Source organism: Rattus norvegicus, chromosome 11, assembly GCF_036323735.1.
Source record: "Rattus norvegicus strain BN/NHsdMcwi chromosome 11, GRCr8, whole genome shotgun sequence".
Lineage (NCBI taxonomy): Eukaryota > Metazoa > Chordata > Mammalia > Rodentia > Muridae > Rattus > Rattus norvegicus.
In genome coordinates this window covers 47,358,059-47,502,237 of record NC_086029.1, presented here as the reverse complement: position 1 = coordinate 47,502,237, position 144,179 = coordinate 47,358,059, and the positions used below count along the sequence as shown (strand labels likewise).

At 43.7% G+C, this 144,179-nt stretch overlaps 1 protein-coding gene and 1 long non-coding RNA gene across 9 annotated transcripts in view; both read right to left on the bottom strand.

The window, feature by feature from the left end:
• LOC120095638 (uncharacterized) overlaps positions 1–5,957 on the bottom strand; it is a 30,925-nt gene extending 24,968 nt beyond the window's left edge. Inside the window, exons 1-2 of the long non-coding RNA XR_005491264.2 lie at positions 5,073–5,957; positions 2,237–2,502 (exon numbers count right to left, since the gene is read on the bottom strand). This is a non-coding gene — a long non-coding RNA (uncharacterized LOC120095638). The remainder of the gene's footprint in view (positions 1–2,236; positions 2,503–5,072) is intronic.
• A 17,247-nt stretch (positions 5,958–23,204) lies between these two features.
• Positions 23,205–141,414, bottom strand: Dyrk1a (dual specificity tyrosine phosphorylation regulated kinase 1A). 8 transcript variants are annotated; one of them, XM_063270304.1, is made up of 14 exons: positions 141,275–141,412; positions 120,633–120,761; positions 118,358–118,455; positions 102,825–102,910; positions 59,604–59,800; positions 54,843–54,962; positions 52,693–52,881; positions 49,624–49,771; positions 45,193–45,479; positions 43,858–44,004; positions 41,006–41,146; positions 33,331–33,637; positions 32,211–32,335; positions 23,215–26,441 (listed from the first exon to the last, which is right to left on the bottom strand). In XM_063270304.1, the coding sequence occupies exons 4-14, from the start codon at positions 102,832–102,834 to the stop codon at positions 25,821–25,823; spliced, it is 2,292 nt and encodes a 763-aa protein (XP_063126374.1). In that variant the 5' UTR covers positions 102,835–102,910; positions 118,358–118,455; positions 120,633–120,761; positions 141,275–141,412; the 3' UTR covers positions 23,215–25,820. The 8 variants fall into 8 exon arrangements, with proteins under 8 accessions (NP_036923.1, XP_063126374.1, XP_038943955.1 ...); XM_039088027.2 differs by lacking the exon at positions 118,358–118,455 and adding an exon at positions 116,386–116,521; XM_039088028.2 differs by lacking the exon at positions 118,358–118,455.
• Positions 141,415–144,179: the final 2,765 nt, after the last annotated feature.

The following is a 144,179-nucleotide window of genomic DNA, read 5'->3' as shown; positions in this document are numbered from 1 at the left end:
AAACAGACTTCCATGTTTTATGTGTTGAATATTGTTGTTTGGGTATTTTTTCCTTATTGGGTTGTTTTTTTTTTTTTTTTGAGGGGGAGGGGATTTTGTTTTGTTTTGTTTTTTACTTTTTTTGTATGTTGTTTTACTTGGGTGGGGTTATTTTTTTTTTTCTTTTATTTTGGAGCTGGGGACAGAACCCAGGGCCTTGAGCTTGCTAGGCAAGCACTCTACCACTGAGCTAAATCCCCAACCCCAGGGTTATTTTTAAAGAAAGAGAAAACATGCGGTTGGTTGGGTGGGAGGTGGAGAGGATCTGGGAGAAGTTGAGGGAGAGGAATAAAGTAATCAAAATATACTGTATAAAAGTTTTAATAATTGTTTTTAATTCCCTAGAGCAGTGGTTCTCAACTTTCCCAACCCTGCGGCCCTTTAATACAGTCCCTTGCATTGTGTGACCCCCAATCATAAAGTTATTTTCGTTGCTACTTTATAACTGTAGTTTTGCTACTGCTATGAATCAGAACGTAAATATTTGTTTTCCGATGGTCCTGGAGACCACTATGAAAGGGCCACTCAACCCCAAAGGCGTGAGAGCCGTGCCCGGATCAAATGTCCCTTTCCCCTTCTAAATGCAAAACCGCAAATATTTGCAGCAAAAGTTAAAGTGAGGAGAATATTGATTTCTAATGCTAAAGTGGCCATCCATCAGTGCAGGGAGGTTCCCCCACCTTCACAGTCCTTGATTCCTAGATTCTTGGTCTCTATGTCATCTGCAGAAAATGGGAAATGAGTTTCTCGGCCCTAGACGTATCCCTGAGTTTCCGGCTGACAGCAGCAGCTCCCTGTGTCCCTCATGGGAGCGCTCCATCTCTCTGGTCCTTCAGACCCTGATGCACCCTTTCAGCACACACCAAGCAGCACCTGCATGCCTGACACAGAAGAAAGAGCGGGTCACACGCCTGTGCCCTGCAGCCCTCTGGAACGCAGTCTGAACCAAGTACAGTAGAGCCTAGACAGCTAACTCCTCCGGTTTATATCCTACAAAACCTTAGGCCAAAAACTTAGGGGGGCCTCCCACCTTAGACTTCCAGAGCCCTGCATTCAACAAACACCTTCCTAATTCTTCGAGACTGGTTCTCAACCACAGGACAGGACCACAGCCCAGGGGATCAGGCCGGAATGACTATTTTTTTTCCCATAACAAAAGTCAGAGTCATGACATGGAGTTTGTTTGCAGCTATGAATGGAGGTGTCAGTGGCAACACAGATCTGTGTAATGTTAAATCCCAGTAGACACTCCCCAGAGCCTATTTTCTGAAACAAGTCAGAATTCACTAACTGAGCCTGCCCTGGAGAATCTGGGGCGTGTGGTTGCTGTGGTAATTGATGCCTTCTAGAACAAACCCATGCTTGGCTAATTTCAGCTTTCTATTGTTAAACTCATCTTCTCCCCCAACCCAACAGTCCTCCAGGATACCAGCCATAAAACACTAGCACTCCTTCCAGCACAGCCTTGCGGGCACAGAATAACTTGTTTGCAGCCGGCACACAAAGACTCGGGGGTGCCTTTGAAGGACCTCCCCACAAAGCTACACAAACGGTGATGCAGAGTTTGGAACTATGTCCCACTTATGAGCTCCCAGAGTTAAGGGTAAGGCTTGCCCCTGGTTGGCCTGCAGCCTCCCAGAGCCGTGACCCAGGCTATCATGGTAGCTCTGTGGGGACGGATCATGAGATCTGTGTAAATCAGCTCTCTAGAGCTGGCCGGGCTGTGTCAGAGTTAGCCCACAGCCTAGGAAGAAGCTTCCAATAGTCTTCCGGGCATTGGGCTGAAAGCATTCCCACCAACGCCATCTGAAGGCTGTCCTTCCCTGCACAGGAAGGAGTGGGACTAACAGACAACCTCTCCAACGAGAACTTCTCTGTGGCAGGCAAGACCAGCATCGACACTGGCTTCCTGGTCTCAGGATTTAAGTAACAGAATTGTCCCCTTTAACAGTTCTGGGGGCTTCAGATCTGACTTGACTTATCAGCAGGGGCATGCCCTCCGAGGCACCAGACCCACCATCTAGGCCAGGTCACTGCCAAGTTTTAGTTCCTGGATTGGAGCTGCACCCCGATGTCTGCCTCCTCTCCACACAAGCTCTTCCAGGCAGCTCTAGTCCCATTTCTACAGAGACACCAAGCATACTGGGTTAGGACCGCCCTACCCTGTTACTGTCTATTGCTATACAAATAGTCTCACCTTGGGCCGTTTGTTCTGCTTCACGTTGCGTATAGCACATCGTGTGTGTCTCCCCGGTATGTCACAGGATCTGTTAAGCAGAGTGTCTTGAAAGGACCCAAGGGAGTCAGAGCAGGGGACCATCAAGGCTTCACGCCAATGAGATCGCTCTACTGTGGAGTCCAAGCAAGCCCAGAGCGCAGACCCGCTGAGCCCTTCACTCTGAGCCCAGGCCAAATGTGACGTTCACATGATTCCTTTTCTTTCTGCCAGGTTGGGCGTAAGGTCTGCAGAGGGAAAGCAGAGAAACTCAGGCTCAGGGCCTCCTTCAAAGACGCCGGGGAGCTTTGGTTTACATGAGAGATGGCGCTCAATCTTCACCATATTGGAACTGAGAAACTGTTTAAATTTAAAAAAAAAAATCAGCGTCCATATACATGACATTCTTATGAAAAATACTACATTTTCCAGAAGAAAAGCTTGAAGTTTGACATTATGTGGCATTCGAGAGCCTCTGTCACAAGTCATGGAAAAAAAATGTTCGGGAGGGAAGAAGGTCGAACAGCCTTAGTATTATTATGAATGAAGCATTCAGACACCACACACCCTAAAAGAGGCTTAGGGACCCTAGCAGTCCCTGACACCATGGCCACAGATTCACTAGTATGTCCTTAGGCAGGGGTCAGACCAACTACAAGGCCAGAGCCAGAGTGACAATGTCTAGAGGGACTGTGGGCTTGTCACAGGAAGGCAGAGTGCACCATGAGAGGACACTAACCAGGGGCCACCCTAGTCAGACCCAACTCACTCCGTTCCCAGCACCCATGTCAGATGGCTCACAACTGAAGCGGAACCTTCTGGTTTCCTCGGGAAGTCAGTTATGTCAAATGAGGTTTTGCTGGGGCACACAGCTGAAAGGCTGTTTTGCTGGAGCAGACATTTGATGGTGATATAAACAGACAGCGGGAGCTGGAGCACTGGTTTGCTATTCTTCACTAATGGCGGGTGAGCATTGGCTCTCCTTATACACAGTCATAGAGAGAAACTCACCAAAGAACTCAGGCTCCTGCGACTTCTTGCCACCTTGAGGCCTCCGGCCAGTGGGCAAGCCTTACAGTTTCTTCTGGATTGAACAGCCCTTGCTGGTTCGTGTGTGGTGCTCCCAAGAGGACTGGACTGCAGCTGCTGATTCGTATTTGGTGTTTGCTACTGAATGCTACTGTTTGCTACTGCTATGGACTGCCAATATCCTGACAACGAAAACTGGACTCACCCCCCAAAAAACTATTTCTAAACAGGTCTATTTCCTCCATGTCTAATAACCTTTCTTTTCCTCTACCTCTGATGGGTGGTAGGCTAGAGGGGAGTTTGAACCTTTATTAAAGTGGGTTGGAAAAAAATGTATGCCTACACACAACGGCTTGTAACTTCCAGCTCCAGGAGTTACAACACACTCTCATGGCCTCTGGGAACACTGCACTCTCATGTATATACCTACACAGAGACACATAATAAAAATTTAAATCAAAACTTAAAACACATAGGAAGTGAATAGAGTGAAATACAGAAACGAGAAAACCCTTCTCACTTTTCTATTCTACTGTTTCTACGTCAGTCCCAAGATTCTCAGCAGGAGGCAATGGTGGGCTTCTTAGCAGGCGCTAAGAGGCAGTGGTTATCAGCACAAGCCCCAGGCCCAGCACAGGACCCTCCTGGGGCAACACGAAAACTCTTGCTAACAGCTCTCCCTCAGCCTCTGTCCAGCTGCTCTTTCTCTGCCGCCTGTAGCTTGCCCCCCTCTTCCTCCACTGACTTCGGGGTGCCTGGATCAGCTTCTCAGAGCACAAAAGTAAGAAAGCAGGGAAGTCATGGCTGGGAAAGACCAACACTGCATTCTTCTGAAGGAGAGTGTGTTATGTCTGGGAATTTTATCCAAAAAAGCAATCAACGTCCTTCGAGTCTACTTTTAATTCTATATAAAATGTTTGCATTTGGGAATGTTTTAATAAGGGAGGACCGACCTGAAACTGCCAGTTCTATCCATTATGTGACAGAGGGGTTCATTTCTTTGCATCTGTGTGTGTGTGTGTGTGTGTGTGTGTGTAGGTCAGAGGGCAAGTAGAAGGAGTCCATTTTCCCCTTCTTCCATGAGTATCTCGGGGATAGAGCTCAGATCTTCAGGTTTGCAAAAAGCACCTCTACCCATTGCACAACCTAGCCTTGGATGGGTTCATTTTTAAGGAAGGGTTGGTAAGTCATATTAAGTCTCCAGACGCCGTTTACAGATTATTTTAAAGTGTAAAGAATAAGAGGAACAGGGGCTGAGGCTGAGGATCAGCCCAGGCTAGAAGTCATGTGTAAAAGATAGGGGAGAGGAACGGAAAAAGGGAGGGACCCTGTCAGGGACAGTCGTTACTCAGTTGCAGGAAGATGAAGGCAGCCCAAATACTCAAATAGTTAGAATTTGAGATAAAGCATATAAAACAAATCTTAGTTCCAGATGCTGGAAAACACTAAAACATGATTGTCATAAATGCAAAAAAAAAAAAAAATACAGACTTTCAAGCCCCCAAGACAATCTGTTCAGACTTCACTGGAAGGGGGCTGCGGGGAGGGGAGGTAGGGGGAGGAGTCTAACTGCATAACTCCATGGGAAAGAACTGTGTCTCTTCTGTCACTCCTGCCTTTCAAAGTAGACACTTTGTCTGCTGCCCCCACCCCCACCCCTGAAAACTGCTTTCCTGGGGAGATTCCACTTCCCTGGGCTGGGAGCAGAGTGAGAGCTTGTCGAGTATATACCAAGCCCCACTGGCGAGAAACCAAGGAAGCACCGGCTGGAAAGCGATGTCTTTCTTACCTTTTCCTGTGTGGACTCATTCAGATAGCTTGTTCTGTGGCTGCAGTGGGAGGCGACACAGGAGGACACCAGGGCTTGGAGGAGCATAGATGTCTCAATGATCCCCTGCACCTCCTGCTCCCAGAGCCCTTGAAAGGTGTGAGTTAGAGGCCTCTTCTCCTGCCTGGAAACGTTAAATTATGCGACTAGCCTGGCAACCAACTCCTAACTGCTTGGCCCATTAATCAGGCCAAGCCATAAATTTCCTGCCTCATTGCCCCGTGGAGATCCTGGAAGACTGTCAGACTGGAGTAGCTGTGAAGTTCCAGTAGGGCATAGCCACCTCAGTCAGTGTCCGCTGTGCGTTGGAAAAGCTCTTTCAGAGGATCTGGGTAAAATTCCTAGTCTCACAAATGTTTGTAACTCTTGTTCCAGGGAATCCGTTACCCAATTCTGACTGCGGGCATCTAGGCACATGATGCAGGCATACACAAACAAAACACCTATACACGTAAAATAATACAATTAAGTTTTTTTTAAAAAAGGATGGCTTGGAAGGCTAGTAAAAAGTGTAAGGACTAGGAGGTGATGTTAAAAGTTTGGGGTAACAGAAATGGCTCGACCTGAACCGTAAGCCAGTGTCACCCTAAAAACCTCATTACCCGGGTTGGGGATTTAGCTCAGTGGTAGAGCGCTTGCCTAGCAAGCGCAAGGCCCTAGGTTCTGACCCCAGTTCCGGGGGGGAGGGGGGGACGACAAAAAACCTCATTACCCTCCCTGACTTGCTGGGAGAAGATTCCGCCCTTCCCACCCATGTAACCAACGTCACTAGACCAGGGTGCGACAGTATCAGAATGTCTCAAGATCCAACGGGCTTGAAACTTGCTGTGAACCAAACCTAGTTCTACTTTTTTCTCTGAAAGCAAAAATCAAGCGGGGGCGCACGCACGCGCAGAGGACCTTGGTTGCCTGCAGAGGCTGCGTCCTACGCCGGCCGGTGCGCAGCATCCCCACCAGGGGGCGCTGTGGCCGCCGCTGCGTGCCTCGCAGGGCGCGGCTCCCTGGGCTGCTGCAGGAACTCAGATCAGGTAAGGGTGTGTGTGCAGAGGCTCAGGGTACCTGGCAGGTATCAAGTCCCGAGTGTTGCCAGTTTCCAGGGGAAGGTTGTCATACTTGCACAATTCTCATCAGCCTGAAACCGCATGGGTTCCTGAGCTTGCCAAAGGTCCACACTGTGCACTCTGCTGACATTCCTTGCATGGATGCCCAGGCTGAGGCACCTTGTACGGAGGGTTCCTCACACCGCATCACCTAGGTTTGGCCAAAAGACAGCGTCTCTGAGGCAAGTCCTCAGACGATGGGCTCGACAGAGATGACCCACAGAGCTATCCTGAACCAAAAGAGGGCATCCACCCTAACCTTAAGGGAAAAAAAAAAACAGCGCGACTTGATTTTTTTTTTCTTTTTTATAATTTTGGTAATTTCACAGTGCTACCTGTATGTTGATAATTCTATAGTAAGTGGTAAGTGTAAGTTATTTGATGGCTGGGGGTAGGACACATGAACAGCATGTGTGAGACTCTAGGTTCAGTCCCTAACATCAGTAGTAATGATGATGGTAAAATTACCATGTGTATGTAGATGACTAACTAGTCTTGAGAGCATGTGTGCCACTTTTTACCAAGTTTATATTTGTGCGTGCCTATGACTGTAAGAGAGGTGGTCTCCACATTCCCTTCCGTTTGTTTTTTGAGACAGGGTCTTACTGTGTAGCCTTGGCTCACTAGTAGACCAGGCTGGCCTTGAACTCAGATATCTGCCCACTTCTGCCCACTTAGGGCTAAGATTAAAGGCATGTACTACACATCCTTAACGTCATCTGCTGCTGCATCTATAGTTCTAGCCATTCTCCAAGGATATAGGGATATAGACACACACACACACACACACACACACACACACACAGGGGAGGGGAGGGGGAAAGCCCTAATATACAAATTAAATCAATACAGTAGAAGGAAGGAGGTGGTCACACACTTGGGAAGTGGGTGCAGAAATATCTGGAGTTCAAAGCCAGCCTGGGCTCATGAGACCTGCTCAAGTTCTTTTTGAAGGAGGGAGAGGAGCTGGAGTGTAGATTACTACATAACTGGACTTACCTAGCACACAGAGAGCCCTTGGCTAAGTCCTCTGCATGGCTCAAAACTGGGTGTGACTGTGGGTGTGACGGTGCGTGCCTATAAGCCCAGCACTGGGGAAGGCAGGAAAATCAAGAGTTCGAGGTCACCCTCAGGTACAAACAAATTCAAGACCAGCCTGAGAGGGCCTAGAAAAATAAACAAATAATTAAATGTTAAGCACTATTATATTGTGGTTTCAATCTGTGCACTAACAATTCCGAACACTGTGTCGTGTGAGGTATCCCCGCCAGAGAACACGGAGACTGACTTAACGCCAAACGAGCTCCTGGTTGCACCAAACCACGTAGCCCCGAGCCTTCTAGCTCTTAGATCTCTATGCACAAAAACCACATTCTGGTTTGACACATGTCCATTAGCAAGAACGGTTAGCAATAAGCAGAGCTTCAGAAGCCAAGAAAGCAAGGTAGGTATATTTAGGGAACTCTCTAGAACTGTGGCCTATGATGGATTGGGTCTTTGTTGTGGCAGGCGCTGGGGTCTCCATGCCGGACTCCTAGGTTATGATGGCTCTGATGTGGCCGAGGTTGTGCTAAGGTCTGGGGCATGTTTCGGAGTCTGTCGGGCTCTGACATCACTCCATCTGGAATCTGTTCTTAGCCTTTACCTGGGTTACTTTCTTATTTCAAAGCTTTTCCTGGAAGTCATCTCATTGTGTTCTTCTATACATGTTACATTTGTGTGCAGAGGATCCGGTTCAATCAGGCTATATCCAGGTGGGAACTACCTTGAGGTTCACTGTCCTGTGGGCGCCAGAGTTGCTCACTGGCACTGGTAGAAATAGCCAGGTCTCTCTGCTTTCCCAACCACCTTTGCAACGCTTCCCAACACAGGAGCCAGCAGGATCTATTTCTGAGTCCCGATTCCATGCAATGACATGTTGCCTCACTCTCTACAGACATGCGCCATCTCAGTTACTCTGTCTGTGTTTACAGAAAAATTCAGAATTGGATAGTGTCACTGTGCCAACTTTGTTCTTTCAAAATAGTTTTGAATATTCTTAAAACATCTCTCAAATTTGCATTTCTATAAAAAACAAAACCCTTGCCATCACCTTGACAGACTTGACAGAAAAGCTGCCTGGAATTTTGATTGGGATAGTGGTGACTCTTCAGATCAATTTGGAGAAAAAAAACTTGATGACCATTTCAAGCAACACCACTCTATTTGGCCAACCTTTAATTCCATTTGTTTTTGTTTATACTGTTCATGTGTGCGTACACACAAATGCCCCATGTGGAGGTCAGAGGAGCAGTTGCTCTATTAGAGAAGAGAGAGAGAGAAGTGGAGAGCTATAGTTTAAAAAAAAAATCTATTAAAAAGTTGTACCTCACTGGTAAAGCCAGGAATGAATGGGCACGAAATGACCAAGCCTGGCGCTTGTGGGTTTTGACATTACTAAACTGGTAAGTTTACTCTAGCAATAGCACTGGTGTGTGTGTGTGTGTGTGTGTGTGTGTGTGTGTGTGTGTGTGTGTGTGTGTGTGTATGTATGCTGCTAGCCATCTCTCCAGTCCCATATTGAAATACTCTAGAAAAGACAGTATGTTTGTAGACACACATTATCTATCTATACACACACACTCATGGATAAAAAGAAGTGTTTAAGTGCAAACAATTCATAGATGTCTGAAAATTATATGAGTACTTACACGACCACAGTGGGACAAAGGTCTGTTTTAGCAAGAGAAAGACGTCAACAATCATGATGGAAAGAATTGCCATCTAGTTGTGTAGATGTGTAGAATACCTATAGATCAAAGACACTGTGGAGAGCCTGGAACATGGCTCGGGTCCCCAGCACTGCATCAATGAGGGACAGTGGCTCGTGCCTATAAGCCCAGTACTACATCAATGAGGGATGGTGACTTGTGCCTATAAGCCCAGTACTACATCAATGAGGGATGATGGCTTGTGCCTATAAGCTCATAACTGGGAAGGAAGAAGCAGGAAGGTCTGTAATTCAGGGTCCTCCACTACACAGTGAGTTCAGTGAGCCTGGGGCACATGTGCTAGAGAGACAATGCCTATAAAACCCCCAGTGATGCGCTTGCCCTAGCTAGGCTGGATTAGAGCTTGGGAAGGGATGGACAGCTCTTCCCTCATTCCCAGGTTCTGAGAAACAGAGTTCCACAGCAATCATCAGTTATTGTTAACATGGAGGGAAGGGTGACTCAGAAGACAGAATGGTGACCTCTGCTCCTGCCATGATACAATCCTCTCCCACACTGAACAGGGCTGATGTGGGTTCCAACAGAGCCAACTGCAACGATGACAGGGTCATGAATACGTCACGAGAGTGTGGTAGCTTCCAGCATCAAACCCTTACATTACGACGTTGGGCCCCAAGTAGGCATTGTATCCCAGGTCAGAGACTCTGGAAAGCTGCCATCAGTGCCCTCCCTGGGGTACTGTCAGAGGTGGAATTGGAAAGATGGACTGCCTGGTGTCATGGCAGACCAGGACAGAAGCTCTGTCAGGAGAGTGCTTGCCCGTGCATGAAGCCTTGCATTTGATCCCTAGGAGGACATAAACCAGGTAAGGCAGCATAAGCCCCAGCACTCAGGAAGTGGAGGTACAAATATCAGAAGCTCAAAGTCACCCTTAGCTATATAGTATTCATTACAGAATTCAGAGTCAGTGTGGGCTACGTAATACTCTCAACATGACAAACAAAAACTGATCACACGGCGAGGGACAGAAGTTGCCAGAGAAGTGAGTGGCCAAGGCCATGGCTAGTGACCTGTGAGGAGTTATCTTAGATCAGCGGTTCTCAACCTTCCAAATACTGTGATCCTTTAATACAGCTCCTTATGTTGTGCTGACCCCCATCCATAAAATTATTTCACTGCTACTTCACAACTCTAATTTGCTACAGTTATGGATGGGAACATAAATGTCTGATGTGCAGGATTTCTAACATTTGACACCTGTGAAAGGGTCATTCGACCACAAAGGTTTTCAACCCACCTGTTGGGAAGTCTTAGACACTGGTGCTCAAGCCCAAGTCAAGTCTTCCCTGACAGGAGTGGCAACAACCCCAACCTGAGAGACTCCAGCCAGACCACCGCTTCCCACTGCTCCCGAATTCCTAACTCCAAAAATGTGATGTCAGAAATGTTTGGTGTTCAAAATACTAAGCCATAGGGTCACTTGTTCCACAGCAATTTCCTCAGAAGATCTCCCACACAAAGGTTATCCCTTACAGGGCTACTGCTTATTTCCCCATGGAGAGGGAGCCAACCAAAGTCAAAAGCCACAGGGTGCATCAAAAGCAGTTGCCTTGCCAGATATGGTGATATACACTTTTAATCCCAGCACAGGGAGCCCAGGCATGTGGATCTCTGCAAGTTTGAGGTCAGCCTGATGTACACAAGTTCCAGACCAGCCAGAGCTGTACGATGAGATCCTGTTTCAAAAGAATAAAATCAGGGCAAGTACCTCCTGTTCCACATCGCTTTTTGGTACTCTAGTGGAAAATGTGTAGCTGCAGTATGCATATGAGAAATCACTGGGGAAGGAGACAAAACTAATGGGAATTCTACAAAATAAAAGGCCAGGATTGGGAAAAGTAACAACAGAGGATCGACAGATTAAAGGAGAGGAGGAGATGGGAGAGCCTAATGCAACGTGGGAGCTCTCGGCATGCATACACTAGCTAGAGTGCTGCCTCGCTGCTGGTCTTGTTTAATTCCATGAACACGCTGGGACTCCACGGCACGTGCACACCACAGGAAACCAAGCAGGAGCGCATGGGAACCTCTCACAGTCTTTGCCACTTTGTTTAGTTAGGATATTTTTGTAATGAAAAATTAATATTCAGATATAGAAGTAGTGTGTTCTCATCAAAAACTCATCTAATTCACAATCAACCACTTTAAGGGGGAAAAAAAACTAAAAGAGGCACTTTGAACAGAAGGAAAGCAACCTCAGAGGAGAACCTACAAGGAAAGCCAGAACGAGTAGGAAGAGGGCAGAGCTGGCCAGATGGCTCAGAGGGTAAACCATCCCAGGAAGCTGAGGTCACAGGTTCAGTGCTCAGAATCCACTTCCGGCAGAAGCAGAGAACACACCCTCATTTGCATTGAAATAAATAAATAAATAAATAAATAAATAAATAAATAAATAAATAAAAACAGAGGCAGGAGGATTAAGAGTTCCTAGCTAGCCTGAACTACACAGCAACACTGGTCACAGAGAAAAAGGTTGAGGAAAAGGAGGAGGGAGAGGAAGGAGGGACAGAAAAGCAGATAGATATCTAGATGGATAGATAGAAACATATATACATACATGTATACATTTTCAGATAGCATACGCTGGAGCCAAGGGCTGGGATTACAGATATGTGCTACCACGCCCCACTAATCTTAAAGAGGCAGGTCCCACCTACAACTGGCAGAGCAGCGGAACGTAAAACATCGGAAATTAACCCCGCCAGCAACGGCTGTAAGCGGAGTGGGTCTGCAGTGCTGAGGCTGTGCTTATATCAAACGGTGGGAGTGCATAAATAACAATGCTCTCTGATGAAAAATGTCCCCTCGTGGTCACCATAGTAACTGCTAAAAGAAAAGCAGGGCGTTGTACAGTTTCTAAATTAATCGGGAAAATACCATAACTGGAAAACACCCAACAATCCATAAGCAGCACAGAAACTGGAGCACTCAGGAGGAAGCGGTCGGTGTCCTTCCAGGGTCAGGGGTCAGCGCTGACAGTACGTCTATGGACAGATCCTATTTTTGAAAAGGACTTTCAAGCAGCCACACAACACACGCACGCACACACACACACACGCGCGCGCACGCGTGCACGCGCACTAAGCATATGAATAGATATTCTGAAGAATGAGACACACAGGCTAGCAGCCAAGTGGTATGTGGAAAGAATACAGTACCAGCCAGGCATAGCAGCAGCCCACTTTAAACCCAGCACTGGGAAGCTGAGGCTGGGGGATCAGAGTTTGGATCAGCCCAGTTTACATTCTGTTTCATACAGAAAAAGAGAATACCACCTCCAATCACCAAATCAAAACTAAAATAGAGCGTAACATTAGCCCGATAGGTGCACTGACTGCCAATGAGACTGAAGGTAAGTACCCCGAAGGCTGTGAGAGGAGGGAACCCTGGAACCCAATGGTGGGGTGAACATCACAGCAGCTATACGAGAACAGCACAGCATCTTCAGAGAACTGCAGAGAGAATGACACACAAGCTACACATTCAGGACCAGGTACGTTTGTGAAGGAAATGAGGTGAACCTGTTAAAGACATAGCTTTGTTCATCAATCACATGGCAAAAGCTTTGATACGGAATCAACCTAATGTCTGCCAACATATGAGTGGATAAGGAAAGTGTGTGTGTGTGTGTGTGTGTGTGTGTCTGTGTGTGTGTCTGTGTGTGTGTGTGTGTCTGTCTGTCTGTCTGTCTGTCTGTCTTCCGGAATACTACTTTGCCATTAAAATAAAAAAAAAGTTCTTGTCATGTCTAGTAGAGCAGAGAAACATGGAAGACAATCACGCGAAGAGAAATAAGCCAACGACAGAAAGACAAGCACCACACATCACACGTGAGGTACACATCACACGTGAGGTACACATCACACGTGAGGTCTGCCGAGGCTGATCTTACAGAGAGTGAAGATGGGCATTGGGGGCTTCAGTGTTCAAGACTGGCCAAGGATACCCAGTCACTGTGACGTTAGGCTGAGAGACTGAGTCCAAGGTGTAACCCCCAGTACAGAGACTGTAGAAAACTGCCAGGCCATCGTGGTTTTGGAAAACGCGAGAAGTAATCGCTGTGCGCTCTTTCCACAGATCTGTAACTGAGTTGAATGTGTTGTTCACCGAGAGGTCACATGACTAGGCTCTACCCTCAAAGCAGTGGCTCTGTTTTGAGAACACCTATTGACCATGGGTGGCATGGCAACAGTTGTCCAAAGGGTCTCCTAGACCACTGGATGTTGCTTTGGTCTGTATCTCCCGAACCAGTAAGAACTACCCACTCTTGGGCTGGATAGATGGGTCAGCGCTAAGCACCCTGGCCACCAAGCTTAACAACCGGAGTTCGAGTCCCAGGATTCATGAGGTAGAAGAAACAGCTCTCAGAAACTATCGTCTGGCCTCGGTGTGCGTGGGTGCAGTTATCAATAGAATACCAGCTCTCCACTTAGTCTTGTGTGGCATCCAGTGGGTGACCCCGTAATCACAGGAAACTGAGTGAGAAGACCCCTTCACAGCTCACCCATGCCTTGTGTGTGTCCTAGCAGAGCTGTGACACGGGTGCAGAACACTGAGGTCGTCGTCTTGCCTGCCTCTGGTCACCCCTGCATACCTTAGATCCCCCTGCTTGTAGCTCATGAACACCACTGTGATGGTTCTGTACGAAGCAGGCTTGAGTGTTGAGGTTTGGTTGCCAAGGCAGTGGCATTCAGAGGCTTTAGCAAGGTGACTGGGTCCTGTGCCCTGCAGTGGATTAATGCCCAAACAAGTTTACCGCATGTTGCAGACTCGCCAGCCAATGTCACTGGACAGGGATGAGAGGAAAACCAGGAAGTGCTGGAGAAGAAAGCATTTTGTTTATATCTTATATCTTATATACCATTTTATTTTATGGGAATAACATCATTGACTAGGAAAACAAAACAAACACCCCCCCGCGCGCGCACACACACAGACACACAGACACACAGACACAGACACACACACACACACACACACACACACACACACACACACACCCAAAAGACTCAGTGGACAGATGATTGAAAACAAGGAGAGAACTTGGCAAGAAGCAGGATGAAAAGCCAATGGCTTTCAGGTGCCCATATCACAGCAAAACAGAAGGCAGTAGACATGAGGGGGATCCCCCTTACAGTACAAATAGAACCAAACCCCAGCGTCAACTTACCAGGTAAATCTAAACATGGACAATCCTAAACACTTCTGAGACACGGAAGTAAACTTAATAGATGCAAAGTCAGGAGGTGTCTTGTTAGGGTTTTACTGGTGTGAACAGACACCATGACCAAGGCAACTCTTTTAAAGACAATATTTAATTGGGGCTGGCTTACAGGTTCAGAGGTTCAGTCCATTATCATCAAGGCAGGAACATGGCAGCATCCAGGCAGGCATGGTGCAGGAGGAGCTAAAGTTCTACATCTTCATCTGAAGGCTTCTAACATAATACTGACTTCTAGGCAGCTAGGATGAGGGTCTTAAAGCCCACACCCACAGTGACACATGTACTACAAAAAGGCCACACCTACTCCAACAAGGCCACATCCACTCTAACAGCACCACACCTTCTAATGTGCCACACCCTGGGCTGAGCTTACACAAATCATCACAGGAGGGCAAGACCCATTATGGACTACCCTTCTGAAGTGATGTGATCATCAGTACTGAGACAGCCTGACAGCTACTATGACCAAGTCCATGCTCACAGTATACAGTAGGGTAAAGTGCAAAAGGATCAAAGGTTTAAATGTAAAACCTAAATCCTGGTAGAGAGCGCCAGTCTTCAGTTCCTTTCAGCTTGGTTCTGGCTCCCCAGCCTGAGGACATGGGGCTTCTCACAGGAGTTAGGGAAACGCACTCACGCTGCATCTTGTCCCGATTGCCCTTCTGTCTGGTTCCAGTGCCCATTTCTTTGCAGACTGCTACAGTCGAAGGCTTCAAGTCCTTAGACAAGTTCCGAATCTTGCATACTCCATCCAAGGAAGAGGTTCCCAGCTTGACCAACAAATCAACCAGAAACTTATTTGGCTGCTCCTTTTTCACCTAATTTTTTTGTTTTATTCATTTTACTTTGTGTGTTTTCCCTGCACGCACGTCTGTGTGCCACAAGCATATTTGGCAGTGCCTTGGACGGTCAGAGGGAACCGGATGCCTGTAACTGGAGTTACAGATGGTTGTGAACTACCATGCAGCTGCTAGGAACCAAACCCAGGTCCTCTTCAAGAGCAACAATTGCTCTTTACCACTCAGTCTCCAGACTCTCACCATTAAAATAAAAAAGCTATATTTTATGATACTTAATTTTAAATTTCCTATTTTGTCTGAAAATGACTGTGGGTTGAAAATACATTTTACTATTACAGACTTATTTTATTTGCATGTGTTTCCCCTCATGTATGTATATGTACCAAATACATGCAGAATGGCAAGGTGGGAAACAAAGGGCACTGGATCCCCTGGAGTTGGAGTTGCAGGTGGCTGTGGGGCCGTGTGGATGCTGCAAACTGAACCCGGGTTCTCTGCAAGAGCAGTAAGTGCTCTCAAGTGCCGAGAAGTGCTCCCGGCCGCCTGAACTGAGAATGTACACCACTGGCAAAGACTGTGTCCCTTGACATGGCAGCTGACGTGTCTCTGACTCCTGTCGCCAACTCAGCATGATTAAAACATTGTGACAGGTGGTTCAGTCCCATCTGGAAGCCATGTGAGCATTCTGGGTATGGCGAGCATTGCACTGAGCACCACGGCAATGGCCGTCTTTAACACAGCGTCTATGACTGCCCACAGGACACCCTCAAGGCTGGGTGGGATGGTTCTCAGGAGGTGCTAGAGCACAGTGATCGTGGAAAGCTAACTAAAGGGGTGACTCACCTACCCAGGCTGCCATGGTGTGGTTGTTTTAAGTTGACCAACACTCCTGTAACCCCTCCGCACACACAGTGCTCCAAGTAAGCCCAGTTAACTTGACGGTTCGGTAAGCTGGACTAAGGTAGAAGTTTAGTCTGTCGTGCCCTACCTGGAGTGAGGAGACATTTCCTGTCTCCCTAGGAACAAGTCATGTAGCTGCGGAAGAGTGCTGTGTTGTAGCACACGAGCACTTGGGTGCCACTGACCTACACCTGCATCAATGCAGGTCTAGTGATGGCATGCCATCTCCACGGCAACCAATCAGCCACCATCAAGGCAGCAAAATGACCACAAGAAAGGGTAGCTAAATTTCAACATTTTGTTCAGATGGTAAGGTTAAAGTTAGCATTTGTTTCAATGTTATTTCAGCCATTTAGAAATGTAAAACCCATTTGTACTTTGGTGGGCCGTACAAAGGCTGAATGCAGTGCTGTAATTTGCTGATGCTTAAATCTTTTGCCAGGGGCAGGCAGCTGAAGCCAGTTCACCCCAGTCCTTCAGAACTCTCCTGCTCTGAAAGGACCCAGCACACCACTAGGATATGTGAAGGAGACAAAACAGGAAGGGGCCTTTGATGGCTGCTAGAATGTAGTCAATCTCCCTCAGCCTTACCTTTGTCTAGAATCTGGTGCCCTCTAATTCTTTACTCACAAGGCACAGCCCTTAGCACTCTCAATGCCAGCCTATGTCAGAACTCTCGGGCACAAGGAATGCTGGGAGGCTGGTGTGCACATAGGCAGGGGGCTGTGAACGCTGGGGGAAATGTAGCACTGAGAGGTTGTACCAATGATCTCAGGCTGCTGCCACTCATACCCAGCACAACAATGTGTCAAGTGAACCCCAGACCCAGTGGGATTATGGGCTGAGGAAGGGAGAGAATGAGCCGGAGAAAAGGGAAGGGGATGGACAAGATTTAGAGACACTCTCAGCGTGGATTCTTCGGAGGCTTCTGGAGGCTCTTTTCATGTCACAGAGAGATGAAGAGAGCATGGGACAAACCTGTCCAACATTCCTACTTCCACAGCAGACTTGTCCAAACCCTGTACATCATTCTTAGCCCACAGAGGAAAGCCTCTGTCGATGGACACTGCCATTCTCAGTCATGACTGACGGGTCTCCACAGCTGGAAGAAACACCAGCCCAAAGGCTTTGATGTGTGCACTTCAGAGTCTTCCTGGAAATTTGGAAAGAGGCCTAGACAAAGGCAGACACTCCCTTGTCAGATGGGTCATCCTCTCCATGAATTCTCAACTTTCCACAATTCCAGAGGAGGTCTCTTGAAGCACCAATGTGTACGGGCCAGTGAGACGGTTTGGTGGGTAAAGGCCCTTCCACTGAGCCTAACGACCCGAGTTCAATTCCTGGGACTCACTGGAGTCCTCTGACCTCACAAGTCATGGAACATGAGCCCTCACTCACATGCACACATACAAAACTTAAACTTTTTAAAGCAAAAAGAAACCTTTAGCAATGACTTCAACCTGCCCTGAGGGGAGGCTATGGAGGCCACTCTCAACCCTCCATTTGCTTCACAGCTCGATCACACACACACACACACACACACACACACACACACGCACGCACGCACGCACGCACGCACGCACGCACGCACGCACGCACGCACCCCTACGTTCGGGCCTTTGCCCTATCTCCTGTAAATCATGAGACTGCCACAGGCAATGGTGGAGAGGAATGGAGTTCTCTCTCCCTAGTTTAATCAAACAACAATTAAGTTCAGTTCCCTTCTCTTGTTTTTCCACCTCTTTGGGAGTACAGGGGAACTAAGGCAGTGGACATAAGCACTCACTGTGCCCTTGACAGTCCTGACCTGAGAGTACAGGATATTGAAGGTTAGCCTGCTTGGAGCACACATTCTCAAGACTCCTGTTTTATCCCTCCAAGTTCCTGCTCTCTAGCATTCGTCTTTTTAAGGAAAGCCAGAATCCTACTGCCTCGGGCCCAGTTCCTTTATCCCATTTGATGTCTGTCCCTCATGCTGTTCTGGCTGCACTGAGAGGCTCCTTTTCTCCTTCCCACTCTAGCACTTCCCAGGGTCTGTCAACTCCCCTTCCACGGCTCAGGACTGCATGACAGCAGCTAGGCCCTGCAGTCACCTGCACAAGCCCACCCTTCACCTCAGGCCCTGCTCACACTGGATGCATTAAAGCACGGCTTACTCAGGGTCCTCGTTCCACCGTGAGAGCAGGAGTGCACCAGTTCCTTCTTCCTGGCCCTGGGCCTTTCCCGTGCAGTTGGTTGTTAACCTACTGTCCTGTGCACAGCCTAGAGTTCCTGCCTGTAAGACATGGGTTTGTCCCTGGGACTTCTTCACATTTTTTTACGGTTCTGTTAGCAGTGTAAACCCTCATGCCTTCTCCATTTCAGTGTCTTCTGCAGTTAAGTGGGGTAGATGTTTCAAGTTCACTCCCTTTTAATCTTTCCAGGAAAGCAGAGATCTGGTCTTGTTGCTTGGATTCCAGTTCAAGAGGCAAGTGGAAACCTAACTCGGCCAATAATCAGTGGAGTCTGAGGTTGTAGTTTGTAGCTGGTGGTCCCCGTGGAAGCTGCACTCCCCCACACCCTACACCCCCACCCACCACTAGCACGCCCCTCTGTTTTGAGTTCCTCCAGTCTCTGCAAATGTTAAGGCTACCGTGACTGCATGAGTGTCAGGGAGAGGCCTATTCTTCCAGTACCCAACCACCCATGAGAAAACAGACGCTGAGGAACACGTACCGTATCCAGGTGAGAGCTGGTGAACTCAGTGTAGGCCTCAACAGTCATCTCCAGCCCTGTTCCCTGCTACCCACCTGCTGGTGGCACTGGCACTTGCTGGGCCAGGTCCACACCACAAGAAGGTTATCTCTGGGCTGCAGAGGTGTGCACACCTACCTGGGGTGATCACGGCTGTCATGGGGCACAGGTCTGAGTGACTTACAAGTAGAAAGCTGTCCATGTGGTTCTGCCCCCCCAGAGGCAGCTCACGCCTCCTCTGGACAGTATGGTCTTGATGCACCCACACTGCTATAAGTTGTATGCTCTGACGCAGAGTGCACTCACTCAAGAGAGTGGCCCTGTGGCAAGCAAAACAGGAAACGGGACAGGCACATCTGTAAAGCTAATTAACTCCTCAGAAAGGACAATGGCAGCAGCTAACCTTGCTGCTTTTAAATGGCACTGTCTGCTCATGAGCTCAAAACACTAAGGGGCTGAGAAGGCAAGGGGGGAGGGAGGAGGGTGAAGTGCTTACTGTGGGAGTGTGAGGGCAAAACCCCCAACCCCAGAAACCATGTGAATGACACATGCAGGTGTCTGCAATCCTAACTCTAGGGGTGGGGAGGGGGGAAGGGTACAGACAGCTGGATCCCTGAGCTGGCTGGCCAGCTAGTCTAACTGCAAAAGCCAGCCCCACGTTCAGAGAAAGACGCTGTCTCAAAAAATATGGTGGTCAGCATTAGAGAGGCAAATATGCTGTCAACCTCTGACATGAACACCTGCACACAAGTGTGTGCACACACATATCCCTGTGCATGCATGGACATGAACACCTACACACAAATGTGTGTGCACATACACACACCCTACTCACACACACATTTTTTCTGTGATTAAATCAGGCCTGTTTCTCTGAAGGCTATAGTGAGTGAGTGGCAGTGAAGGATCACTGGACACAGAATTCCCAGGGCCCAATAACAATGCTGGTTAAAGAAAAAAATCAGTGTGACCCAGCATGGTGACATGCACCTTTGACCCCAGCTCCCAGGAGGCAGAAATAGGCAGATTTGTGAGTTTGAGGCCAGCAAGTTCCAGGACAGCTGGAGATGTCCAAAACTAAAGAATCCGTGCTGGTCCTCATTACTGTCGCACAGATGAGAGGACCAAGGGAACAAAACCCCAAAAGCCAATGAGCTTCCCAATTGCAAAGCTGACTCCATGTGGCAACAAAGCCAGTGAACACAGACGATCCCCAAGCAGGCTGCTCCATACTCACCTAATCCCGATATACTCATGTGGGAAGTGCAGGCTTCGCTCCTGCTCCAGAGCCAGGCTCTGGTCAGTCCAGCTGCTTCCTGTACACTAGGCACGAGCTGATGCTGAGACTCCTGCTCGCTTCAGCTCACTGACACTGCACAAAATGCTGCACACGAACAGAGCGGGCGGCTCTGTTATGCAAGCATGAGGCTGAAGAAGGAATCTGCCAGGAGTGGCTGAAGCTAATAGGCACTAGTTAGGATCTGAACCCATCCATGACTCCAGCTAAAACTTGTAACCACAACACAAATCTTCAGCCCAGACACTGGGAAGAGGAAAGTCCACTGGTTTTAAAAGGCCAGACAACTGAGATACAAGAAACCAAATCCCAGATCATTACTGGGAAAGACTGAACATTGCCCCCTCATGGGATGTCTGACACTACTGAGAAGATGCCACATCCCAGCCACCTACCTCCATAAGCAAGGTAACATAAGGGACCCTGTGAGCTCTGTGCACTGCACGCCTGAAAGCTGCCTTGCTTGTATTACTGAGGCACGAGTCTTTGTGTGGAGACAGTAAAAAGCCCAAGGATGCTCTTGATCGGCCGTATGCCTCTCCTTGCTCTCTAGTCATGCCTGGTTGCAGGTTCAACTTCATCAGTCAAACACTGGGCAGGGCTCACGTGATTCAGCAAAGATTCCTGACTTGTTTTTAAACCAGTAGGTACACATGTAACCATCTGGTAAGATCACAGGTCGATCAAAACCATCCCTTCCCCACAGCAAATGGTACCCCAGCACTGCCTACGCCATATCCCTAAGCTGCTTCCCTGCACACACGTTGGCTTTCATGTAACTCATTCCCATCTTAACCTGCCTCCACGTTACTACTCTGTAATGGCTAGTGAGAGTGAGCTGCCGACTCATTCTTCTAAGACTGTCCTGAAAAGACAGCACTTCTAGTGGCTGGAGATGGCTCAGTTGAGTACTGGTTGCTCTTCTAGAGGTCCTGAGTTCAGTTCCCAGCACCCATGCAGTGGCTCACACCCATCCGTGATGAGCTCTGGTCCGACCCTCTCGTCTATGTCTGTGTGAAAACAGATCATTCTTACATAAAAATAAGTATTTTGTAAAAAGCCAACACTTCCAACCTTGGGCAGGCTCCACTGGGTTAGGCCTCTCCTCCCGCATGGGCCGGGGCAGGGTGCCCACTGAACACACCTGCTGGGCCGCCACCCACTCCCAGAGTCGCCACACTCTATGATGCTGGCTTCGGGTGAAGAATTAGGGGACAGCTGAAGGGATTTATGACTACAAGAATAAGAGAAAAACCTAAAGGTAACAGTCTTACAAGATGTAATTGGGATGATGATCAAATCAACTGCAGTTTTCCAGACAGCGTGTAGGCAGCAAGGTCTGCTTGGTGCTTTTGGAATGCCCCAATCTGAATGATCAGAGCATTTTCCTAGGACACTTGGCAAGCCAATCGCCACCCCCACCTCCAGGCCCTCGCCTCCCATGTTCAGAGCCCTGATCTGTCCTTCATGGCAGGCCGGTGATTTCTCCATCTTCGTGGTGAGTTTGTGCTTTGTCCCACACTCAGATGTAAAGGTATTTTATTAGCTAGCATGACTCCTTTCTGAGCACTGTTCCTCGAACCCAACCCAGCCTATGGAGGGTAGGCCAGAGATCTGGGTCAAAGACCTATGTGTAGTCCTCTCATCAGGGTGGGGGGGCAGGGATTCAGGTGAGAGTTTAGCATGTGCTACAGAAGCTTTTCAACTGACAGGAATGCAGGCCAGCAGCTCTCACCTTTCCCAAAGCTGTGGCCCTTTTAACAGTTTCTCATGGTGCGGAGACCCCTCAACCATAAAATTATTTTTGTTGCTACTTAACTGCAATTTTGCTGTTATGGATCAGAAAGATCTGTGTTTTTAGATTTTAGGTGACCCATTAAAGGCCGATAAACCCCCAAAGGGGCCCCAGGCTGAGAAGCCGCTCATTTACAGTTACTTTGTGCTTACATCAGTATCCGGTTGAAGAAAAGCTTGGTGTCAAGATTGAGGAGGAGACTATGTTGGAAAGTGACCAAGTGCTTGTGTTCTGCCAACCTTAATGGTGCTACAAACCCAGTCCTGACCCAGAGCAGCCTGGCTTACCTTTCCTGCTGACAGCTGCCGACACCTAGGGCCTGGCAAATAGAGTATGAAGAAAAGACGAGCAGGGGCTGCCTCCTGGGTCTGCACACTGCCAAGGCCCTCAATGGCTTGTGTGCTGAGTGCTGAGTGCTGAAGTCAGGCTGCAGGAAGCACTCTGCTCAGGTGACCTTGCGGACGTACAACACTGCTGTGTGGAGCTTCTGCACGCTCAGTCTCCACCTCTAGGCTTCCCTCACACAGAGCGCTGAGGTCTGGCTGTGTGTTTAGAATGAACCATGTGATCTACATCTCCAGGACAAAAACAGATGTAGGAGAGGAGTCTGGAGCTTGAATTCTCAAGGAAAGTGAAATAAAAGCAGACCACTCTCACAAAGCAGTGCCTCCCGCCTGTCTAGTGTGTCCCACTGTTAGAACATGACATTTAATGGCAAAGAAGTGGGAATCAAGGACAGTGACACAGTTCTGAGGCCTTAGATTACTGCAGCTTCATTAAAAAAGGAAAAAAAAAAGTAGTTCTACTATTTATTAGGTATAAATAAGTCTTGGGTTTGTTGTCCAGTATCACAAAATAAGCTTGTTACCTAACTAAAAAAGGATCCTGTAACAAAAAGGCAGTTAGTTCTCTGTTCCCACTCAGTGTCCAGAATCACATTAGTGTCTACCTAAGTTTCTTACCTTCTGGAGGTCGCTCAACAGACCCTGTGCAGACTAACTGAGAAGAGAAGGCTGTGGGTTAGAAACTGCCTGAGCGTGCATGGCAGGGGTTCCAGGCTGTGTACAGCAAAGTGACTACTGTGTCCCCCAGGGAACAGAGTTAGGGAGGCAGCATTCAGCTCTGTCCTTCACCCTAACAGGCCAGAGCCTCAGGAGAAGTGCAGGGTTCCCACATGCTCTCAACACGGAGACAGTACCACATGGGAGCAGCAACTGAACATGATAACCACTCACGTCAAGAATCCATTTTAAAAACCAAATCATCTGTTAGACCTCCAATCTTTACTTTCAAAGACACTTGAAGCCGATGCCTCTCTGCCTCACACGGCTTTTCCCTTTACACAGGTCGCTAAATTGTGCCTGCTTGACCTAACAGACCTGAACTGCTTCACTGCACAGGAAGATTGCTTGTTTCTTTTTTACTGTTTACATTTTTTCCTTAAGTTAATTTTTAAAAAAGCATAGTAAAGACTCTGAGGACAAATTATTCAACTGTTTATCATACATAAGACCGCATGACTATAATACAAAGGGGGTCTTTTTTCATTTAACGTTACAATATACACAGCAAGTCCGGACTAGATCTTACAATCTGAACACAGGCATTTAGCCTCTCCATGCTGCTCATGTTTACAATGCACAGAAGTCCTGTAACCAAACTGTGTAGTAAAGCACACAAAACTGGACTGCAACATAACACAGTATGCAGAAGCACTGGATTCTGTGGTTTTCTTTATGTAAATATCGGTTTAAAAACTGCTTTCTTTTTTGGTGCTTGCTAAAATGTGGCAACCAGCACAGAAAGAAAAAAGAATGACCTGAGCCACGTGGTGTGGCCTGGGCTCCGCAGCCGCAGACGCTGATCCCTCCCAACAGTGCTGTGCTCAAGAGGCCTCTGTACGCAAACTCTCAGGAACTACCAAGTTCAAAACAATCCACAGGCGTGACATTTAATTACAAAATAAATATGGATTTCCTGATTAACACCCCAAGTGTCTGTGTTTATAGAAACGGGGCTCTCCGAGTCTCCACTGCACTCACAGAGCTTGGGCCTTTCTGTTGTCAAAGTTTACATTAAAAAAAAAAACCTCCTTTTGCTCAGGGAAAAAAAAAAGTGACCTAGTGAGCCACATGGAGTTAACCAATAAAAAGTAACGTGGCGTTCTGCTGAGTTGCTTCCAACAGGTTATCGGCAGAGGTAGATTACTGCTTCTCTCTAGGCTTCTTTTGATCCTGGACAGGGAAATTACTCTATCTTCATTCTCCCAATTCAACCGCCTCAGAGTATCACACCCTAAAATTGCTCAATTTAAATGTGAATACAGATTTAGCCACTGCCAGACTGTTACAGGAAGGCAGTAGTCTCCAGACACGGTGCCTCTTCGTGCCGCCTGCTCACTTCAGGTCACATTAGAGCTCTGCCTTCCTCCTGTTCCTACTGGGGACCTGCCGGGTCAGTCAAGGTCTCAAGTTCAAGTTTACAAGGAAGTTAATCAGGAAACAAGACCAACTGCTGGCTCCACAGCCTCTGGGTCCAGCATCCCTTTCCCTTCAGAAGCCTGAGCACATTCAGAATGTGACAGACAGGTGGTGTAATCTTGAATTAGATGTCAATCTATTCTGTCCAGTACACAGAGTGCTGTAAGTGGATTGGCTATGGAGTCAACAACAGTTCCAGTTTTGTTTAAGCAATAGTACAGCCATAATTTTCAACTGACATTTAAAAATGGTCTAGGTACACCTTGTGTCAAAGTGCAGAACGGCTACATTATTGGTTACAGACATCTATGTGCTATAAAAACAGCTTTGGTACAATAAATTATCAAAAAAGAAAATAAATTTTTGTAAAATTCACAGCATAATTGTGAGGCAAAAAAGCAGTCACATAAAATTCTGCATTTTAAAATGTTCAGGATGAACAGAAGACGTCTTTGTGCAGAAGAAATGGTGGAGACACCACGTGCCGAGAAAAAGCCAAAGAAAAGGTAAAAGCAGGAAGGGACACAGCTGTAGCTATTTCCGTCAAAGCAAACCACTACCTCTGTGGCCTTCAACCAAGAAGGGAGTCAGCTTTATGACACACGCAAAGTGACCTGGCAATACCTTACAATTAGTGGGTCACAAAAGTCTATTTTAAAAGAAAGGCCTCTTGAATTACCCATTCTCTGTGTTTTCAGCATTAAGGACTGTCTGCAAACGCATGTCCACAAGTGATTGCATCTGAAATGGTGGGCTCTTCTAACTCCGAGTCCAAATCCATAAGGCCAAAGGTTATCCCAAGGACCACCACTCAGACCTCCCCAGGACTGGCCACAAGCGACCGACCCGCTGATTGCTTCTCAGTGCGCCTTGGTAAGGCGAGCAGTCACGCTCCATCCCGTCGTCCTGTGGCCTCTCCGACAGGAGACCACAGGATCCCACGCAATGGCTGCTTTGCTCCTCAGTATGTTCAGACAGGAGAGTCCTGATCCCGCCACTTAGCATGCTTAGTGTGCCTTACAAACGCCAACACAATCGTCCCTTTCACACAGCTGAAGATGATGTTTGTGTGTGCTGGAGGTCCCTCTTCCTTACAGTACTGCATTTCCGTGCCCAAGTGTGTAGAGGACATAAAAACCCAAATCTCCCACCCCACCCCCAACCCAAAACGAAACAAAAGAAAACAGGGGAGAAGGGGAAAAAATAAAAATGAAAAAACCAAAACACCCTATGGGGCCCTTTATGCAAATTATGTGCAGTGCCTTTTTATTTTAAAATTAGTTGGCAAATGACCAAGACCAACAGCTGAACATTAACTTTTGTTGGATAGAAAGACAAAACCCACTGTGACCGGGAGATGGAAGTTAAATGGGGGAGGCAGAAAGAGGACACTCTGAGCGCTCCATGAAGATGGGTGGACATGGCTCTTAAAAACTTCATTGTCCCTTTGCAATCTTTTCAAGTTAAAAAAAAAAGTCAGCTTTGCCCTCTCGTAGCGGTTCAGTGTGTTAATCTCCTTCTGATTCAAGCAGCTTTGCACTTTTGTTTTTGGGAAAAAAACACCACTTCTATAAAAACACACAAGAAACAAACTCAAGTTTCAATGTAGTCACGAGCTAGCTACAGGACTCTGTTGCACACAAACTCCTGTCATGGGAGACTCTTCTCTATCAGCCCCTTGCCTCATCGTCAGATGTCCTTCAGTCATGTAATGTGCAGGACCTGTATTAGCAGAAAATTGGTATGTTGGATGTCCAGCTATGCCAGTCTCTTGGCGGGGATTGGAGTAGACGGTCAAATTAACGTCCATAGCTCCATTCTGTCCAAAGTCCAAGGTGTTAGCAGCCACTGGGCGGTTCTGATAGGCCTGATTGCCTTGATTACCAGTAGAGGAGGAAGATGTCGAGGAAGAAGTTGTTGAGGAAGACAGGGATGTCATGGAGTGGTGACTGTGGCCAACCTCCATAGAATCCTGGGTAGAGGAGCTATTTGTTGGAGAATTGTAGACCCTTGGCCTGGTCCGGTTACCCAAGGCTTGCTGTCCATGGTGGTGGTGGTGGTGATGGTGGTGGTGGTGATGATGGGAACTGTTTCCATGGTGATGATGCAATGCATTCTGCTGAGGGGCTACATGAAAGGTTGTTTCTTGAACAGGATGAGTTTCAACAGTGACTTGTGTAGGAGCTTCAGTGCCTGACCAGCCCAGAGGAGCCGGAAACTGCTGGCGCACCTGTAGGGGTAGCATTGTGACAGGGTTATCAACTGCTGGCACACCTGAGGGAGCAGCACTGTGACAGGGTTATCAGCACGCCTGAGCACAAACACTCACTCACTCACTCACTCACTCCTGGGCAGCCCCATGTCCGTCCCTGCCCTTTCCAACCCACTGAGAGGAGCATAATATCCTTCCAAGTCAGCTTGTTCCCTGTCCAAAATCCCTTCAGCGCATCCTAGTGTGCATAAAGTCATCCTAAATCCTGACACCATCTTTCAATCTTCCACTGCTGTTTCTCCAATATTTCTTTACTTACGTGAGTTCCAATCAGCCCAGGTCTTCTTCCCACCCCTTGACCTGAACATATGCTTTCAGGCTTCTGAACTCACTGTTTCCTCCTGGAGAGAATGCTTTCTTTTCTAATCTTCGCTTGGGTTCCGGCTGCCGTCCTAAGTGCATGTGGCAAAGGCTGCTGCCGTGCCACCCTCGCTGCCTTTCCATATCCCCACTCCATAGTCACTGCACTACACTGCAGATGACTGCACCACACGCTCCAGCCTTCCTTGCACTCCCTTAGCCACCAGCAGGACTACGGACTGAGTCTGTCTAGGTCTCATTAAGTCTGTCTGCTGGGTACCATGCCATGGGCAACTAACTGGGCCTAGGGGGTGTAGAGTCACAACCTGGTAAGAGACCAGTCATAAATGACACACAAATGACAAATCAACACTTACTTGACTACTGTACTCACAGAGAGGAAACTCCCCACATTCTCTCAGATGCCCACCTCGGAGACTGTGTGTTTAGTTTACTTCACTCAATATGCCTCAGTCTAACAAACATCCTCTCAGTCACATGACTCTGGACTGCTGCGGTGACGGTGCTGGGGTCTAGCACAGAACTTTACCAACCCCAAGCAGGCAATACCTACCTCAGAGGAATACGTCAAGTCTTTCTTTGGTATAGAATCATCACTTGTTGTTTTTATCTGTGTTTTAGTGTGTTTACTATGTCACTGTGAGCTCTGAAAAGGCAAAGGCTATCTCTACCACCAGTCTCTAGCATAAATTGTTAAAAGTAAATATTTGATAAAAATTGTACAGAAATGAAACTCCTGAAAATCCAGTAGGGAAAACAAAACTGGCAACAATCTCATAAAAAAAAAAATTAAAGGCTGACCATTCTTAATCTACTATGAAATGCTTTAAAAATATAGCAATTACAATTTCAGATTGGAGATACTCAACTGGTAAACCGTGAACAACTGCACCAAAATCTATCGAAACACGCACGGCTCCAATCCATGCTGTCTCAGCTGAGAAATACTTGCTACTGTGACCACACACCACACAAGAGAAGGGTTCTGCTAAGGGGCAGGGCCGACCCCTGCAGCATACCTATGCTCCTAGGCAGAGAGAAGAGACCCATGTGTAGAATACAGAGACTAACTGCACCCGACTGAGCGCTCTCTGACTGACCTGAGTGGACAGCACGCTGCTTCTGAGTTGAACCCGTCAGCACATGGTTAGTTATAACATCTTAAATTACGACAGCCACTGATACACTCACAGTGGCTGCACAGAAAGTTATCTGACGCCACCTTTTTTTTTTTTTTTTTTTTTTTTTGGAGCTGGGGACTGAACCCAGGGACTTGCATTTGCTAGGCAAGCGCTCTACCACTGAGCTAAATCCCCAACCCCCAGAAAGTTATCTGACAATGAGGATGCCTCCTTCCCAAGTGACTGGTAGGCTGTGTATATGGTACAGACAAAGCTGGACACAGGAAAGAATGGGATGAGATCTCATCCTGTTATTCAGAAGCACACAGTTTTATAAAGATAAAATGGTTCTTCCTTTGTTTGGTATTTTCAGACCATAGTGGATATAGACAATGAAGTCAAGCACAGATAAAGGAACTCCAAAGCACACTTTTCCATTACTTTCTTCCTTTACTCTTTGGGGGGAAGTGTAGAAGTCTGTGCACCTACGTGCTGCTGGAGACTAATGTAGCCAGGGCACCGTGTGCTCCAGGCAAATGCTCTACCACTATACTCCAAGTTGGCAATGACTTTTAATACTCAACTTACTGAGTTGTCAGATCATGCAGAAGACAATCATGACCATAAATAATCCTTGTTACCTCACTCTGACTCAGCAATTTCATTTCCAACTCTTTCTAGGAATTTAGAACACAGACAAAATGTGCATGTGTGACTGGTGTACTTAAAAAGTTTTTATTATGATATCAAAAATAGTGAAACTGACTACAGATAAGAGAAATGCCCATGAATAAGCTATGAGCGAAATCAATCATGAAATATTTGAACAATGTAATACTGCAAAGCAGTATAAAATAAAGTTTTACTGTGATATAGGAAGAATACCAATCTACGCCAAGTGAAGAAGGATCTAGGTATAAAACTGTGCATGTATATGACAGTGTTTATAAAGAGGCTAGTGTGGGGTTGGGGATTTAGCTCAGTGATAGAGCGCTTGCCTAGGAAGCGCAAGGCCCTGGGTTCAGTCCCCAGCTCCGAAAAAAAGAACCAAAAAAAAAAAAAAAAAAAAAAAAAAAGAGGCTAGTGTATATAATATACCTGGTGAAGGTGTTTGTGTATAAATATTTTGTCTGCATATAAAATATTATCTGATTAAATACATTATCTGATAATATATAGCTAGGTTTACTTTTCCATAAAGAACATCTTTTCAAAGACATAAAAGTTACAAATACTAGTTTGTACTACACTAGCTGACATGAAGAAGAGGGCTTCTCATAAACCACCTCTGTGGTTTCTTTCTTCTTACTACATGACTGTATCAATTATTAAAAGACTGGCCAGCCAGATGGCTCAGCAGGTAAAGCCATTTGCAAACAACCCTGACAGTCTGAGAGTTTAACTCAGATTTCCTTCTGCCCCTGGCAGACATGGCGAGACGACTCCCTGAAGTGGTCCTCTGACATCCACAAGCATGCTATGGTTCCCATGCAGCCACATACATCCACACTCAACATAAATAAACAACTAAAAACAATTTAACTCAAAAAGAAAAGACTGTGCTGGGCACAGTGCAGCACGCCTGTAACTCCAGCTTCTTGAAGGCAGGAGGACAATGATCACAAGCAGAAATGCCAGCTGGGCTTGCCCAACAGATCAGTGACCTCTGTAAGGTAGGTGGGAACATATAGCTGTGCTATTCTGGGAATGACTATGTATGTTTACAGTACATAGACCATACACACATGAACGAGAGGAACAAAGGAAGGCCCAAAACACTTTACTAAGTATGAGCTGTGCCACTAAGCCAACGCAGGAAGAATTAGGAAAGCTGGGGAGGGAGACCCAGCATGGCACATCCCTCAGAGTAAAAGATCTGAGCACTTGAGTGCAGAGGATAAAGAAAGGCCTAGTTAGGGGACAGAGCACAAAGGCATTGCTATCACAGGAATCTACATGTTAGTTCCAGGTACAAGGGAAACAAGGGCTACATAAAGCAGGGAAACAGACGGACTGGAGTAGCAAAGTTCACATGTCTGCAGAGGTGCCTCAGGCTGACGAGCACTTAGACAGGACACAGGAAAGAGCAGCCGGTCTCCTTCATAGAAAGACAGGGCACACATAGCTCTCATAGTGGGAAGGCTGACTATATATGCATAAAATCAGAAGTCACGCTTCACTAACCCGAAGACTAACTCCCTGGCCCTAAATTTATGACAGCAAATGAGTGAGGTTAGAGCCATTGTTATAAAACAACCGCTAATAGTAGAAGAGTCTTCTTACTGCTAAGACTTGTAGAATGATATTTACAGAAAGCCCAGCGCAACCCAGGGGTCTCAGGAGTTAAGTGCAGTCAGGGGTAAGCAGGAAGCAATGCTTTAAAAATGGTGACTGCGATGACTGACAATAAGGGGTGAGACCAAGAAGGAAGTATGCAAGGTCATCTCAAAGCATAGAAGACAGGAACACCCTCAAAAAGAGACAGCTAAGGGAGGGGGGAACAAAGAAATGGAGAACCAAAGACACGAACTACCAGAAAAAGTAGAGCAATTCAATGCACGTGACTGAGTCAACACTTGCAAACACGGCCAGATGACAATGAGGGCAAGCATGAGAGCACTGAGCTGAGGGCTGCTGAAGACCAGGGGGAAACTCAAGAAACTGCAGGGAGGTGAGGGAGACAAGAACTAGAGGGAAATTGGCTGTATACTAGAAACACAAGGAGCCAGAGCTCATGAAGGAAGGAGGGGACATGGGCCTGGCCTTCAACAAGAAGCCCAGCGACAGCAGAGACAGGCAGGCTGTGAGAAAGCAGGTGCACAGGCATCGCCACCACCACAGAATGCCTGTATGATGAGTACCACAGCGGGAGAGTCAGGAAGAGTGTGGAGAAGTTGGAAGCATTTCACAGACAACAGGAAGAAGGGATTCTCTGAGCAATGTTGCCTCTGGTGAATAAGAAGACTGAGGACAGAACAGTATGATAGTTTATCCACAAGAACCAATCAGCCCAATCACAACAAAGGAATGACCACCAATCTAGCACAGATTTTCCTTACTCTACAAATAACCGACTGTCCTCTCGAACAAAGAATCAAAATGTAGCACAGAGTGCAGAGGGGCGTTATCTCATTAAGGTTCTGTGTTCTTGTCTGAACAGTAAACACCTCCTTCCTGTGTTTGAATGCTTGGTCCCCAGCTGGCAGCAAGTGACAGGGGTGAAGCCTCTACTGGAGGAGGCTGGCCTATGGGGCAGGTCTTGAAGCTCTAATGGGGTAGGGCTCCAGGCTCTATGGGGTAGGCCTCGAGGCTCTATAGCGCAGCCCCATTTCCTCTTTCTTGCTTGCAGAGGCTTCCTGACCCTGCCACCCTGCTTCCCCTGCCTGCTGTCACGTCTTCCCTGACATAATGTATGATTTCCTTTTGAACTGAGAGCCAGAGTCCACCCTGTCATCCTGACACTGTTTCTACCTGCGTCTTTACCATGGCAATGAGACATAGCTAAGATGGCATCTCTACAGTTCTACCCTCCTACATGCTCCACACAAACCTTAACATTACTTTATTATTACACTTATTAACGTCAGTAAGTTTAAAAAGCAAAGCAAATACTTCCAAGGTTAAAAATGCATCACAGGGGCTGGGGATTTAGCTCAGTGGTAGAGCGCTTGCCTAGCAAGCACAAGGCCCTGGGTTCGGTCCCCAGCTCCGAAAAAAAGAAAAAAGAAAAAGAAGAAAAAAAAAAGTGCATCACAAACTGATTCAGAAGCAGGATGAGGAATGCTAGAAGCCCCGAGAGGCTAACGACAGGGTCCAGACTGCACAGCTCACAGAGTAAACTCACGGTGCACCTAGAGGTCTCAGTACCTACTGAGAGGCAGGGAGCAAACTGCTGACATCCAGAAGCCGCTGTGGCAAGTGAGAAGATAAACCTGGGGACACCTGGGGGGACAGTGGAGGACAGTGGAGGGCAGTGGAGGGCAGTGGAGGGCAGTGGAGGACAGTGGAGGGACAGTGGAGGGACAGTGGAGGACACCTGGGAGGACAGTGGAGGGACAGTGGAGGGACAGTGGAGGGACAGTGGAGGACACCTGGGAGGACAGTGGAGAGCGTGTTTACCCAATGTGTGCTCTCACTCCTAACAAGGAGCGGAGTTTTATTTGCTAAGCAGTAAGGACACTCCATGCCTTTAGAACGAAGGACACACACATAGTCACCCTGACAGCCCATGGCAGCTCATACAGCCAAAGCTAGTGGGGTCGTGGCAGGAGCCTGGGACGCTCACCTGGGGACTATGTGTCTCACAGTCCATGGCCTGGACAGCAGCAGCGAAGTGCCCGCCACTGTGCCGATGCTGGTGCGTCGGATCCGACCTGGCTCTCCCACTGTTGCTCGTTCCCGAGGATCCACCTTTAACATCAGGACACGGAATAACTTGTGAGTTTAAAGCTAATTCTGCTCAAGTTAGTATCTAAGACTGCCGTTACTGTCACTCAGGGTAAAAAGGACATTCAGGTAAGAGTCCTTGCTCTGCAAGTGCTTGGACCTGTGTGTGGGTCTCCAGCATTCATATAAAAACCTGGCCTGAATGAACCCCAGGACTTGGGGAAGGGGGTGCCACTCCCAAGAACTCACTGGCCAGGCAGCCTGGATACAACAGCAGGACTCTGGTGCAGTGGGACTCCTATTTCCAAGTAATAAGGAAGACACACAGTGTCATGCCCCTACATGTGACCTTAGGTGTGTACATATGCACACATACGTGCATGTACTACACAGCACATATGCAGATACACAAAACTTTCAAGCTACGGTATTAACTTGAAATATACCACAAAGCTACTGGAATATTAGATGTCTTCCTACATCACCTGTTATACAGCCAGGTTCTCCTCAGAAAAGCAAAAATTCAAGGACAGAGTCCATTTAAATGGACATTCAAGTCCATTTACTTGGCTATAAGTAGCTTTGTTGCTACCTGTCAGGCAGATAGTGATCACGTGCTCATTTAACAGTTAATTTGCTACTAACTATACAGCCGGGCAGGTGTATACAGAGACTGAATTAAGAGACACACACAGAACAGATTAAAGTAAAACAATCCCTTGCTACCCATTTACAAAATTCAAATTCAAACAATTAGTTTATAATAAATACTCTGAAAGAATCCCACACTGGAACTGGGCCTTAAATCCCAGCCTCAGAAGGCAGAGGCAGGAGGATCTCTGTGAGTTCAAGGCCAGAATGGTCTACAAAGGAAAGTCCAGGATAGCCAAGGCTACAGAGAGGAACCCTAGCTCAAAAAACCTAAAGAGAAAGGAAACACCCCTGCCCCCAGCAAACAGAAAGCTACAAACAGCCCGCTGTGTGCACCCCCACCCCCACCCCACCCCCACCCCGCTGACCTGAGCTGGAGGAGGTGCTGGAGGTGGTGCCTGAAGACTGGGACTGCTCCATGGCAGGGCTGGTGGACACACTGTTGCTTGTGTTTGTACCTTCATCAGCTGTTTTCTTGAAAAAACTGTGCTGCAGGGCATAATAAGGTTGAATCCGAGTTTTGGGGTCATAATCAAGCATCCTTAAAATGAGGTCTTTGAACTTCAAGTAGTCAGCTACAGTGTGACCTGACTCCCCAGCACGCCGCCCGCCAGGTCCTCCTGTTTCCACTCCAAGAATATTATGAAGTTTACGGGTTCCTGGTGGTTTGTACTCCTGTAGAGAAGAGAGAACAAAAACTTGTCTCTAAGTTTGGTAGGAGATGTAACATTTACATGATCTACTCCAAATATACAAGGCTTTGTGAAGAAAGACCATTATTGAAATAGCTAGATCCCCCACCCCCAGCCCACCTAACACCCATGCTCAGTATGGTTTTAAGAGCAAAACCAAAGACAAGGCATATCAGAGCGGAGCTCAGCAGCCCCGCCCTCTGGCCCCGCCCGAAGCCAGGTTTCTAAAGCTGCTTCACTCAGGAGCATGGCTCCTGCTTTCAAGGCTGTGAGACAAGCAAGCAAAGACAGAGCAAGACACAGAAATCCACAAATCTCCAACCATGATGGCTTCCACAGAGCAGGGCAGAATGGGTTCTGACCTGCTTCACTCTCTAAGTAATGTGTGTTTTGAGACAGGGTCTTACTGTGTAGTCTTGGTTGACTTGCAGCTCAGTACACATAGAACAGGTTAGGTTGAAACTCATGGGGGTCTGCCTGCCTCTGCCTCCCAAATGCTGCAACTGGAATTAAAGTGCCCATCACAATGCCAGGTTTGCTCTGCACCAAAGAACATGCTGCACTGCCTCCCTAAAGGTGGCTCAGTAAAGCTGTGCATGTCACTCAAAGTAGAGGGATCAGTCCACCCAAACCTACTCAGACAGAGAAAAGCTGACTGCTCCTTTTCTTTTACAAAATGGTTCATGAGCTGCTTAACCACAGGATGGCATTTACTGATACTCATCAGTAACAGGGAACAATGTCGTCTTCCACCTTTCTACAAACGCTAAGTAGATGCTAACTGCTGTTTAAAGTCAGGAAACAGGACAAATCACAGTTGTACATGTTCAGCAAGTGTCCTTATACTGACCACATCCCAGCCCCAAAGAGCTGCTATCAGGTTACAAGAGTCCTGTAAGGGGAGAAGGGGCCACCTTGCCAGACCCAAGCAAGGGTAACTCAGCCTTGATCTGACAAGGCATTAACAGCCACTCAGGGAAGGCAGCAAAGGCGCTAGGACAATGCCTGGGCTGCTAGTGAGTGGCAGTGTGTCCAGAGCTTGAGAGCCTCCTTCAGTTGTAAGCAAACAATGCTTGAAGGAGCCTCCTCAGATGGTAATAAACCTGAGTCACACACTAAACACCCACACTCAGACCTTTCTGACAGTACAAGAGACGTGTCTGCTTCTCATGGAAATGACACAAGTCAGCCATCCTCAAATACAGAAAAACTGAAACTTTTTTAAAAGGTTTTTTTAAAAAAATTACAGAAACAAATAACAGAGTCTATAATTTAGTGGGGAAAATGAGTCAACAATCCGTGCTGACAAATGGCCCGGCGTTTCCCAGGCAGGGAACTAGCAGGCAGGGAACTTTAGTAATAAATGTGTAAGGTATATAGTTTAATAGAAGATAGGCAACATGCATGAATAGATGGGATTTCAGAAAAGGAGAAACTGTAAAAAATAAGGACAAATATGAATTTTTAAAGTAAAATACTAAGTGGAGACCCTGCTTTACATTTGCGTGTTGTGACCAAGCAGCCCCAGTGTCACTTTCTCCTTTCTTTAGACAGGTCTCTTACTGGCCTGGAACCTCAGGGTGTCTCCATCTTGCCTGCCCCTAGCCCCCACTGGGATGACAAAAGTACCAAAAATACATCCTCCATTTAGGTGGATTTTAAGGAGTGGCCCATGACATGTATTTCTCCAGCCTGCTGAACACTTCCAACAGCAGAATAGATTTGGAATGTTAGGGAGCCAAGGTGAAAAAAAAAGTGACCAAAAAACAGAGCAAAAATATTAACCAAATTCAAAACATAAGAGCACGGTAGGTGCTACTGCACGCCCCTCTGAAGCCTGAGGATCTCAGGGCAACACTGAGCATGGCAGAACATGCATCCACGGAACTAGACAACTAGAAGGAAGACTGGTCAGGATAACCATTTGATAACACCTGAGGTGCTACAAAAGGCACAGTTCACAAACCCAAGGATTTCAACACCCTCTGAGAGTACACACAAAACAAATCAAAGAGCACAAATGCATAATAACCAAGTATAAAGATAACCTGTTCAAGCACCCTGAAGGGAAAGGAAAACCACATCACAATAAATAGTGCCAAGAACAAACACTGACTTTCCTCACACTGCACCTAAGAAAGAGGCAGACCATCTTTCTTGGGCGTGCTAATCTAGCATTCTGACCCGTGAAGACAGTTTAAGAACAGACAGCGATTAGCTGTATCCCGAGGCAGCAGATGCTCCAATCATAAGCACAAGCTGCGCACTGAAAAAGCTGGGCACAGGCGGGACACGGATACAAGATGGCAGCAAGGGCTCCTCACCCAGTGTGCCTACAGCACTTCCCTTTCCTTGAGGTAAACAGTCGATGTGTTCTAAGGATTCTAAGACATGCAGAAGTGATGTTTACATACAAGCACTCAAGAGCTAGAAGGGAGTTATAACATACAAGGGATAAAGCGTAGGTATCTAAGGGCAACCTGACATAAAGATGCATATTGTGAGACAACACTGAACACTATACACACAACTGAGAAGTCAGCTGAGAAAACAAGTCTCCAGAGCACTCAGCAGCTCCAAACTCAACAAGAAGGAGAAACAGACAAACTAAATGAAAGACAAACCTTAAACCCACTGCTCTGAATGAAATAAATATTCACTGTAAAAAGGAGCAGATGTTAAAACAAGTCCTGCCTATATGTTGCATATAAGTCATGCTTGATGAGAAAGGTTTAAAGTTGAGGAGTTTCATGTGTGCAACCATCACGCACGCATGCACGCACACACGCATGCAAATTGTCAGGATAAAAAACCTGCCGGGGCAGGGCACTAACACACATACAGGACATTTCATGACAATATAAGCATCAGTTCATCAGAAATCACAACAAAACTACCAACAAACCTTTAAAAACCATGACACAACTAAAGACAACTGCAACATAACTACGGCCTGTAATGGTTCAAAGTGATCTGACCGTGCGTTGAATACTTGGTCCCTAGCATAGCTCAGACTGGAGAGGCAGAAGAGCCTCCAGGAGGCAGACAGAGCTAAGATGGGGGCAGCGCACTGGGGAGGCCCAGCCTCAGCTGCATGCCTGCCTCTGCTTCCTGGTTAGCAAATCCACGAGCAAACAGCCTCAGCTCAAACAGGCAGTGAACTACCTCTGCCTGAAGAACTGAGGTAGTGCTCCTAGACTGTGCACTGAAGAAAAGCCATACTCCACGAAGTTGCTTCCTGCCAGGCATTAGTGACAAGAAAAGTAACTAGTACATCACTGAAGGTTAAAATGCCCCTCGGATGTTGACAGAGAAAAGAAAGAAAGAAAGACAGACAGACAGACAGACACACACACACCCCTCCGTTATCAGATACGCATGAAAAGAATCACCAAGACAGAGTCCATTCTAGACTGTAAAACCAGACTCTACATAATTTAAATAAATGAAATCACATTTGGAAAACACGGTGCTATTTAAGTAGAGATGAATTAAGATATCTAGAAAATTCTCAAATATTTTGAAATAACGGAACAAGATTCAAGATAATTGTTAAAAAAAAAAACAAATTACAGGCTACATCAGGAACACCACTACTACATATGAGAATACCACTCTTACCAGACCAGCATTTAACTCAGTGCTACATGAAATGCCAGGACCAAGTGTGCTTTTATCACAGATCAGGATAAAATATTGCATGTCTATTAAAAAATCCACTCTTTAATGAGTGGCGGGAGCAAGGATCACATGACCATCATCTCTGCAGGTGGGGGAAGGCTCACAGAAAGTCTGTGTCACTGCAGCTCCAGCAGGGCTTTGACACGTGAGTGGAGGAGGCTGTAGGACACTAACATGTGCTGCTAGGTTACAGACAGCGCAGGAAGAGTCACACTTGCCAACACAGAAGGTGCCTTGGTTTAACAGAAAAGTATGAAATCAGATCTCTACAGACAGGCAGTTGTCAACCAGCGATGTTCAACACTGCCCCTACACATTACGGCAAGCTCACAAACAATGCTAAACACACATGGGCCTGGCAATTCTCAGACACCGTCACTAGAAAAAAGATGAGTGGTGTTCTTTCTAGCCTTAATCAATTAGACTCTAATTAGATATAAACAAAAAAAGTTCATTGACAGATAATAAATCCCTGTATAGTCAATGAAATACCATGAAGCAGTAAAACAAATTAGGTCCTGGGGTGCAAATTAGGTCCCAGATGCTGTTGTATCAATAAATAAATGGGATGCTTGACAGCAGCACCACGGCCTGCACTAGTCAGCTGAGGGGAGGGGCCAAGGGTGGAGTCCCAGATGAAACAAAGAACAGAGCTGGGCAGCGGCAGCAGCAGCTACTCTCTGCTTCCTGACTGTAAAGACAAAGACAGTCACATCTTGGTCCTCCTGCAGCACACTGTGGTCCACAAGCACCTTGTGGACCACAGTGTGCTGCACCTACAAAATGCAAACCACGAATCCCTTCTCGTCTGTAAGCTGCTTTTGTCAGGTGCCTTGTTGCAGTGAAAAGATAAACATTTGACAGTGGTAACACCAGAGATTACAGTTCTTAAGAAGTGCAGCTGGTGATCACATCCACTTGCAAGAGAAATCAGACAAACAGAACAGAGTAGGAAAGGAAGGCCGAGCTCGTGGAGATACTCTGTATCTTGTGTTAGGTAGTGAGTGCAAAGTGAACACATATGTCTGAGTACTTAGTAACGTAGTAGAAATGTTTGAGTAGATTTAGCAGGACTGGCCTTGCTGAACAAAGTACATAATTGGGGCCAGGCTTCAAGGCTAAAGCCACACGCCATTCCTGGTGTGTGCTTGTTTGCTATCTATCTATCTATCTATCTATCTATCTATCTATCTATCTATCTATCTATCTATCATCTATCTATCATCTATCTACCTATCTATTAATCTATCTATTATCTATCTATCTATCTATCTATCTATCTATCTATCTATCTATCTATCTATCTATCTATCTCTGCTCCAGCCACCATTTTCTGCCATCTGCTGCCATGCTGTCCCAGTCATTACTGACAAAAATTCTCTGGAAACTTAAACCCAAACTAACCTTCCTTTTAATAAGGTGCTTTTGGCCATGGTGTTTTTAATCATAACAATAAAAAAATATATATTCCATTAAAACTTTGAATATGAAGGCTAGGAGAGATTTCTCAGCAGTTAAGAGCACTGACTGCTCTTCCAAAGGCAACCTCAGCAACCGCTTGGTAGCTCACAACCATCTGTAATGAGATCTGATACCCCCTTCTGGTGTGTAAAAAAGTAAATATTTTTTTAAAAGCTTTGAATACAGGCTTCTGAAATATGGAAAATTAAAACTTCTAAGAAAATAAACTGCACGGTCAATGACAATGTCTGCATTTTTTTTGTATCTCTGTCCATACAGCGTGATCAGCTAAGTGAAGATTTTTTTTTTTGCTGCAAATTTTAGTTTTGCTAAAAGAGAAATGTCAGTCACCAAGCTCAACTACAGGAAATCTCACTGAACTAAAAGTTAATTAATAGGTAGTGAGTATATGCTAAAAGGAAAAAGACCTACTGATTTCTGAAATGCCCCCAATAACCAATAAACAGTAATAATTATAGCTCGATTTGGTTTCCCTCTGAAAAGACAGAGATGTGGAAAACTGACCAGATGAATGTTCATGTAAAAGGAGGGACAACTTAGACTTAAAGACAAAATGGAAACCTACTATTCTACAGAGAGACTTCATAAAGCAGCTCGCATCCCTCAATGCTAATTCAGATTGGCAGACACTACCTGGAACACTAGTGAAGAAACCTGAGAATTTTCCACTGAGCTTTGGTTCAACAGGAAAATGGGCCACGACTGAGAGACTCAGGGTGTCAGTTAGGTTCCTCAACAGACTATTATCTGCCTAGACTTGGAGAGGGTTGGAGACACCAGTATGCCTCATTTCAATACTGAATCAGTAAATGTCACAACTTGTACATAGGACTATAGTCACAGGTATAATTAGGAACTGGAAACTGTGTGGCCTACAATTACAGGGAGTAATGTAGAAGACAAGAAGTTACAAAGCAGGTATTAAGGAGGTAATGACTGTGCGTAAGTCTCCAAGAGCTGGGCCATGGCTCACTCACGTGGAGGTTCTTGCCTAGCTAGCACCTCAGCCACACAGCAAGTTTAAAACCAACCTGGGCTACACAAGACTCTGTTACAAAACAAACAAAAAGATCAAAGCAAAACAAGTAGGGTTGAAGAGATGTCTTGATGGTTAAATGCATGTGCAGCTCTCCGAGAGAACCAGAGTTGGGTTTCCAGCATGCATACTGGATAGTTAACATATTACTCCAGTCCCCAGGGAATCCGATGCCCCCTTGTGGTCTCTTCAGGCATGCACATATGTATATACAGACACACACATAACAAATAAATCTTTAGGGAAAAAAAGCAAAACAAGAATCTTTAGACATGAAAAGACTCTACAACTAAGTAAATGTGAATTAAAGCAAAGAAACGGCAACTCCAGTTCCCTGAAATGGTAGCAGCATCACTAAAATACAAGATAAAATAACTAAAGGGAAAAACTCTTAAATATTGAAAATGCATAAGTATAACCATAAGGTAACATATATGTGCCAAAACTCTAATTATGTTATTTGTATATTCTTTTTATTTAGTAAAGCCCAGACTATACCAGAGGATGTCTGGCAAATTACAGAGACATAAAATCAAGATGCAAATTTTGCATCATTTACTCTAATAAATTAATACAATTGGGCGTCTAGAAATAGTCCTTGAATCTATCCCTGCATTAGAAGATGCAAACCTCCCGCTACCTTGGTCACTGAGCAAGGAATCTGAAATCGTCAGAAGACTCTATCATTGACTTATATCCTTAAAAAAGTACTGTGAACTGCTTAAACTTAAAAATCATCTTTTCTACTTAGAAAATCTTACAACTGACTATAATTATAATGTCTGTCCACAGCTGTGGCCTCACTCCCATGTATGAGCTGTGAGGCGTACTGATTCAGTATTTTTTATCCTGGCTTCCTTTATCAGCTGCCTCCAAACACGGGAAGACAGTAGTCTGCTTGTTTTTAGCGAAACCCAAACAACCCTGACCATTAAGCAAACACTGGCTTATGTGCAGTCAGCTCAACTATAGTCAACCTTTGAACAAAATCCTTTCTTATAATTGTTAAGTCTAATACAGTTGTCAAGAAAATTCAAAGGAGCTATAAACAAACAGCTCTGATGAGGAAGAAAGAGAGAAAGGGGCAGAGAAGGGGAGGAAGAAAGAGCGAAAGGAAGTCCCCTTCAAGAACAAATGTGCCCCCACTTATACCCGTTTTCCATCTTTGGTCTTCTTTAAGCTCCAAGTGCCATCAGGCAACTTCTCAAAGAACTTTCTTGCTTTCGGTGCTTGGTCAAGAATATGAGCAGGTGGGATGCCCAAGACTTCCACTATTTTATTCATCTGATCCACCTGTATTAAAAACAAAAACAAAACCTGTAATTTCAACTGTACATTCGTTCACTTCTGTTTGTCAATTCTTTCCTAGATACAGTGCACATATCCTGTGTAAGGTTCTGTTGTGGACCCTGAGGATGGATATACACTGTGGACCCTGAGGATGGATACACTGTGGACCCTGAGGATGGGTACACTGTGGACCCTGAGGATGGATATACTGTGGACCCTGAGGATGGATATACTGTGGACCCTGAGGATGGATACACTGTGGACCCTGAGGATGGATGCACTGTGAACACTGAGGATGGATACACTGTGGACCCTGAGGATGGATACACTGTGGACCCTGAGGATGGGTACACTGTGGACCCTGAGGATGGATATACTGTGGACCCTGAGGATGGATACACTGTGGACCCTGAGGATGGATACACTGTGGACCCTGAGGATGGATGCACTGTGAACACTGAGGATGGATACACTGTGGACCTGAGGATGGATACACTGTGGACCCTGAGGATGGATACACTGTGGACCCTGAGGATGGATACACTGTGGACCCTGAGGATGGATACACTGTGGACCCTGAGGATGGATATACACTGTAGACATTGAAGATATACTAAAACCAACAGATAAAATACATTTTTGCCCTCATATTTTGCACACTCAACAGAAGCGAAGGCAGATAATCAACAAGTAAGAATACAAATCTACGGTGTACCTCAGGATCTCAAATACAACAGAAAACACTGAGATAGAACAGAAGGATATTTAAGTGTCAATTTTTGAAGTTTTAAATAACCAATAAAAATATCTTACTAACTTAAACATTAATTAAATTATTGTTTAAGTAAAGACTAGGCTAGAAACCATGCTTACTGACAGAATACAGCAGAGTAAATAGAGGAAGAGCCTGTTTTAGAAGAGGCTAAGTACATAGTCAAGCCTCCTCAAGAAACTAGTTCTGAGCAGGATCAGCCCAGCCCAGCCCAGCCCCTACCTATGGATGCACAACTCCATAGGTGCTGAAATTTCTTATACAAAATTAATATCTGCATATAATTTGTGTATATTTTCTCACACTTTAGATCTTCTCTGGGTTCCTTATAATTACAAATACTAGAAAAAGTCATTACATTGTACTGTTTAGAAAATCCTTACACAGGGAAAGGATCAGAATATGTTCAGGACAGGTGAAATTCCCACTATGCTGGACTAGGTTACACCAGTAACAGTTACACCATGGTTCACGTAACCAAAAGGCTGTATCTCAACATCAAGATGTGACTAATCTCAAGTACAACTACACTCAATCAGATATCTGTATTCTACTATTTCACAGATAAATTCTAAAAACAAAAGATTTGCCTGGAGTAGTTTTTTGACCAATCACTTCTCTACCTATACATATGTAATTCCTTAATTTTAGTTGAATTGAAAGATATTTATTAAAAATATTTTTGGTTGAACTGAAAGATGAAGAACCTGAAGGGGGCAGAGAGACCACAAAAACTGAGTCTCCGTGCATGGAAGATAAGAAGGGCTAGGGAAGGCTGCGCAGGCGGCACAAAGGCTCCATGGAAAGCGGACTTGAGAGCAGTGTGCAGTGCCGCCTGGGGGCCAGCACTTCAAGACAAGAAGAACACGTGTAAAGGACCAGGCAGGCAGGGTTGTGGCTGATGTTGGAGCCGCAGAAAGAGTCAGGGGAAGGGTACAGAGGAGGCGAGGCGCTGCAGAGATCCCTACACAAAGGGAAGAGGAGAATGTCAAATGCAAAAGAGGACTTTTGGCTCTGACAACGAGAAAATTGGGAAGTCACTGGATTCTCAGATGATCCTAATACTGTTTAATCCCAAGGAAGTTACCAATTATAAGATACAATTACTTAAATTCGAATAACAAATTTGGAAGCTGCTTCCAACCAGTTCATGAGCTGAAATTAAGTTAAATATAGACAAGAAGACGGCAATGGAGATGGTGTGTATCTATTAGTTATTTGAAAGACTGAGTTTGAGGACCACTTGAGTAACATGACAAGATCTAAACTTAACAAAAATAAGAACATCCGGTGTTAAGTCATCTGGCCTTTCTTTTTCTCATTTATAACTCAAAATTTAGATTAAGATCCTCAATGATCAACTTCTCTATGAAAAGCAAACAGAGTTCTACAAATAAGTAATTTAAGCATAAGTAAAAGCTCCGCTGCCAGCAGGGGTGATCAGTTCCCTTTACTCTTCCAGCTCGGCCTCACCTTCAGAATCCCTCAGGAACAAAGAAGCCTGCAGATGCATGGTCTCTAACCTACAGCTCCAGAATCTTGGTGTATCTCCAACAGCTCAGACAGCTCCTACCAACTGACTGTCCTGTGCACTGCTCTTGAAGTTCTAAATTCCAGTCTCCAGGTTTTAATCAGGATTCACACCATTGGTCAGGGTGGCCTCACCATTTAGTTAAGCTTTCTGTTATTGTACTTAAACCTGCAAAATGTCTACGAAATGCCACTTTCTGGTTAATTTACCATTCTCCTTCATTGACATATGAACTATCTTATACTAGTTCAGAACTCTGATCTACTATTATATAACTGATAAAGAGTTAAAATTACAAGAATGTAAGATAAGATCAACTGAGCTGAGATGCAAACGACACCCGCCTTTCTATGAGGACATGAGGTGACGCTGTCACTACAGAACACAAGTGTGAGTCAACCCTTCACATACCTCATTGGCACCACTGAACAGAGGCTCTCCAGTGTGCATTTCAACCAAGATACATCCAAGGGACCACATGTCGATAGCAAGGTCATAAGGCATTCCCAGTAGCACCTCTGGAGACCGATAGAAGCGACTCTGAATATACTGGTATATCTGAAACATATTTCAAAGTAGTATTAATTTGATATGTCTTGTTTATAGTTATAGTCAATACTGGATTAAGAAAACTACTCACAGCAACAGAAAAGTTCAATACCACACCATAAACATGATCAAATAACTAAATATTTCAAAGGAATAACCAAACAAAAAGTTGGCTGAGAATTCAACCCCTTTCATTAGAGAAACGGTGAACCAAGTCATCACCCTGCATGCTCTGGGGCACATCGTAGAGGTAGACAGCAGCATGGGTTATGATCTGAGTCCTAACAAAGACCAAGACTACAATACAAATACTCTAGTCTGAAACATTTTAGACACAGGTTGTTCAAACTACACTATGTTTAGGAGAGTTTCTAGGTGAAGGAAGTCACCTGACTACTTTTAAGTCGAGCAGATTTTAAACCAAATCCCTGAGGGCCCTCTCCCATGCACATGCCTGTCTTCCTGCCACTTTTTGACTCTGACCCAGTGCTCTGACCTCATCTGTCTCCGTGGATCTTGGAAACAGTTCCCATGTAATACCAATACACGTTAGCAATTAAAAACTTAACGGCTGAAAAGGGTAAGTTATCTCAGTTTGTCTAGACAGAGATAATAGTGTTTGATATCAGGATTGAACATATGATCTGCTTTCCTGAACCAGAAATATTAAATCACAGTAGACAACAGTGTGAAGAAAAACAATTCTGATATGTTGAATCTGTATCAATCTAACTTAGCAGGGTAAGCTTATTTATCAAAACAAATAGACACACCCCCTATGCTGTTTCTACACAGTTCCATGACAACCAAAACCACGTTTGTGTGTACTCCTTGGTGTTTAAGGATTTAGTCAAGATCCTAGTTTAAGTTAGAATTACTCAACTTTTATATTAAAAGCTCCACTTGGGAGCTATAAATCACCTAATATTTAATTCCTTTATCTCTTTTTTTTCTTTAAAAATGTTTAGCACTAAACATAATTTTAAATACCCACTTTAAAAAAAATCATCCTCCAATTCAAGCATTGATACTTTAAACAGACATCAGCAGGATGTGAAGCATATACTACACATTCAAGGTAAATAACCATCCTCCAGTTGCCTCCAAACTGGAAACACATTATTCACAGCAGTTTAAATAGCTACACTGTCCCTCCTAACTCTACTGTTAAGGCACAAGTCCTAAAGTAATACTTACCCTCTGCCCCAACTGACAAGAGCTGCCAAAGTCAACAATCTTGATTGCACTTCGTTTGGGGTTACACAGAAGGATGTTCTCCGGCTTTAAGTCACAGTGAATGATACTAAGTTCTGGAGTCGCAAGGAAAAGCAATGCTGTGCACATCTGTTGTGCAAACTTTCGTGTCAGGTTCAAAGAGACCCCTCGGAAGTTGGTGTTCCTCAACAAATCATAGAGATTATAGGACAGCATTTCAAACACTAGACAGAGATGGTTCCGAAACATAAAGTGGCGTTTCAAATGCACTGAAAGAGAAGACAAGATTTCACTTGAGTTATACACACTGCTAAGATGAGAGCTGCCATATACTTGGTTTTCCGTCCCTGGTACTTTACCACCCAGGACAGAGTGCAAAGTGGGTTAGACTGGAAATCAGCCCCTAAAAGTAACTGCCTGCTCGTCTGTTAATTAAGAAGATCTAAACCATTCTTCCTAGGTTGATGAAGTGCAATGTCTGTCAAAGAAATGCATAAGGTAGACCTGAGTGGTGACACACACCTTTAATCCCAGCACTTGGGAGACAGAGGCAGATGGATCTCTTGAGTTTGAGACTAGCCTGGTCTACAGAGAGAGTTCCAGAACAGCCAGGATACACTGGGAAACCCTTGTCTCAGAAAACCAAACGAAACAAAACAAAAAAACAACAAACAAACAAACAAAAACCCATAAAGTAACAAAGTACCACCTCATAAACCCCATCTGCTAAGACTCTGATTTCTGACACCACTGCATTTAACAGTCCTCTCTACTGGCTTTGATAGATAAATCTGTGTTTAACAGTATCTTCACCAATAACTGGCTACTGCCTACATACAGCAGCATATTTCTGTGTTTTAGAAAAATATAACAAGTATACCTAGAAATTAGGCAGACTTGGTGAAGACTATGTTCTTGGGAACCCATAACTTATGTATTTATTATGTTCAGTGAATTGAGAAAAGAAAAACCTTAAAAGTTTTGGAAAACTTATGAAGGCCAGGTAAGCCACCGGAAAGAAGTGACAAGTGGACCTCAGTCAGAGGACAGAGGGCAGTATCAACTGCTGCTGCCCTCTCTAAGGTCAGAAATAACCAAAGACTGTGCTCAAGTACCTCACTCAGTGAGCACCAGGTAAAGTCATTCAGAAGACGCAACCATTCCCATATAAATCAGGAAGTGCCTGTAAGTCTGCTTGATGTTAGGCCAGCAATGTTAAGATGACTCTTCAATATGGTCTCACACTATGTCAAAAATAGCTCTCTCTACAAACCTTTCTACAGAAAAATATGACAGTATTCAAACAGCCAATGTGTGACATACACACTAGTCCCAGCACAGTCCTGAACTAACTGCCTTGAGCAGCCCACATTCTGTAGCTCTTTTGATATCATTCATGATATAAGATATCTAGAGTTGGGGTAAGTCACACAAGGAACACTCTATATGGCTCAAATAAAAGTCTACACCACTCCTTGACATAAAATAAAAACCATTTTTAAAAGTTGCCTAAGGGAATGCATTATCTGTTCTTAATCACTTCACAGTCCCTAGGTTTAAAACTAAATATATAGCTCCTTCAACCTCCACAGACACAGGCCTTTGGGGTTTTAATCTCCTGGTTAGGCAGTAACCACAAAAGCAATGCAAAAGCTGACTGAAATTTAAACAGCAATGTGACTCTGAAAGTCACTCAAGGGGCTGAGCAACTGAGGACCTTCTTCCTCTGACAGAGATCCTCTATTCATGTGAGCCACTCATTTACTGAGAGGCTGTGCTGTACTAGCAGGAAAAACATCCAAGAAAACTCAAACACAGATATATCTGTTCATCTTTTTGACTGGACATGAAAAACATGAAGAGTTGGTAGGATATTTTCCCAATAAATGAAATGAAACTTTTAAATGGACCACTGTCATTAAATATTCCAGAAAATATTCTCTGAAGAAATGAGTGTAAGGGAAGGAGAGGAAAGACTCACAGATTTCAATTAAGACAAGAAGGAACTGAGCTCTGACACCCCCTGGTACGATGACCATAAACGCAATCACGAACACACCATGAACCTTCACCCCAGCCTGAGCCTCAAGGCAGGCACACATTCATTAATATACAAATAAACAGGAGTTAAATAAAATGTAGTTTGTACAACTTTTTGTGCCACCTAAAATAAGTTACACTCTATGGCAGGTGCTTTTTAAAAGTTAAATCTCAAGGTCACCACAATATATTTTATCTACCAACTGTCTTAAAATTAAAAATTGTACCATCAAAAAAGGAATCTTAAATTTAGAGTACAGGTCAAGCAACACTTCTGTGTCTAAAGTACTTCTGTTGCTGGTGCCATCCAAAACAGAGCCCTCAGTTTTGTTCTGCGTCACTATGAATTTCCCATATCCAGGGACATAAGGGAACATGAACACTCAAAACAGAAGGCACAGCATAGGAAGGCGAGGAGGTGTGTCCAAAGACCACTATAAACTCAGGCGTCCTTTGAAGCCCCTTCAACAGAACTGGGCTTGCTCTACACTAAATGAGACCGCCCGTGTGATGAGGAAAGCTTTTCAGACACATCCAGTATCATCAGGATGGTCCCCACAGTTGTCAGGGAGGACACCAGAGAGGCAAAGAGGAATGGCTCAAGCTCCTTCCCGGTCAGGGATGCGGAAACCCACCAATGACACAGCGTAAAGTGTCTGAAGCTCAGTCACATAGGCCTGGGAGCACAAAGCCGTGGACGAAACCATGAGTCTAATGGCTTCTTTTAATGATGCCCATTACTTGAAACCCAGTTTTGCCTATGACACTGCACTTTCCACTAGAGCCTTACTTATCAGCTTCAATGTGGTTACGACATGCTCTGCACTCAGTATTAACAATGCTCAGTGATCTATTACAGCAGCTAATTATTAAAATGGCCACAAAATTTGTGGTAAATTGGGCCCTTCAACATCTGCTATGGAAACAATGCATTTGTGTGTAGTGCAGTTTTTATTCATTTACACTATTTGGAAGTGATTACGACAGTACAATGAAACTAAACTTTGGGAACAATGGAAGTCATTAGTTTAGGTATCACTATTATAAAAGGGAGGCAAAGATATAAATTTACATGATGAAACAGCCCATAATGTCAGCCTAACAGGCAGTCCACACACACTTCTCAACAATGCCCTAATCTATAAATAAGAAAGAATCCTTGTGGGGTTGGGGATTTAGCTCAGTGGTAGAGCACTTGCCTAGCAAGCTCAAGGCCCTGGGTTCAGTCCTCAGCTCCAGAAAAAAAAAAGAAAGAAAGAAAGAAAAAAACTTCTGAAAGCACACATGGTGCTGCCCGTGCCTACAGGTCATCAGCTCTGCTGACAGCCCATTCTCCATCAGACAGCAGAAGACACTGACAGTTTAGATGTTCTAGAGTGTGTGTGTGTGTGTGTGTGTGTGTGTGTGTGTGTGTGTGTGTGTGAGAGAGAGAGAGAGAGAGAGAGAGAGAGAGAGAGAGAGAGAGAGAGAGAGAAAGTGCAGGTAACTGTGGAGGCAAGAAGGCATCGAACCCTCCAGAGCCGAGTCACATGCAGCTGTGAGCTATGTCACATAAGTACTGTAAACTTGGTGGCAGTTTTTCTTACTAGTGAATAAAACAATAGTGTTTTATCAGCACTGATATAATAGATTTGATTTTTAAAACCCAACAGCTGTGGGATGGAGAGATGAGATGGCTCAGTAGGTGACAGTGAATGTTTTTCTCCCACAGCACCCGAGGGTTTGAGTCCAAGAACCTCTCTACAACTTCAGCTCAAGGGACTGGATGCCTTCAGCCTCTGAAGACATTTGTACACAGGTGTATGTACACACACAGAAATAAATCTTTAAAAAGTATGAAGGATAGAATTAGAAGATGTTTTATCCATAAACCGATTGGCTCTAAAGTTTCCAGTCTTCATTCCTTGGCGGACAGCTGTTTCCTGTGGGAGACGGCATGACACTGGCATACACACTGAGACAGGACTGCACAGGAGCAGGGTCAGACCCAGACAGAGTGCCCCAAGACCATCCATGCTTACGACTGAAAGGAGGTTTTCTCTGACTGAAGGCTGAAGTCACCTTCCTGTGGGGAGGCCAGAGGAAAAGCTCAGGGGCGATAGGGGGACTATGCTGTGACGTGCTCCCTATGCTACAAGAATCCACTTCTCACTAAGTCTGGGAGGATCGCAGTTCAGACATATGTTCTAAAAAGTCTTAGGCACTCACAGTACACTACCAAGTCACCCGACAGCGGCTCCCTAAACAGACACATTAGAGCAAACAATGGCACCTGTGAGTTGTGACTTAGGAAACAACCAACACAGCAGACACTGCTGTCTGTGGCTTCACACTGTAAAGCACCCCAGAGGCCCACTCACTGCCCGCCTTTACCTATGTAGTACTTCATCTCAGTGTCATGTTTGTTCATGAGCTCAAGCAGCCGCACTTCTATCTGCGCTTGATTCAGAAACGCCTTCTTGTTCTTGATGATTTTAATGGCGACCCATTCTTGTTCCACTCTGTCATATGCTTTCACAACCTACAAAACAAAACAAGTCATCATCAGTTTCACTAACAACTTTACACCTTACATTCTTCCATCCTGCAATCTACCTCACTCTTGCTGCTTCTCCTCAAGAGACCATCTACTTTGTCACAAGGTCCTAACCCCATTCTTTGAAACGAGCTCCTGTACCCTCCTCACAGTGTTTCTGACCATGCACAGAACAACGAGATGGCAACCGCTTTCTTCCCTCAAAAATAAAATGACTGCTGATGAAGGGGAAGTTTGACTTTCACTCTTTCTTACTTAAATCAACATATGTGTGTATAGGTAATGTGTATATGCATGTATATGTGTATGCATCTGTGTAATGTATGTCTGTATATGTGCTTTTTACACACATACACACACTTTTACTTTTTAAATAAAACAACTTACTCAACTATTGGGGTTTTTTATTTTTATTATTGAGACAGAGTCTCACTGTATGACCCTGGACGCCCTAGAACTCAGTATATAGACCAGGCTGGAGTCAAAGTCTCATATCTTTCTGCCTTTGTCTCTCTAGTTCCGGGTTTAAAAGTAGTACTGCCACTTCTAGCTCAACTATTTTTTAATGTAAAAAATTTTTTATTTAGTCCTAAGAATAAAAAAAAGGGTTCTGATGCTTCTCAGAAAGCAGATTATTTCCTAATTTTAAATTAGAGTCCCATACATGAAAACAATGATTAAACAAGAATCAGTTTATAAAAAAGTTTCCAGTAAAGTACTATAAGGGAATTTCCTAATTAGAAGATGTTTTAAAACTCTTCTCCCCAAACACAAAGGTTAGACCTGACTAAGGCATTACACATCTGCAGTATAGTAGTCTGAACAGGCAATGCTCTTAAATACATCTGACCACATTTCAAAAAGTCTGGAGGTGAAAACCTAAAAAGGCCCTAAAGTGAAGACTTGACAGCCATTGTATCAGCAAAGAGGAGTCTGCTCCACAACCCTGATCACTCAGGGTCAGATATACTGAAAATGATTGGCGTGAAAACTGACTCAATTCTGAAAATCACCACCTGCTGCCTTTTATGTCAGAAGCTACACCCACAAACATGACCAAGCCGTCTTGCTACTTTGGTAGCAACTATACCTAGTTTAGCGAGAGCGGCAGAAGTAGCCAGTGCCCAAAGAACAAATGTAGTTCTGGGAATTCCCAATGTGTAATGAGGACTAATGACAATAGCCATAGGAAATAAGAAAATTCCTTTATTTGACAGACCCAACACAAAGTCTAGATAAATTCAGTCACATCCATATGATACATGTCAGGCCCAAGCTGTGAGTGGGATCAGTACACATCTCAGCATGAGCAGGTCCAACCCAAATGTGTCTGCACTCCAGACTGTGCTCTGCTCTGAGCAAGAGAGACAGGAAGGTTAAGGTGGAGAGGGAAAGAACAGGACCTGGGCGCTGGCCTAGAGCCACACACCACAGCCACAGTGCCCGTGGCAGAGGGAACAGAGGAGGGTTCTACTTAGAGCAAATGTGTAGATTCTGCGCTTCTCAGAGTGGGGAGAGCATCCCTTCTGTTTGCAGCCCTCCCTAGGAGGTAGGCCCAACAGTGTTCTGCTACATACTTCATAGAAAAGCAAAGAGTTCTAACAGTCAAGAAACACTGATAAAGAGAGCCTCAGAAGAAAAGAGTGACAGGTGTCTTTGTGGCATAGAAAGAGCGGATACACAAATGCCCTAAGGACCTGGTCTTGCCACACAATGCTGGAGGCCTCGGCCTCCATGGTGAGGGCACAGCTGCATCTGTGCTTTCGGCCCTCTTAGTTTCAGCCCCTGACTGCGAGAGCCAACAATGTGCCTCTGTCCTTAGCACGATTAGATGTGACATGTGAGTATCACCTCACTTGTTGAAGAATATATTTTGGTTTCTCTCAAGGCTTGTAAGTAATCACATTCACTCATAGGTGTGCGCCTGTCTTCTGAAACATGGTCTTCTGAAGAACTGCAATGGCCTCAAACTCACTGTGTAGCTGAGCATGGATGCAAGACTCTGATCACAGGTCTGAGTCGCACGCTACCACACCAGTTGTACAGTTTGTTTTTGATGGACATAGCACAAGGGAGCTTTGTTTTGCCCTCCACTCAGGAAGAAGTACATTTAGATTGCATGTAATCACCTAAACAATGACAGTAACAACAAACCAGGTCCCTAACATCAACAGCTCAGTGACTTGGAGAGGTGGGAGCCAGGTGGAACTGGCTAGACAGAAAGCCTTACACAAGTGTAGGGGTGGTGGCAGCTGCCATCCAGCACTTGGGAAGCTGAAGAGGACACAAGGCCTATGCAGACCACTTCCCAACAGAGACAAAGGAGGGAATGAGTCCTCCCGGAAGAACAGAGACTAGCTGTTCAGATGAGGACAACAGAACTTGAGGTTCAGAGAAGGGGCTGAGAATGGGGAGAAAAGCCAAGTGCACTACAGTCACCATGAAGAAGATGGCCATGCTGGCGCTCCGGGGATAGCAAGGAGGACTCAGAAGGAGGTCTGTCTGATGGTACAAGCCTGGTAAAACCCAGAACCTAGCCCCAGCCTCAGGAAGAGGAGAGGGCTTGCTGTGCTGCCTGAGAGGTCTGAGCAGGCAGATGGCATCCATATCTAAAACAACAATGAACACCTGACTAGACGTAGCCCAGAGCAGAGAGGTAATGCTAGCTGCTAGCAAGTACAAGTAACCAGCTTTACACTAGCTAAAAGTAAGTAGTCAGCAGGAAAAGAAACATTTATAAAAATAGATTGCTGGAAATTTTATAGCTGGAAAATTATGATCATTTAGATATTTAAATATACATTGTTCACACAAACATATTAATATCAAGTGTGCTATTAAGGATTTACTCTCATGATCAACTAGTAATTTTTATTAATGAAACTCAGCATTCTCCATTAAATTACCTGTCCAAATGAACCTTTGCCTATTAAGGAGTCGATTTCATAACGGTCCATCCACTTTTCTCCGTTTTTTACAATGTAATCATAGTTATCGTCATCGTAACCATCGTTGTAAACCTTCCGCTCCTTCTTATGACTAGAATCGTCCCCCTGGCCCTGTTGGTGTCTTCGCTTCTTTTTTGCATAGTAAACCTGTAATGAATATCCACAAAGTTAACTGTTGACTTCAGTCACTACTGAGGATGGATATTACAAGCATATTCCCAAAAGACCAATATGAAGTGGATGAACATTCTTTTTAAATAAAAATAGCAAAACAAAATAAAGATCTCCGACAGTTGATATCTGAAAGCAAAACTATAACCAATAGAGACAAGTGTAGGAGGAAATGCAGCGCTGTGGTGCAGACACATTTATAACTAAAGAGATATTAAGTGACTGGTCTAACGTGTTCCATTAACAAAGAATCAAAGTAAGTCATCCTTCTGTCAGTGTACGGCATAACTTGTACACAGTGGGACTACACAGATCTTAGAAACACAACAAGGAACCCCCAATCCAAAGAAGCAACATTCCATTCCCCCAAACTTGAACTCAAAGTTCAGGTCTCCCATGCCCTCTTCTCCAGGCAATGCTAATTTGATATTTAATCTTAGAGCAAAAGATTTTTAAAATACAAGTTTTAAACGTCAATAAATTATGTTTTACTAAAATCATCAGATTTCTATGTCCAGAAGAACCTAGATAGAAACCACATCTATTCTGTCCGCATACCTCCCTGCCAATCCCTTAAGCCTTTGTGGTCAATTGCAAACCAAGTTTTCCTTATAGCTTAGTTATAATGGGGTGCCAACAATAACATCCCAAGAAACTGGTACCTTGATACACTGTGGCACGACTGCTGATAAATGAGCTTCAACAAAGATGCTATTAACAACAGTTTAACCCAGTTAGTAACAATTCATCACATGTTAACAAACTGACCTTGATAGGCTGTGAGAAACAAGGTCTCAGAGAGTTCCAGATAATCAAAGGTATAATAAACAAATGTGTACAAATCTGCCTGAGGACCACTCTGGAGGCTTTCTGATGTTATCCTGACACTGCTGAAGCAGCACGTGGATGGCACTCAACTGTGCAGCGCCATGCACACTAACAACAGCTCTCCAGCAAAGTGGCTCCAGAGTCAGGAGGTGACCAGCAGTCATGGGAAAGTCTCCACAGGACGGAGAGCCTCGGCTATGCTTTTCTGGAAAACTCTCACGTAACAGTTATAAAACTAGAGTGAGGCCAGAAGCAAATGGCAATGAAGCAGAAAAGGTCCAAATATCAGAAAATAATCTAGAGGCAACAAAGCAAGTTACAAGAGAAATAATCCATGTGTTCTCTTTTTTGATATTTTTCAATATAATTTTTAATATCTTACCATGGAAAGACATGGATAAAAGAATACACAGCCAAGTATGGTGGCTTATACCTGTAATCCCAGAATTCAGCAGGTTGAGGCAGGAGGCAGGAGTTCAAGATCAGCCTAGGCAACACAGTGAAATCCAGTCTTGAAAATAAGTAAATATATTTTTTAGAAAAGTGTAAAAGACATGCCAGAATTTTTGATTAGATGAAGTAAAGCAGGTCCTTTTAACTTAATATTCAATGATGTCAAGTCTTCAAATTTAAGCAAAAGTATTTTTTATAATTATTAGTCCCCCTTTCTTGCCATTAACTTATTAGAATTCGTAATAGTCATAAGAATTCAAATATTCATTCAAAGCTCCTTCTAAAAGATACACTTATATACATTCTCAAAATTATTTCTTTTATCTGGATTCTAAGAAAAACAACTTCTGGGGCAAATAAATTCAATTAGAAGGTAATATGCCTGGACAACTATGTTTGGATCCTGTCTCCTCAAGCAGTTGAATTATGGGTACATCCACAATCCTGAAGACATGTGACACTGACCCACGTACTTTTTCTCTACAATAGGTCCTATGGATAATTATGTGAATAATTATGAATTATATGACTAAGGTAATTATTCAATGATAATCATTAGAAATAAAACACATTTAGTTGTCTAAAGAGGCATCAAAAAGTCTGTCCCTTGATCTATTGAAAATAAAAATGATACCATAGTAAATCAATACTCTTACCTCATTAATATGCTTGTATGTTTTGATCAAGTCCACAGAGAGTTTTCTCAGAGGAGCAGTTGCTGGATCACGGAAGGTTTGGGGCATCCGCCTCTGTAACATGACAATGTCAGGCATCACCTTAAATAGACAGAAAGACTAGCAGTTTAACTACACTGCAGTGTGTGACACCCTCTAACACAGCCTAGTCAAGCTCCCACTCACTACCATAACTCAGTAGTCAAATCCATTCTACAATAACCTAGTCAAGCTCCTTTTACCAAAATCTAAATTAAAGCCTCTTCTTCACACACACACACACACACACACACACACACACACACACACACACACACACACACACACACATACGTATTGGACTATACAAGTTATTTCTTTTATCTGAATTCTAAGGGAAACAACTTCTGGAGCAAATAAATAAAATCAGAAAATAATATGCCTGAATATCTATGTTTGCATCATTTCCCCAAACAGTTGAATTATAGCCATTGAACCAACCTACAACGTCTTAACCCAGCTGCTGGGTCCCAAAATCCAGATGTGGAAGTATGGGTCTAAGTTGCCAGAGCCACTCTCTCTAAGTACCTGCTCTTTCTATAGAAAGAAACAAGACTGAGAACTACACAAGCATGACAATGTCACAGAGTGCTTCTGCCAACACCATTGTGTCACACCTCAGTGAAGGAGTTCATACAAGGGCTGTGTGCAGTCGAGAGACTCGAATCCAATAACACTGGACACCCACAATGGCGACCACCAAGCCATTCTTGGCCACTGCTCAGGTCTTGCAGACCTTTACCACATTCATATTTTAGGGACCAAAAGCCTTTCTCGAGGGTCAGCATTTGGAAGGCAAAGCAATAGAGACAACTTCAAGGAAATGTCTGGACTCCTGGCTATCTAATGACTAAGAGGAAGAGGTTCAGCTGTGGAGAGGACTGAAACTAACCATGACCCCATTTCAATTTGCAGGTCCTGGAGCCCAGCTGAACCTGTTACCCTCTGCACGCAGAGTCAAATGCTGCTGAAGTACCTGTGTGCAGCATGGGTACACACATGTGGCAGCCTCGGGTGACAGGGTATAATTTGCCTCCTTTCAACCAGCCCTGACCTGGAGCTCATTCACTAGGGTGTACTTAGTGGCTGGCCGAGAAGCCCCAGGGAGCTCTGTGTGTCTCAGTCTACCCAGCACTGGGACAAGCTAACACCACTGTGTATACATGAATGCCAGGACTAAACTTGTGCTTCAAGGCAAGTGTTTCACTGCCGGTCATTCTCCAGACCTTGCATGCTCAAGTTCCTAAACTTTGCCATCTAAATGGTAACTTCGATGATCATTTTTCTTTTTTTTTTTTTTTGATCATTTTTCTTAATAAGGAAACCGAACAGGGGTGACTGTAACTACTCACTGAACTATCTTCATAATTAAATTTCCAAATGTTTTATTTCTTAAAGAATAAACAGGAAAAAATAATCCAGGAAAAAAAAAAGCCCTTTCCTTGGGACTTAATTTGTTGAGTAGACAATACTAGTAATAAATATGTCACTTCTTTCATGTGAACTAATGCTATAAGCATTTAAAGTAATGAAAAAGCTTTAATTAGGTCTAATTAACAGGGTTTTTTTCCTTTCTTTCAAGTTCCTGGAATTGTTTCACAAAAGTAACTTATGTTTAAGAGGCTGTATCTTGAACTGATACAATGTAGCCTCAATTTGAGTTTACACACACACACACACACACACACACACGCACGCACGCACGCACGCACGCACGCACACACCACTGAAATGGTCCATTACTACTATATGAAAAGGTTGGTATTATAGCAAAGCCAACTCAATAACAAAATAGTAAAACAATACTAACTACAGATATTTACTGAAAACTATTTTAAGCATGCACACTTTGTACTTATCTTATAAGAAGCTGTACTATTCCTGTCACCATTTATATGTGAGAATAGAGTGTTGCCCCAATCAATGATCTAGAGCAAGTGAAGCTCAACAAAGACAACATCAATGTGTGTGACACAGAAAATGGGGGAATCTCCACAAAGTACTACAAGCAGAGTGCTCAAAGTAGAAGGATTGATTATCCAATGTCAAATGCTCAGCCCTAAAGACAGACAGACAGACACAGACACAGACACACACACACACAGACACAGACACAGACACAGACACACACACACACACACACACACACACACACACACACACACAGACACACACACGGAACATCGCACAGACTGGGCAGGTGTGGTTAGAGATCTACACTTTACTTACATATTAGTAGACACTTCACTCACTTCACATTTGTCCTACTTCCATCCACAAAGAACAAAGAGCATTTTCTGCCTTTCTGCTATTTCCAGAGCAAGCAATGAGGTGGGTGGAACAGCACTTACACCCACATCCAGGGCACTGATGGAGCTCAAGATGCCAGCCAAAGGACAGCATGTGGGCTGGGTGAGCCTACAGCTCAAAGACCCATTGGGAAGGGCACTCATCTATGCTCAGTTTTATTCTAATTTTCATTTTCAAATATAAACTTTTATATACCCAACATACGCATGAGAAAAATTAGTGACTAGGAACAAATCTTAAGTCAGTTCTTTCAAAGTGCATGTGCAATAAGCTTCATCCATCTGTGGTAAGTGATGGGGTGATGGAAGAATATACATCATCTTGCAGAGTTTGCAGAAGAAGAGAGCTAACAGGTATCTAGGGAGGTCCCAATTTCACATCCAAGAACCTGTCAGACATGAGGTGCCTGTGTATTTAACCCCTAGTCCTACGAGCAGATCCCTGTAAGCCACACATCAGTCCTAAAGAATATACCATCTTCAAAAGACTCAGAAACTTCTGGACTTTGAAAGGAATACTGCCTTATTTCTTAGTAAGTGTGTGTGTGTGTGTGTGTGTGTGTGTGTGTGTGTGTGTGTGTGTATGTGTGTAGTCCTGGCTGTCTTAGAACTCACTGTGTAGACAAAGCTGGGCTCAGACCCAGAGATCTGCCTGCCTCTGCCTCCCAAATACTGGGAACCAAAGGCGTGCACAGCACCACCTGCCTCTGCCTAAGTCTTTTTACATCACACGCATCTTAAAAATACTTATGGCTTAAATCAGAAATAATAAAAATAAGATTGCTAACTAAATTATAAACTAACATGATATATTGATAAAAATAATGCTAAAAGAATTTTTTTCTGGGTCTCTGTTAATGGCAACTGTGAAGGCTTGTATTTGCTTGATGTAGGGAGTGCCACTATTAGGAGGTGTGGCCTTGTTGGAGTGGGTGTGTCACTGTGGCATGGGCTTAAGACCCTCACCCTAGCTGCCTTCCACTTGCAACCTTCAGATGTAGAACTCTCTCCGCCCTCCTGCACCAGGCCTGCCTGGATGCTGCCATGTCCCTGCCTTGATACTGGACTGAACCTCTGAACCTGTAAGCAAGCCCCAATTAAGTGTCCTTATGAGAGTTGCCTTGGGCATGGTGTCTGTACACAATAGTAAAACCCTAACTAAGACCCTGTCACCATAGACCTAACTATAAAATTAAATGCAAGAGGGCTGCATCTAAGCAGGTAGCACACAGGTCTGGACTCTGAAGCCTACCACCATGCACACACACTGAAAAGTCAAAAATGGAAAAATCTGTCTCTTCAACTGGAAGTGAATTAAAAGTAATGCTTGTGTGACACACTGATTTGAAGAAAGCGGGAGATTAGCCCTGAGCTCATTCTGGTTCCTCAGCTCAAGCTCCAAGTTGTTTATACCTCACTTTTTCTGTTTTTCTCTGGAACACGAACAAGAACTTTCAAAACCTGAACCTTCTGATAAACGACTTCAATTCTCAAACATGGACCTAACTTCTAAAGCAACTGACAAATTCTAAGCCCCATCACGATGCTGCTGTTCGTGCTCAATGCTTTGCAAGTGTGCTGTCCACCAGAGGCCTCTGGCAGAGGATGCCCACACCACAGACTATACTCGGCCATAGCCAACTATTCCTTGCCACCACGCCCTGCTGAAGAGAGAAAGCACCTCTCACCTAACTTAGCCATTCCTCACTTGCTGTACTCAAGGGTCTGATAGAGCCATGGCCAACCAAATCCTGATGAGTTCAGAACAGCTGTGTTCCTCGCGAAGCACAGCGAGAACACAGACTCTACACCTTACAGCATGACCAGTGAGAAGATTGCCCCAAAACAGTGATGACGCAGGGCACAGTGAATTCAAGCACACAGGCATGTGTTCAGAGAGATTTCAGAATTCTTTCTATACCCTCAACTTAGGAAATATTGGTCGAGTTACAGTCTGAATATTAGAATAAATAGCATGCTTACTATTCGCGTATTCTCCTGTGAGTCTTAAGGACGTTTCTCTGTAACTTACGAGTGCAGATGTCATTTTTAACATAAATCAGTCCCTCTGGTAATAACTGATTCCTACTTCCCCATGCCTTTCTACAATGTTTAAGCTTTTTTTATTTTAAATATTCTTCTTTAAAAATAATTTCTGCTTCTTTATTCCAAAATGAGAAAGTGTGCTGTTTCTGAGTATCTATCAATGAAATAAAATATACATGTACAAGGGCTGGGGAGAATCAGCAAATTTAAATAAAATCTTCTAAACACCATGTTTTGTCTACAAAGACTTCTACTTAGTATATAAAACTGAAGCTGTTTTGACATTGGTCTAGCATTTTCAAAGGGATAAATTGCAATTAAACATCATTTCTGATAATAATGAAATTACCTGGTTAGTTAGAGGTTGCTGAATCTGGTCAGAATATGATAAGGCAGAAACCTGCTGGTCACTTATGTTTGGCTGGCGACGGTCACTGTACTGATGTGAATGGGGCATCTGTGCAGCCATCTGAAGGCCAGCAGCATGGAATGAGAATGACGGTGCGAGCCGGACAGATGAAGGTTTGCATGCTGAAGTCTCTCCTCCTGGGAACACACAAGCCAAGCTGAAATCGTATTCACATCCTAACGTAATACGTACCATTAGTTGTACTGTAGCCACTTAAATTAGTACTTTATAAGATTGAATAATATTAAAAGCCTTAGTAACAACCAATAGGTACAGTCGTTCAACATAAGTTATGTTATATACGTAAAGTACAATATGAAACACAGATTAAAAATGAGTGTAAGTTTCTTTTGAGAAAATAATTTAAAAAGCTTTTTTATAACAAGCAGTAGCAACTTAAATATTATGTTTATTTACTGTTTCATTTTGTGGTTGTGCACGCGTTTGCCCGCAGGGAGTAGAAGGTAACCTGCAGATGTCAGTTTCTCTCCGTATACCATGTGCATCATCTCACCCAACCGAAAGTAACAACGTTTAATACTTATTTTCACATAGGAAATTCTCAACATTCAAGAACCCCATGTCACATAGTATGAATTAATCTTGAGAACACACCAGGTCCTCACAAAGGAAAGCAGAGACCCCCTACGCGTTTCCAATATTGCCATAATGAACCTTAGACCTGGTCATCTGGGAAGGGAAGGAGGAAGGAGAGAGCAAAGAGAAGGAACAGAACAGTCAGTACTCACTGCTCAGGTAAGCTAAAAACCATGGTTGTGATATCTACAGTAGAAAAGGAAGATGAACACTGTAATCCACTGAACCGTTGATGGCTAACTAACAAAAAGGTTATAAAAAAAAAATACTTTCCTTAAAAAAAAATACTTATCTCCACCAAAACTTGTAATTAGAAAAGACAGACTTAAAACTTGAGACAATAAATTCTAGCCCCCAGATACTTGTGTCTCCTCTAAAATGAATGGCCAACATTCACCAGACCATATTCCCCACAACAAGCCTTACGTTAGTTTTAAATGCACAAGAGCACAGGCTACAAGTGTGAAATCTCACATATAGCTGTAAGATCCTTCATGCTCAGGTCTGTGATAATAGTAACTACCTGACCAGGATGCTATGAAAGGTTAAGTCTTAGAGCAACTCTAGGAACTTACAAATGGCCAGATACTGTCAGCCACTGCCACACTGTCAAACACTCTAACTTTACCATGATAGAGCAAGAACCCCGTGGACAATTCACCTAGCCCACAGCACCTAACTGAATGCTAATGAAACAAACTCAAGAGAAGAATGCTCAGGCCCCAGAACTCAAGTCTGCTTCTCCTTCTCTGCCACAGCAAAGGTGACTCCACTGTGAACAAACTCTTGAATCACAGTAGAGGGTCCCCCTCTACCAGCCCCCAACCCCCACCCCATGGATGCCATTTCTTAAAGAACACAGAGAGCAAGCTCTTCTCCATTCTACCACCACACATCTTGGTAGCAGTCACCAAAGTGGATTTCTATCATCTGTTGGTCTCCATTTGCCCTGTGTACACCTCTGCATTTTCAAATGACATATGGCTGGGGTGACCTTCCTAAAGTGCGGGGCTCAGACCAGTGAGTGTCCCTCAGCAACCATCTATGGCACTGCTCTCAGGTCAGCTTGCACTGACTATGGTGCAGCTTCAACTGGCCTATCCTGAGAAATTAAACAAGTCAAATGCCACCAAACCCATGTTAAGAGTAATATAAATTTTTCTAAACTTTTCATTTTTCAGTCAATGTAATTAAAGGGAAAACTACTCAGTTAAGGAAAAAAAATAACTCCCAAGAAATTATCCTAAGTAGATTACTTCTGATATGAACAAAGATGGCACTTATGTCTATAACAGCAAAAATTAACAATTCTAATTGTCAATTTGGAGGAGGGCTTTAAGTCTATATGCTAAAAAGAACATGTAGCAACAGACTATAAATAAAATTAAAGGTCCTTAATATACACACAAAAGAGAACTTGATAACTGTAATATGATTAAAGTTGTGAATGACAAATCATTTAACCACTCACGATCTTAGTTTTCCCAATTACTAACCACATTCAATGTAAGAATTCTCATGAGAAGCCACCTGCATCTGGATATGCAGGCCTAGGATGGAGCTTGATAGTTAACATCGCTAAACTACCGGCTGATGTCAATACTACTTTAAACAAATGGGCAAGATAACTAACTGCTTTTGTTGTTGTTTACAACTTAGAGTTGTACCAGCCCAGCATTCAAGAGGTAGAGCTCAACGCCATCTGATCTACGCAGCAAATCTACAGGACAACCAAAGTTAAATGTCTTAAATAAACAAATAAGTAGAAAGTTGTTCTCCAACCAACACCATAATAGCAGATAATCCAAAGACAAGCAGAGTCAGACTACGCAGTATACTAGAAGCTCTCAATATAAAACTTACCTTCCAGGTTAGTTTTGCCTTAGTTCTTAAAGATATGGGGAGGGAGTGCATCTGTGTGTACACATGGTATTTCCTGTCTAGAGAGGCTGCTCCATGGGAGGTGGTACAGTACCTGATACTCTACAGCCAACCTGCCATGGGTCTACCAACGAATGCAGATTGACAAGGAACAACTTTCTCTGCTGGGATCTTAAAGCTCTCTACATGCTGTTACACAGGAATACTTGATATGTTCTGTACATGCTGTTACACAGGAATACTTGATATGTTCTCTACATGCTGTTACACAGGAATACTTGATATGCTCTCTACATGCTGTTACACAGGAATACTTGATATGTTCTCTACATGCTGTTACACAGGAATACTTGATATGTTCTCTACATGCTGTTACACAGGAATACTTGATATGCTCTTTATTTTCTTCACACTCAATTCTATGTATAAATGTTAGGAGCCAGTATGTTCATTTCCTCCCGTGATACCAGAAACATTCAGGCATCCATTTATTATCCCTTTCCTGCCGTAAGAGCCCAGACAAACTGGTGCAGACATTCTCTCAATCTGACAGAACGGAGCCACTCACCATGTGTGTTCTTCCTAAGGTTTGTACCACCCATTTATACTCAGACATCAACTTAAAGGTAGACAATGCATGCTCATCTTTTAGCAGACATAACATGACAATTGCTGGTATTTAGTTTCCTTTGGACTCTAAAGTAACAATTTTGTATGATTCAACCCAATACCTATCATGTTACAAACCATCTTATCCATTAAGCTAACAGCAACTATACTATTTTAGTCTTAGTATACAACAATATATACTAGCATATCAAATGATAGTTATCCAATAACATTCTAATATTTAACCTTTCACATTGTTATTCAAAGTTCATTTTAAATTACTTAAGAACATATACAAGATCCTATTTGTACCTTTCAAACCCTTTTGATCTGTCAACTGTTTTTACCACAAAAACATGGTTTTACTTTAAAAAACCCCTAAGTTTTTGTTGCCAAATTAGCAGCTTGAAAACGAAGTTTCAGTCACTGTGCTCAAGACAGAACTACATGGTACAGAGCAGGTCCGCATCACAACATCACAAGCAGCACTGGCTGTGTGGGACGGTCCAGAGCACAGGGTAGGACACCACGCAGACCCTTGAAAAGACAACTTCAGAGCCTGCAGAAGACCTGAGTGATGTAAAAAGGAACAACCAGACGCCTGCCTGAGACCGTCTGATGCACAGCACACTCTGACCCTGAGTGTCTGTCTCACTACTAATGTGCACACAGAAGACGAAGACTGCGCTGCTCTGCGTTAGGTTTTAAGGACTATGCAGAGCTAACCTGAGAACAATACTAGAGAACAAATAATGAACATAATTCAAATTAACCCAAATTTGGAAACTAAAGCTAAGGTGTAACATAGAAAGCTTAATAAACACCAGGAGCAACCAGGTTTTCATGGAATATCCTACAAAATTAACTCTAACAAAACATTAAGGAGGAAAAATGTCAGAGGGCAGCCAGCTGCATTTTCAGTGGCTACAAACAAAGGTCAGGAGTAAGTAGGTGAGGACTCTAAGCCCATGGACGAGTCTGTTGATTATTTCTCCATCACAGTGTCAAGCATGCTGCATGGCACATGCCCTGCATTAGTAAGCTTCTCAATGGCTGAATCTACCACAAACTGAATCTATAAAGAAAAAGCTGAGAAGGGGAGGGAGAGAATAAGGGTAATGGGGAGGGGTTACTCTACAAATGCAAATGCAGCTCAGAATCAGTGTAAGGAGCAGGCTTCCAGGAGGGAGGTGGAAGGAGGGAAGGAAGAGAGGGAGGGAGGGGGGAGAGAGAGAAAGAGAGAGAGAGAGCGCGCACGAGCAGGCTGTCAAGACAGTGGCTCCTGTTCTACTCTACAGGCCAGCACAGTACACTGCCGAGCTAGCTCTGTGGCTGCTCGCATTAGGAAAATCTATACTAGGATCAAACTATACAGTGACTATGGCTTTGCTGAATCTAATAATAAGGATTATTTAAAAGTGATCTTACATTAAAGACATATGAACTGACTTATTGTGGCCAATATATGTTGTACGTGATTCCCATCCATACATGCATGCACAAAATTGCTTATGCGACCGCAGCAAAACCTGCATTTATTCATATGAGACATTCATGAACCACAGATCACGCTCTCAGAAACAGTGGGATGTGACGAAAGACTACACCTCAGACTCCTACTTCTGACCACTTTCAAGTCCCTGATACCAGAGAAACTCATTCGTCATGCATGATGACAGGCCTGGCCAACACACAACCTAACTGGTTTTCAGATGTGTTGAAGAAGTCTCTGATGATTGAAAACGGAACTGATCTTACGTCTCAGTCACTCTGTCCTTCTATCTGCAGGGAATGAAGAGCAGTGTCAGACTCAAATAAGATATTGCAGCACTGCTGAGCTGCATACACAATCAAGATGATGATGGCGAGTCGTCATTCTAGACCCTCACCTCAGGCAAGCTTCACAACGATGGAGAATGCTGGACAGCTAGGCAGCAGAGGACTGTAAGAGGTGTGGGCTAAGCAGCACCAGAATCACAGACCAGTGTGGCACTGTGTCCCCACTACAATGAGCTAACCAAGATAAACAGCCACAGACTCCAACAGAGGCCAGACCACCGTGCTTTAGGGTTAGGCTTCACCTGGTTCATAAAATAAAGGCTCGACCTTCTTAAAAGCAAATCTCAAAGGATGAAGAAGACACAAATCCTCTTCAACAAGTACAGCGAATTCTAGATTCTCAACAGCCTAGCACATACACTGTCACACTGATCAAATACGCCAGGCAAAAAACACAGAAAACTGTAGGAGGTGTAAGCATCTATTAACAAGAAGAAGAAATAATAATAATAATAATAATAATAATAATAATAATAATAATAAACAACCACCACCCACAAAAACTGCTTCTGTAAGTAAACAGTATATCTTACTAGAGACACAGAACCTATAAAAGGAACCACATGGACATTCTAGTAAGAAAAATTCAGTCATTTGATGTCATCATAGATCAAACACTATAGAAGGTCAATGAATATGATGATGATGATGATGACGACAACGACAACAACAGAAACTCAAAGCAGTAAAAAAGAAATTAATGGGAAAAGCAAATACGAAGTGCATTCAACCAAATTGTTGAAATAAACTATGAAGACAAACCATTAAAGTAGCCAGAGATTTTCCATAAATGGATTTATGACAAAATATGCCCCACCGAGAGAAAGGAAATGATCAAGACAACCAAAGATCTGCACCCAGCACGTCTATATCCAGTGAAAATATGCCCATAACAACCCCAGCAAAGGAGTTGGAGATTTAGCTCAGTGGTAGAGCGCTTGCCTAGAAAACGCAAGGCCCTGGGTTCGGTCCTCAGCTCTGGGGAAAAAAAAAATGTCAACATCAAATATACACTACAAAATGTTTAGAGAGGTTCACAGAAGGAAAATGACTGCAGACAGAAACTAAGTTCCACATGGAAAAACTAAGTACACCAGAAAATGCTCCTAAAGGACAACTGTGTGCACAAAAATATCATCCACTGGAGCTCACTCCGTCTATACAAATAAAGTGCCTGGTTGTCACAGCACAGGGATGGGCCAGGAGCATGGACACAGAGCACAGCTGGGCCACGCGTGTGATAAGCTCCAGAGCAACTGAGATGGACAGCTGCAAAGACAGGAAGGAGTAAGGCAACAGTCTTGATACTCTAAGGCCAGCATGCAAATGCCTGCATTTAATTTACTGCATAAGTGACACGTACTTAATTCTGAGGCACTGTAGAATACTAAACACTAAACAGAAAATTTTATTTAGCCTCATGGTTAAAGGAATTTTACCTCCCAATTGAAAAAGGGAAACTAGGTCCTTCCTGCTGAAATTGGAAGCCAAGAACTTAAATTTTAATAGAGCAAAGAATATAAAAAATATTGAAATAGTCCCTGGATAGTTGCTGGGTGCCATAAATTACTGTACCATCAAAATGCACATGTGCCAACCTGTGTTTTCTCTAACATGCTAAAACTATTTTTAAATAGCAAAAATATAAGGCAGGTAATGCCAGCATTGAATATTCCAAGTATAGAAATGAAAATTATCTATACTTCTAAAAATATTTGAGTAATAAAACCATGTAAAACTCTGCACCTACTAGGAATGAGAGGGCAGAGAGACCAGGGAATCAAAGACAGGCAGACAAAGAAACATCTTGGGGTAAAGTCTGAGAGGACAGAGCTTTGAAGGAGTTTCATCACTGCCTGGGTAGGTAGGTAGCTAGAGAGACAGACAGACAGACAGAATGAGAGAGACAGGCAGGCAGGCGCACGCGCACATACACACACACACACACACACACACACACACACACACACACACACACACACACACACACACACACGAAAACTTGCCAGGTGGTGATGCACATGTTCAGTCCTAGCAGAGGCAGGTGAATCTCTGAGTTTGGCGACAACCTGGTCTAAAGTGTGAGTTCCAAGACAGACAAAGTTACATAGAAACTCTGGAAAAAAAAACAAAACAAACAAAAGAACAAAACAAACAAACAAATAACCTATCAACAGAGTCCCCAAGGCTGTCTGAACTGGAGAGGCCTGACCACCCGCACTGCTGTGCTAGTCTGCTAGGTAGCACCTCTCCAGTCTGTCTGTATGGTAGCTCAGGAATGAGGGTAACCACAGACGCTCCTAAGTGACCACTGCTTAACAGACTTCACAGGTAAAGACCACAGTGCGCTAAAATCTGCCATTAAAGACTTAGCAACACCAGCATAAAATGGGAGCTCCTTTACATGATGACAAGTAAGACTGGCTGACAGTCCTTAAAGGATTAACATGACTTTTGGGAAACACTTCTAGAAACATTTCCTATTAAAAAACAAAAACATAAACAAAAAACAAACAAAAACCCCAGTCAACGGTAATAATAGTCACTAACATAATCATATTTTAAGTTTGAGGTAAATGTAATAAAAAATAGTTACACTGTGTAGCAATGGTTTTATGACACTGTCTTAGCAAAGTCAGTCTTAGGCTCCCAAGAAATTTATGAATACCTTTTTTCAAGTTTCCCTATTTCCCAATTAAGTGCTCACCCACCTTTTGGTGGCAAACAGTACACTCATTTCAGGAAAGAAAAGAAAGAAAAGAAAGGGAGAGGGAGAGGGGAGAATAAGGTCTCTCTCCTATCCCAGGATAAACAGGGAGTCGTGTGCCTATACTCTTAACTCTTTTTTAGTTCTAGCTAAATAGTTGTTAAATAAACAAGATATTTAAGCCAGTTAAGTACTTGTGTCTCTATATTGAATTATAGCTTAACAGTTAAAATTACCCAATGAAGCAATCATTTGGCTTAATGATTCCAATTAAAACTGTGCATTTACAGAATTTCCATCACAACCCATGCAAAAGACAAGGTTATTTCTCTGAACAAAGACATTTTAAAAGTTAATCATGAGTGGGTTTGACAGCATATTCCTCTAATGCCAGCACTTGGGAGGTAGAGGCAAGTGGATCTCTTTTAGTTTGAGGTCAACCTGGTCTACACAGTCTGAGGCCAGCCAGGGACATACACAGTGAGACAAGTCTCGATAAATAAATAATAAATAAAATAAACATAATAAACCAAATTAATTTAACATTTTCAGAATAAAAACCACTCACTAAAAGTCTATTTGTGTAGTAAATGTCATCCTCTTCATGTTCATTATGCAAAAGCAGTTAACGATGCTTTTCAATTAACCTAGAACCTATCGCTGTCCAAAGGCTGCACACTATCCTATATACTGATACAATTAGAGTCAGTAGAACCTACCACTGTCCAAAGGCTGGCTGCACACTATCCTATATACTGATACAATTAAAGTCACTAGCATGGTCCTCCCTCTCTTTACCGGACACCACTGAAAACCACACAAGAGGGGAAGCAAGTGGAACTCCTTGATCTAAGTTACGTATGTAACAACCAAGTGTCCTTTCCCTTTCAAGAGGTGCATTTCTACACACTAAGAGTATTCTTGATAACAATGGGATAGAAAACATGGGTTTCTATGACACTTTACCACAGCTCTGTGCATAGCTGTCAAGAAGTAAAGCAAAGAATAAAACATAAAGGCATTTACTAAACTCTAACTCTTGCCAAAATGTGTCAGTGAGCCACAGAGCCAGAGAAGTCCTGTGTAAGGCTCAGCTGCAGCTCTGCTTCTAGGGAAGAACTAAGTAGCAAGTCCCTTGGCAGAACCTCTTAAGAAGGCAGAGCAAGACTATTCACAAAGCCCTCTCAGTCTCTACTATGCTGGAAAACATAGCTGGAAAAGTACTTGAGAAATCCTATAGACTCCTCAAAAAAGAAGATGGCTGGATCTGCAAAGGAATGGAGGTGATGCTATGTATGCGTCATGGCAAAGGGCCTGGGGGTGTACAGAGAGAGACAGAGACAGAGAGCATCTGCTCTAGGCACAACCTATGTGGGTAGCTGTGGCCATAGGACAGAGGAGATTTAAAAAGCATTCACACAAGACAGCATTCCCAAGTTTCAGAAAACACATTTTAAAAATAAAGATAAAAGACCTTGGTTATTTAATAGTCCCAAATCTCCTGATCAGCTTTGAAACTGTCCTGTGAAGAACACAGCACTAGAAGTGCTTCCCAACCTGCCTCAGGCTGCACCTCCAACTGTCTTTCTTCTACGCAGCACCTTAAAACAGAGAGCAGTTCAGGGTTGGAAACACAAGTTGGTTTGGGTATAGCTCAGGGTAGAGCCGGACTTATCATACACATGAGATCCTGATGTTCAGTCTACAATACGGGGCATGCTGGGAATAGGACTGGGGGAAAAGAGTAAGGAACACAGAATGTTAAAGCGGGCTGGAGAGACCACGTGCAGGAAGGTGCACAAGAACGCCACAACATTCCAGTGTCTGGAGTTAGTGTGCCAACTTATTAGTTAGCTAAACTAGTAAGTTTTAAACTAATTAGTTCACTAATTAGTTAACTTTGGGTAAATCAATGAGATCCTTACCACCCTTTCCCATCTGAAGAATGGGCCAGTAAGTAACATCATTTAAACATCCCTGTTTCTGACTAAAATAACAGAAATGATGAGCAAGAGGGATTAGTGAGTAAAAAAGAGAACTCGTGGTTCAATTGAGCAACCTAAGCATGAGACTGGAAACGCCTCCATAAAGTCAGTGCAGGAAAGGAGAGAGCAGCATCAAAGTAGACTAAGAGTCCACTTGAAAACCTGAGTGTATCTGCAGGACGCATTTCTGAGCCTACGTTACCTAGAAAACACTGGTGATTAGTACAAGTCAGAAAACAGAACTCAACCTGGTGGTGGTGTTTGCCTAAATGTATCTTGACCCAAAATTCACAGACCACTTCCTGATATGCATAGTAGTTTCTACATTTTCTAGTATAAAAGTTAAAACTGTTAAAAAAAAAAGGGGGAGGGCTGGGGATTTAGCTCAGTGGTAGAGCGCTTACCTAGGAAGCGCAAGGCCCTGGGTTCGGTCCCCAGCTCCGAAAAAAAGAACCAAAAAAAAAAAAAAAATAAATAAATAAACCACTAAAAAGAGTTCAGTACCAAAATAAGGGGGACAGAGAAAGGGCTCAGAAGCTAGGACATGCACTACTCTTGCACCATTCAGTTGCCAGCCACATAAAAGAACGGTCCCCACAGTTCCCACTTAGTGCAATGCTTCTAATACTGGTCTTGAGTTTCATTTACAGTAGCACTTGGAAATATGAACTCCCTAATCTCAAAGAGTTATGAAGTCTTTGTATCGCTTTTCTACAAATCCATTTGGAAGCTTAGGAGGAAGAGGAGGAGGGGGGAGGGGGAGAAGAAGGGGGAGGAGGAAAAGGAAGAAGAGGAGGAGAATATTGTAGGCCTGGTTACTCTTAAAGAGAACTTGTTAGTCAAACTGATTAATACAAATTTACATCAAGTATATGAGGGACCACACAAGACATAATAACTGAAGTATACAAAGAGTGAAGGATAATTATGAAAAGAAAAGCTCATTTTTATTCAGATCCATGTTATATAATCTCAAATATAATAAATTCTAAAAATCAGATTCATTAGATTAATCTTTAATACACAAAATACTTCTTTCCGTCTGAATGATAACTAAAGTAAAAATACTGGCACACATCAAAAGCACCTTTTCTACTTCCCATGTTAAAAAGGTGGTTTTTTTCCTAAGCTCTTTAGGAGAAGAGTAGTGCCTTTCAGGTGGAATTCTGAGATTTGTACTCAGGGCTTTGCACCTGCTCTGACCACTAAGAATTCTGCCCCTCACTCAATTTTAAAATCTTCAATAACCCTCAACTATTTAAATACTGTACATATCTAAAATGTTCTCAGGGAATGGTTTTAATTTGTTGGCTGAACAGCAGAGGCAGGTGGATCTGAGCTGGAGGCCAGCCCAGCCTACAGACTGAGTCCCAGGACTGCCAGGATGGTTACAGAGAAACCCTATCTTGCAAAACCAACAGTAAAACCCAAGGACAACAAAAACAATGTGTTTATGCCAACAGACTGCACTGTGGATTCTCTTCCAATGTAACTGAAGAATGTCCTGATCAGAAGGAAGGCAGATAGCAACTGCAGACCCTGTCCCTGGAGGCCACCTCAGCATCTCCTCCAGCAGTGCTGGCTCCCGGGAGCTCTCACTCCCACAGCATCTCACTACTACTTAAGTACAGCACAACATTCAACTGCTTCACAGTGAAAGCAAACATCCCTGACTCACATGGAGTCTTTGTAGCAAATTCGTATGAACAGTCCATTCACTGAGCCTGAGTCAGACGGTCGCCCAGCACTGCCCAGTGCATTAGCTCAGTCTGTGTGGCTATTCAGACTAAGATAAGTCATAAATGTAAAACCTCACCAACTTCTTTAACTTCATTACTTCATTAACATCTTAAATTTGATTAGACACTTAAATAATGTATTTTAGATATACTGGGTAAACTGTAATATTATTAAAATTAATTTAATTTTTTTAATTTTAAAAATATGGTTGCTTGCTACATGAACACTGTTCTAGGCAAGGCTCTATCATTAATGATCTAACTGTGAAGGTAGTGAGCAAAGCCTCGGGCCTCCAAAGTCTGCACGTCCCTCTGTGTGAATGTGAGGAATCAAAATGAAAGCCATCAGATCCCAGGGGCTGGCTGTTCTCCAGAAACCCAAACAGAGGTGCTAGCATTTCCCCTCCCTCACCTTCTCCACAATCTACACTAAAGACGAGGTCGTCCTCCCGCACAACTCGGTGCACTGGCAGGGGCTGTCTGAGGCAGCTGCTGTTGCAGCAAGGCTTCCAAAGCAAACTCCAGACTGAGCTGCACAGCATGGCATACTATATTTAACTGAGTCTTCAGGGGCTCAAAAAGCAAGCAGGAAAGCCAAATTTGACCCAGTTCTATAAATGGCATCTCCGTCCATCCATCATCCACCCAAGTGAGGAAGCTTTTTTCAGTCTTTTCCTTCCATCCAACACACCCGTCTGTCTCATCCCTCATCCCACCCACCCCCCCCCCCAGGGTACATTACAAGGCTCTGGCCTGTAACTCATAAATCCAGTTTACTTCTATGCTCTCTGTCAAAACCTTATCTGGTACAGTGGGCCCAAACTGCTTCTACCCAGTTGTCCCCAGTTGCTTCTCAGGATTGCTACCAAAACTGATTTCTCAGAAGTCTCAAAACCTCACCACTTGGAACCCCCAGAGCCTGCAGGGTAAGTGCTCACACCTCTCCCATCCCACTTCCCACCATTCCTCTCTGTTCTGTCTCCCAGTAACTTCTGTCTCAGCTACACTGAACTTCTTGCTGTCCCGCAACAGTGTCTGGCAGGACATACCTAGAGTGCAGAGCCTGTTCCCTTTCCTGCTCCAAAATTTTTGAACTCAAATTTTGAGACCTGTATCAAATGTCATCCTATCACTAGAGAACTCGCCATCACCCTTCCCTTAGGATGCTGTTCTTCGCTCCCAGAGCAGGCATGGTGCATACTAAGTCTCATAACTACAACAGAGCAACGCCTAAGGTGACAGTGAGCTAATGAGAGGGAGGGAGGGAGGGAGGGAGGGAGGGAGGGAGGGAGGGAGGGAGTAACTGTGGCTCCCTACCCAAGATGTGCCCACTCAGGCTCAATAGGGCACTCCTTGAGGGAATCCTACACCTCCCTAGACTAAATGATATAAACACTGTACACCAAATACATTGTACAACTTCTCTGTTCATACAGCTTCCCATGCGAGGGTTCTCATACACACTCTTAGGAACAGCCCACGAATGAGCAAATGTGCTGACGTCACTGTAACAGGGAAGTTGGGATGGAGAGAAGCTTGCAAACGTACGTAACAAGGTCGATGCAAATGCAGACTGGAGCAATTCCCACCTTACAGCCCAGCACACTTGTCCTATAGAAAACATCCTCCAATAGACATACATTAAGAATCTGGACACCCTTCTTGTAGAGCCAAAAGGTGGGAAGGGGGAGTGCCATGCCTACAATAAAGGAACAGGACTCATCTGCTAAGCATGACATAGGGCCATTGAATGCCATATGATCCTGAACACCCATACCAACTCTAAGTATTTTATGTGTATGCATGCTGGAGGAGAATCTATCCAAACCTCTGAATTCTTAGCCAAAAAACCGGACTGTTTACCATTTGTTCATTACCAAAGCCATAGTTACAAGGTATGGGGAGAAAGAGCCTGATGTGGCGTCCTAAGCTGATGTTCCCATAGCTTGACCCAGTCTGTTGCCTAACACCTTGAACCCGATTCTTTAAAAAATAGTTGAAAAAAAAAATCAAAAAGAAAAGGGTTTCTCTATTGGTTGACAGTCTAAAGCCTCACTTCTTTGGAGCTGTGGTGGTAAGTCATGGTGGGAGCACACAGCAGTACAAAGCTGTGCCGGGCACAGCACGAGGAAGAGAAGGAAGAAAGCTTCTGCCAGGGCATACCTGTGGTACTCTTCTCACTATACCTCTCTGCGTCTTCCCATGTCTTCCTCACTGGCAGCAATGCTCTACAAAAAGACACTCCAAAGCCAACCCATGTCAGGCACCTACAGCCTCTTCAGTCTCCAGGCTCACAATCGGCTCTGTGGCCTGATTCTTAACTTGCCCTTAAACTCATTTCCTGTTCAGGTGCTGAGTTTCTGTTGTGTCCCTGAGACAGGACTATCACAGATAAATTGAATAATTGGAAACCACTCCTCAAAGGAGAAATATGATGTTGGAGAAGTAGTTTTAGAAACAATTTAAAAAGGGGGAGGGGGGAGGCGCATGAAATAAAAGCTAATCAGAAAAGGCCTAATGTGTGTCCTGAATCACACTGGCTAGTTTTATGTCAACTTGACACAAGCCAGTGTCATTTTGGAAAAGGAAAGCTTGATTGAAAGAATGGCCCCACTAGGGGTTGGGGATTTAGCTCAGTGGTAGAGCGCTTGCCTAGCAAGTGCAAGGCCCTGGGTTCAGTCCCCAGCTCCGAAAAAAAGAAGCAAAAAAAAGAACAGAGCCACCCCTGGGCTGGCGGTCATGAGTACAGTAAGAAAGCAGGCAGAGCAAGCCCATAAGCAGCACTCCTCCATGGCTTCCCCTTCAGTTCGTCTCTTAAGTGATAAACTACAAGTTTTAAAGTGAAATAAAGTCTTTCCTTCCCATACTGTGTTGGTCATAGAATTTTATCATAATAATAGATACCTTAATTAAGACACAGATGACATTTGTGGTGATTACATCCACCAAGATACCAGGGTAGACAATAGTATTTATTTTTCTTAACTGTGGCCCCAAGGCTACATTCCCAGCCTCCCTTACACTTAGCATGGCCATGTGACAAGTACAGTATGGCAGACCAGGCCTTGCTCCTAAAACCTTGCTTTGTGTTATTGTACATTCTTTGTGACCGACTTCCAAGCCCACTCTGAGCTGTGGTACTTTTGGTGTAGGATGTCCACACTTTGCTCTGAGGAAACAGCAGTTAGCTAGCAGCCCATGGCACAGGCTGCGGACTACAACAGCTGCTAACTAACACTGAGAGTACAGAGATATCAATCTCAACACACTTCCCAGAAATGTCAATCGGTGTCTGTTGAAGACACCAGTTGAGGTCCACACCAGTTAAGAACCTAGACTGATCCAAAGTCAAGAAACATGCTTCTAAAGCTGAAAGGGCAGCCTGTTTCTCGGAGAAGTACAGAAGCACACAGTGGGGAAGCAGGCAAGAACAAAAGTGGCAAGTATCTTCAAGTCAAACTGCATAATCTCAACTTATTGTGCATATGCCTGCTTTGTTCAGTATTTCAATTAAAAGAGGCCTACTGTGGTTAATCATAGTAAGTTATGGTTTGCATCAGAAGAAAGTTATGGTTTGCAACAGAAGAATATGGCATGCCTCCATTACTTGTTTTAAATCTTTCCATTTTCATTACAATAGCAAGGTCAGGTTATGAAGATGTTTGTTTATCCACAGCTCAGTGAGGGGCTTCTGAAACACACTAGACACCCACAGCTATGTAGTGTTAAGACATTCACATTTTCCCAAGGTCTCTTGGGAAACTATGACAAGAATTTCTGTGGAGGTATTGCTCAATTTGAAACACCAACAATAAACAGTAGCGGCACACATGTGTAGTGACAGCACTCTGGAGGGTGAGGCAGGAGGATCATCAGTTTGATGTCATTCTTGGTTTCATAGTGATTTCCAAGCCAGCCTGGTTTATAAAATAGCAAGATACTAACCGTAGGGAGATGGACGGATGGATGGACAGACGGACAAGGAAAGATATAATGATATGCTTAAATATTTAACATTTTGCATAATGTAAAATAAGAACATAACTTCTTAGCTGACAGGAGATTCTCTTAATTCTGCTTCAAATAATTTAAATTGCCATAACTAATAATCCTCACTGTGTTTTTGGAAACTCAAGTAACTGAAGGGTTACAATGTGAAGGAGCAATGGCCTAAAATGAAGCATGTTTTAAAATATTAAATAGAATTACTGTTAAAGTTCTAATCTAGAAGGTAAAACTCTGAGGAAATGCCCTGTCTCAACTTCTGTGAGCAGAGCAACGTTGTCTACTTTACAGAGACTTCTACTGATTCATAATTTTAACACATAAAACCATGATGCACAAATCCCTATCTAGAAACATTTAGAACAAATGTTCTTCTGAGGCAAAGTACAGTTGTCAGTTCAAAACCAAAGCTGGTTATAGCCGCATGGTGACGCTGTATCAGGAGATGGGAGCTGCCCGTGGAGTCCGGTGCTAAGCACACCATGTCCTGTGGCTCCTGAGAATACGCTTAATTTCTAGCTCCAAACCTGGACCACGACTTTCAGTAAAATTGGTTGGCAAAGCCTCAGACAGTAATCAACAATTTTTTAAAATTTAGTTGTTTTTTGAGAATTTCATACATGAGTACTTTATTTACATAATTCAACCCTTCTCCCCCCTTTAACTCCTGTCTCGTCCCACTCCCTCCTTCTTTAATTGCTGTTAGTACATATACATATACATAGATGCTGAGATCCTGAGTTTTGCTCCTACGGTGCCTCTTTAGGACTAAACACAAGGGCTTGATCACATGTTGGGTCATGTGACAAAGTCTACTTGCCATCAGCCATTCCTGCTATTGCTGCCCAAAAGCTGCTGCTGTAAAACCCAATGAGCACAGCTATATCCCAATAAAACCTTCTACAAAAAAATCAGCAGAACTAGATCTGAGATCTTGGAATTTTGAAGCAAAGTCAATTTCATGCCCTAAATTTCATTTTTTTTGTACACATGTTCATGTCTGTATATATACACCTTCTATCTGCCAATATGAGACTTAAAATAGCATCGCTTTTGCTCTGTGTGAGAGCTCTTGAGTGACAGAGAACAATGTGACAAGGGGTTGGAGGAGAGTGCATACTCCTGTGGAGGCCGAAGGACAGCCTCAAGGTCTTGTTCCTCAGATGCAGCCCGCATTGGTGGATTTTGTTGCTGTTATTATTGTTTTAGGCAGAGTCTCACTGGTCTGGGGCTTTCGAATAGCTAATCTGCCTGGACATTGAGCCTCAAGGATCCACTGATCTCCTCCTCACCAATGCTAGGATTACAAGTGTGCACACCTTGTCACGGGTAGGCAGGCTGTCCTCAAACTCATGCCCCTCCTGCCACAGCCTTCTTAGCATTTGCCTCCCTGTGTGAACCACACCAGCTCAGCTCAAAACAAACAAACATGGTCCTGAGAACAGAATTAGGTCCCTCATGTTTGCAAGGCATGACCATAATCAACTGAGCTGTCTCCCCCCACCCTCTGTATTTTTATGAAACACCATAAATTTCTATTAGTATTTATCTATTATTAACTCTTTCTCTCCAACTACAATCAATCAATCAATCAATCAACACTGAGGATGGAACTGTTGTTCAGGTAGTGATTAATCTGAACTGATGGAAAAATACCAGGCACATTAAAAAATAAACTGGATAGAGTGTGTCAGTGGAGTGCTCAGCTAAAAATGGAACAGAGCCACTACCACCACTGCCCAAGGCTCAGGGGACCATTGTGGAAGAGACAGCAGAAAGACAAGAACCAGAGGTTGAGAACGACCAGGGCAAACAATATCTTCTCAACATGACAGGACTGTTAAGACTCACATCAGTGTGGCTACCTGCACCAGAGCAAACTGGTCAACATTCTAACTGGAGGATGAAGGGTTCATCAGTTACCATCCCTAACCAAGGAGGTATGATAGTTGATCACCTAAGGGAGAGGGTCTTCTTTAAGGGTATAACCTCTGTTAGGTTGACCTTGCTCCAATAGATATCCCCACACCTACAAGTATACAGTCAGCAAAAACTAAATTTGGTGGATTACTACAAAGAGGGAGGGAGGGAGGGAGGGAGGAAGGGAGGGAACGAACGTCAGAAGCTACACCCATAAAGTCTCACCAACATGACCACCTAACACAAGCTGAACAAGGACAGTTCTTTGTAAGGAGTTTCCAGGCTCCCGCGTGGAGAACTGTTAGGCTTCCCATCACCTGGGAGAAACTGTAAAGTTGTCCAGGAAACAAGAAGAGGTCCACACGGTCTTATGTACAACTGTGACCAACAACTACAGAAACCAGAGTTCAAACAACTCAACTCACCACTAAAATAAAACCAGAGGATCAACATGTGAAACCACAGAACTCACAGAACAAGCTTGTACTCAGCTAGTCCATGGTACTTCTAGAGTGCAGGAAAGGATTTCTTTAGAAACCTTCCCAACTTACCATGTGAGCATGCTATGCTGCTCTTTTACAGTTAGGTCCACGGTGACAGTGTCTTTGGGTTTACTGCTGTGAACAGACACCATGGCCAAGGCAACTCTCATAAGGACAACATTTAATTGGGGCTGGCTTACAGGTTCAGGAGTTCAGTCCATTATCATCAAGGTGGGAATATGGTAGCGTCTCGGCAGGGATAGTGCAGGAGGAGCTGAGAGATCTACATCTTCACCTGAAGACTACTAGTAGAATACTCACTCCCGGACAGCTTGAACACCCACACCCACAAGGCCACACCCACCTCAACAAGGCCACACTTTCCAACGATGCCACTCCCTGGGCCAAACATATGCAAACCATCACAGAGTACATTATAAAACCTCATTGGTCTAAGGTTTGCATTTAGTGGGGGGCACTCTCCATTCGGAGAGTTCAGCTCACCTGACTAACTACAAAAGCCCTCCAAGTTAAATTCCCTGGCTTCAGGTCTAAACTCTTGGGCCTTCCTGATACTATTCTTTGCTAAAATACCTTATTTACACAGCTTGTCTTCTCAGGTAGATTCACGTATGTCAATTCACTGGGGTGACCTGTGTAACCACACAATGCCCAAAAGTCTTCCCCAATTCTCATTACGATCCAAAGCAAGTGCTGGGACTAAGTGGGTTATTTGTGAGATGATATTACTGCAAACTTCATAAACACTTTTGATTAGCAAATGGCTTTTAAACAAGATAAAGAGGGGAGTGGAGCACTCCAAGCTAAGAAAAGAGTATCAGTGGGAAGAACCTGAGACCACCTTAGTGCAAGTGCAGGAGAAGGGGATGCAAGGTCAACAATGCCTTCTCTAAACTCACAATGCAACACATGAGCCTGCAGTACCTCAGAATCAGAGTTTATTTGAAAATAATCTGGCAAAAGATGCAGTCAGTTAAGATGAAGTCACTGGGTAGACACTAACACAATCTGACTGGTGCCTATGCCACAGGGATCTGAACGATAGAGGACCACACATGGCAATCAGACTGATACAGCAGAAGAAAAGAGATCCACAAGGCGCCCAGCAAACTCCCCTAAGCCAGAAGAAATGTCTACTAGTCACGTGGGGAAGCAACCAGTCACAGAATATTTCATAGAAGATCATTCTCTTCCCAGGGACAAAAAATAACTATCACTGGACTACACTGGATTACAATCCTTCTGAAACTTGACAGACAAAACCATCCCCAAGTGACCTAATGACACCATAGCTTGGGGAACAGGGAGTGTGGGGGGAGGGGTGGACAGTGCAACACAGTAAACCCAATGCTACATGTAGCAAGTAACAGGAAGGAAAATGTCAGCCTCAGGAGGCAGAGGCAAGTGGATCTTGGTGAGGTCAAGGCTAGCCTAGCCTACTCTACCCAGTAAGTTTCAGGCTATCCAGGGCCATGAGACCCTACATCAAAAATTAAAATGGGGGTGGTGGAAGGGGTTAGAAAAAAAGAAGGAGCACAAACTTTTCCAAAACCTTATAAAAACTATTATACAAACCATACGGAGTCACATTCAAGGCACATCACAATAAACTGCACAAAATTAATGATAAGCAAAAAAATCTTAAAAATACCAACAAAGGAGATACCCTACCAAGCAATGAGGAAACAGTGAGAATAAGCAGTTGCTGGACAAGAGCATCTTCAGGCCACTCCAGCCAACAAACGGATGCATAGTAAACAGCGCAAGAGGCTGCAGACACAGTAACCATGAACACAAGAATCACTTAGAGAGTCAGACCACAAAACATTTAGTTCAAATACTAGGGATAAAGGAATGTGGCAAAGACGAATACAGAGAGTTAACGATAATTTGATTGTTAAACAATAGCAATATTGTTTATAACAAAATCTGATTGCAGAGTACTGATATTTGACTGTTAAAGAGTAGTAATGTATTTGGGGTTGGTAACCAATGTATAAAGGACCCATGAAGAAGCAGTAAACAAGATAGAAGGGAAATGCAAGCGTTCCATGGTGAAGCCAAATCCTGCACGGAAGATGAAAGAAGTAAACAGCATTGTCAATGAGTAGACTGACAAACAGCAAGTTTTAAGTTAAGATAAATAACCTTACAAACAAATTAAACCATAAAAGGTTGAATAATCTAAGGCAGCTGGGGAAGGGGAGGCGGACAGATAGGTGGAAGGGCAAGAGAACAGATGAGAAAGTCAGACGCAAGCTGCGGGATCGTGCAAATCCAAACACCGGTAACTGCATTAAAGGCAGAGGTTCCAAATGAGCAAACAGACAGAACAAAGGCCAGCACCCATGGCTCCATCTCTGCTACCCGTAAGAAAGACATTTCAAATATAAAAACATTAAGAATTAAAAGGCAAAGGTTTGGGGAAAGGGGTATGTTCTGTTAACAGTAATAAAATTATTAACAGAATTATAACGAAAGTATCAAATATCAAGAAGACATAACAGTTATGACCTATAATACAGCATTAAAGCATGTGGGGTTAGGAATGGCAGGACCAAGGATAGATATAACTACATCAATATTTCAATATTCTCTCAGTATCAGAATACAGCATACAAAAATATCAGCAAGGACAGCATATACCAACGGCACTATCAACAAAACCTAACTGACATCAAAAGAGCATTCTATCAAAGTAGAACACAGCAGAAGGCACTTGTCATTGACAGAGCATATTTTCCAAAAAAACAACACTTCCAAAGGAAATGAACCTGACAGAGGGGGCCGAGCTACACAAGCATGTTCTAGGACAATGAAAGTAAGCTGCCATAAAGCAGCAGCGTAGCATGTATGCATGGTCCACAAATAATACTTCTGAGCAACCACATCTCAAAGAACTCAAGCTACAACGCATTCTGAACGGAACAAGAGAGGAATGCAGGCTTGATAGGACTAACACTTGGGAGCAGGGTGGGTTAGCACCACTAACCAAAGATTCTCAAAACACTGACCTGTTTCTGCTCTACAACTAGTAAGAGGAAAGAAAATCCACAGAGACAGTAGAGATTAATTAGCGAGACCCTTAACACTTTGTGGGTCAAAGAAGCAAAATTATCAAACAAAACTCTAATAAACTGAATACAACAATCAGTTCAAAAGGACAAAGACCATAACTTAATAGCCTTTATTTCAAATCCAATATCAGTTTAGCAATGAGATTCAAGTTACAAAAAAAAAAAAAAATTCCATTAAATTACAAATAGAAACTATTTTCCTCAGGTGATAAAGAATATTGGCCAAAGGAAGAAAAACTCCACCTACATCCGACATTCAAACCTAAAAGTAAAAATTTAAAACATTTCTCCTTCTAAACTAAGGAAGAAATAATACTGTTTTGCTGCATTTCTACTCATTGCTGCTACTCTGTCTTCTGAAATTATGTTCTATAAATATGTTCTGTAAATATAGTCCATGGAGACTCCACTCAGTGTAGTAAGGTAAGAAAAACAAATACAAGCAACTAAACTGGAAAACTGTCGCAACAGTGGGCAATTATCTATGAAGGAAAAAAAAAATTTCCTATCAAAAAAACCTACCAAGCATGGTGGCACACATCACTAATCCCAGCACTTGAAAGGCAGAGGCAGGCAGATCTCTGTAAGTCCAAAGCCACTGATCTACAGAGAGTTCCAGAAAAGCCAGAGTGATTCAGAAAGACCTGTCTCAAAACACTGGAAACAAATAAACCAACAAACCTATGTGAGTTAATAATACAAGATTAATATAGGAAAAGTCAACATATATATGATTTTATATATATAAAAATCAGAATCTGAAGTATACAGGAATTTATAATGTGAAAATTATGACATTTTAATCATAAATGATAAAATTTATATGAAAGATTTATAAAATCAAACAATCTTAAACTGGAGACACTAAGCAAAAGTATGTCATATGTTCACTGAGTCTGAAGAATCAATACTGCTAACAACCAGTACACAGAGAAACCATGTCTCAAAAAGCAAAAAAGAAACAATATGATTAACAATCCCTCCAAAATTACCATAGACTAAACACAATCTAATTCCATGTTCTAGAAGGCTTTTTTTGTTTTTAGGAAATTAACAACAACAAACCCTTAAAAATTCAAAAGAAGTGTAAAGCAGGTAGTAACAACTTTAAAGAAGAAACTATAGGGTTGACATTACCTCACCAGCATTAAGACACATTCATGAAGCAGAAAATGCGAAGTTCACAGAAAAACATACACAGATAGATATTGAGAGGTGATGATGAAAACTCTCGAAGAACAGTCACTTTAACAACAGGTCTGCAGGACAGCCTTTAGGGTTTGGGGGGGGGGGGTTGCAATGTGTCAGGGCTGAGCAGTTAGCAACACTCACTGCTCTCCTGAGAGCCCACGCTGGGTACACAGATAGTGCACACTCATATGGATGGGCACGCACACACACATACTCAACAAACAATGGTGACAACTGACCTATGCTTTGAGACACTAGCAAACACTAACTCAAAATGAAGCACTGACTTAAAGAAGAAATATGAAACTATTAATCTAGGAGAGAAAAATCACAGGACCACAGGAGAACCTTTTCAATCTTAGAGCAATTAGGTAAAGATTTTGCAAAGGGACAATTTTTAAAAGAATCAAGTTTATTAATAAGACTTCATAAAAAAATTTAAACATCTAATCTAAAAGACACTTAATGAAAAATAAGCCACAGAATAGGAAATTCCTGAAAAACCATATATAAATAAAAACAAAAAACTGAAATAAATCAGGAACTCTTGAAGCTCCATAAGAAAACCAGTTTTTATTAAAGATATTTTTAAAGTAAATGCTATCTCAGTCACTACCCTAAGGACAAAGAAGTGTGCACAAAAGTGTTCACCTTTGATAATTACCAGAAAGCACAGTGAGTTATCACTGTGTCCCATCAAACTCTAACCAACCACACGTTCTGCGCACTAGGAAGGCACAGTGCACACGGAAGGCTGACTCCACATTCCATGCTGTGCGGGTGAGAACGCAAAGTGATTTAATTTTCGGCCCCTAAAAGTTATGTGTAAATCTTGTCCAAGCCATCATCCCACTCTACCGAAGACATTAAAACTCCACAGCCATGTGTGACGTTGTTAAGTGATCCACATAGAGACTTTACAAGTGTCAAAACTGTGAAAAGATAAAAACTTACAATAGACAAATGAAATGTGTAAGCTGTGGTAACAACAAAATACAAATCTGTAAAAAAAAAAAACAAAAAAAACCTTAATGATATGTAATATAACACAAATCATATCTTTATCATTAATTGTAAAAACAACTCGGCAAAGAAACCAAAATGGCCCACATTTTCACTAGATGATATTAGAATTGAGATCAATCATTCTTGCTTCTGTTTGTTAAGAGATGAAACATCTTTATTAGGTATGGCCTGGAATTACCTCTGCATGTAGTCCAAGCTGATCTCAAACCGACTTCCTGTTTCAGCCTCCTGACTGCTGGGAGGCAGATGAGAGCCACTGTGTCCAGGCAATGATCACTCTCCAAAGCCCTCAACACCATCCTGCAGCCCTCAGAGGAGTGTGATCTGCAGGGTGTCCTGGAGCACAGGAGAGGTGTGGAGCAAACAGGTCTCTGATGAAACTCTGGAAAGCTTTAGTCCTTCCAGAGCTTCTGCAGCAACACAGAACCATCCAGGGTCTGACATGCCATTTGAAAAAGGTTCCAACAACATAGCCTCTCACAAAACTCAGCTGACAGCAGGACTATGTATCTTTGTATCAAGAAGATTGGGAATCACCAGAATTCACCAGTGGTGTGGGTGTGTCCAGGCAGACTGAGGGTAAAGTCCTTATGAGAGCAGGTCGGCAGGGCCAAGGGGGGCTCTGTGTGTGCTAAGTGTGTCTGTGGCAGATCAGGCTTTCTCACTTCCTTACTGAGGCCCAGAAACCAATGAAAGCAGTCAGAAAGCAAAATAAATATGAACATCGAGTTTCAAAGTTCCGTTTTTAAAAAAAATCCTAGAGACCTCCCCATCAAATCATTCACATTAACCCTGTGGCAGCACTCTGCCATGGTGGCACTCTGCCATGGTCGCTTTGCATTTTCATTTAATAAGGTGTGTGTTTCTGTCTTGGCTCTTATATCTCATCAACAAAGATTTGACCTTTTTGTTTTCCACAGAACTATCACCTAGCACTACCCTTGTAGATTTGCTGTCAACCAAAGATAAGGAGCAGTCAAGCAGAGTCTTAAACGTCGAAATGGCTTAAATTGGGAAAAGTATAGCAGTAAATGAATACTATGTGATTTTCAAACAGAACAGAAGAACATGGAAGAGGAATCAAAGTTCATTCTCATATTTACTAGATGACATGGGAGTACAAGATAAAGTCTGTCCAAGAGCTTACAGCAATGGACTGCACAGGTATCACTGCAGGAAACGGGGGTTGTGAAAAGAGCCAACCATGCTGCTGACTGCAAAGCGGTACTATTTCTAGTCTCAAAAGAGAAGGATCAATTCACTAAACAATTTTTAAAAAGTCCTTACATAGTGCTGGTACCTCAGAGTGATTTTAAAATACAAAGCAAAAGTGCCTTTTATGTTATATTTAATTAATCAAGATTTACAACTTCACTTCTATAATTTAACACTTATTTGGTACAGACATTTAACAGAGCAATTAAATCCTTATTTCCACTTCTGTTCTAAAGTCCGCCTGCCCGCAGTGAGTGGGAACTGCTGCAGATCATTAATCTCGCGTTTATCAATGTCTCTCTCCAGGCAACACAATGCAGAAAAGCACACAGACACCATCCTGAACCCCAGCAACAGCAGCTAATTAGCATAGCCTACCACTAAACCGGGACCATATGATTGGAACTGTTAGTCAGAATGCTAGCCAATCAAACTAGGTTATGCAAATAGACTATTTTAGTTGCCAGGGTAAAGCTACTTCCAATTGTCCAATAGGAAAACAAGCAATAAACAAGAAATGAAATTGAGCTTTGTCACATTTTCAAGTTGCTGTTAACACTTTCAGGTTTAGAACAAAATTAAAAGCAACTATAAAGGATTAGATTTCAATCTACTTTGTACTACAAAAACAAACAGATACTAACACATGGAGAATACTGTTAGACGCAATTATCTGCTAAATTTTTAACTTTTTACTTCATAGATACCTGCTTTTCTAACACCTGCAGCCTTCAACATTTCAAGTTTTCTCCCACTTTCTCAAAGGGATCATTTAAATGCCTTTCTATACATTTAAAGAGATTCTTAAAAATTACACTTTAGAAAAAAACCCTACATACCATTTTAATCTTTATAAACTACAGTTGAGGTGAATATTACAAAAAAACAAAACAAAGTTCAAATAAGTAGTTTTGGGTTAGGAAAAAAAACAGAATTTTATCTTTTATTATGGTACCTTTTAATATATAATCCTGTTAGTATAAATAACATAACTTTATAAAGAATGAAATCCAAAAAGTATTAATCATACATGCAGGATGGAACCAAGTAAATCATTCTCATAGCTAAGAAAAACACTCAACTAAAATTGTAGCCACAATATAGACACTATAGACACCGTGTGTGTGTGTGTGTGTGTGTGTGTGTGTGTGTGTGTGTGTGTAATTTTCAGTAATGAATAAAATATTTTTTGAAACATCCAATTCTGTAAGTACATTTAATAGGTACAACTGTTGTTTTTGTTGTTTTGTTTCTTAATAAATTCAGTTTTCTGACAATCTTGTGGTTGAGGGAATTTCTTTTCATTTCACATAAACACTTTAAAACATGTCAAAGAGACAGTTATCACTTGTACCTTACAAAAGACACATTTTAAAATACATGAACTTATGTCACCCTTCCTAGCAATTATCCTCACCTAAATGGAATGCAGATTTGTCCCACACTGTTATAAAGTTACTATTTAAATATTTTTCCACAGAGCCAGTATATGTCTCCAGAAAGACTTGTAGCATTTGTAAAAATATTTCCTATGAAGACACAGAACCCTTTAAGCTCACACTGGCACACAGTCTTAGGAAAAGTGAATGGGTTCTACGCCTACCCCTGTAGTTGTCTGAAGGAGGAAGGGAAGGAAGGGTCTGGAGGGAGCATAAGCAAAGCACAGTGGCAAGTGTGAGACTGCCGTAGTGAAACTATTATGTTGAAAACTAGAAAAAAGTTGAAAGCAATTATAAACAAAAACAGAAGTCTCTCGTCCACCATCTCCAATCTGTCCCCAACACCCATCTCTTATACCTGTCCCCTAATTTCTTCCCATGCTCTCTCTCTATTCAAGAATTCTTGACTTTCAAAAAGCAAAACAATCAATCACTCAAAGTCCACTGGTACCAAGATAGAAATAGCAGGTTTCTTACAAGGTGCAGAGGTTTCAACAACAGAACTTTCAACCTGGAAGAAAACCTAGGATGAATACTAATTTTTCATCCTACTAAGTGCATCTTTTGAGAATTAGTATATAACAAAACACCAATGAAATCTAAACCTTCCCAAACCATCTTCTAAACGGTATTGATGAATCATCAATAATTTCTCCTGTCCATATCAAAAACAAAACAAAAAAAAACACATTTTGTATCAAAGTAATTTGTATCACAAAAAAGGTGAGCACAGGATCTCCCCACACTGACACCTACTCCTACTGAGAATGACCTAACTCACTCATTAGCCCTTAGACAGCTCACACTCATACATCCAACTTCAGTACCATTGGCTTGTCTACCTGCAAGCTTTATGAGCTTCCTTTAATTCTCAATTATAAAGGCACGAAGCAAGAAGAGAAAGATCTAATCACATTCATACCTTCACCCATAATCACTGTCTTAAAGTATCCTGCATTGAGGTCCCTAACTCATCAGTCTATTTTCCAATCTGCAGCAACAAAAAGAGAGAGCACTTTCCGCATATACAAGGCTGTCTCCAGTATACCTCACAAGTACTGTCCATGTCACAGAGCTTCCCCTGTCACTGAAAGGGGTAAACATCAAAGCCTTGGCACTATGGCGGTCTCTTCAAGGTCTGGAGACACAAGGAAACATCCTCCACCTAGCTCTGGGGTAAGCGCCCTACATTTAAATGTCTGTAGCATAACATCATTTCTTTTCGAAGCAATTAAAAAGTAGAATTTAGGAAAATGTAAGTACTAGTTTTAGAAACAGAAATTAAACACTTAAAACATTCAAAAACAGTTCACTCACTAAATTAGAATCTTTACCACATGAACAGACACTAGAATTCTAGTAAAGAAAATAAGTTTTCTAAGGATACAATTAATCATTAACTTTTAAAAAGCCAGCATTTTCAGTTTGAATTCCTGCAATATAGGAAGAACTAGATCAGAAAAAGCAGGTGGTAACTTCTCAGCAACTGTAAACATGCTCAACACACAAAAGCAACAACGGCTCCCCTCTCCTTTGGTGTACAAGACTCTGGACTTGGCAAGGCTGTCCACTACCCTAGGAACCCCAGAGAGACGTCACACTCCACTCCAAGAAACAGTCAACTTTACACTTTTGAAAACATCTACTTAGGAAAAAAATAGTCAAGAATTGAGGGTGACTGTGTTGACTAGTTATTACACCGCCCCCCCAATACAGTAGCTGCTAGCTAGCAGCAACAGGGTTTGGTGAGCATCTTTTACAAAAGACTGGCCCAGCAGTTAACTTGTATTCTCCAACCTTAAAGCCACCCTGAGCCTACTGCTACTTCTTAAGTGGCTAACAGATCCACACTGCAGACAGCAAGCTGTAAATACTGGACTGTATTGCTCTCAGGATCTGATTCATGTTTATGAGTGTTCTCGTCCAAATTCACCGTTATACAGTAAATGCACTTTTTCTCAGTCAGGTATTAAGGAAATTGAACAGCAGACCAGACGTTTTTCTTTTGCTTAAAGTTAACAAAATTAATAATATGCTTTTAAAACAAGACTTAAAAACTGATTTTAAGGTTTAAAAAATACTTCTGGACTACACTTAAAGGCAATACAACAGCACCTTCATTTTTTAAATACTCTAATGTACACAACACATTAAATGCTTGCCTGTTAGTCACTGCACATCTGAGAAGGGAAAGACTTGAAACCTTTTGTATTGGTTGCTGATGGGGCCTTGTTTGCGTATACTGGAAATATGGTCTCATTTGTGACCTGAAATTCACTCGGTATACCATGGTGGCCTCACACTCATAGAAATTCACCTACCCAGCCCCAGATTTAACAAGTTAAAGGAGTTAAGTTTATCCTATTTCTTTTTTAACTATAAAATTTTACTTCCAAGAGCCTTGGGGTGAAAACAACCTAAAAGAACACATGCTCTATCATTCTTTTGGCAGCTGAAGCCTCAGAAGCAAGAAGAGAGAGCCCTTGAGTCTATGTATGGGAAGAAACGAGACAGAAGACAACATACAAAGAGATTCCCAATTCAAAAGTCAGACACAGGGCTGATGACAGGTGAGTCCCAACAAAGTAGCTTTCCCTGGGGCGCCCTGAGGCGGCTCCTCTAGCTGCCTACAGCAGGTGCTTCCTGAGGCCAGGCAAGCCATCTCTCTCTCAACACAGCCAGACCTTCTTTCTGTGAGGGAAGAACCAGCAGAGACAACTGGAGCCCTAAGAACTAGAGGGGTCAAAGGACATTTGAAAACTTAGTTCTGTAAGTTTCGGGGGAGAGGGGGAGAGACAACCCTAAGAAAAATCTAAACATACTTGTTTAAATCTTTTATTTAAAAAACAAAACAAAACAAAATCCAGCAGAATAGTAATAACCACAAGTTAGAATCAAGTAAAACTGCATAGTGACCTGTCAGTGAGCGAAGGATTTTTACGGGCTTTCCACACGACTAAGTGCAATGAGTTTGTTTCTAGTACTAAAGAAACATCAACAACTACCACCTCCATCTAAACACTGACCCAAAAGTTAATCAGCAGACGTGACAGTGCAGCTATGAAGCAGCACACAGAAAGGGCAGCAAAGAGTGTGGGATTGCACCACCCCACCCCACACACTTGATGTGTGTGCAAGCATGCACAAACGTGTGCATGAGTCTGCGTGTGTTCACAGCCCCATGGTGTCTGGGTACAAGAGGAGAACTGGAAAGGCAGAGACTCCTCCACCAACTCTTTTTTTTTTTTTTTGGTTCTTTTTTTCGGAGCTGGGGATCGAACCCAGGGCCTTGCGCGTCCTAGGTAAGCGCTCTACCACTGAGCTAAATCCCCAGCCCCTCCTCCATCAACTCTTAAGAAAGTATCTACAGGGGGTTGGGGATTTACCTCAGTGGTAGAGCATTTGCCTAGCAAGTGCAAGGCCCTGGGTTAGGTCCCCAGCTCGAAAAGAAAAGAAAAGAAAAGAAAAGAAAAGAAAAGAAAAGAAAAGAAAAGAAAAGAAAAGAAAGGAAAGGAAAGGAAAGGAAAGGAAAGGAAAGGAAAGGAAAGGAAAGGAAAGGAAAGGAAGAGAGAGAGAGAGAGAGAGAGAGAGAGAGAGAGAGAGAGAGAGAAAGCAAGCAAGCATGCATGCATCTACGGCACCAAGCACACACAGAGTACCAGCTCCTCAACATAAAGGAGGACTCATGCCAGGCCACACCTAAGGATGAGCCACGATTATGGACCCTACGCCGCATGTCTAAGGACTGGGCAGGGTGGCCTTACTGCTTCAAAAGGCCTCCTCAAGCTGCCAATTTAGTATTCTTCTCCTCAAAGCTTCAATCCATCCCACAGACACCAAATAGACACCTGTTTTCTTCCTCTCCTTTGGAAGAAATACACAAGAGGCAGGGTAAGCTCTGGCTCCCGACTGGGCCTCAAGGGTTCAAGGTGTTTATTACTAAAACCCTATACAGCAAAGGCAAAGGTACACATGACCGTAAGATAAGCACCAAGAACCCATACTCAGTGCATCTAAGTCTAAAGACCAACAAGCACACTCGTGTGATGGGTGACTATGTACCACACAAAGGAAACTGTTAAGAGACTTGATTACCTGCCACAAAACCCTTTCAACCCCAGGGCTAATGCTTTCTCTGTGGCCACAACAGATACAGTGAGTGCCGAGGCAAGCATTCCCTTTCAATGAGCCTCATAAGTTATTTTATCTAGTGGGCTTCTGGTTTCAGTCTTCAGGTTTTTACAGACAAAAGCTCAAGCTTTGAAAACAGGTACAAGGGTATGTGCCTATGACACATCATACTCAGCTCAGTGGGCTGAGCACTGCAACTGTAAATGCGTTTGACTGCTCTTATCTTGGGGAATAAGACTGTCTAAAAGTCCCTAAGTCAGAAAAGAAAGGGTTTAAACAAATTGTATAAAACGTTAATTAACCAAAAACTTTAAAATAAGGACCAGGAGAAGATGGCAAGAAGAGACAGTGTAGATAGAGGGTTATTCTGTTTTCCTGACAGACTATCAGTAGTTTTTTGAATATGAAAACACAGCAATAAACCATCACTGTACCTAAAAAACGATAAAAGTAATCAAGAAAAGAACTTTAAAACTGAAGAAAATTTTAGGAGTTACTCCTAAAAATGTGAACGAGGAAAAGAAAAACAAATTCCATTTTGTTTCTATTTCCAATAGGCATTAAACCTTAAAAGCATGCATGAAAACCAAGTCCTTAAAGCATATCAAAAAGGGAAAATGAAAGCCTGAATTTAGCTCATGGGCTGAGTGGGACCTGAATGACGACACTTGTAGGTTAAGGGCACTGGTGACAACCAATAGGTTAGAGACACAGCGCCCATTTAACTAACTGCTCTGTAGCTTTCCCTCCAAGGCCTGCACTGGCTCAACACACCCTCCTTCCCTCCAACTTCCAACCACCAGAAAGAGGGCAGGAAGGCCCCTCAGCAAGTGTGTAAGCACATGTGTGGGAGTCACAGGGTGAGCACCTGGAATGGGTGCCAGCTGGAAGGGACACACCCTGAGTGAGGAGAGTGAAACGGAGCAGGTGTGCATGCACAAGATACTGAGTCCTCACTAGACAGCTGGTCATGCGGCTCGGCCTCCAGTCCTGAACTAGGCCCACCAGTGAATCGTGCACATTCTCCTAGGCAGCCTGTCACTAACTGGGGTGTCTTGCCTCTGTGGGGTCTCAGCAGTTCCTTGCCTGGGTCAGCCTTCATGGTGACTCTTAGCATAGCTGGAAAAAGCCCTGGATACAGCTGCTGTCTGGCTACCACACCACGGCAACACTCCACCAACTTTACAAGTTCACACCAGTTTGTTTTGCATATAAATCTGCACTTTGAGTAGGATATGTCTCTTAATTAGGTTTCCACTGCTGTGAAAAGACACCACTTATAAGGAACAACACTTAAATGGGTTCAGAGGTTCAGTCCATTATCATCATAGCAGGAAGTATGGCAGCATCCAGGCAGGCATGGCTCTGTAGAGGAGCTGAGAGCTCTTTATCTTCTTAGATATAGAGCAAATAGGAAAAGTCTGTCTCCCTGGCACCTAGGACAAGGGTCTCCAAGCCCACTCACTCCCAGTGACGCACTCCCTCCAACAAGACCACACCTAACAGGGCAGTTCCCTAGGCCAAGCATATTCAAACCACGGATGGCCAGGGTAATGACTCCTATACTCAGTGTTGGTGCCTTGAAGGAAATGAGAACCACGTGGAACCTGCTCACTCACGTACACTAGCAGCCTATGCTGCCAGGATCCAGAGCTGGGGACCTGGCCAGTCATCTACAGGACGTTTTCCCATCAGCTCACTTGGCTTCCTCTCAATATTAAGCCAAGATTTCAAGGTTGAGATTAAAAGAGACAGAGAGATTAAGATTCAGAGACAGAGAGAGAAAAACTAGGTAACAATGGCATTGCCTAGTATGTCCATTAGAAAAGCTACTAAAGTTGACCACACTATAGGGAGGGAATTACTCCACCCTTAATTATCAGCCACATTTCAAAAGTTATTATATGTGGCACATCTGTTTTAAAGTAAAATTAAAAATAAATTCCTTGTAAATGATTTGAAATTTGTAGAATTGAGTCTTAGGTTTCTAGCCCTGTGATAAATGGCCAAAAGCAACCTGAAGAAGAAAATGTTTGTTCAGCTTGCAGATTACATCATCCAGGAGAGTCAGTACAAGAATCTGGAGGCAGGAACTAAAGTGGAGGCCATGGAGGAGCCTGGCTTACTGCTGGCTTAGACAGCAGCATGCCCACAGTGGGCTGGAGCTCCCACATCAACCAAGAAAATGCCTCACAGACTTGCCTGTAATACAGGCCACCCTGATGGTGGTGGCATTTTCTCAAGAGAGGTCCCAGATAACTTCCCCCAGCTTGTGCCCAGCTGACAAAAACCAAACCAGGCCAAAATGATAATGAACTTGCTCCACTAATAACATGGCTCTCTACACTTTCCTTGAAGACCAGGCAAAAGACAGGACAAGTCTTCGACAAAAGTAAAATCTTAGATTTTATCTTTTAAGAGACTATCGACATGAGACTATTGTATTAGGTTTCTTGGTTTGGGTTTTCTGTTTTACTTCTTGAACTAAAATTTAAAACATTTTAAACAATGATCAAATCTATCTAATATTCTCTAAAGCCATAAAGTATAAACTTCATAAGATTACTTTCAGAAACAAGTTTGTTATTTCAATCCAGTCAAGCATTTAAATCGCTGTTAATAGTGCAAACTCTGATTTGGCTACTTAAGAAAACATATTCCTATCTCAAACAGTGATTATTTATATGGACAAAAGCAACATCAAAAAAATATTGGTTATAAATCCCTTAGGGATCCCCCCCCCCCGCCCCAAAAGGGTTAAGTAGCCCTGGCTGTCTTGGAACTCACAGAGATCCACCTACCTCTGCCTCCCAAGTGTTGGGATTAAAGGCCTGTTCCACCACTGCCTGGCTGCTTAGACATCTCTTTACATGGGAAAATATATTAAAGAAAATAAAAGGTCATTACCACCAACAGATTGCTAATGGCTTTATTCTAATTTGTCCAACAGATCTGTAAACCCGTTATGTTCAGATGTTATTACAGGACCTTAACCATCCCAGGAAAAAAGAAGGAAAGGAAGCATAGAGCTCCTGTGCGGCGCAGCACGGCACCACAAATACAAAGGCAGCCAAATACAAATGGAGACTATTTCCCACCAAGCCACAGCATGAGGTCACAAGCAGGATGTCAGTCCAACCTGTACACCAGTCCTAGTCTTACCAGTGTATGTTAACTAACCTCTAGCCTACCTGTCAATCATGGCCTGTCTTAGAGCTAACAAGGAAAAACAGGTTACTACATAAATAACAAATAATGGTTCCTGATACACAGTGATGGTTCAATGCGTATAGAGCAAGAGAGAACACAGCCACCAAAAATTAAGAGCACACACTCTGCGTGTGAGGGGCACGGATGAACCCTTTAGATCCAGGACAGCCTGAACTGAGATGATTCTTAATGGAAAACACATCCAATAGATGAGATGTGATTACAGATGCACCAGGAAGTAAGAATTTATGAAGTCAGTGAGTGGACGGATCACAGATGTTTTGTGGAACTTTTATGCTCACGCAACTTATTTCAGAGGTGATGAGTTGGGGGGTGGGGGAAGCTTATCCTCAAGAAAATAAAGAATTTAGCATCATAAATATGGTTCACTTTATGAAGCCAGACAAAACATCAAGTATTTATTTCAGGTATATTTCAACTAAAAATTCTCATAACTAAAATATTTTTGTTATATTCATTCCAAAACGAATGCCACAAAAGCAGTTTGTGTGAACGGGTATGCAAAATGATGTGTCAACTTTTCAGCTTTGTCCTGAAAACTCTCCACTCAGTTGTTTTGTTTGCCCTATAAACCCTCGATTAGTAAATCAGGCATCCCGTTGGGGATTTAGCTCAGTGGTAGAGCGCTTGCCTAGGAAGCGCAAGGCCCTGGGTTCGGTCCCCAGCTCCGGAAAAAAAAAAAAAAAAGTAAATCAGGCATCCCAATCATAAGCCACAGGTAAGGCAAAAGCACAAAGCCCATGCTAAGGGAGCAGAGAGCCTCGGTGCCTGATAAACACAGTAGTCCATACAGACACCATCTCTAATAACCAGTAATATGAGAAATATACATTTACAGTCTGACAAAAACTCTCAACTATGTACATGACATGATTCTGGACTGTTAACATCAAGAATAAATAAAATGTGGAGCATTAATATGTAATTCAACAAGATCTATCAGTTTCTCAAACAAATAAGGAATTTAAAAAAACTGCTAGCCCCAAATGCAAATAGTTAGCACAGGGCCTACTGGGAGAGGACATAAAACCATTAATAAATGCAGGGTCCTCCACAGGAGGTGCTCTCAGGGACTGTGCACGGCTAAGAGTAGGTCACTGTTACTATCCTGTCAATGTCCCAAGAAGACAATGAGGTGTGAACTTTACATTCTGGTCTCCATGGCTATCACTGTGTGTTTTTTCTGTCATACCCCAAATCCTGTCTACTTCCTTTTGTCTCCTATATATCTTATGACAAGCATGGCCTAAGAATTCCCCACTAGATGCAACAATTAAAACCTACCCTACCTGCATCTAAATTGGAGTGACACTCTTTTACTCCTAGTCAGTAACTACATAGCAGTCAAGACTTTAACCAGCTCCCCATCCTGTTCCTTTCTACTGCAGAGAATGGAGGCATTACAGGGTAAACTTTCTCATAACCACTGAGCACAAGTTTCTGAACTCTGTATGAGGTACAGAGAAATCTCTTGACTGTGTAAGTCTGTTCTCTGGCAGAGCCCATAAGGCCATACTGTCCGCACTCACACTCATGTTTTAACGTTTTGTGTGCTGTCTTTTTATTTTTAAGTCATCTGAGCTGGGTATAAAATTCTTAGGTTTCGCTTGAGTACATTAACTGTTACTCTACTGTTTCTGCATATAATGATGCTATCAAAAAGTAGGTCTTGTTATTATTCCCCACCTCAGTAAGTAGCCAGAGCGTGTGTGTGTGTGTGTGTGTGTATAAGAGTCTACCTATTGTGGGAAGGGGTTGTTTTGTTCTTATGTTTGTAAACAGGATCTTGTTATATAACTCTGGTTGGCCTAGAACCCTATGTAGACAAGATCCTCCTGCCTCTGTCTGAGGGTGCAAGGAATACAAGTGTGTGCCAAAATGCCTGCCCTTATCTGCATTACCTTATCCAAACCCACATTATATCCTCGCCCCTTCCCCTACCCCATTCTTGCCTTCTCTCACAATTACACAGGCATAACTGTTCCATTTCAGGAACTGTTCTTGCATTGTTCTTGTTGGTGTGTGTATGCTGAAACTTCTCTGCCTTCCTTCAGCAACTGTTACTTTCTCTGAAATGTTTTGGATTGTACTTTGGAGTTCGGTTTTTGTTTAGTTTTGTAACATTTTTCTGCAATTCACTACCTACTATCTAAAGAAGTTTTCATTCTCAAGTTCAAACTTCTTTTGCAAACCATTTATTTATTTGAAGCAGGGACTCTTTCCCTTGTTTACTTTAAACAGTCTCATGTATCCCGGGTTGGCTGAGGATGACAAGCTTCTAACAACCCTGCTGGTATCCTTGCCTGTCCCCTCCTGAGCACTATGAGCACAGGTATGCTCCACCACAGCTCACCTGGGTTGAGGCACAACACAGAGCCTCATTCATGTTCAGCACTCACTCTACCAACTAACCAAAACTCCTAGCACCTAGGTGAGGGTTTTTCCTCTTTTCTTTCTCTTTCCAAAATTAACAATTTCCTGAGTTTCCCTCATGCAAATTTATGTTCTTCTTCCTTATCTCCACCAATCCTATGGTTGCTGGGCTTTCTCTTAGACACCAGATCAGCAGGCATTTCTTTCTTTCTTTCTGCTGTGCTTTTTTACTATCTATGTAATGCTCTGTCCCTTCAGTTTTTCCTTTTTTAAACATTTTTAAAGGTTATTTTTATTTTATATGTATGAGTGTTTTGTCTGCATGTGTGTATGTATGTGTACCATATGTGTGTATGTATGTATACCATAAGTGCCTGATGCCCATGGAGGTTCTGGAATTATAGTCACAAAGGACTGTGAGTTGTCATGTGGGTGCTGTGGACTGCAGCCAATTCATCATGTGCTCTTAACTACTAGCTGGCATGACAGTTGGCACCTATAAATCCAGCGTTTCGGATACCAAGGTTAAAGATCTGGGGTTCCAAGCCGTCCTGGGCTTGGATGCAATCAATGACCTATGTCAAAATAATAACAACAAAGATGACAATGCCAACACTGACTTCTGCCACATCAGTGGGGAACCTGGATGATTATCTGTCTGATAACTTTTGTGAAAATGATAAATCTATACAGGGTTATATAAAATGTAACACTACTGAGGGAACAGTAAGAGAAAGCTCGGTTGGTAGAAACCATCTAAGTTTGATCCCTGCATCCCACAAGGTGGCAGTAGAGAACATACTCCTGACAGCTGTCCTCTGACCTCCACACACCTCCACACACAAGCGCTTACACACTCACCAGATTACTACTGGAAGGTCCAGGATACTACTGTCTTTAGGAAGCGTTCTCTCTCCTATGCTCAGGAAGAATGTCAACATATAGATTAATAAATGAGATCTCCTACGTTTTTAATCTTCCCCAATTTTCCTTCCTTTGTCCTTGCTGATTCCACAACTGATCAATTTGGAGTCTATTTCAGAAAAGAAGCTGTACCGGTTTGGGGAATTTATAGGGTCCACCTCTAAGCCGTCCAGAATGTAAACACTCCTGGACATTCATACACACTTTGATGGCTTCACTGATATTCTCAGACCCACCTGAGAAGCTTCTGTGGGAGTCTTTGTTGGTGAATTGGGAACTCATGGGATTCTTAGTCACCCCATTGTGCTTCCTTCTGCACAAACCCTGATACCACAGCATTGTGACAGTTATCAGATGGCTCCTTCCCACTTCCCTCTACAGACATGTCTATGGCACTGGAGGTTTGACCCATCTAGGTGTTCTGTCCACTTTTAGGGGAAAAAGGAAGGTAGGTACCTGTGCTAAGCTGTGACTGTGTAGGACTCTGACACTAGAGTGTATGTGAGTGTGAGTGTGTGTGTGTGTGTGTGTGTGTGTGTGTGTGTGTGTGTGTGTGTGTCTGGTGCCTACAAAGGCCAGAGGAGGACGCCAGATCCACCAGAGCTGGAGCTACCACTGCCCAGTGGTTGCTGGGAATCCAACTGGTGCCCTCTGAAAGAGCAGCCAGTGCTCCTGCCGGCTGACTCATTTCCCCAGCCCTCAAACAGTCTCCTGCTGTACACTGGGCTGGCTGGTAGTTGTCAACTTGATGCAGCCTACACATACTGAGCAGAGAATGTTGACATAAAATGCCTCTGTCAGACTGGCCTAAAAGTCCAATCTATGAACTACTGTCTTGACGACTGACTGAAGTGGGAAGACCTAGCCCACTGTGGGTGAGGCCACCCCTAGGGAGGTCATCCTGGATGGTCTAAGAAAGCAAGCTGAACAGGTAAAACAGCAAGCACACCTCCCCATTGCTTCTGCCTGACTTCCTTCGGTGATGGACTGCAACATGAGGCTGTAAGCTGAAATAAGCCCATTCCTCCCCAAGATGCTTTAGGTCATCATGTTTTATCACAACAAAAGGAAGAAACCTAAGATAGGCATTTACAAAGTGGCCTTAAAATAAAAATAAAGTACTGTAAGGACCAGCAAAATGGAATTTCCCCCAACCCACACAGTAGGAAAGAACTGACAGAGACACTCGGTCCTCTAACCTCCACAGGCACTGTGGCAGAAGTGCATGCCCACACACAGGTAATGTGATTTTAAATCATGAACAGTAGATGTTAACATCTGCTTTTTTCTAAGCATTCTTAAGTCTTACTAACAAATTCGTCTTTACAGTGAAATGAACCATCATATCTATGTGTATATCAGATTTTTTACTTGTACACTCCATTTCATAGAAAATCTTATGCTATATATATACATGACACAATCAACACTGCTTCTGCTCAGAAAATAAAAGCTAAAATCACAAAACAAATGAAGACATGAAAAGAAAGGGAAAATGAGTTCACTGAAACAGACCATGAGAGTAGCTTGTGCTTGAATGTTATAAGATGTCCCTGTTTGTCCCTATGCACCTTGCAGACACACAGAGCAAAGGGACTAAGCACAGAGCTGGCCTGTGACTCAAGAAAGGGAGCCACTGTGGCTTTTCCCCACCTGTGTATCTGAAGCAACTGAGCAGACACTGCGCCCTCACACTCCAGACAGCACTCTGCCTGCCAACCTGACACAGCGGTCACTGTATCAACACTGCCACCAGAGATCCCAGTCAGACCTAATGCTAGAATGCAAACTTGCATGGAGCAGCTGAAAACTTTGAAGAACAGCTGTAGAGCTTTCCAAAACACATGACCTGAGTTACATACATACTCTTGAATACTGGTTAGTAACTCATTTAAAAAGACAGCTGGAGGCTGCAGAGTAAGCTGAGTGGTTAAGAACATGTGTTGCTCTTGCACGGGGCTCAGATTTGATTCCTAGAACCCAAATGAGGGTTCACAACCACCTGAAACTCCAGTCGGTCCCAGGGGACCCAATGCCCTCTTCTGTCCTCTGAACTGACCGGGCATATATATACTTGGTGCAGAGGCAACACATACAAGCAGAACACTCACACACAGAAAATAAATCTAAAGAACAGCTAAGCATGGTGGCACACAGGTCACTGCAGAACTCCACAGGCAGAGGCAGGGGAGAGGAGGCGATGTCTATGAGTACTGGGGCAGGGGAGGTTATGAATAAGCAATGTCTAACTTAAACTAGGAAATGCTCACATGATAAAAAGGCTCAAAGCAGCACATGCCAAAACTAATCCATCGGGGTTGGGGATTTAGCTCAGTGGTAGAGCGCTTGCCTAGGAAGCGCAATGTCCTGGGTTCGATCCCCAGCTCCGAAAAAAAGAACCAAAAAAAAAAAAAAAAACAAAAACAAAACAAAACAAAACAAAACAAAAAAAAAAACAAAAAACAAAAAAAAACTAATCCATCCCCAAGACCAGTTAGGTCTACTTCCCAGTGATCTGGACCTACCCAAGTGACAAAGGTGTTGAGATTTGGTCTGTTGCTATGTATTGTGATGCTAAATTCTATACCCAAAGGTCTGAGGGAGTTCTCATGATTACAATTTTTTGTTTTGATTTAAAACTATTGATTAAACCAAAATGGCTACAGTGAGCCAATTACTGGGGGTATTAAGAGGTATGTGAGTGGGGTTGGGGGTTTAGCTCAGTGGTAGAGCGCTTGCCTAGCAAGCACAAGGCCCTGGGTTCGGTCCCCAGCTCCGAAAAAAAGAAAAAAGAAATAAATAAAAAAAAAAAAAGAGGTATGTGAGTTTGGAGTGACCTGGCTGGGAGAATGAGGAAGGAGGAGGAGGAAGAAGGAGCAGGTAGGAGGAGGAAGAGCCATGAGGGGAGGAACCATGAGCACATGGCCAGGAGAAACAGCAAGTATCTGGGGTACATCGTGGGGAAGTATCCAGACCAGCAGATAGAAGAATAGATTAAGGGTTAACCCCACAATAATTGTCAAAGACAAAATAGCTATAGTCTGAGTTTCATTTATTCATAAGCTAGTTGGGGATAAGCTTAAATTGGTTGTACTACACAAAGTAGGTCACTCAATGATGAACAGTTGTCAATAGTAACATCAAACGCATTCTACCCAAGCTTACCATTATGAACGGTTATTCAACGTGATCTCAACTAAAACTGGTAGGGGCTGGGGGAGAGGAGGTGGACAAACGGATGGACGGATAGGAATGTGCCATAGTTCAAGAGACAGGAGACTTGGTACATTTCTATTGCCATGATAAATAACATCATAACCAAAGCAACTTGGGAGAAAAGGGTCTATGTTCCAGGTCACTCCATCACTGAGAGAAGCCAGAGCAGGAACTCAAGAATTAAAGCAGGAGCCATGGAGGAGTGCTGCTTTTCTGGCTTGCTCAGTCTGCTTTCCTGTAGAAATGACTAGCATGTCACTATTAATGTGCCCCCCCCCCCAAAAAAAAACAAAAAAAAAAAAAAAAACAAAAACAAAAAACAAAAACAAAACAAAAAAAAAAAAAACCCTACTTTGATAAGGAAAACCATTAAAACAGAGTAAGGCCACCTGTCATAAGGACCAAGTTTTCCCAAATGATGGTCTATAGGGTGTAAATGAGTATAAATCAAAATATAGCAGGGTCCTTGGATCACACACACTGAAGTCTGCTGGCCTCACAGGCTCCTCCCCTAGAAGGCTGTGTTAATGTGCACCAGGACTCTGAGAAGTTTGCTTCCTCCCAAACACAAACCTAAAAAAATGATCCTGTTTCGAAATCAACTCAATGTGGTTACGTGCAGGTCCTAGGACGACCAGTACCCCCAAGTGGGCTGGTATATCCCATTACTATGGTGTTTCAATGGGAAGAAAGAGTTATGTAGTAGAGAGCCAGGAGGCTGGCAGTCAGGATGAAGACACAGAGAGCAGACAGACATTGGGAGGGAGGGACTAGATGATCAGTGGGTAAAGGAACCTGCTGTCCTGAGTTCAACCCCCAGCATCCATATGGAGGACAGAGACAGTAGGCGCATTGAGGCACACACAAATAGGTAAAAAAGCGTAGTAAAAATGCAGTTAAAACCACTTACACGCCCGCCCATGTCAGACTTACCCACTGAGACATTGCATTGACCCTAGACTTATCTTTGTAATAACACGGGCACTGAGCTGTGGGACAAAGCCATCCCTGTGAACACAACCAGCCTGAGACCACGCTATTTCTGCTACAGGTTTGAACTCAATAGGTAAATGCTAAAACGTTATGACATACAGCTATCCCGTGACCTAATGTCCTTACACATCCATCCCTTACTCTAAAGGAAATATAACCCTAGATAATTAAATACCAAGAAACCTTAGAGACACAACACCTATTACAGTGCTTATTACAAAACAAGTGTTAGCCAAATAAATGTCCAAAATTCAAAGGAAACAGATTACGTAGTTCTAAGTTCTGGTTCCATTTAATACGACAAAAGGAGCCTGAGTTTAACAGGTGAGGCTCAGGTGGCAAGTACACACCTGTGCTGGAGACATACTGGTTTTACTGGCTTAATGTTCAATAACTGTCTTTCCTTGTCCCCTCCTTCTCCCCAGCCTCACTGCAATGTAACTAAGAAACAACAAGTGTGCAAACCTATGGTATAATGCATGACACTTTATGTATGTATGCAACAGCAAAGCAATTATGAAAAAGAAAAAAAAAGCAAGGAAATTCACATAGCCACCACCTCACACAGTTACCATGGAAACCATGGAATGGGCAATAATACCATTCCACTTAACCAACACTGCAAAGCCAGTGCAGGAGCCAGGGGCAAGCAGAATTCCCTTTCCAACAAACAACTGCAGAAGTCCTTTTTCTTTAACAACTCCTCATTAGCTTGTGTGTACTGTATCATCTAAAGTGTAAGCACAACTGTGTCATATTAAGAGGAAAGTAACGTATTAATCCATCAGGGAGCTATTGACTTCATGATCAAAAACAACTAGCTTGCAAACTCTGGGTGAGAAATATATCAACAATGTACACATATGTTAAAAAAAGCTTTCTTGGAGTATTTCTTTTGTAAGGCAATGAATCTTGGTAAGTTCCAAAAAGCCAAAAGACTGGTTTATATCACAAATCTAAGTCCATAGACTTCTCTTGTACTGCAACACGGCAAGTTAATTATGTATCTTTTTAAAACCATACTTACTCTCCAGCTATTTGACTCCACTGAGACCATAAAGCTTTTAAGAGAAACAGCTACTGGGAAACACACCGTATCTTTGATTATTTACCAACTGAAAACCTCAAGAAACAACACTTCTGCCCTCAGTAAGTCACAGATAACTAGGGAACAGGCAAGAGCCACTCAGCTGCCCGGACTTCCACTGCAGTGCAGACCTCATGTGCTCAAAACCTTGTGAAGCCCAGGTGCTACAGACTGTGGCCAAGGAACCATCTAGGAAGCAAGAGTGCTGACAAACCCTTTATGCAACAAAAGACCAAGTTTACCAATGCTGAAGGCAACATTTCTGTAAACATTCCTGTTGACTCTCTGATGACAGCTGAGGTCCTCGGCATTAGTTCTGTGCTGATTTAGTAGCCAGCCACTCGAGACAATGTGTCCCCAGAACACTGGCAATATACATCTAGGCAAACGTTCCTGGGAAGTCTACATGCTCTTCTGACAAGTAGCACAGAGGGATGAATAGTCACTGACTTAAACAGCTACCACCAGAATCTGAGAAACAGTGGATCCTTCCTATAAACACATGGTAACTTGCTTTCCCACACCATGTAACTTACAAATGTTTTATTCAACTACTTTTTGTCATAAGCTGACATATATCTAAAATTTCATTCTAAAGCAAAAGAGAAAATGATTGGGTCACAAAAATTAAAGATCAGCAGCAGCTATACCAATTAACACCAGATGCCAAACCAAGACTGCCTTTCCAGTTCAAAACTATTCTCAAACGTTAGTTTATTATAATACAATCAATTAAAAATTCCAATGTACTAGTAATGATAAGTTCACTTAACAAAATGTCTCCCATCTACCTGATGTATCATGGTTAGTCACATTTTACCCACTGGTTACTGTCTTTTTTAGAGTCTGAACTTAGTCCACCCTTAGAATGGAGGGGTCTCTGCCTTTTCAATACCAGTTAGATGCCTCAGTTAACTATGGAGTAAGAAAATATAAACCTCAAGACAACGTCACACTATTTTTCATCAATAAACTCAAATGACCCAGGGATGAAAGAGAAGGGAACTACAGAAACAACACAGAAGAAAAGGAACAAGAAATGCAAACTCCAGAGCACGTCTGCTTAAGGAAGCAGTGTGCATGCTAACTTTTCTCTCCTTTACTTGTCAGGTTTACTGAAATCATCTTAACATGAAATGCCATGGAAGATTTGTTATGTTCTCATAGGAATATAGGGAGACATATATTTAACCATTAAAGTAAATGTTATTAATTTTTAAAACAAATATTTCAACTTTAAAGCATGAGCCAGCTTCTAAAAGTTCAACTACTAGGAATTACTCTATTGTTAACATCGCTATTAAATCTGAGTATGAAACTGAGTCCCAGGGTCACTTTCAATATCTGCTGCATTTACTGATCTAAGTAATTCCCGCCACTGAGAGTCATCGGAGGCCCCCTCAGAATGCACTATCAGTCAGTCCCCACATTGTCTTACAGCCAGAGCTCCAAGTATTTCAAAACTTGAGTCACCTGTATGCATCGTCTTCTTTCAAGTCTCATATCATCCTGATGGGGTGGGGGAAGGGAGGGAAGAGTCCAGCGGCAAAACTATAACACTGTGTAAAGAAAAACAAATTACGATAAGATATGATGGTATAAGACAATTACCCCTAACTGTGGAGTATCTAATATAACTATAACCCCCAAAATACAGATAAATTATTTCAAATTTGTCAATTTACGTTACTAACATTTACATTTATTTGAATAATTTCTAATCATTTAGAGCAAATGAAAATATATGTAATCATTTATCACTTTAGAAAGAAAAAAATGTTTAAATGTGCCTATGACCAACAAACACTTCAGGCATTTCTAGGCATCAAGTAAGCATGAGCACTGTGAAGTTTTATATAATTTATCTCTAAGGAAATAAACTGCTTTTTATGATCTTGTACAATTTGCACACACCATAAATATTTTAGTTCACTTTTCACTATTTAGTTCACTATTTTAGCCAAGGTAATAAGAACTACCTGTAGAAAAGACAGTGTGTAAGTTTACCACATTATTTGTAGATTAAGTTCAAAGACATTTTACACATGCTACCATAAGCCCTCCCTAGTTCTCCAACTGGTCCACCTGCCCACCTCACTTTTCTCACAGCCTCTCCTGTTCACTGCTTCCACTTCAGGACTGTTGTGCCCATCATGATAGCTGACAGGAAAGTGAGGACCAGCTCACAGCTAGCAACCAAGAATACAAGAAGAGTAACAAGAGAGAAGCAAAGACAAACAGGCTACAATGTAACTTTCAAAAAATTATTTTTAAGCTATCCTATTCACTGAGCATTCCAAAGAAAGCAGTTGCTTGTGTTGGCCTAGTTTCCAAGCTGACTGACTGAGTGAATGAATAAGTAGACAGACAGATAAGACAAACAGCAAAATTTATTGATTCCTAAGATAGTTGGGCTTGTGTGCTAAGCTTTAAAAGAAGGTTTTTTTTCAATATAAATTCTTTTTTAATGATTTACTTGTATTTTCTGTGCATTGTTTTGTCTGTGTGAGAGTGCTGGGTCTCTTGAAACTTGGGTTCCAGACAGTGGTGAGCTTCCATATATTTGAAGTTGAGTCCTCTAAAAGAGCAGCCAATGACTTAGCCACACACGTTTTGTTTTGTTTTTAAAGCAAGTAAACTACAAAGAAACAAACCAGCAAAACCAAAGATCCTGGTAGTCATAGGTATTACAGACTGTAAGAAAGAAAAAACAAAACCTATCTACCTAAGCTAAGTCATCTAGGTGAGCTGTCTTCTGTCCTACTGTCTGAAGTCCTGTAAGTCCCTACCTACCCTTTACATAATGGCACCCTCCCAATCACCTCTTTCCATAATCCTTTCTCCAACTTATCCTATACTCTCAAGTTACCATCCAAAGGTCATGCTGTCTGAGTGTAGTCCATTTCAGGTAAGCCACCAAAAAGATTTTAAAAATCTAGACTGAAACAGCTCGTGTCAACGGCTATAAGTCCCAACAACTGACATTCTATTACTTATTCCTAGAAATCCAAATAATACTACCAAATACTAAGAAAACTAAGTCTAAAATAAGATCTTTTTTGGCAAATGATATATATCTGAAATCTCCATTATTTATTATTGCCAAATATTTTGTTCTTTAGTTATTTCTGCTACTTTTGAACTTCTGAGTTAAAAGTCCAACTCTGCCATCCTAATAGAAGTAAATGTTCACTCTACTGGGTAAGCAATCTGAATTTGTGAGTTATTTATAAATTCCAAGGTGCCTGTTCTGAAGTCACTGCCTCCATTCCTGACCTCCCCCTAGAGGACAGCCTTCTCAGATGAGACACCAAGTGCATGGCAAGGAGGGCCATCCAACAACAAAGTGACCACCACCATAATTCTGCTTTTAAAAACAACTGAGCCAGTGGCATTAATAAGTACATTTACGTCACGGCGTTTTGCTTCGCTAATGTCTGTCTCCTGGCAAGGACTACTAAGAACTATGGAGGAGTATCAATTCAGTCCCTACCTCTGAGCTCTAACACAGCGGTCTCCATCTCTGCTTCACCCTGCTTGCCTGCAGCACCTACACTGCTGCTGCAAGCTGGACGGTCTCAGCACAGACAGGTGACATCAAAGTCCCCACCAGCCTGGACCAAACAACCAGCCTGGACCAAACAAGCTCTCCGTGTTCTTTTGGTTTCCTCATGTTTTTTAATGGTTTATGCATGAGTGTTTTGCCTGCATGTATATCTGTGTGTCATGCACATGCCATGAAGATGGTACATACAGCAAGTTGTGAGCTACTGTATGGGTGCTGGGAATTGAACCTAGTCCTCTGGAAGAGCAGTCAGCAAGTGCTCTTAACTGATAAGTCATCTTTCCAGCCTCCAGTATTCTTTTTATTAAAATATTCAGTACTGATTTAAATAATGAAAGCTAAAATAAAAATTTTGACACCTTTTAGAAGCACCATGCATTAATCATGACTCATGAAAAGCAGCCCTCAGCAAAGGCTGACACACGTCTACAAGTCACACAACTTGCTCCTGGGTTTTGTACTACTTAACCATCACATACTGAGGTTAGCAGCACAATTCGCACTAGAAATCTAGACCCTTTGTTACTTTAAACAAATTGTCTGATAAACCATCCCAACTGGCATCAAGCAAGTTGACTCCTCAAAAAGAAAAAGTTGAGAATCTGTAGCCTAAAACCTTCACTGCAAATAGAGAATTCCAAACACCAATGAGCTGCTTTTGCAGTCTTGCTCTGGGTATGATTTTCTTTTGAAGAGCCTTAAAACATTAGACAATCACGTATTTTTTAATTTCTGAAAATCATATATAGTCAATTTGTTCCTTTTCCCTCATAAATGGAATCATTCACAAACTGTTGTGGCTAAGAGTAGACACTAATGACAAACATGTACAACCCTACAGGAGGAACATCTCCTGGGACTCTGTGAAATCTCTCTGTGTGCTTTAGCTCACATTCTGCCAAAGGCTAGTAACAGTCTATGAACTGTTTAAGAACTAAACTCAAGTGCTTTTCTATGACTAAACTTGCAAACTGCTTGTTAGCTGTCTGAGAAATAAGTGGGTACAATTAACCCCTAACGTATCCTTATCCTCAGGATGTCAAAAGGCTGTGGACCCACCATAGGGAATAGAGGGAGATACTGAGCTTAGTGCCAGAGACTAGTGAACAGCTACACCCACTTGCTAGTGTTTACAAAGGCAGCCCGGCCAGCTCTGGAAGGCTGTGGCTGCAAGGAGCAGGCTGTGGCTGCAAGGAGCAGTGAGCGCTCGCTCTGGTGGGATCCGATCAAAACAGAGGCCAGGTAGAAAGCTTTCACTAACCACAACAGTTTGTAGTGACACCAAGCTATAAAGTGCCTCTAACTCCACACCATAATGGTGCACATAGAAGGAAAAAGCAGGCAGATCTCTATGAATTCCAGGCCACCTGGAGTTCTACAATAAGGCCTGGTTACAACAACAAAAGCAGATAGTTATACAAGGAGCTTCAAAGATTAATTAGGTACCATTTTATTAAACTAAGTCAAATATACATTTTCTAATGCTCTCTAATTGTACCTATGCTTTATGCATACTTCATAAATAATTTTAGTCTATATGAAAAATATGTTACACCATGGAATTCAAAAGGACAATTTAAGTGGCTCAAAAGGTACCAACTGAAAAGAAGCAAAAAATATTAATTAATTAATTGATTAATTTAATTAAAATCTAAAATTAGGGCCCAGAGAAATGTCTCAGCAGCTAAGCACACTTGTTCTTGCAATGGATCTGGGTTTAGTTTCCAGCACCCAAGCTGAGACTCACAGCCATCTGTAACTCCAGTTCCAGGTGATCTGCTAACGTCCAACAGCTCCAAGAAGAACATGGTACAAACATATATATGCAGAACACTCATGAATGTAGAAATTAATAAGTATAAGAAAGAAAATGTCAAAAATGTTATTTCATGAACTAAAGCTATAATTATCTAAAAATGATACCGTGTGATTAATAAACTCTGTGCCCAGTTACATGGCAGACTAAAGTGGCAGAAGAAAAACAGTCTTTCCCATGTCATTTTATAAGTAAATTTTCCAAAGTCACAGTAGGTAAGTGATGAAGAAGAAAAAAGAAAGAAATGCCATTGTTCTGATACTAAACACAGAAGAGAAAATAATCCATTTCTCTAATTCTCAATAAGATGATCAAGTGGTATTACAGAAAAAGCAATTACACCAACAGGGGACTTCAAGTGAAATCCTGTAAAACAAGAACATTTATCAAAACCTCCAGAAAACAATGGCAGCCTTTTTTAAAAAGCAAAACCCAATAGGCTGTACCATGTGCTGCCATGCCAACATTATTAATGAAACTACAAGGAAAACCACGTTGGCTGACACTACATACCCACCCCTCAGCTTACACACTCGGTGGATGCTGACATATTTAATCCTGCAGCAGCCCTACAAGAAGCAGCCTCACTTATGATGTATAGGTGTGGGAAGTAAGAGTCAGGAGCCTAACAGGCCATAGGCCCCGCCTACTCCTTATAAACGCCATCATATACCAAAGTTCTCCACACCTCAAGATGCTTCCCATAAGTCATAAATTGACTGAGTCATACAAAGATACCAGAATATATCTCAAACATGGAAGAATAAAAGTCCTAAGTAATAAATTAGTATGCAAAAAAATTAATTTAGGCAAATGGAATGCTAACTGTCCCAAACTAGTAAAAAAAATTCTAATTCCAACATATGACAGATTGCTACATATTCCCTCTATCAAAAAAAAATGAAATTTTCCATCAAATGAAAAATTGGGGAGGGGTTAATAAACCGAAGACAATACTAGACAGTACTGTGAGCATGGGTCTTGGAATGTTCTATTCCACTAACATCCTAGAATGGGGAATAGCCACTGGAAAGCAGCTAAAGTGTATGTCAGAGAGAAGCGTGGGGTTGCCTCAGTAACCACATGGGAACAACAGATTTCTAACCTAAGGATATAAAACAGATGCCAGGAAAACGCTCTACCAGGAGCACACACTAGTCCTGGATGGCTCTCTTCTAGCTCAGATCTCTCCTGAGATCAAGGCCCTCACATTTCCAATGACCCAGTGAACTAAACTTTCCCTGTTATAACTCACTGCACGAAGCATCTCCCCCCACCCCCCAGCTGGGGACCGAACCCAGGGCCTTGCGCTTCCTAGGCAAGCGCTCTACCACTGAGTTAAATCCCCAACCCCTACGAAGCATCTTTTTAACTCACTTATCCTCTACTAATTAACTGCATAATCGCACCATTATGCCCACTGTTCCGTATGAGAAAACTAAGGCCCTAAATAAAAAGTAAGTCACCCCAAGTCAGAGAGATGCATGGTAAAGATATTAAATCTCATATGCAAAACTACTGCTCTTGACCCCATGTTAAACTGAGTTTACAATTTCCCATCACTTGCCTTTCTCACAAACAAGGACAGGGGAGAAAACCATCTCCTCCTGTATTCTCTACCTTGATTAATGGACATCATCACCAGCCCAGTATCTCAAACCAAAGCTTTTATCTCCCAGGCCTCTGTCCCTTCCTTCCAGCACATCCCATAATCTCCTGGGTAGCCTTCAGCTTGAGAGCAAGGCCTTTCACACTGCCCTCCCTGCTGCACATCTACCCTGACCCCGGTTCTCACCCCTCAGACTCACTGCTTACAGCCTATTCTCACCCCCCACTGAGTCCTCCAAGCCGGCCGTGTTGTCCAGTCTAATCCCACCAAGCCTTAAGTGTGCTGTTCAAAAATACATCTACTCTCTGAAACTTATACATCTACTCTCTGAAACTTAAAACATCAGCTCTTTTTACCACTTTTACATAAAAATAACAATTTTTAAAATTATGCGGTTTTAAAAAGATATTAAACACAAAAAAGGAAACTAAAACTCCCATGAAGCTTGACTGTCTACAGGGGTCATGCAAATTTGGCTCCTTCTGGAAAACTTGGTGTAACTTTAAATCAACTTTTACTTGCAGAGCTGGAGAAATGCCCCAGCAGCAAAAACAGCAAGCTGGCTCCTTCTGCAGAGGTTCAAGTGTGGTTGTGAGCACCACATCTACCATCCTCTCCTGGCTTCCACAGGCCCCAGGACCACATGGCATATACACAATACAAACAACCACAAAGCAAAAGTGAATTTTACAAGTTTACAGAACACATTTGCATATACTCAGTGGGTTCACACTGTCCCACTGAACAGACCTGAGTGTTTTAGCAAACACCCACTGAGCACTAGGTAGGTGGTTTCCACTTTTTCACTACTATAAAGTTTTGAAATGTGGTGCCTCCCTTTACTGACCTGCAAACAGGAATTAATGGTGATGTGAACAGCAAACACAGGGCTAAGAATTTTAAATCCCTTCCAATGGCTCGCTTACCTACAAATGCCACCTACAATTATGGGGTCACGTTTTCTCTCAGATTCTAGATCTTAAAAACCTGTAAGAGGTGAGTCAGATGACCAGTAGTTCTCTGTATTCAAACAAGGTTCAGACTGAGAAACACACACTATATTGTTAGATTTCTCTCCCTAATCTCGACACTAGCGTAACCACTTGTGTATCTGTTTTAAACAAACTGCCTATCAGGCAGAAGGCATTTAGAAAGAACATGTTAACTCAGTAGCCTGTAAGCCTTTTCTGTAATCCAATTTCTAAGACAGGCATAAAGACCGACCTCCTCTACCGTTTCTGATTGCACTAAATAAAATGGTCTAAAAGTACAACACTTCACATATATAATTCTATATATAAAATTTACATATAATTTATATTAGTAAATGCATATATATGCTTAGTTAGCTATATACTTTTATATACCTGTAACTATGTATATAACTTTAATAAACCATTGACTTAGAAGAGAGAAAAACAAGGTCCAGAAATAACAAAAACACAGTTGTTAGCCACTTACATCTCTAATAAACCATTACTGAGAGTGTAATTTACTTCCCACACAAAACTTTTACAGAGAAATGCTACTGTAACAGACACTTTGGAAGTTCCTTCTGCTAAAAAGAGCTGAGACCCCACCTGTCTCTACATGGTGACTGAAGCTGAAGATGATCATTGTATCTCTGCCCTTGTTTTGCAGCTGTCTCCTTTATTTTGAGTCACTTAATCAGGTCTGCATGTAGACACGTTAATAATAACTCAGAGTGTGAGCCTAAAAGCTGAGGATACCTAACCAACTCATTCCTTCAAGAGGGGAAGGAAGAGGCAAGAGTAACTGAGGGATCTTCCGATTGTGTTCTTGGTTCCAAACTTCCCAAAGGACCTAAATGTCCCCAGTCACTATCCTCAACCCCCAGTTATCCTGGATCCCAAGAAAAGCACAGCATTCCAACCCTTCATCCTCAGGAGAGAGGAATTACCCATGAAGCTATACCAGAAAATAAGAGAACTGGCCTGTCCTATCCCCAAATGTAGTAGAACTTCTAATCACCATCTCTAAGCAGATAAGGCAGTTATCAAGCGAGCCACTCTTCCACCAAGACCACTCAGCATGTGCACGCCTACCTACTGCTCCAGCTCCTCCTCTACTCGAATCTAAAGCTCTCTGTAGTGGGCCAAAGACAAACTTGGGATTATCAGCCACCTCTCTGTTCCTCCCTCCAGTGTGATGCTGCCTGCAACTCGCTCTCTCCCTCTAGTCATCACTCACTTAACAAGTGGTCCAGCTTAGTCCTGGGGCTCCTACAGCAGAAGCTCCTGCTCTAACAGCCCTACTGCACTCCTCCCTTCAACATGATTAAAGAATGTTCTGCGTGTGTACTTTCAAATACCTTCTCTGTTCCTGAGCTCTCCCACACTCCCACTCACCTTCCCCCTCTCCTCTCCTTCCTGCCCCCCCCCACTTTTAGTCTGAACAAAGATGGGGGACTCCCCTGAACTCTCTCCCCTCGATTCATTCTACGACTTCCCTCCCAAAGGACAACTTGGATTTTATTTCCTGATTAACTTTTTACTTGGTATCAGTTCTGCCAGCTGCTGGGCGACTCCTTGTCACTCCCCCACCTCACTGTGTTCACATCACAGTGAGAGTCTGCACCTCTATTCCCAGCCCTGCCATGCTCGCTCGCACCACCTCACCAGCCACTGACCACTTCTTTACTCTCTCAGTATGTGTGTTTGGTTTGGGAAAAGAGGTGTTGTCCAGGCTAACCTCAAATACGATGTGTAACACAGGCTAGCCTATATTTACTTGTGGCAGCTCTCCTGTCTCAGCCTCCCAAGGGTTGTGATTATAAGTATATGCCACTAAGCCTAACTCTAACCCTTACTGTTTTTCCCGGTTCATCATGCATATGGTGCTACATGTATCTTCAGCAACAAATGATCTCCAATACAGATGTAACCTTCTATAGTTGACAGCCATCACATCTCATGGATAAAAATGCATTAGTTTCCATGCTGGTGTTTGAATCCCTTCCCCATCCAGTTACAGGCACACTACCTTCTGGTCTGACCAAGCATTATCTATCAGCATGTTCCAGTGACCACTGTACACTTAGCAAAGTACTACTTGGCCTCTCGCAGACATGCAGTGAACCAGAACAGTGGAACAACAATGGAAATGCTCTGCGGAGGGGAGGTGGGGGTGTGGCTATAGAAGAACCAGCATACTAATGCACATAGTTGCCTCCAAAGAGAAGATGGCATAAAAAGGTCTTTGTCCTCTCAGTTTTCAAAAACCCTTGAATTCTTGTTTCCTGACAAAACAAAGTCTTATACCTATGAACTTTACTATCAATGGGGATTCTGTGAGAATGAGGCGGCCCTGTCACAATCCTCACACCAAGTCCATGCTTCAGAGTCCTCCAGCTTCAACTACTCTAACTATTCAGACTTCAGTGGTCTGATGTAGTCTGGCAGTGCAGGCTGCATTCACAGTGTGACATCCTTTCCTTGCAGAGTGGGGTTTACTTCCTTGTTCTGCGATGTCCTTCAGCACACACACAGGCTGACAAACAACACATGAGGCGGGAATTAAGGAAGGACAGAGTAAGGTAGGGGAGGGGCTTTCCGTGATGTCATAACCATCACTCCCTCTCCCTAGCAAATATCCTACAGACATTGGGAATTTATCCATTTCAGAGAATAATTCATGACAAACTATTCTACTAACTCCCAACCCTGAGTCGTAAATCACCTCCTGAATTCCTCTGTGCCAATTTAAATTCAAGCTGCTTGTATTTCTTGTTTGGGTTTTTTTTTTTAAAACTATGCAGTCACCCAAACCCTCTTTAGAGACAGACTTTACTCTTCAGCTTCATCTCCAACTAAACATTAACACCTCCAGCATTCTTATTAAATCTCAATTAGTTCTGGGCTCAAATCTCATGCTGTTCTAATTCATGATCTCTAATGTGCACACAGTATACACAAACAAGTGAGGACTAACTTCACTGGCCTCCTCAGGAGCACCACAGACCCACATTTTGTTCTCTGTGTGCATAGTGCATGTATGCACCAATGCTTGTGCAGGTGTATACACATGTCTGCAGATACCAGAAGCAACATTAAATACGCTACACTCTCTTTAAGGTTTACTTTTATGTATGCATGTGTGTACTGATGTCAATATATGCTGGGAACCAGACTTGGGTCAGTCATCTCTCCAGCCCCCCACCCTGCTTTACCGTTTGAGAAAGGACCTCTCTCTCCCTGAACCTGGAGCTAACTAACTCAGCTAGACTGCCTGTCCTGTCTCCAGCTCCCCAGCACAGGTTACAGCATACACTAGCCAGACCCGGATTTTAACCAGGTGCTGGAGGACAACCGCAGGCACTCACGTTCACACAGTGACAAGCCTTGACCAACTGAGTCCTTCCCTAGCCCACTTGTGTTCTAGCCACAGTCCACTCTTTCTGCTCATCTGTTATTTTTCAAGACAGGGTTTCTCTGGGTAGCCCTGGCTACTCTGGAACTCACTCTGTAGACCAGGTTGACCTCAAACTCTGGGACTAAAGGTGTGCGCCACCACTGCCTACCTCAATTTACTCTTAGAAACTCATTTCACCTGAGAAAATATGTGCTTTATAAGCAAAAACCTTGCCTTTCAAAATAACAATGTAGAATACAAGTGCTCAGCACAAAGAAATTGTAGCCGATTATGGTCCATATGCCCTGTGTTACATACAATGCCATGAAACAATTTCGTTCTTACAGTCCTGTGGCCCGAAGAGGAGAACTGCAGATCAAAAAGGGCACCACCCATCTTTTCTCTGGCTTTGTGGCTTTGTTTTTGTTTTAGGTCTTCTCCTTCCTCCACCTTCTCTTCCACTACCCACCTCCAAATCTACAAAGGGCCAACATCCACCCATCCCACAAGCACCTCTTCTTTGCTATTTCATAAATCTTCCTCATCCTCTCCTTCCTGCCACAACCACTCAAGCACAACAACCTCAAAGTGTCACTGTCACACTGCCACACTGCTGAAGACACTGCATAGACACAGAGATTCACCTTTCTCAAGTTAACTGCATGCACAGAATAGAAGTCACTGACAGAAGGAAAGGCCCTGCTCACCTCACCTTCTAGACAGTCACCTTTAGCAACCACAGCTGACTAAATAGAAGACCATGAAAACCATGACTATTAACCCACTCATCTCCAAAACCATCTACATGGGTTTGCTTTGCAGAACAAGGGAGCTGGTTCTTTTTTATAGACAATGAACTGACAGTGGAATGAGTGAGTCGCTGTGTCTCAGTCCTGTAACTCAATCCAATCCAAACAGCACAAAACCTGGTGCTTCTGCTACAGAGAGTAATTGTTCTATAATTACCTACTCTATATAAACAGCCAGCACTCAGATAAAGCATAGGAATAATTTCTTTTAAGTAGCAACTATCTTTTCTAAAACGTATTTTAGGGGCTAACAAGATGGTTCACTAGATAAGGTGCTTGCTCCCAAAGCTGACAACCTGGGGTGGATCACAGAAACTCACACGATGGAAGAAGAGAACGGACTCCTGTAAGCTGTCCTCAACCTTCCAGCAGAGAGCTCAAGTGACATGCATGTGTGGGCGTGTGTGTGTGTGTGTGTGTGTGTGTGTGTGTGTGTGTGTGTGTGTGTGTGTGTAATGGAAACATACAAAGACTATGTAAGTTGTGCAACTACAACAATCCTCAAAGTACAAACACAAGGGACCTAGTAGACAAAAACAGTTAACTAAGAGAAACATGACAGCCTCACATAATTAATAGCCCAGGCTAGCCTTGAACCTGTGAGAGGAGGAATGGCCTATTTTGAAACCTCTCCTTCCTCTCCTGTCCTGAGTTTACAGATTAACTGTATAACTACAAAAGATTATGCCACACCTGGTTTACTCAGCCCTAGCATCCAACCCAGAGTTTTGGGAATGTTAGGCTAGCAAGCACATTCCCAAATTTAAGCTACGTCTCCAGCCCCCCCAAACTCTTCTTTTTGTTATACAAAGTCACATTTGATTCCTAATTCCATACAGTCTCAATACAGAACAACACAAAATTCATATTTAATACAGATTAATTATACAATAATGCTGAGTTGTCAGATTTAGAGTTAAGGGGTTTTTAATTCTGACATTCAAATCAATCCTTTGCTGGACATGGTGGCACAAGCCTTTAAACTCCAGCACTTAGGAGGCAGAAGTAATTGGCTCTTTTCTTACTTCAATGCCAGCCTGGTCTATACAGTGAATTAGTTCCAAGACAGCCAAAGCTGCTGGGGGTGGGGGGGGGTTGCATCGAGCAAGCACACGAGCGTATTGATTAATCCTTCACTAAAAACAGACATAGTGTACCCCTTAATTATGAGCATGTAAACATAGAAATGAGCACACACATTGAAGAGGCTTATGAAACCAATGGTAAAAGCAAAACATTCCACCACCACTTTGACTGAACAGTCACACAACACTGCTTCACCCAAGTAAGTATAACAAGAATATGAGCCCTTACCAGGGAGATAACAGCCAAAACCTTGAACAGGATTCCTCTCATCCAAATACAACAGGCTTACACTACTTTGCTACCTGGCCTCAGAGATCAGCTGAATAGGACCCATTCAAACAGGCATGGACAAACACGGCAGCAACACTTCTAATCAGATCAACCAGACTGGGGAATGGCCCAGCAGAAGGGAGATTGATGGGACCCAGCTACATACTGATAGACTCTTCAACAACCCAACTACACACATGCACCTACTGACCCACTGAGGAACACCACACATAAGAGAACTCACAAACAGCATCCTTAAAAATCCGTTATGCCATCACCTGTAAAATCTCAGTTATCATTCAGTTCCTTGGCAAATGAGTCAAGCACCAGAAACACAGTGACATTTACTGTCACCACAGACCCCAGTGGACTTTAGAGTACCAAGTGGAAAAACACACAGAGGCAGGGAGGGACAGCTCTAATGAATGGCAGCAAACCGTGCTGAAGAAAGGTTAAAACACAGAGCAGATCTCCATCCTTCCTAATGCTTGGCCCCTTTAATACAGTTCCTTGCGTTGTAATGACGCCCAACCATAGGGTTATTTTTGTTGCTACTTCATAACTACGATTCTGCCACTGTTGTGAATCGTAATTTAAGTATCTGATATGTGACCCATGTAAAAGGTGACCCCTACACCTACAGACTGAGAACTTCTGGCATAGACTGACAAAAAAAATACAGGGGAGAAACGCTCTTAGACTTGAGAGAGAAGGTCTGCCAAATGTAAGCTTCCAAACTTAATCGGTAAGACCCAAGCTTGCAGTCTAGAAAACTTCTTAAGACACAATGTCACTGTTAGAGCCACACAGAAGAGTTTGCTAAGAAAACTCAAAACCTGAACAAGGAGTGGTGGGCATCCTGAAATGCTAAGTTAATCAGCCCAATAGCAACTCTGTGTCACACAACATACAAAGATACAGGGCACATGTTCCCTAGCGAGCAAAGTCAGCTGCAACTGATGTGCCATGCTACATAGCAGCACCAGAGAAGAGTGAGGGCTGTCTCATGGTGCTCCTGTGGCCCTCCTCTGAAAACTCAAGCCCCGGTGCATCTCTCTGGCGAGGTCCTAGCACTCGGTGAGCATCGCTAAACTGTGTACTGGACTGACCTGAACTGACCTGTCTGAGGGTCTCCATCACTAAAGCTGCATAGGGCCAGTGTCCCTGCTCCAAAATGCTTACAACCAGAAGTGATTCAGACTTCCAGATTTTGGAGGGACCAAAATCTAAAGATAACATTTATGTGTTTAATGTACTTTATAAACATAGTCTAAAGGTGATTTTTTTAAAACAATTTAATGCTTGAAACTAAAGTTTGTACACAATAAGGCATTACACTTATGGTATCTTGTCAGCTCTCAAAATCAGAAAATTTCAGATTTTGAAGCTTTTTAGTTATCAATTTTCAAATTAAGGATGCTAATGTGTCTAATACATGACACAGTCAGAATAGCTAATTTTAAAAGAAAGTACTAAGCCTACTTCCTGCCCTTGAATGTTATACTTACGCTGCGAATGAAAGCACAGTAAGAGCAAAGCCACTCTGAAAACTTGAGACTGGGCTTTACAATGGGTTCACAATGAACCCTTCTGAGTCAACATGGAACGGGAAACCTGTACCATTATATATCTGATAGACGGTATCTGGAAGAGACAACGAAGGAAAAAATCCTCATAAAAATAAAAATAATTTAATTAAACAGAGTATAGATAAGAAATACCTAAAGAAATGTTCAACATCGTTAGCCACAGAGAAATGCAAATTAAAACTACTTTTAGATCTCATCTTACCCTAGTCAGAATAACCAAGATTCATTTTAAAAATGACAGCAGATGTTGGCAAGAATGTGACAAAGGGGAACACTTATTCATTGCTAGTAGAGTGCAAACTGCTACAGCCACTATGGAAATTAGTGTGGTGGTTCCTCAAAAAAGATGAAAGATCTGCAGCAAAATCCAGCTCGCCCACTCTTGGGCGTGTCCTAAGAAGACTGCATCCCACTACAGAGACAACACTAGCTCATCCACGTTCATCGCTCCTCTCCTCACAACAGTAGAAATGGAAAACAACCTAGACATCCATGAGTCACTGACAGACACATGCACACTTTGAGTACTGCTTGGCTATCAGGAAAACAGATGGAGACCATTGAATGAGGTGATCCCGCTGCCCCACAAAAGACAAGCATTACATGTTTTCTCTTACACACAGATGTTAGCTTTAAGCTTCACATGTATATGTTTTGTTTAGAATATCCAGAGGGCAGATAACTGGTGACGGGTCAGGGAGAAGGAATATAGCTTCCAAGGAAGGGGAAATTACAGCATATTACAGCATAATGTCATAAAAGAGGCAAACTAATCCAGGGAGACTAAATGGAGACGAGGGTGGCTAAGCAGGTAAGGGAGGGAAGGACTGTAGGGAGAGACAGTTAGCACTAAAGGTAAGGGAGGGACTGTAGGGAGAGACAGATAGCTAACACTAAAGACCTTTTTTAAAGCTGCATAAAAACCTACTTCTCTAGAAGCTTCCTAAAATGTATAGAAAGAATTTAAATGGTTACCATTTAACAGGGAAAGGCAGAGGCCCAGCTACACATCATATGCTACCTCAGCACCTGGTATGGTTGTATCTTGTTAAGTCATTGTTCAGAGGGGTCTCAGACATCACTCCAAACATCACTGGCTACTGCCAAGGCTACAGGCTACCATCCACAGCGTGAGAGTAAAACCTTGTTGGGGAAGACACCATTTATTATGTCATTCAACATGGAGAAACCAAACTGGTGCCCAACGAGAAGCTTCTTCAGCCCTTCTATCATCAACAGTGCTGGAAGGTGCTATGAACACTGCTGGAAGAGAAAGGTAACCATGATTCTTACCCAGCTACAAGCCCTACAACCAACCATGGCAAGCTGCCTGCTGGATAGTAGCAGTCAATGTTACAGGAGCAATCAACCACTTTCTGGATGGATTTAAGGCCCATTCCATGAGATGACCCCAAGACCTGACACTGTTAACAAGGCCAAGAACACGAGACCAGACAGACCATGAGCCCTAGGGGAAAACAGAATAATATTCTACTTAATGAGTACTAGTAGTGAAGCAATTCCTAGTGACACACCACCATACCACTGTTATTCCTAGTGACACACCGCCATACCCACTATTACTGCACTGTTGACCTCAGCAGACACCTTCTTGCAGCAAATCTTAACAGACACCACTGTGCAGACAGTCGGAGACCTTGGAGCATTCAGCCCTGACTTGGAAGCTGTTTCCTCGGAGAAGAAACTATGCAGATGAGGAAGCAGAAGTACTGAAGAGGCAGAGGCGGTGGACAGGCCAAGCAAACAGCCTTTCCAGGCAGTGGGACTGCTGTGCCCATGTGAACTCAGGGGCATACAAAAGACCACCCAGACAAAAACCCCAGCAATAGAGGAAGTGTGCACAAAGTTCCACCTCTAACCAAGAAGCTACCTGTGAGAGCACAAACTCAAGCTTTCTCCAGTGAGGCAATGTTGTCTCTAAGAACCACGCTCCAGCTCTCTCCTCTTCAAGATGTAATAAATGCTTTGCTGCAGAAGGGAAAAAAAAAAAAAAAGAACCATGCTCCAGCGCAGGCCTCATGCTTAGCAGCCACTGACTACCACAACAGACCCCACAGTTCTCTCTGCTCTTACTGTTGCTGCTATGACTGAGGACTTTCTGGCTTTGTGGGGTTTCTTTTTCTTTTCCTTTTTATTGGAGTGGGGAGGGGGGTCATTGTTAGGATTTTGTGTGGTTTTGTGAGAGGAAGTTGTGTGGATAGGAAGGTAGAGAGGATCTGGGAAAACATGGGAGAGGGAAAAGAATACGATCAAAATATATTGCTTGAAAAAAATTTAAGGTAATATTAAAAAATGGAGCCAAAAAATGTCAATGGGATGGGGGTCAACTGGTTGGGAAAAGATCCCTGTCAGCTGAACCACTGCAGAGTCAGCTGACAGATTTTAGAGGAGTTCTTTTACATACTCAAACAGAATTAAGTTAAGAAACTTAGAGGAAGGGCTGGAGAGATGGCTCAGCGGTTAAGAGCACCCGACTGCTCTTCCAGAGGTCATGAGTTCAATTCCCAGCAACCACATGGTGGCTCACAATCATCTGTAAAGAGATCCGATGCCCTCTTCTGGTGTGTCTGAAGACAGTTACAGTGTACTTATATATAATAAATAAATAAATCTTTAAAAAAAAAAAGAAACTTAGAGGAAAACATGATTTTTTGTTGGTGGTAATGGTGTTTTTTGAGTTTGATTTTGTTTTTATTGTTGCTTTGAGACAGGGTCTCTCTATGTACCGTTGGCTGGCCTACCACTCACTATATAAACCACACTGGTAGATGAAGAGGCCTTAGAGACCTGAGGAGCATCAAATGTTCACAAACACATGTAAAATAAAACCAAAGATAAAGGGACAAACAAATCTCAAATTACAGCCATACCCACGCATAGCACTAATGTACAGTTCAAAGCCAGAGATGCAGAGAGTGTACCTCTGGAAAGCAGCCCCAGGTACAGAGATCCAGAGATCCAGAGAGTGTCTCTGGAAAGCAGCTCCAGGGAAAGCAAGACTAGAGAGTGAGCAGCACTGCCAAGTGCTCAGAACACACCACAGACAGCAGCCACTGCACCAGTGGACCACGGCGCTCAGGAAACAGTAACCTCAGCTCTCCGCACTCCAAACGTCGGCTGTAACAGACATGCACATAAGAGATGTCAGAGACCGTTCCTCTGAGCCTGGAGAGATGCTCGGCAGGGACGGGCTGAGCTCACATTACTCCTGCAGAGGGCCCGAGTCTGAGTCTCAGCACCCACATGGTGGCTCTCAAACATCTGTAACTCCAGTTCCAAGGAACCTGACGTCCTGTTGTGACCTCTTTGGGAATGAGAAACGTACACGTACACATACACATACACGCAGGCAAAACACTCATGTGCATAGATAAAATAAATCTAAAAGAGAGTCGTTCCATCTTAAGAAAAGAAAAATATACTACATGAAATTCAAATCTACACTAACAAACAAAAAATAGATACATTTTCATAAATGACTATTGTCCTGTTGATTTTGCTAAGAAACAACTGAGTTTAACAGCCCAGGCCTAAGTAAGCCCAGCCCAGTAAGAGCGTAAGCGAGGCTCTCATAGGCAATACAGACAGGAGTGAGAAGCAGAACCCCAACAAACACAAGGAAGGGCAGGTAACAGACTCAACAGTCAAAGGGCGCTACACATGAGAAATGCAAGGGTTATGCAAAACAGGACTTGGAAGAATACTGACTCTAAATATTTAAAGGCAGGTGTGAACCCCCTCAGAACACAGAGGACCTTCAGAAGCTCTGCAATCTCTCTCTCTCTCTCTCTCTCTCTCTCTCTCTCTCTCTCACACACACACACACACACACACACACACACACACACACACACACACACACACACACACGACGATGACACAAAGTTGAGGTAGCAAGCACAAAGTCGAGGTAGTAGGCAGTCCATCACATTGCAAGCTTAGGGGATGGACATGGATCTCAGCCTTAGGTCACTTGTTTAAGAACCTAGAATTCAGTTATCTGAAAACTTCAAAACATGTATTAGGTAAGATGCTCTGGTAAAAGGATGCTCTCGAAACTGCAAAAACCCTCCACTGACACCTTCCATTCAAGTGTGTCCATCTTTCTTGTTGCTAAATGTTTTGAGAAAGGGTCTTATTCTTACCCTGGATGCCTGGAACTAAAGGTGGCCTTGACCTTGTAAAGTCAATCCTGCTGCCTCCAGAGTGTTGAATTCCGGGAGTATATCCCCACTTCTACCACACTCAGCTTTCAAGTGTGTAGATCGCCAACACTGCAGAATGAACATATATATATATATATATACATACATACACATATATACATACACACACACCATATTTAAAACAAGCTAACAGCAAACACCAAAATTAACTATATAAACACAGCACAGTAAGAACACATTGATAACCTATTTTCACTTTCACCGCAGGCACAAATCTTCAGGAAAATCATGATCATACAATTCTCACTACTCCCTACAATCCTTTCCGTCACTCACACTCTGAAACTCCTAAACAGGTTCCAGCCTTTGTACTATCTCCCTAAATTTAGACTCGTTTTTACAGGTGTTAACACCTGAATAGACTCATTTTAATAAATACCTGGTATCAGTCATCCGAAGCCAGCTCTAAAAGAACTAACTTCCATCACTTACAGAAAGAAGTTCTATTCAATGCTATAAAAGACATCTTGCAGATTGAGAACTGCCTCCCAGTTTAGATTCCAAATTCAGATCATCAAACTAACACTGAAAAGTTACAAGACACATTACCCAAAAGTTACTGTTTCAAATGCAATCTTCTTACTCTTTAAGTCATTTACAAGAATATCTCCCAGGATGTTTCTATCCTCAACTCTGGAACCTAAAAACTGTAGCTGATTTGGGAAACAACTCTTGTAGATGTGGCTAAGTGACAGATCCACAAGCCCACAACTGTCAGTGTCCTAAACTCCATCACACTTGTCCCCTAAGACAAACGTGTGCCCCTATGACATGGGCAGAAAGAGACGCAATGTGACCACAGAAGGAGATGTCAGAGTGATGCAACCACAAGCCAAGGACGGCCAGCCAGCAGCCACCAGCTAGCCTAAAAGGTCAGGATTCTCCCCGACAGCATCCCAAGAGAACACAGCCCTGTGTAGCCTCCTTGATGACAGCTTAGTGGTTGCCATTTCAGACTGCTGAGCTCCAGAGCTATAAGGACACATTTATGTTGCTTAATGTCATGAAGTGCTATCAGTGGCCACAAGAAACTAATACAAGGAGCTTAGAAAAACATTTCAAATTTTCATACAATATATTCATTCTAGAAGTGCCTCCTAGGAGACACTTCCAAGTGCATGCATTAGCACATCTGGGTACTCTCCGTCCTTGGGTGGAAACCAGCACTTCAGGTCTGGCTCATTTGAAATGACTTCCAATCAGAGGACTTTCTAGTGAGCCCTACCAGTTTAACTAAGTCATGCTACCACCACTATGCTCAGTGAGTTCAACTCCAATGTGCCCCATCTTGAACAGGATTGGTCACCAACTTCCCACATGTTCCACTGCAAGCAGCCAATGTGAGAACGGCACATCACATGTCAGCAGCAAGGAGGCAACCTGTCTCCTGTGAACACTCCTCACTACCTACCAATCACAGCAGGGCTTTCCACACTGTTCTTCCCCCACCTGGGCCTCGGCTTGATAATGAACCCGTAGATCTCTATCCTTCATGTCACAACGGGTTAGCAGCAATCCTGTCTTTGTCAAAGCCAAACCAAACCTAATGTACTGACAAAGCAGAGAGCCCAATGAGGCCTAGGAAGCTGCCTCCCCAAGAAAAGCCATTTGTTTTAAATACCTACAAACAATCCAGACTTGGCACCACAATTACAAACTGCTGCTTTCCAGTTCTCAAAACCCCATGTTGTGTCCACTAAGACATCCTGTCTCTTCCTGCTCCAGGACTGCTGAGACAAGGTCGGCAAAGACCAAGAACCCACTCTCATAATCTTCACTCCAATCTTATGCTCTTAACAAAGACCACCTCACATGATCTCTTTCTGATTACAGGAGAAAAGAATTCTTAAGACTTACTGTTCCATGATTTCTAAGTTCCCTATAGTACACTGCAACTTCCTTACAGTCAGGGAGCATCTTACTTAACTTGGCCTTGCCAAAGTCCACAGCTCAGACTCTTCATGCATACATTCTCGGGGGCACTGATCTCTCACTTACTATCCTACAACTATGCAAAATCAAAATTATTCATGATTTGTTTTCAAGAGCAGTTAAACTGAAAGATTAACTTTTTTGAGTCCTGCTCAAGTATGCAAAAATCTAGAAGCCTAGATTCCTGCCTGTGCCTCCCAGTTTATTTCTGACAGGAAATAAACTTACCTTTCTGGGCAAACCATCCTAACACCAAGTAGACACTCAATTTTACAATGCTATCTAAAGCTTTTATGCTATTTTTCAGTTTATCAAACAACTTCAAATGCAATCCGTTTTCACCCTCTCTCAGCCTATGAGGTAAAGAAGCACTTTCCTATGAGGCAGATGACACACCATCTAAGGAAGTAGTTCCCACACTACTGACAGCTCCATTGGAGTCACCCTGAGGGGCTTGTTAAAAATTCAGATTCTGAGACAGAACCATCACAGTCTCCTGAGGGCATAGCCTGAGCCTACTTGCTGAACAAGATCCCTAGGCAATCTTGACACAGGGCCAAAGTGGGAATTTATGACAAGAACCCAGAGTCCAAGAGCCTAGGTAATGCTCAGGAAGGTATTCTGGGCTGGCTCCTAGAAGGAGGACCTCCACTACAGAGACCAAATGTGAATCTAAGCACAGACAAGGTTGCACTAACTCTTCCTGAGGCAAACAGAGAATCAGATTTGGTTAAGTTGTATATTTCTAATTAACTTCAAACATCTTTCATTACATTATCCTTAGCATTTTTACCCACGTCTTGCCAAAATAATTTACTTTGTATAAAATACATGACTGATTAAAGTAGGGCAGGTGAAATGGCTCAACTATTGAGAGCACCTGTTTCTCTTAACAAAGGAGCCAGGTTCAAGTCCCAGAACCCCCATGGGTGCTCACAATCACCCATAATTCCAGTTCCAGGGGATCTAATGCCTTCTTCTGACTTCTACAGGCATAACACACACACACACACACACACACACACACACACACGCACACGCACACACACACACACACACACTCACACAAAACACTGATATACATGAAATCATCTTTTTTTAAAAAGCCCTACCCTCTCAAAATGTTCTGAAAACTACAGAGATACTGGTTGACTAGTTTGACTTGTGTGGCCAAACACTTTACTGCTAAATTTCCCATCCTCTATGCAGGTGCTATGAACATACATCTTAATTCCCATAAAAGAAAATGAAAAGTGCTCATCTACATACAAAGCCTCAGGACAAAGTGGGCCTGTCCCAGTCCCTATACAGAGCACCTTCCCCACTAGGATGAGGCAAAACAGAACAGAAAAGGAGTGAACGACCCCAGCAGCCCCTTCTGGCTGCTGCATGCCTTCGAACATCTGTCATAGCACGTGGCCCCCGGCCCTATACACTACTGTTAGACGCCAAGTACAACTAACTCCCTCACGAGGGCACCTCGAATGCAGTACCAAAATCTGAGTATGAAGTCTGGACGCCAAAAACTGATCAGAAGATTTTAAGTCAGATGTTTATACACAGGAATACTGACAGAGCAGGGAGACAAAACCACAGTAGGAAGCAGGAACCATTGGACACTGCTCTTAACTATCTGCTCCTTCCCTCTGCCCTCAATATTATGCTATAACTAGATTCTGAAATTATAGATATTCTGGCAGTTTTCTTATAGAAGGTTCTGCTGGGCAGTGCTGGTTCGCACCTTCAATCCCAGCACATGGGAGGCAGAGGCAGTTGAGTGGTTTGAGGCCAGCCTGGTCAACAGAGTGAGTTCCATGACAGTCAGGACTGCATAGAGAAACCCTGTCTTCAGGGGGAAAGTACTCTTGTGCTTCTGCCATGCCTGCCCACCAGCACCAGCAGACCCCAGGGAGGCATTTCTAGTTGTATCCGCTCAAAGCACAGAAATAAGCCACCATGCCAATAGCCATCCATTCCTTCTTTCTATAGGATTGGGGCACTGGGCTGTCTTCCACCCTTTCCTCCACCAACTTGTACTATGAAGGAGCAGACAGTACTTTTTACTCCCTGGAAGAGACAGCCATCGCTGAAGGACAACCTGGAAACGAATGTGTCTCTGAGGAGGATCTTCTGTGAAGCAGCGAGTGTCTTGGGTCACTCTTTAGAAGTTGGACATGTTTGAGTTTGAGTTTCAATTATAGAGTCAGTCTTAAGACTACCTAGCCCTTCTTTCCCTGTACAAAACACAACCATAAGTTACTGTGGGAATATGTGAAGTATTTTATGGATTGTAGTATGATCTAAGAGTTGGTTCATTTGTCAGAGTACACAGGCTGGCTTTTCTCTCATGATGTGATGCTATGACATGTAAGACGGAGCCCAGTATCCCTCATCACTTCTGTCCTTGTGCTTATGAGTGCTATCAAAGTTAAATATAGAACTTCATTGATTTTGAAAATTACATTGATTATATAGTGCTTTCGATGTACTTATAGCTAAGCTGAAATCCTGAACAGGCCAACACAAACTGTCACATTTGTTATGGCAGACAGAGGATACCTGCTGGCTCCAGTCACCCACTACAGCAGCATCCACACCTTCCACAGTCTCGTCCCTGAGACTGCCCTGACCCAAGACTAGAGAAGATGGGAAGTGATGTGCTTCTGGGAAAGCTCTACCACAGCTGGCAGCTCGAACTGTGTAACCTCTGGAAAGCCATCATTCTGTAAGAAGCCCAACTATCCCAATCTATGAGAAAGTCTAAGACAGTGAGGGCAAAGGCAATGTGGAAGATGATGACAGACACCAGACAAGTAAACGCTGAGTCAACTTGGACTGGACAGTAAAAACAGATACCATTTGGAAGAGAAATTATCCTGTTTAGACCTGAACACTGAGCGAACAAGCAGTGCTGTTGCTATATGCCACTGCAACTGTGTGCAGGAACTCAGCATTTCCTATGCTAACATCAGGGCAGACTACATGGAACCTGACTGCAAATGGTTAACAGTGACAACTCTCCCTCTCCTGAAATGTCTTTTTGAACTGAAATGAGGCTGTGAACCCTGCCTTCTCACACCTTCTTCGCATTTCAACAGATATTCACTTGTGCCAAACAGTTAATACTGAAAAAGAAAGGAGTCAAGACCCCAGATTAAAAGACAGAGGCAGAGAGAGATACAGCATTCCATACCTCTGTCAGAGGCCATTTTGGAAGCATAGACTACGTCCTCACTGAACCTGCTAGTCCTTTATCTTGGATCACAAAGCCTAAGAACTGTGACTAACTCTGCTCCTTCATCCAGCCCACACCACTTTCATTACAGCAGCACACACTAAGGCCTCAGTATTGGTGTCTTCTCCAAAATTTATGTGAGAGCTTGACAGTATTAAGAGTTGGGGATTGTGCTGAAGCAAAGTCTCAGTGATTGAGAGCATTTGTTGGTCCTCCAGAGAACCTGAGTTTGATTTCTGGCACCCACATCAAGTGATCCAGGAGATCCAGCGCCCCTTCTAGAATCTGAGGGAATTTGCACTCACACATGCACACACAAGTACACACATAATTTGGGCTTTTTTTTTTTTTTAAACATTAAAGGAAACAGATGAGGCTTGTTGGAAAGTGGCAAGATGTTTGGGTCTAAATAGCCTGCCTGCCCTGCCATTTGAGACAGAGGCAAGCAAACATTCTAGGAAAGAGAGCAAGCCTTCAGCTGCACTGACCACGCTGGTGACTCGCTCCCCAGTGTCTGACTCAATGACCATACAACGAACAGTGTTAACACCTCAAGCAGCACACACGGACTGAGAAAGGCCCCAAACACCATCACAACTTTATAAATGTGTGCAATAAAATGAAAACAAAGATAGAAAGGAGGGAAACAGCAGGAAAGGAATGTGCTTCCCACCTGCCCAGTCACAGAAACTAAAGATGACACTGTCTAAGTGAGTAACTAAGGCAGCTTTCCCTCACACCCACTCCATCAAGGTTGAAATAGAAGCATTTCAATGCTGCCTCCAACGGAACATGGTTTTCTGCTTTATCCCCAACCTGAGCCAGCTAAAATTAAGCCTAAAAGAGGCACACAGACACTTGTTAAGTCTAACCTTCACAGCAACAGCTATGCAACCTTGGTGATTTGCTCAGCGGCATTTATGAGGTGAATAGTGGCCGGCAGAGCTGCACTGCAGTTAAATGAGATAATACAGCACATGGAGATGATAATGACAACACAAAGTCTGAGTACCCTATGTGAGACAATGGAGGGAGTACTGCTTGCTGAATGCTATAAGCATCTGCTACGTGCCAGTTCTATGCTCCACAGACAATCTAAAAGCACAGACAACATACTCAAGGGAAAGCTAAGACTAAAAGAACAGAAAAGGCTAGCACACAAGAAAATTAAACTAGTCAGAATAGCTATGGACTAAAAGCAGTAAAGTAGGAACAGAAAATAACCTAGAAAGGCAAGCTAGAATCAGTTACAAACAGAATCTGAATATTTTAAAAATAAAAGTGTTTTTCATTCCATGCAGTACGAGCCATGAAACCCTATAAACTGCAGGAAACAAGAATGCACCCCACGCACTTGGGGTGGGAACACAAGGGGACAGTACAAAACAAAACAAGCACACTGAGTTCGGCCTGCTCACCAACCTGCAACAGAGAGATCACAAGGAGAATCCACTTAAGGGACTTTTTAAAATACTACAAGAAAGAAGGCAGTGACCACAGACAAGAGGATGAAAAGGCTAGCCGGTGTTGTAAGACGCTAGCATCTTACCTTAGAGGGACTGACTTCTCTAGAACCCAGAACATACAGTAGCAGTAAGTATTCTCTCAAAGAAATGATGCATTAACACAGCCTTCCAACTAATCAGTCAACAACATTTAAATAAGTCAGAATTCTATACACCGGTACTTAAGTCTTGAACGTACACACCTCCACAGTTTGGTCTAACAAAAGACAGAAACATAAAATTGTGACTCTTTTAAGAACTGGAAAAAAAGATGGGACTCACAAACGAACACATCTACAAATGTCAGGAACTAAGTATGAAGTAACGACAAGGAAACAGGAAGATGTCATCAACAGTGAGCCAGACAGGACTCCGCATCGCACCAAGGCCTGAGGAGGCCCCTCACTCACAAGGACGCAGAGCACCAAGGCAGCACCTTAGACTGGAAGCTCAAGGGCAGAGTCACGTATGTGTGCAGCTGGAGAAGACCAGGACTCAGAGCCAAGACTGATGGCCAGAAGCACAGACACCCTTTTTGTCACCTCTCCACACTGTTGATGAGACCACACTGATTCCCATGACCCTCTCTCTGAGAATGTGAAGGGACCAGGGGCCTGATTTTACCTAAGAAAATAGAGCAAACGTAATACATTTCCAAGGTTTTAAGATATGACTGCTAACTGCCTGTAACGTGAGGAGGCTTCTCCTCTAGCCTTGATAAGAGTAAATAGCTAAGTTGGAAAGAAGTATGTGGTAAGATTTTAAGACAGACACTTGTCAAATGGCAAAAAGAAAGTAAAGCCGCCAATCTTCCGACTGCCAGCAACAGCATACTTTAGACGAGCTCTTCCCCAATCAAACCCAGTCCACCTTCTTAAGACTCTCAGCTAAAAGGCACCCAGGAACCTGACTCAGAAGTTGAGATGACGACTCCCCATTTCACCCTGACCCTGCCCCCCTGAAGGGTGCTGTTACAGCAGCAAAAGGAAACTACTGTTGGCTGCATGTTAAGGCTGGTTCCTTCCGCCATGCCTTCCACCGCAAATCAAGGAAAACTACTAACTTCAGGTTGTAGCCACAATTACTTTTTTTAAAAACAGGATTTCACACTGTATCCCTGGCTATCCTCGACCTCCCCACCTACCACAGAATTGTCTGACTTAGCATAGTCAGCACAGGGTTAGCTAGGACTAGCTCTGGCTTTCACTAGCCTTAAAGTAAGTCACTAAGAGAAAACCTGTACAGGGGCAAAGTCAGGTACAAAGGCAGTCAGGCTGGCCAAATTCCAACCATAGACCCTGTTTAATGAAGAAAACACCAAGACACGACAACTGTCCCTTGTCCCGACACCAATGAAAACAGAGTTAAACACTACAGCTGGAGTCCCTACTGCTGCCTCTAGGGTAGATGCACTGCCACTAAACACAACTCTACAATGTGCCTGACTCCCAAGGCAGCCAGCACAGGCAGGATGGGGACCAACCGCCATCCCCATCCTGATCCCCACCTTACCAGAGATTAAATAAGTATAAAGCGTTACCATCAACGCTAAGCCAAAGAACTAAAACTGTTTGTACAGCATGTAACCCTTTTTTTTTTTTTTACATTTCTTTCCAGTGAGCTCCCATGAGGACAGGGACCAGTTACATCAATCTGATCCATGGCTATGTCCCAAGAAGCCAGCAAGGGGCCAGGCACAAGGAGGACGGACATCTTCAACAAGTTACCCAAATATTTGCTTTTCCAAATATTGACTATGAAACTTCATCACTAAGAAAAGTCATGAAATTGCACTAAGAATAAAAAACAGAGAACTGTTGCAGCCAGGCAGCAGTGGTCGTACACAACTTTAATCCCAGCCAGCACTTGGGAGGCAGAGGCAGGCTGGTCTCTCTGAGTTTGAGGATAGCATGGTCTACAGAGCTAGCTCCAGGATGGCCAAGGTCATACAAAGAAATCTTGTCTCGAAAAAACAAAATACAAAAAAGAAATTGTTGCACCTGGCAAGACTACCAGCTTCACTAGTTTCTAACCATGGTTACAAGATTCACTTTTTGAAAACCTCTTCACCCAATAAACTTTGCCTCACTCTTGTTCTGCCATCCAAACAACCGAAAGTGGAAATCCCAGCCAAAAGGATCCATACTCCTGTCTTCATTCTTTGTCATTTCCAAAGCTAGACTTATTTTAAAAGTGCATATAGGGGTTGGGGATTTAGCTCAGCGGTAGAGCACTTGCCTAGCAAGCGCAAGGCCCTGGGTTCGGTCCCCAGCTCCGAAAAAAAGAAAAAAAAAGTGCATATAAGACCTACTACAAAACCGATCTAAGTTCTGGCTGAATGAATGTCACTGTTGGCTAGGAGTAAGAAATGAGGACTTCTCCATCCAAGCTGATTTCTCTCAGATTTTTTTTTTTCGGAGCTGGGGACCGAATCCAGGGCCTTGCGCTTGCTAGGCAAGCGCTCTACAAGTGCTCTACCACTGAGCTAAATCCCCAACCCCTCCTCTCAGATTTTAAGCTGCCCTAGGAGGACAGGCAGTGAGTGCAGCTCTGGAGCACACACACAGGGCAGAAATGAAGTCTGATGCCAGCCTGGGTAGTTTGGTAAGACCCTGTCTCGGTCAATCAATAAATCCGCTCCAAACGTCCACTAATAGCTGTATGGACTCCAGTGAACTGAAATAGGCTATTCCTTTACTACAGAGGGCTCCATCTTTCCACTTCCCACATTCAGTAGTGTCCCAACATAAAGTAGGCATTTATAAGCATTAATCTACAAATAAGTAATTTTCTTCCTCCTATGCAAAGCACTTAAAGTTCCCCAATCTTTTTGGTGGCTTTTGGGTTTTGGTTTGGTTTGGTTTGGTCTTGGTTTTTTGAGACAGGGTTTCTCTGTGTAGTCCTGACTGTCCTGGAACTCACTATGTGGACCAGACTGACCTCAAACTCAGAGATATGCTCGTCTCTGTCTCTCTGCCTCTCTGCCTCTCCTCTGCCTCTCCTCTGCCTCTGCCAGGATTGAAAGCGCACACCACCACTGCCCAGTGCTTTTGGTTTAAGGAGGGTCTCACTCTGTAGCCCAGAACTCACTATGAAGCTTCAACTCACTACACCCCTGCCTCAGAACTGGGCTGAGTGTGCTGGCACATCGGATTCCAGTTTTATCTATCTCTACCAAGCTTCGCCTTGCCCTTTGCTAGGCTTCCAAATTCCCTGCCCTACTCTTTATTCCACATGCAAATGTCCTTGGGACTAAATAAATAAAAAAGTTACGATGTACTGATTCATTCAACAAACATTTATTTCATGCTTATACTGTACTAGGTACCTGGAATGCCTATGGTTGCAAAATTTCAAAGGTAAAAAAAATAATAATAATCAGCTGATTTCTACAGAGAATACTAAAAAAGTTCTAACTAATCAGCGAACTCTGCAGGGGGAAAGGGACTGTCCCAAAAGAGAAAGTGGGTGGATCCTGAGAAAAGTTTCCGGAGGCTGACCTCTGGCTTCCACAAGCTCAGTACCACAACCTCTGTCCAGAAGTTTTCTTTTGTTTTTTAGTGACAGAGAAGTGTTGCTTCTCAAGACAACCAAATCCCTCTCCGCTGCTGCCCTTTCAAACTGAACTTCTATTCCCTAACTGTCTCCTTCACAGCCTTCATCCTTTACAGGGCTCTATCTTTTTTTTTTTTTTTTTTTGGTTCTTTTTTTTTCGGAGCTGGGGACTGAACCCAGGGCCTTGCGCTTCCTAGGCAAGCACTCTACCACTGAACTAAATCCCCAACCCCACAGGGCTCTATCTCTTACATACAAGCCTTCGCCAAGTTGCCTGCCATGAGTCCTAAACCCTCTCCCTCTCTCCCCTGATGCTGCTGAGCACCACTGAGCACACTGGCCGGCCTCCAGGGGCTCACCCGACTCACCAACTTTCTCAACTATGCCGTGAGATTCTGTAAGACAATGGACAAAACTGGAGTATACCCAATGAGATCCTGTTCATTTTCTTATATTCACGCTGTTTTGAAGAACTTTCAGAATCTTTTCTATCACAAAAGGAATTGTCCATCAATAAGGAATGTGTGTGATATAAAGATAAAGCAAAAAAAAAAAAAAACACTGTAATGACAATTTTTAAGAAAAAATTATCAAATCACAACAAGGTTCTCAGCAGACAGTATTTGTCTCAGGGACTAGATTCCTATTTATATCTAAATGTAGTTTAGCTCAAAATTAACTATCGAAAGGACTTTAAGATATTTTTTGACCTTCAAAGATATTTTTACAATCATGAAATCAAAGATCCTATGTCCCTTTAAATGAGAACTTAATGTATGGCTTTTGTAGACTATACTCTTAATTCTACTCTGCAAACTATAAAATATTTTCCACTAGAACATTTCTTAATGGCAAAGGCAACAGTGGCCCTTGTCTTAGAGTTGATTTCCAGGCTCCAGTTAGATATTTGGCACTCTTTGGTGCTAAGTAAACAGTTCTAATAAGCATAGTAGTGCACATCTTTAAACCCAGCACTCAAGAAGCAGAAGGAACACTATGAACCCAATGTGACTGCCCTCACACACCCCACCACTCTGCATCTCCAACTGTAAAGTAGGAAACGACTTTTCCTTTCCAGAGTCAGTTTCAATGGGTGATGGTAGTGCATGCCTTTAGTGCCAGCACTCGGGAAGCAGAGGCAGGAGGATCTCTGTGAGTTCGAGGCCAGTCTGACTGAGATCACGGACAGCCAAAGCTACACAGAGAAACCCTGTCTTGGAAACAACACCCCCCCCCCCAAAGACACAGTTTCAAAATCTCCTTTTTTCCCTCCACCCCACTTTCTCATCCTTGGTGATGCTGCAAACTGCTCCCCCCACCATAATAGAAGTCACAAAGTACTCTACTAGTTCTATCTTTGGTTCCTTCCAGTAGGAAGGAGTCTCAACTGTCACACTCCTGTGAGCTATGCAACCCTCCCACAGCACCCTCCAGTAGCCTGGTTTAATCCCCTGCTCTCCACCCACAGAACCCCAGCCACACTGCTCTGCGAATCCAGAAATGCATTTTGCTGTCTACTAAACACGTAACTGAGACCTTCTCCTGCCTGATGTCTTCTTACCTTGTCCTTTGCAGCCCCTCACACTTTCCACCAGCCTGCCAAGTCCTCCTCACTGCGCCAGCCACAACTCTCATTCCTTCAGTCCAGCTCTCTCCTCCCCTTCAGGTGTGTTGGGCTTCCCCTGCCTCTTTCTCCAAGGCCATACCACAACTGACCAAGGGAACCCGGCCTTATCTGATCAACAGAACTTCACTCAAGCTTCCCAACTATCTCACCTCCCTGTGCTCCACTCCCACAAGTTCTCCACACGGCCATACCTCTCAAATCACAGGCTTGCCTGTGCTCACTTTTCCTTCAATACACCTCTAAGTGGCCTTGCCTGCATCCAGCTTTCCTTGAACACATCTCTGAAAGCAGTCAGATTCCCTTCCCCTTTACAATCAACAGAGACCACCACTCACATCTCATACAGAAAATTTGTTTTCTCAACTGAGAAGGAAGACCCTGTAGACTCTTACAATTTATCAAAGCATTAAATTATTCAACAGAAAATTTCTGGTAAACCAGAAAATAATCAACTCCGTCTTTAACCAAGTATCTAACAAAGAATAATTACTCTGTCATTTAAAACATAGGCCCTAAACCAGGATGTGGTCCTTGCCTGTAGTTCCCAGCATTCAGGAGGCTGAGGCCAGGGAATATCAGTACACTGGGCTGGGATCCTAATGGGGGAGAGGGGAGTACAATTCAAGATTCAAATTCAGCCTTCAGTTGTAATTAAACAAAAGCAAATCCAAACAAAATGTCAAATATGTAAAACTTAAGATTTGGAAAAAACAGGGGTTGGGGATTTAGCTCAGTGGTAGAGCACTTGCCTAGCAAGCACAAGGCCCTGGGTTCAGTCCCCAGCTCCGGGAAAAAAAAAAAAAAAAAAAAAGATTTGGAAAAACACAAAGCCGGGAGTGGTGACACAGGCCTTTAATCCCAGCACTTGGAGGCAGAGGCAGGCAGATCTCTGATTTTGAAGCCAGCCTGGTCTTAGAATGAGTTCCAGGACAGCCAAGGCCAAAGGTTGTTACAGAGAAACCCTGCCTCAAAAATAAAAAATAAAAAAACTTAAATTAAATTAAAAAAAATGAAAATAAAGGAAAATGCACTCTTCAGACACTGATTGTAAACACATAAACTGGTGTTATATTTTAAAAGACAATTTGGCAATATAGATTCAAATGTGCCTGGTGCATAGTCTTCCTTATGAACAGGTAGCGCACAGCAAATGCTCAGAGCACAAGTTCATGTGCCAGTGTGCATAAGAGCAGCACTGTTAAAAGAGCTACATGTGAAAACAATTTTAATATCCTTCATGAGAACTAAATACACCAGAGAATGGGTATAAAATGAAATAGTTCCCAAGTATGGCGCAAAGTGGGCAGGCATGACGACACATGCCTACAGCAATACTTTAGGGGCTGAGGCCGGAGGATAAGGAGTTCAAGGTAGCCTGAACCACGTGAGATTCCATCAAGATACTGTTCCTCCAGAGGAATCCAGTTCAGTTCCCAGCTCCATCTCAGGTGTTCATAACTGCCCATAAGCTCTAGGGGATCAAACACACTCTTCTGGCACCCAAGGGCACTTACACAAATGTGACATACACTCATACAGACACACAAATAGTCTTTAATATTGTAAAGAAGGTGGCAGGTGGCACACATGTTAATCCTAATACCCCAAGGCAGAGGTGTGCAGATCTCAGTGAGTTCAAGGCCAGACTGGTCTACACGGCAAGTCCCAGGCCAGCCAGACATATACAGCTAGGCCTTTTCATAGAAACAACAAACAAAACAACTGAAAAAAAGAAAACACACACACACACACACACACACACACACACACACACACACACACGTCAGGTATGGTAGCTCAGTCCTATAACATCAGCACCTGAGAGAATGCAGGAGGATTGCTGTGAGTTTGAAGCCAGTGTGAGCTGCATAGTGAATTCCAGACTAGTGAAGACTACAGAGAGAGACAGTCACCAAAATAAATAAAATAAATAAATAAATAAATAAATAAATAAATAAATAAATAAAGCAAGCCAGGCCAGGTGACACAGGCCTGTAACCCCTGCTATTCCAGAGGCTGAAGCAGGCAAGTCTGAGCTCAAGGCCTGCCTGGAACACGGAGTGAAGCCAAGGCTAGTAACGAGACACTAGTAAGTCCTGGCCTCCAAGTAAAAGAAAGGATGGGACCATGTAGCACAGGGGTGCAGCGGTGGCCTACAGCAGGCAATACCCTTGGTTCAGGGTTCAGTCACACTCAAGCGCATGTACAATACACACATACATATACCATACACAGAGAGAGACACACAGATACACAGACACATGTGCAGAAAGACTAACCTGTCGGCTGGTGAGCATGGAGTTTAAGTGAAAAAGCTGTTATGTTTAGTTTATCTTTGACTCTTAAATGCATAGCTATTGCATGCACACACAGATATATGCAACTATAAACCTTAGAAACAAGACTAGGGATGCTGCCAAGTGTGCACAATACCCTGTCTCATTCCCCATCGGAGGGGCGTATCTAGCACGCTTCTACAGCACAGCACATAGTAAATGCAATGCAGGTCTAACTGTGCATGCGTGCACACAGACTCGTCTGGTAGGAAGCCTGTGAGTAGTTACCACCTATGGCCCAGGAGAATGGGGATGTGACACCATTCCATAGCAGTTCACCTTTTATATATCCCTTGTGGATCTTTAAAGACTAGAACTGCCTGTGTGATCAGAACTACATCAAATGTTTGCTATATTGCTAAGATAGAAACCCCCCATGCTGGAAAGATACTAGAGAAACAGGGATACTCTCTCTCTCTGTCTAGTACATAGAAGGACCTCCAAAAGTGTTGCCACACTCCAGCAACCAGAAGACGACAATCGTAACCACAGAGAAGCCTCTCCTAACCATACCCATGACAGTCCACCCCACCGAGTGAAGCTGTCAGACACCATGTCTCCTCAGGAAAAAGTTCATGTGACAGACTCTTCCCTCCATCTCAGCAGTCTCCTGTTAGTCCAGGTGCTGACCTCTGACTCCTAAGTGACACCCAGGTGAATGATAAAATAGCATCACCCTGATAATAGGAAAGGCTACTCCTCGGCCTGTTTCCACTTTAAATTAGAGGAGCTAACAGAGTGAGTTCCAACCAGTGAAAGCCGTAAGCAACCAGGTAAAAAGTAAAGTCGTAATACTGGGACACAAGCTTTGTGTCCATCTAATCATGCCAAGGTTCACCATCCATCCACCACCCCAGTGCCACCCACCAGAGTCCTGCAACCAAACAGACCTTATAAACACCTCAATTCTTACCTTTAAATGTTTCTCTGACTAACATGGACTATTTTTCTGTGGGGCTAAAAGGAAATTAATCATAGCAAGCCTTCCCTAGGAATGAACTCCCTGTGTGAAGAGAGTGCGCTGTGTCTGACAGGGACCCTGTAATTGTGGGTGCACCATAAACCCTTGCCTCTATTCCAACTACAAAGAACACGCCAGGAGTTGGGAGAGCACCAGTCAGAGCAGCCCGTTCAAGTACAGTTCAGACACCCAGTTTCTCTGCACTCCTCCTCTGGTAAGGCAGGATAAATCAAGTCCCTCAGAGCTTTTCACACATGACTGTGCTGTATCAGGATGACCTGGAGTCCAAAGCTCATTCCAGAAGTCATCCCAAAACTATACAAAAATGTCTGTCCTTGGGAATCCCAAAACCTGACAAGTTCTCCAGAAGAGAGCAGGTCAGTCTGCCCCGGTCCCATGAGATCTACTAACTGCTAAAAAGAAGGCTGGGTCCCCCAGCCATGACTCCAGGAGGAGGCGTCATGTAATGACTATCTCCTAGGTCACTGTGCTACCGTCCTCCCAGCACTGGACACTGAGAGAGGGCCAAGACCCAAGTGTCACTCTACCATCAGTGTAAGCCTAGGACTACCTGCTGTGGTCACGAGCAGGACCAGACTACTAAGGTTAAATCCAAAAGGTCACATTCTACTATTTACATGATATACTACAACTATAAAAATTTGTTTCTGTCAGAAAACAGTATATTATTAGCCCCCAAATATCTTCACTACAAAAGAATTTTAAAAAAGTACTAGTTCATTCTTCTCACCAGACTACAGATATAGATACACTACAGATCCAACAATGTGCCTGAGCGTTCTGAGTTTGCAAGCTATAGCACAAAAGCTTAATGACCAATAACTGAACAGTGACTGTTCAATAAACAGCCTTATTTCCAGGTATTTCTTCCAAAATATTTAGAAGTGAACAAGCAATATTTAAATTTCCTTCATTCTGTCTATAAAAGCAAATTCTCAGCCAAAAAAAAGCCACCTCCCAAAAACCACAAATCCCAGCCTCCTGTGCAGCTAAGTATGGCCACATGACTAAATCTGAGTAACAGTGCATGGGGGAAAGACCGTGCTGTCTAATGGACAGTGTAGTGGAGAGGAGGAGACAGACATTAAAGGAGTGAGTGCATATAAATCAGCCATGACTCATTCTACAGCTATCAGCAATAAAGGCTGTGAAAAGAAAGGACAAGTCTTCCTTGCCTCCTGCGTGTAAAGTCAGACTTAACTTTCAGCACAGCTAAGGGGGTGTGGGATAGGGTGGGGACAGTAAAGGCATCCTGGGGCAGTGATGCAGAGAGAGAAAGAAAGAGTGAGTATGTCTGAAAAAGATCTGAGAAGGAGACAGGGAAGCAGAAGAGAAGTATGCATGAGGCCATCTGCACAAGAACATGACAGCTGCCCACTTCCTGTCACAGGGGAGGACACCATGCTAAGACGTGGGTCCTGACCTGGAGCCTCAAGTACTCCTCTGAACCAGGTATCATCAAGCTCTGGGAGAGATGCCAGGGTCAGCAGCCTACCCAGACACACCCAAGACACAGCCTTAGCCATAGATCCCATTAAATATTTCTGAACAGAAATCAAGATTGCTGACACTGTTTTGGTTTTTAAAGTTTAAAAAGAGAAACAGAGAAGGAACAAAAGAAAAAGTTAGAGGTTGTCTGACTATGAAGATGTGGTCTTTAGTTGATGCCTTCTAAAAGCTGGTTTCATACCATGTCAAACCTTCACAGCAGGCTCCCACAAAGCAAAGCATCTCAACTATGAGATTTCAACTTTGTATAGTAAAATAACTTGAGACATGACTTTTACATGACTACTGTATATTACACACACACACACACACACACACACACACACACACACACACGTATCCCTTAGTCAAAAAGTATTCCTTGTGAAAATTTAGCTGATTGACAATAACAACATACATAAAAGTCATCCTTGAGAAAAGTACCCTCTATTCAGAACTAGCTGCCAAGAACCCAACGTGGCCCCTTGTCAGCACGAGTTTGCATTGGTAGAAACACAGCAGTTTAGATGTCCAACGTACGTTTTCATCCTCAACCAAGAAATGTAACTCGTTATAGAATTCTCAAAGGAGAATTCAGAGCCAAAATATAACTTTAAAAAGCATAGCAAGTCATTTTGTTTTTATATACCAAAATGAAACTAAAATTTAAAAACTAACACTTGCCTGCACTATCTAATATGAACCTTTATTTTAGTTATGTAAAACCTGCATTCAATTCTCACATACCCAACAAGAGACTTTACACTCCAGCTTAACATTATGAAGTTGACATGAGGCATAAGTTCAAAAGATTCCTTCATTTAGGGACAACTTTAGGTAACAAAATAATAATTTTTTCCAAGTAGTTAAATACCAATTTTAACCCCCATATTTTGTAATTCCAACCTGTGCGAGCATTAGGTTATGAATTACCACAGACTGTCTTGCCATCAAACATGGCAGTGGATAGGATAGGATAGGATAGGATAGGATAGGATAGGACAGGATAGCACAGGGTCCCAGCCTTCAGAAGGTACACCACTCCATACACACCACTCCATACACACCACTCCATACACACCACTCCATACACTAACTACTACTCTGGTCCTATGGCTGACAGGTAAACTGTGAAACCACAAGTGACCCTGACTGTTATGTCCAAGCAAGAGATCCGTTGCTAAGATGAAAGCAGGCAAGTACAAGTGGAGAAGGCCACCAAAGCACTCACCACAAGGCAGAGTATCTGGGCCAAGTTACTGTCTAGAAATGCCACAGGATTATTCACACTAATATCTGCAAGTGCAGAGCCAAGTTCTTGACAGACTCTAGAAACTCATGGTGTTTGCTGGGTTTGAGGGCTAAGCTCCTTCTTGAGGGGTAGAAAAGAAGTTGCTGGGAAGAGGGCAGGGGCTGGCAGGTGTGAACAAGAAGCAAATGACAAATTAACATACACATCACAAGTAGCAAGAGATTCACAAATTAAGCACTCCCTCTATGAGTCTTATTATGCATAATGTCCTGCAGTACAAAATAGTTCTTGGTCATCCAAAATTCTACACAGAAATTTCTTTCTGGAACAGACATTTGCCAACCACACACTCCTTAACATCTCTGTGCTATTAAACATGGTGTAAAGTAATACCCAAAGTAAACACACACAGTGCTGTTTTCCTTGACAGTTACATAACACCCATGACAAAGTTCATGCCATGTCTCTAACAAGGAATCTTAGCTTTACCCTCAGTCACTGCACTGCACAAACTTACACGCTCACCACTGTCACTCCCATCTGTGAGTCACAAGCACCAAGAAAACTCAGTGACAGAACACAACTCTCAAGGGGTTTCTCTAGCCAAGGGTCTTTCTGACTATCATGTTCTCTTGAATGTTATTTTTTTTAACCATAGCACATAGCAATGGATGAGGTTAAATTTTTAACAGATCACACACCAGTGTCTTCAAGAAGCTCCACTGGATCCTTCAGTCGATTTCCTATCCTTACAAATAATTATCATCACTTCAGTTCTATTCCTTCAAAGACAACAATTTCTTCAACATCCACAAGGCATACAAAATATGTGTCCTTGTCCCACAGACACAGGGGCAACCCTTCTAGAATTTCTGAGCTTATGCCTCTCTGAGGTTAAATAGGAACTTTCTGTGGCCATTTTTACAAGAACTTGGTGTAGATGCTGACAGAGGTCTTAAGTCTAACTGTTTGAACAGTACCACAGACACCACCATCAGGCCAGGGCAGAGGCTCCGAACGAAGGGCAGGGTTCTTCTATAAGACATGTACTCTGAAAATCCACATAACCAAATAAACCTTAACCATTATTCCTCTGAAACCTTGACAAGTAAAATTTGAGCTCCTGTCTCCATTTACAGTCTATCTAAATATGTAATTCTTTAAGACAATTATAAAGAAATTTAACAAAAAGTAAGGTAATTCCACTGCATTATTAACATCAGTACCTAATAGTTATTCTTAATATGCAAAGTACAAAGTATCAAGAGAAATGTAAGTCTTTAAAGACAAAAAATAACTTCACACCAAACTTTATGACTTACCAATATGCAAAAAGAACTCTATACTATAACAGTTCAACGCAAAGAACAAAATGCACCAATGGTTTCAATTATTCCATTCAAAAGCAGACTAGTTTGCTTGGGGTGGGGGGGGGTGGGGGGCGTTGTGTGTGACAAGTTTCATTACAAGGGCTCATCTAAACTGTACTTCTGCAAACCCTAAATTAACTCCACCAAAACCTGTACCCAAACAGTCTCTAGGTTATAGCCCTGAGTCATCACACAGTACTTAATAATAAGTTAGGGGGTGATGATCAGAAACTGAGGCTAACAACTGACATAGGCCTCCTGGAGTCCTGGCTGTATGACCTTGGACTAGTCACTGCCCACCTCTAGGCTCAGTCTACTCATCTGTAAAATGGGTAACATTTCCTACTGGAAGGTTATATGAGGGAATATATAAAACTGTAGTTTAAAAGGCCTGGCACTAATCCACGAGTGTGAAAACAGTTACAAGGTATATTTTCTGGGGATTTGGCAGAACTCAAGAAGCAGATGATGCTGCACCTCGACGACAGGAGTCACATAATCTAGGGCTAGGCAAAGACAAGTCATTGGAGTCACTGACTCACGAATTTTGCCATTTTTAACTATTTCGGGGTAGGGAGGGGCCTCTAGCTAACTGCTGATATTCAGCAGCTCTGGGGCCTCTGGAGCCTGAGTGGGTCTGCGCCTATAAATAGATGTTGAAGTTTTGTAGCGATACACAGGTCTCCATTCTAATTCCTGTCTTCTCCCGCTGCTAAGCAGGTCACCCCGGCCCCTCCGAGGGTGCCCTGGGTCGCCCGTGCTGGCCGCCCGACTTCCAAGCACACCGGATCCCCAGGCCCGGGCGCGGGCCCACTGGGCCTCACAGACAGCAGGCTGCCGACCTTCGCCGGCTGGGCCCAGCCGGGCCCTGCGTCCTCGACTCCCAGCCGCCAGCCCCATTTTCTGAACCCGTGCATTGTCCTTGCCCAGAACCCCAGCGCTCCGCACGCCGGTGGGGACCGAGAGGAGGGACGAGGGAGGAGCTGGGGGCAGAGGATGAGGAGGAAGAGGAGGAGGAGGAGAAGGAGGACAGCCTCCTCCCCTGCGCCCGGGCGGCCAGTGGAGGTCTGGCGCCGGCCCGGCCCGAGGCAGCGGGTCCCACCCGCCTCAACTTTCCTCGGGGACGCGGCCTTCCTCCCCGGGCCCCGGGCCGCCCGCCCGCCCGCTCCTAAGATGGCAGGTCCCTCCCTCCCTCCGCTAGAGGCCTGGCGAGCCGGGCTCGCAGGCCCCGGGAAGCCGCGCGCAGGGCCGCGCCGCGCCGGGCGGGGCGGACACTCACCGGGACGATGGCGGGGCGCTCGCGCCGCTCCCTCCGGTGAGTCTCAGCCTCGAGCTCCCGCGCCGCGCTCCCGCCGCGGCCTCCGCAGCCAGCGCCGCCCCGGCCGCCTCTCTCCGCCCCCGGCGTCCCGGCTCCGCGCCGCAGCCGCGCTGGCTCAGGGTCCGTCGGGCTGGCGGGGCCGGCGGCGCTCGCGGCCGGGGAGGCGACAGCCCCTCCCCGGCAAATACCGCAGTCCCCGGGCCCCCGAGTGCCGGCGGCGGGGCCCGGCCCGGCCCGGTGCGGAGGGCGGCGTCGGCGGCGAGGCCGGGCGCCGAGCGGCGGCCGCTGCCGGCCGCTTCTTCCCGACGAGGATTTTGTAAATCTCACAAAATGGCGCGCGCTCCGAAGCTGCGCAGCGAGCAGCGCCGGGGCCCGAGCGGCGGCGGCGGCGGCGGCGGCGGCGGCTCCGCCAGGAGAGCCCGGACCGCCCGCCCCCGATCCCGCACAGACACTCGCGCACACTCACCGCGCGCACACTCGCCCTCGCACACGCTCCCTCACACTCACACCGGTCCCGCCCGCTCGCCGGCGGCGGCGGCGGCGGCGGCAGCGGCAGCGGCACCAACAGCAGCAGCAGGAACAGCAGCACAAGCGGCGGCGGCGGTGGCGCCCGCACCCCCGCTCGGGGAGTCCGCTCTCTCAGCCCGACCTGGGCCGCGATCGGCAGCAGCGACGGCAGCAGTCTCCCCGGATCCCCCCGCCGCGGTTGCCGCCGCCACCCCCGCCTCACTCCAATGGGGCTTTTTATTATTATTCGGGCGGGAAGCGAAAGGGTTTAAAAAAAAACCAACCAACAAAATGGCGACGGACCGACCCGGTCGCTATAGCAACTGTCAATCAAAACGCAAAACCCCGGCTGACGTGCTGACGTCCTCCGCCCGCCCCCCGGCCCCAAGCCGGCGGGCGGGGCCTGTTGCTCGGGTAACAGCAGATTCCGTTCCCTCCTTCCCCTCTCCTCCGTCCCCCAGCCAACCACCCAACCCCCCTCAGGTCACGTGAAGGATAAATTCGGAGCTCCGGCCCGCTACGAGTGTCAGAGGAGGGCGCGTGATTCGCTCGGGGGAGGGGAGAGGAGGGAAGGGAAGGGACGGGGGCGAGGCGGTGGCCTGCCGGTGCGCGAGCGAGCGCTTGCCGCCCCGCGGCCGCCTCGCCCCGCCCCCGCGCTCGCTCCCACGCCGACTGCGGCCGGGCCAGCGCGCGCCCCCGCAGCGCGCTCCCGCGCCGCGAGCCCGCAGCCCCGCCCGCGCGGCAGGGCAGGTTAGGGGAGCGGAGGGCAGGCCGCCCAACCTGCAGCCGGGTGAGGCCGCCGTCGAAAGCCCCTCGCCCGACCGGGCCCGCGCAGGCGACGACGATCGCCGGCATCCGGCTCACCTCCGGAATTCCGGCCGCGGCTGCAGGCGCGCGGCCGCCCCTTGCTCGGACCGTGCCCGCGCGCGGGTCGCGCAAAAACTTTCCAGGCTGGGCACGCTCCCGGGCGCCGGTTCCCCGGCTTCTCCATCGGAATGCCCTGCCAGGACCAACCCAGGGCTTGGGGGGGGTGGGGATTTTTGGTCTTGGGTTTTTTTTTGTTTTGTTTTGTTTTGTTTTTTTATTCTTGCCTGTCATAAGTCACCTCGGTTTCCCGATTCTTAATTTGCCCACTTGGCCCTAACAGTCGAATCTTTACTGGAATTCTGCCTTTCGTTTTTCTTTTATTCTACTGTCTTCCGCCTGGCTAAATACCTCCTGGTGTGCTCTCTCAGGCCATTGACATTGAAGTCGGCTGTGCTGGCTACTTTGTAATTAGTAGACAGCCACTGGCTAAAATTGTATTTTGTACCTATTCTAAAATAATGGCGTTAGCTAGTAGCTTAAAAGCGTATACATAAAGATATTTTCCTGTGTATGTATATACACTGTTGCACGCCAAATGTAACAGGATTAATTTCTACACTTGATTTTTGACATATTGGTGTTGAGGTTTTGCTTAAGCTCTTTGTAACAGATGCAGTCTTATAAACAAATGTAAAAACACCAGTAAATACCGGTCTCCCTGAAGTGTGACTCTAGGAAACATTTGCCTTCAGTGATTTCCCTCAAGCCTCCTATAGTTAGTACAGTATTGATACACTAAAGCAGCTATTCAACTTAACACAGGCAGAAAAAGAAAAAAAAAAAAGACCAAAACTAAAGCAAATTAGGACAGGGAAAGGAAAATAACCTGCTTAGACTGCCCTGAATATCAAAAATTTGCAGCATCTGACAAACATATTTTTGGCTGCCCTGTTGATATAATTAAAGCCCACAAACAACATAATTAATCTGAAAACTCAAGTAGCCAAGAGTGTCCAATGAGTTCACAGGAGTTAGTACCTGGTCATTCCCAAACACAAGCTTCCTCCAGTTCCTCCTGCCTCACCTCCAGGCTCTCACCCTATTGACCAGACTTCCTTTTCGAACACAACGCTAAAAACTAAAATCCCCATCAAATGTTTAAAGCTGGTAAAGGAGGAAATCTGTTTAACCTATGGGTAACACTGGCTGACTATGATGGTGTCTCAAGAAATAGGTCAAGCTAGAAGGCACTCAGTGTGAGGCAAAATCTCAAGGCTGTACATGCTCAGGATTAGGAAGTGTTGGTCCCAATATCTAGGAGATGTACCCTCTCCCAAACCCATACTATGGCAACCTTACCTGACACCAGGTAAGTTTTCATGTTTTGGGACAGGAATGCTATCAAGTATTTGATACGGATGTCACCTATAAAGTGGCCTGCACATCATGGCTGGTGACAATCAAGGGACACAGCAGCCTCTGGAAGAAGCACCAGTCTAGTGTTAACCAGGTGGCAGAAATTAAAGCTTTGATTTTAGGTGAGAATCCCATC

What these genes read in the sequence shown, in the direction of transcription:
- Dyrk1a (XM_039088026.2), bottom strand. An exon ending in CATACAAGCATATTAATGAG is followed by an intron (nt 52,882 to 54,842) that starts GTAAGAGTATTG and finishes TATTCATTACAG; the next exon opens with GTTTACTATGCAAAAAAGAA. An exon ending in TGAGATGAAGTACTACATAG is followed by an intron (nt 45,480 to 49,623) that starts GTAAAGGCGGGC and finishes CTTCTCTTTCAG; the next exon opens with TGCATTTGAAACGCCACTTT.